The sequence below is a fragment of the Macrosteles quadrilineatus genome, unplaced genomic scaffold (genome assembly GCF_028750875.1).
Source record: "Macrosteles quadrilineatus isolate MER2022 unplaced genomic scaffold, UCM_ALF_1.0 Scaffold_8__2_contigs__length_117827958, whole genome shotgun sequence".
Lineage (NCBI taxonomy): Eukaryota > Metazoa > Arthropoda > Insecta > Hemiptera > Cicadellidae > Macrosteles > Macrosteles quadrilineatus.
Window position 1 is genome coordinate 92498379 of NW_026542601.1, and position 112915 is coordinate 92611293.

The window sequence follows — 112915 nt, forward strand, 5'->3', positions numbered from 1 at the left end:
TATTGTCCCGATTGATATAATCGCATCGTTATCATTTATCAACAGGTATTTTTTGTATTTATTGTCGTATAACATTGTGGGTTTCACTACAAAGACATACATTTGCCCATTATTGTAATTTAGGGAATTAATTTTGATGTATTTGAATGTACTAGCAGAGCACCCGTCCTTCGTACGGGGTTGGCATATAAATGTAAAATGCTTATTGCAGTTATACTCTAACATAGCGTTTGCAATGGGGGAGGACACAGTTTGATAACATTTGCTTCTTTTTGCATATCATAGAACCAACTTTTTTAGTTGAAACAGCTGACTAAATTCTTTAATTCCCTTTAAATATGAGTCATAAGGTTAACATGGGAAACTACAGATTCACTTGGGCGGAGCCCGAAAGGACTTTTGAGATAAGAATATGCCTATATGTTAATTGGGAATATGAGCTATCATCATGCCAAATTTCAGCCCAATCCGTCCAGTTGTTAATGTGTGATTGAACTTCAAACAAACAAACAAACACACAAACTTTCACATTTATAATATTAGTAAGATTATTGAGTTGGTGGTGCAATACGTGTTGTTTCTAATAAACGGTAACAGTGTTTTGTATACAATAGTAATACAAGACAGGCATAATTTTTGGAGCTAATCTAAAAACACCACAAAACCCACACATAATTTCATATGGTAAACTATAATGTACACAAATAATGGTGCCGACGAAAAACATAATTCATGTCCAAAAGAGTCGCTTTAGACTCTAGTGATAAAATAATATTACGTTTTTACATAGCTGACTTAACTTTTAAATTAAATTAAAGTTGCATTCAATATCAAAACATTACCCAATGCATACACGATAGCTTCAGAAACTATACGTTGTTCGTTGTCAAACAACGACGATTTTTAGTTTACGACAGAGATCATACTATGACCGGTTTGCGTGTATTTGCGGTTACAGGTCCGAAAATCTCCATTCTTGTGGTTAAAACTTGATATGTTCCTCATAATCAATCGATCTCTTGACATTACATGGATGCCACAAGTAGGGATATCTACCTTCACCCCAAAATGCCGCCTACTCCTACATTACGATATCTTCACTTGAAATAATTGTTGCAATTCGTGATTTGAAACTTAAAAAGTTAAAACATTTTCCAAGAAGACAAAATTATGAAAAACCTGAAACTGCAGCGTTCTATGAGCGTCTCTACAGTGTAGCAGTTTTCATGCTTCATATAACATCAACATCGCTTAAATCTGTGCTTTAATGTATAAAAGAGACAAGTATAATATACCTACACCTAATCGTTGTCATTCACTGTCTCAAAAACAATTCCTATGGTCTATTCGAATCAGCCGGTAAACAGTAAACAGCTGGTAAGATGTAGGTAAGTATCATCAAGTAAGTATCAAGTATAATTCAACTTGTCCAATACAAGTTTGAAAGCGACATAATAATAATGTATGTGTAGCAGAATGTGAATAAGAATAAATTTCCAATTTATAAAATATTTCTCACTTTTCCTTGTACTGTATTTATACAGTAGTTTCAAAAACTTGATATTTTTAAAACAAGTAATAGATTACAGTATTAACTTTTATGAACCATTGTTCTCTTCTCGCTCTAACTACAATAGATATCCGAAAGAATCCCAAATATTTCATTCTATAAAATTTCTTTTTAAACTAAACTAAGTGTCCAATAAACTCAAGTTGGCAGGTAATAGAGTACGTTTTTAATGTGTACACAATTGTGTTGAAGGTATTTTCGATAAATGTTTTTAGTGTAGGTTAAGTTTGTTTGTGTTAGTGTACATGCATTTTAATGTTTATCATTTCTTATTCTAAACTGTGACAAAAGCTATATATTTACATACATATGTAAATAACCATGCAATAAAGAACTTTTATAAATCAGATTTTACTTTATACAATTTAAACCCTCCAACTGTTCTTTTCAACTTTTCTTGCTCACACATTTATACCAAGTCTCAATTCAGACTTAAACCTTCAGTGGCCTAAACTGAAAAGGTTTTTGAGCGGGCCAAAGTGAGCTAGCACTTCTCACGAACACATAGCAACACTAACACAAACATAGATCGTCGTGATGTTTAGCCTAGGAGGTGTAACGGAACCATTGTCAAACTCCGCGGGACTTCAGCGCCGAGTATAAAACCCATCCGTTATCAATCTCATCTTCGCACATCACCAATCACCATGCATCTGCACCCTCAGGTTAGTTACTCTATGCTTTTTAGGTTAGGTTTTGAATTTTTTACTCCATGCTGTGTTATTTATTTTGAGAAATAATTCTCGACAGTTGTAGCTTTGAAAGAAGGGAAACTAATTTTTTTTCGCCCAATTTGTATTATATTTTTTATAATATTAATCGTCCGCATCCTCGATGTAATTTGTCTATACATTTTAGGTTAGGATTCGTATTTTTTACTCTATGTTGGGAAGTTTTCATTGTTTACTTCTCCACGATAATTGGAGCTGTGCGAAATTTTCTGATTGACTTTTCGCAAGGGGTTTTAGAATGTAGTTTTAGTTTTACCTCATTTACCTTAAGTATTTTCACCTCCTCACGGTTCTGACCAATATTATTCTCAAATTTTAATATAGGCTACAATACAATAAAAGTTTTGGGTGATCACGAATATAAGAACAGGAACCACATGGATCAAAAACCTAAACAAAACTACTGGCCTGAAAGTAAATCATGTTTTCTTTGATATTTAAATTTAACCTTTAAACAACGTAAAAAGTTTTTAGTTGCTACGGCTATTAGTGGGCCTATAGACATTCAGGCCAGTGACGTAATTGGTTTATGTTTATGTTTCATACTGTTTCTGTTTCAATATTCGTGGGGTTTATGTAAGAGGGGGTTTAATTTTTTATTCCGTGGGGGAGGCAAATACTCTATTTCCCATTTATTTCTGTTTGTGTGTGCATCTAGGACTATCAAACTGTCAATAATGCAAAAGAATCCTTATTGCAATGTTCTTAATCAGACTTTTTAAGGGTTCTCTACTCTTTTTAAATTGTTTTATACTACTTAAAACTGCCAAAACATTTTAGATGTTCACAAACATCATTTGGTGCATTTTAAACATATTTTTTGTTTTGTGATTCAAGGGGCTTATTTTTTTTTTTTTTTTTTTTTTTCCCACTGGTATCGCATCAGCGACGTGGTCGTCAGGTTTTTATACATTTCTTCATAATGTAAATTGCCAATTGTTATGCCACAAACATGATTTTTCTGTTGTAAACATCCATGGGAACATATCTTATTTTAATTTCACAATTGATTACCTTAAGTAAAAGTTAAACCACAGTAAGATTGTAAACAATTACAAGAGATGTACTTACAATCAAGACGATTTTCCCTATTCGAAAAACTGCCTGAATTTTTCTTAATGCGTGTAAACTAGATGTTCTGACGAATTATATTAAGTTTTAATCGACTACTTGATTCCCGTACGTAGGACGGGCCAGCAGCTAGTTCTATTTAAATAGGGAATAAATTTGATATTTTTAAGGAGACATTTTAGTGTAAATGAAATCAGGCAAATAGAAATTGGCTCAGTCTACAGGTTTGCTGTGGCGGGGGTATTTTTTATTTTGATGCAATTTTGTTAAATCATGGCAAATATCATAAAAAAGCATGGTGGAAGGAAAAAACATAGGTGTGCTATTCCCACATATTTTGACGTCACTCGGATTGCAAACAAAATATCACATGATTGTAACTGTCAAATTAGTATATGTATTTGTTTTGATTTGGTTGTTATTGTTTTTATTATTATAAAAACAATAACAATCAAATCAAAACAAATACATACTAATTTGACAGTTACAATCAGGTGATCTTTTGTTTGCAATCCGAGTGACGTCAAAATATGTGGGAATAGCACACCTATGTTTTTTCCTTCCACCATGATAAAAAAGTATCTAACTTATAATTGTTTTCAAATCATTATTTTCATTAACAATGGAATTTCTGTAAAAATTTTACTAAGACTTATTGATGTTAACAAGGGACCTATCTAACTTATGAATATAATTCCATCAAAACCCAATATGTCACAAAAATATTGTTTCATCTCAGGCTTGCAGGTTTTTATAATAAAAATAAGTTTGCTGTTACAAAATGGTTTAAATACATTTTCCCCCCTATGAATGGTATAAAACAGGTTATTTCTAGCATAAAGTTTAATATAATTTAAAAAAACTGCCTTAATTTTGATCGACTTTGCTGGGGACCTACTGAAAAAGTCTCACAAATCCTTGAACTTCATTTAACCATATACTTAACACACTCCCTACTATTTTACAGCTATGAAGCAGCTGAGGACAGTTTTAGTTGCTCATGTCTATAGCAATTAGGCAGAGTGTGTTTTCAAGTACTTATGTTAAAGTATAGTACCTGGGGACCGAGCTTTGCTCGGAGAAAATCATTAGTTCACTCTGAAAGCAGTCTTAGTATGTATCGGAGATACATAAATCTGTTCCCAAACTCCACACGGCTCGCCTTTACAACGTCCTACACCATTTCCTACGTCATGGACCTGTTTCCCTCCATTCCCATAGTACTTTAGGATTGTAGGTACCTTAATCTAATCGTTATTAACAGTTCCCACACTCCGGACAGCTCGCCTTGACTACTTCCTTCACCACTTCCAACGTAGCGGACCTGTTTTTCTCCCTTCCCATAGCATTTCAGAATTGCAGATACGTTAATCTTATCGTCATAAACAGTTCCCACGCTCCATACTAATCGCCTTTACTACTTCCTTCACCACTTCCTACGTCGCAAACATGTTTCCCTCCCTTCCCATTGCATTTAAAGATTACAGATACATTAACCTAATCGTCATAAACAGTTCCCACACTCCGGACAGCTCGCATTGACTACTTCCTTCACCACTTCCTACGTCACAAGCCTGTTTCCCCCCCTTTCCCATAGCATTTTAGGATTGCCCATACCCTTATCTAATCGTCATAATAGTTCCAACACTCCGGACAGCTTGCCTTGACTACTTCCTTCACCACTTCCTACGTCGCGGACCTGTTTCCCTCCCTTCCCATTGCATTTAAAGATTGCAGATACCTTAATCTAATCGTCATAAACAGTTCCCACACTCCGGACTACTCGCCTTGACTACTTCCTTCACCACTTCCTACGTCGCGGACCTGTTTCCCTCCCTACCCATAGCATTTTAGGATTGCAGATACCCTAATCTTATCGTCATAAACAGTCCCCACACTCCGGACTGTTCGCATTTACTACTTCCTTCATCACTTCCTACGTCGCGGACCTGTTTCCCTCTATTCCCATAGCATTTTATGATTGCCTTTACTACTTCCTTCACTACTTCCTACGTCACGGACCTGTTTCCTTCCCTTCCCATAGCATTTTAGGATTGCAGATACCTTAATGTATTCGTCATAAACAGATCCTAGACTTCGCACTGCTACCCTTGACTACAATGTATCGAGTAATCTTAAGTATAATCTTTGCTCAATATTAACAAGTGATGTTTTTCTTTTTGTTCTGTATTTGTAATTTGCTAGTATACTGTGGGTAGTTGGCTTATTATGAACACATGCTACAACTTCAAGTCTTTTGTTTACCTTTTCCTTGTTATTTAATTCAGCCAACATGGTTACCTAGCAACCCATAAAACTAATGTTAAAAAAATGTGATTTTCAGTTTCATTTTTCTATGTAATTCGATTTTTGTTGGCAGTTCTAACTGCATGAAACTCGTTTTTAGGCCAGAAATGAACTATTTACAACATTTGAAGAAAATCGTCGGAGCCGTTTTCGAGATCTTTGTGCAAGCAAGCAAGCAAGCATACAAGCAAACATTGCTCGTATTAGAGTATAGGATTACGTTACTAGTCCTGAAAATAGGTGTTTACCGGACGAGTGTGGTTGATAACCATACGAGTCCGGTAAACACATTTTGGTCGTGTGACGAACGATATTTTATGCCATACTACTAACTTAATAATAACAAATCTTGCTAATTATTCCCACCAACTAAAGGACTAACAAACACTGCTCATAACCCCAAAGAAAATTTATGTTTTTGTTTATAACCACTCATTGCTAAATATGATCAGCTCGTTAGTGTCCGGTAAATCTCATTACAGTACAGTGTAGTACATAAGAAACCCCATTTGAATAAGCTGGTAGCAAAGAGCTGTTTTATGGACTAAATCCTTGCGTGGGAAGTTCGTCAAAATAATGTAGTGTGGCGTAAAGTTGTTTTTTGCTGATCAATAAGAATGATAAATCTGTGTGTTTAATATTCCAGGTTTTACAATCAGATAAAAAGACTATGAGTGCAGTTTTGAAAGTGAATACGTTATCATGAAAATCAGAATCCATAGATGTTTTATATCAACCACTTTGTCAGATAAGTCCACTTTAACAGTCATGAAGCTACTCTCAGTGGCTAGGCTGAGACAAAGATCAACTTGAACATTGAATATAGATCTATTCACCAGAGGTTAAAGGTCACGTAGGCACCTGAGATACCTGAGGCTATAAGTTCATGCTTTGTGTCACAAGATTGGCAACAATAGTAGCAAACAATGGCTAACCTGCATTCTACTCTGATTCTGAGACGAGCCCCAATAACCATGATTACATTGCGGTATATGATGATAGCAAACATAATCAATACAATGTTAAAAATCAATTAGTTTTCTATTTAAGATATACAACCTTTGAATAGAAAACATTGATCCTTTAATACTTTGATACTTTTCGATGAAATGGCGACCATACAAAGTAGGTATTTTAAGCCAAGAATGAATGGAGATGAGTGGCGCGATCTGATCTTGTAGTCTTGTTAGTGACTAAGGCAGACATATTCCTTAGACACAGCTGTTAATTGCAAAGTTGATTTCTTGTTGCTACAGCAAAACCGCTGTTATGAATACATGAAAGGGGGGTAAGTAGTTTTTTTTTTATCCCTTGGGTAAAATAGAATAATCTGTAGTCAAGGGGAAAATGTGTGCATTTATTTGTAAAATTACTTGACAATGTACATATTTTACATCGGTGAATACCCCTTTATTTATCAATATTTTGATTTATTGAATAATGATCATTTAATTTTTTTCTATGGTTTAACTTTAAGACTATTAATAGAACTGGACATTCCATCCCCATGCGAAAGTAGTCGCTAGTTTTTAAATCAAATTGGGCAAAAGACAGATTGCATTGATGATGTAAATTACTAACTTCAGTTGAATATGTGAATTTTTTACAAAGTCAAATTGTAAAACATCTCAACAGAAAAATGTTGGTTATTTTACAGAATTGTTATACAAACTTAAGATATAGCTATATATTTGCAATCGTTAAGTCGTTGAATTTATTAATTTGTTTATTTCCTCAAATTTAATATTGACATAAAATGTTGTTGAGTCATAAAGCATGAACGGACCATAAAATTGTTTGGAACTCCATCAGGATACAATAGGATCAACTTCTTGAGGTGCCGTCAGAAGAAACTAATAGCAAACATATTACTACATCATATTTTAATTATTTGTTGATACAATACAACCCATTACGGTAGTATTACAACTTGTTTATAATTGATTTTCCTTTATAATAATAGGAGTAAAATGACTACACAGTTATGGTTTCTTAAGTCCATAGTGGAAGTGATGTTTATTTACAACAAATTAATAAACATAGCAATCACATGGCATATAATTAACACATGACAGCTGCTTCTAACTTAGTACCAAGAAGGCAATGAGGAACAAGATTATAAATAAACTAGCTGTAACCCGCGGGCTTTGCCCCGTTTAACTTCTTAATTTTCAAGATTATCTCGTTCGCATGGCTCAATCACGTCCTGGTTGAAGTTTGTTCGCTACGCTCACTCACCTTTAGGTTGGAGCTCGTTCGCTACGCTCACTCACCTTTAGGTTGGAGCTCGTTCGCTGCGCTCACTTGCCTTCAGGTTAGCTCGTTCGCTACGCTAACTCGCCTCCAGGTTGAAGTTCGTTCGCTACGCTCACTCACCTTTTGGTTGCAAATTAGCTGTTGTCATAAATGTAAAAGAAATAATAGTGCTGCACCCTGTTGGTAATTTTTGTAACTTTAATGCTATTGAACATCACAGAACAGAACCAACTTGTTTAATTGAAACAGCTGTTAAGATTCAATAATTTCATTTCTCATAAGGTTAACATGGGAAACTCCAGAGCCACTGGGGCGGAGCCCGAAAGGATTTTTGAAATAAGAATATGCCTATATGTTAATCGGGAATGTGAGCTATCATCATGCCAAATTTCAGCCCAATCCGACCAGTATTTTTCGCGTTCACTTGTCACAAACATACATCCATACATCCATACATCCATCCATCCAAACTTTCTCATTTATAATATTAGTAGGATTCCAACACCCCTCCTTAAACTTGATCCTTCATTGGGGTAAGACCAAGGTCGGTCATAAAACCATCATGCTTGATTTTGCCAAGTGATTTTGTCAAAATGTCCGCTACTATCCTGGAAGTTGGAACGTAATTCAGCACAACTAGTTTTCTCTTGATTATGTCTCTGACAAATAACTGTTTACGAGTTATATGTTTGGTCTTGTCATTCACGGTTCTCTTCTGCAAAATCTCCATTGCTGGCATGTTGTCACAATGCAAATTTACATGCTCAAGAAATATTCCCAGCTCTTCCAACAAGTGCTTCAGAAACATTGCTTGCTTACATGCCTGAACCATTGCTACAAACTCTGACTCTGTTGAGGAATCAGTCATGCATCTCTGTTTCTTACTTCCCCAAGACACAGGTCCTTCACTCAGTTTAAAAACATATCCCGTACAACTTTTCCCATCAAAGTTGTTTCCATGACTGGCATCAACAAAACCATGTAGAGGTTCTTCATCAGCTTGCTCCTCCACAGCATGCTTCCACAAATTCTTATTCGGATCTTCTATTTCCTCTTGATAACTACTTGGCTCTAGATCCTCACAGGTAACCATGTAGGTAACAAAATCAGGAAACATTTTAGGGTTTCTTACTCTTAGAGGGTACCTACTCCCAACATTAATTTCAACACCTTCCTCATCATTTCCCGAATCCCCTTCAGCTGATCCTCCTGTTCCAACATCGTCATCATCTTGCTCAATGTTGATATTATCAAGAATGAAGCTCTCATCTTCTGCCTCAGGATTCCTGCAAGGTTCATCGAGTTTGGCGGTCTGGATGCTTACTATGGTCTCGACTGGTTGTATAGTTTCATCACCATTATTTTCTTCACGCCCATTATAAAATAAGTTTTCAAAAAACTTGACATCTCTAGAATAAATCAATCTACGGGGAGACTTAGGATCGACCAATTTGTAACCTTTGACATCCTCACTGTAACCTACAAAAATGTGAGGAACACTCTTATAGTCCAATTTGGTCCTTCTCTCCTTAGGCACATGTACATTGCCTATGCACCCAAAAACTCTAAGGTGACTGAGGTCCACTTTCGATCCAGTCCATTTCTCCTTTGGAGTGACTCCGAAAACAGCTTTTGTAGGACTTCGGTTCTTAAGATAAATAGCTGCCTCCACAGCATACTGCCAGTAACCCTTGCTCAAATTTGAGTCACTTAGCATGCTTCTAGCTTTTTCAATAATAGTTCTATTTGCACGCTCTGCTACCCCATTCTGCTCAGGACTATATCGAGTAGTAACCTGGTGCCTTATTCCAAATCTATTACACACTTCTTCTAGTCTCGCATTCATGTAATCCCCGCCTTCATCTGACCTAACAGTTTTTACAGTCTTGCTGGTCTGATTTTCAACTAAAGTCTTAAACTTGAGAAAACAATCAACTACTTCATCCTTTGATTTCAAGAAATAACCAAAGGTCATTCTGGTGAAGTCATCAATAAATATTAGCATGAAGCGATTACCTTGAAGAGACTGAACATTCATAGGCCCACAGACATCCATATGGATTAACTCTAGTTTTGCCTCAGCTCTCTTACTTGGAGTGGTTGGGAAAGATTCTCTGGAGTGTTTCCCCTCTACACAGGGAATGCAAGATTCTGGCCTCTGATTAGGAAAATCTATACCCAAAGCCATCCCCTTTTTCAAAATACCCATGCTAACATGATTCAAGTGACCCAACCTTCTGTGCCATAAATTATGAAGGTCCACACTAACTGACTGGTCAACTTGAGTAGACATAGCCAAATTGTCATAATTTGGATCAATGTTGCATTTACTCTCTGTATCCAACCGATACAGTCCGTTTACATTTGTTCCAGTTCCACAGATTTCACCTCTTACTGAAAACCCATCTTTTATGTAAATATTACACCCTTTGTCATCAAAAACTAAAACTTGCCCTTTACTAGCTATTTTGCTCACAGATAGCAAATTTGTAGATAAATCTGGTACATACGTCACATTCGATATCACTCTCTCACCAAAGTTTTTAAGGTTCACAGAAACTTTCCCAGAACCCGCAGAGTAAATTTTGGTATTGTTAGCGACAGTGACCTCTTTAACTCCCTCATTCGAGTTAAACGTTTGAAAACTTTCTTTACTTTTAGAAAGATTGTCAGAACAACACGAGTCTAAGTACCAGCTTTCAGGTTCTACCTTTACATTCAGATCAGTTATCCAACTTACATTTTTATTTTTGTTTTGACCATCTGACTTACCAATTTTGGAAATTGACCTATTACTAATGTTTGAGCTATTACTAATGTTAGCTTGATTATTTTCAGGACAATCCCTTATCATATGGCCTGCCTTTCTACATTTGTAACAAGTAGGAATAAAAGGCTTCCTCGTCTTTGAGCTTTTATTAGAATAAGCTTGATTAGTATTTGATTTTGATAGAAAAGGCTTCCCAGTACTGCTTTTAAAAGTTGAAAATACTACAGAGGACTCAGTGGTATCCTTTTCAGCCATGCTATTTAGTTTTTCTAGTACTTTACTATATTCTACTTTATCTGTACTCTCGACTGCCATCCTAAATGCCCTGTAAGACTCAGGCAAACCTCTTAGAAGTAGACACGCCTTCATTTCATCGTCTACGGGTTTCTCTGTCAGCAAGTTGAGCATTGAGGTCAAGAAATTTAGAAATATACTCACTCATGCTGTTGCATACTTCCAACTTCAAATCTAAAAGCTGGTGCAGCAGAAATATTCTCCTGTTTGTGCTCTTGACTTCATACTGCTTTGCTAAAATGTCCCATGCTTCCCTCGCTGATGTGGCCGTCCTGATATGTAGTTTTGGAGCTGCCTCCAGGTGCATGGCAATCTTGGCGAGTGCCCTCTCATCTTTGTCTGGATCCACAGTTAGCGGTGTCGTCTCTGTAGTAGTCCTTCGTGGTTCAATGCAATTCCACAATCCCTCATACTTTAGAGCCATCTTCATGTCAAATTTCCAACTGGCAAAGTTGGCTGACCCTTTCAACTTAGAAATTCCAGGGGCTGATGTGGAGTATATAACTTTGTCTCCCATCATAGTAATTAATAAGTGTTCATCCAATGAAATTTACTATAATATTTCTTAAACACTTCTCTTCAAAAATTAAACTGTTCAAAATAGGCCACAGAGAACATGTTACAGTAAAAGTGAAACTGGGCCCATAACCACTTGTTTATAATTGATTTTCCTTTATAATAATAGGAGTAAAATGACTACACAGTTATGGTTTCTTAAGTCCATAGTGGAAGTGATGTTTATTTACAACAAATTAATAAACATAGCAATCACATGGCATATAATTAACACATGACAGCTGCTTCTAACTTAGTACCAAGAAGGCAATGAGGAACAAGATTATAAATAAATTCCAACATTACATTACTTATGTACCACCACTGTGCATCTGACAGTTTATTTTTGAGTGAGTTGAAAAATAGTGTTTAGGAAATTAATCAATCATATAGAAATTATTTATTTTAGACTGAAAACAAATGGAAGATTGGATAATGGATGAAAATTTTGCACAGAATTACGGCCCAGTCATTTCACTGTCAACAAACCAATTTTGAAATTTATATTTAGTCATATTTTTTGTTTTTTAATGAAATAAAATTGTACTTCTAAATATATAACTAAAACAAGAATAGCTATATAATAATGCATTTATTTATTTAAATGATCATAATTACTTGGGTTTTTGTAAACCAATCAAAATTAAGACAGAGTCCTATATTCTGCCTGGCAGGGTACGGCCCTTGAGAGAACCATTCCGGCATTTACCTTAACCCACAAGGCAAAGGGTCGCACTTGCACACCCCTGGCTAAAAAAATAAATCAATTTAATACCCTAAATGTTCTGTAATCACTTTTATTAATCAAAAGGGAATTCTAGAAATTTATCAAAGTACGTTTCATAATGGTAATTTCTGAAAAAAAGTTTTAAATCAAATAAGTACTTGACTCACAGATGTACCATTCTTATACTTAACCCATGTAGCACAGATGGTTGGGCCAACGTTGGCCAACTGTGGGACAGTTGGTCGATGGTTGGTTGGAGCTTCCACAACCAACCAACCGCTGTCCAACTGTATATCTCGTAGTTGGGCCAACCAATATTTACAACTGTGGACCAACATCGGTTCATTGTTAATGAAATACATTAATATGCATTGTTGGGTATCATACATCAAGCCAACCGTTGTCCAACCGTTTTTCACTCCGTTGGACCAACAAAAGATACTTTTGTTGGACCAACAATGGTCCATAGTTGAGTTTACACGACTTTCATTCTCTGGGTCTAGCTTTCACAACATAATTATAATAAAATATCTGGTTTTACAATACCTTTATCAGTTCCAAAAGTTTCCAAAAGTTTTTGAAACTGATAAAGGTATTGTAAAACCAGATATTTTATATATTACAGTTCCGGGGCTACAACAATGAATTTTAATAATTATAATAATGCAAATATTTTTTAAATTACTATTCTTTAACTTATTTGCAACAATTTAAGGGGAAAGAGTAATTAATCATATAACAGTAAATTATAATAGCATTAATAATCTAACGGTAATTAATTAATCTATATTCAAATACCAGTATCCTCTCTAACTCAAAAAAAAAAAAAAAACTACTTATGATGCCTTAACAGATTAACAGAATCATATTATACTGTGTAGTATCAAAAATGTTTGAAGTATTGTGACCATTGCAACTGTCGGCTACTCTTTCACCACTTGAAAACTCTCTGTATTAACAATCACAGATAGCTCAGTGGTAAGGTAAGAGGCTCATAAGTCGAAGGACCCGGGTTCAAGACCCGTCTGGGCCAAAAAATTTTGTTCCAGCTTTTTTTCAAAATTTGTTTTTATGAACTATTTAATCAATTTACTCAACTAATAATTATGCTTTTCGTACTAAATCTTTATTATTTTGTGTGAAATAATTTTGGTTGGGCCATTGTTGGACAAAGGTTGGCTGGAAAACAGTTTAAAGAGGTGACATTTCTACCGTTGGCCAACTGTGTGGCTACACAATTTACCAACGTTGGCCCAACCATCTGTGCTACATGGGAAGTAAATTTCTTTTTCACCACAGACCACACTATGATTTTTTTAGCTTTTTTACATACGTTAATTGGTGGCTGAAAGTTACGTTTTGCTGGCCATGCCAGCTGTCATTGTCATTTGGGGACCGAGCAGGTTTTTACATCCCTAGGGCCGCAAAATCAGCTGACTTTGCCTTACAAAAAAAAAATCAGTTAATGTTGTTGTTAAAATCAGCTGAAAAAGCCGCTTACTTTCTTAAAACATGAATGCATATTAAATACACAGTTAGTATCCATAGCAAGGCAATAAAATAGTTTTATTGTCACCGCTGCTTAGCAACTATTTATTATTATTTTTGCTGATTCCTCAAATTATTTATTCTTATAACCTTAAAGTTGTAGTTGTGTTGACTATCAGTGTGCATTAGTATTGTGGTGAATAGTGGTAATAGGGTACGGTATAGTGTGGTGAAAATAGCGTTCGTACCACGGACCGAAATGGTTTTGCAACTCTCGATGGTTTTAAGTTCTTGAAATCTCAAGCCGGCAAAACTTTATTTTCGGCCTTAGGTACGAAATATACTATTTATTTTTAATTGCTTGGCTTGTGAATTTAACCATATAAATTTCACATTGTAACTTAACTTCAAATAGTTTATTAATTGTTAATGTTGGCATAAAGAATTATGACTTACTCTATTAAGATGCACAATATATACGGTTGGTGGTTGGTTCTATGTGTTACCAAATAGCGTTAAAATATGTTTTAAAACACTATATTTTCAGAAATCCTCTCGGGGAAGGCCCCGGACCCCCCAGTTGTTTGTTATATATATTGCACCCCCCTGTTCCAAATCCTGCAGGCGCCCATGAATGACCGGCCTGATAGACCTATCAAATGCAAAATGGCATGATGCTACCTCACTCGGTCAGATTAATACTATTACAAAGATACTTATAATTAAATACATCACATGCGATAAAAGATTCTAGTACTAAACTATATCCTACTCATTATAAATGCTTAATCCTAAAATGGATCTCCTTATTCATATTGCTTACATCTTTCTTTCACCGCTCTGCAAACCTTGATATCCATTTGTCTTCAGTCAGCTGATCAACAACTGACTGTTTTTTGTTGATTCAGCTGTCCATTTGTTGATGGCTATTTCTCTAGTTTATCCTTTCCACAGCCTTCAGTTCCAGAGTTTATGTAGACACCTCTGTCTGGGTTCTTGATCTTATTCTCTTCTGGCCTCCAACATTGTTGGTCACAGTATTGTCAAATTTAGCTATTGTTGAAGACATTTTCTTCACATGGTTTGGCCAGTCTTGTTGGCTTCAGGCTGATGATGTCAGTATCTTCCACGGCTCTCTAAACTTCCATTTATAACCAAAAGTCTCCACTATGTTTTAGTTTTCTTAGCAAGAGTACGGTACGGATTGGGGTGATTTTGATGAATTAGCTAACTAATTCTTTGGTTGCTAAGCCTTTTTCAGGATCTTAAACTCCAGGACTTCTACAGATTGAACCTTATAGAACAGAGCAATTCATTTTATTCTGTCCAGTCCTAGTCCATGCACTATTGTATGTGTTAACTGATCTAAAATTTGAGTCGATTGAATAAATATAGTAATTTGTTTCTATAGAAACAGAAATTGTTGTATAATTGTTCAATTTCAATGGGATATAAAACTGTTAAACTCTATTCATTAACCTGCCCCATCATAGTTTCTGCTAACTCCATGGAAAGCCAAGCCCCGTTTAATGGTTCCCTAAGTTTTATGGATATTTACAAAAAGTTCAATTCACAAACCGTAACTGATATTTTATAATAAATCTACTTTCATAATCAGTATAGTGAAAATCAGACAAGATTTCTCTGCCTCACTGCCTCAGTCTTACGTTATGTTCAACTTAGTTATGGTCAACTTTGTTCTGTGGAAACTATTTTTGAATATGGTATTTGAAATATTTGTAAAATACAGTAGAACCTTGATAAGAAGACTCATGGGGATTGTAAAATAAGACTTGTTATCAAGGTTGACTTCTTATAGAGGTTTGTAATAACATGTGATTAGGGGTAAAATAATTTTAAGGAGATTTGAAAATAACACTTATTATCAAGGGCGACTTGTTATCGAGGGTCTTCTTATCAAGGTTCCACTAATGCTTGTATCTCAAATTAAAGCATGTTTTTTGGCATTCAATGTTTAATTGAAATTAAGTAACATAATTAAACTTTGCATTATATCTATTTCTCCTTTCAGTGAAAGTTTTAAAGATCATTATTCAATATACATTTATTTATATGGTTTATTGAAGGTTTAAGGACCAGATATGAGTCTTGGTGAATTATTTCCACCAAAGGGCTTTGTAAAGCATATAGCTAATCTAATCTTATATCTAATAATATCTAATCAAATTCTCTGTTGTTGAACCAAGTAATCTTAGCCAGTAACAAAGCTGTCATTTTATTCATTCAACACTCGTTGTTCACTCATATTTGCTTTAAAATATGCACTTTGGTATTTCAGCGTATTAAACAAAATAATCTAATCTACTATATTTACTAAATGGTTACATCTTTCTAGGATGTACAATTTGGGATTGCTTTATCAGCTTGCAGCCACACTAATCGACATGTTTTTAAATAATTTGTACTTGTTTCAGCTCATCATTTTCATTTTGCTGAGCGTCATAGTCACAGTACACTCTAAAGTGAGGCCTTGTGATGCTGAAGGAAAGGACCTCCACATCCTGTCAGAAGCCAGGACCTTGAGTCGCTTGGGAAACGGTCCAGGACAACCAATCAGGGGAGTCGCAAGTGGAAGCATAGGGCAACTCCACGGCACAGGAGGATCTTCCAACGGTGGATCCGGCATAATCCATGGAGGTAGTGGCTTTAGCAATAATCAGTTTTTAGATCAATCAAAAAGTAATCTGTTGACACAAAGATTTAGTAATCTAGCTCACAAACATGGGATTGGTATAAAAGGCGGTGCTAATGGAAACATTAATCAATCTCAATTAAATGGAGGAACTGTAAGTGCATTAGCTGGGTCTCCAGCAATTTTGAATCAAGGAACCTTTGGAAGTGGATTAGCAAGCTCTCAAGTTACAGGATCAGGAGTTTTCGGCCACAAGCACAAGCCTCACAGTGTTCCAGGGAGTGGAATAGGAGGAAACTTACACCATTCTCATCATCTTCATCATCATGGAATTATTGGGAGTCAAATTTTTGGAGGTGGAGGAACTCTTGGTCACCACCACTTGAGTCATGAAGGATTTAATTCTTTGAATGCAGGATCTGGAGGTGTTTCAGGACTCGGTCAAATTGGAGGTCATCTTGGTGGCTTAGGATTGTTTCAGGGGAGTGCTGTTGGTGGTGGAGCAGGAGGTACCATGGGTCATTTTGGTCTCGGAAATAATAGGCCACATCTTGGGCTGATAAACAGCAACACAAATCAACCAAGTGTATCGAACAACTTGATGAACGTTGGGCCACAATCGACTCTCAGACCTACTCAGGGCCAAGGTTTGTTGTCATTTATTTATAACCGACCTGGACTAGGCGGTGGAATATTGAATGGGAATGGGCAAAGTTCAGGAGGTATTTTTGGCCAAGGTTTGGGTCTGATCCATAATAATAATGGTGTTAACCCAGAAGATGGCGGGGCTGTTAATCAATACGGGGTCGGAACTAACTCTGGACAAACAGGCCATCAAGGAGGTTTGGGTCTTATACATAACATTCATGGTATAGGCCCTGGAGTTGGCGGGGTTCATCAGTATGGAAGTGGGACTAGCTCAGGGCAAGCAGGCCCTCAAGGAGGTTTGGGTCTTATCCATAACATTCATGGTATAGGCCCTGGAGTTGGCGGGGTGCATCAGTATGGAAGTGGGACTAGCTCAGGGCAAGCAGGCCATCAAGTAGTACATATAGGCTCACCTGGTGGCTCAAACTACCAGGACGGAGGTGGAGTTGGTGCTGGACATGTTACAAATCATTTACATCAAGGAGGGATAACTTCTCAAGGACAATCATCAGCATTTAATAATGGTGGAGGAGTATTCTACGGACATCAACGTCCTCAAGGTGTCGTGTATCAAGTTCACTGGAGCCAGCCTGGAGGATATGGTGGTACAGGAGCTGTGAATTCTGGCAACTCTTTTTACCAAACCCATCAAGGTACAGCAACTGGTGTCAGTGGTACTCAAAACTTAAATGGCAACCAAGGTGGTCAAATCCAAATTACAAATGGCTACAATCAACTTGGCCAGACAAGTCAGATTCAAGGTTCTTTTATAAATGGTGGTGCCAACCAACAAGGGACATTGACCAGTCATTTAGGTAACTCTTTCCAAACTCAGGGGCACCAGCTAAGCAGCGGTGCAAACACACAACACACAGGAAATACAGGTTCAACTGGAAGCTTCTCTGGTTCCGGTGCCAACTCTCATGGAATTTCAGGGCAAGGATATGGTAGTTTTGGGGGACAAAATATTGGAACAAGCAATGGCATTCCAACTAGTTCTAATTCTAATACTGTTGCAGCTACACATGCACAAGGATCAAATGGCCAAGTTGTCAGTATTGGTAGTGGTTCTGCTTCAGGTATTTCCACAGGATCTTCTCAAAGTCAAGGTTCCAGTGGACAATCGCAAAGTACACATAGTGGGTTGTACTCTGGGACAAACCTTGGACAGGTCAATAGTGTGGGAAGTGGATACTACTCTGGATCATCAGGCTCAGTCAATTCTTACGGTTCAGGAACAACTGCTCAGGTGCTAGGGGGTGGTGGACAGTACCTTGCCACAAGCGGGGGTTATGGAGGAAACAACTTAAATGGAGTTCAAAGTTCAAGTTCAAATTTGGGTCAAGGATCTAGTTTTGGAAGTGCTTCCGGGAGCACTGCAGGAGGTGTATCACATTCTACACAGAGTGGACTGCACTCCTCTGGTGTACAAAATGGACAGTTTTCCACTATGGGAAATGAATACTATTCAGGATCGTCAGGCAACTCTGTCGGATCACACGGTTCAGGAACAACTCAGACACAGGGAGGGGGGCAGTATTTTGTTGTGAACGGAGTTCATGGTCAGACAGGGAATTCAAATTCCCTTGCTCAAGCTTCAAGTTCGAATATGCAGAATCTAGGAAACAGTGGGAGTCAATATAGCAGTGCAGGTTCAAGTATCGGTACTCAACAAAGTCAAGGAAGTAGTGGCCAACAGTATGGTGGATATCAAACAGGAACAAATGCAGGCTTGGCAGGAAGCCAATTCCAAAATAGTGGAACATCACCAATTCAAGGCGGAGCTGGTGTTGGGCAGACATCAAGTATCGTCGGCGGCTACTTCACAGGATCGAATTCTGACTCAAGCTTTGCAACAAGTTCAGCCTCACAAACGCAAGGAAGTAGTAATCACTTGTCCAGTGTTACAAATCAAAATATTATTTCATCAAACGCAGGAGCCTCTGGGAACACACTGTATGGATTAAGCTCACAAAATAAATCTGAAGTTTCCAATACAGCAGCATCAAGTGTCAGTACAGCAGGAGGGGGATCACACTCTTCAACAAACAACTACGGTGGGACTTTCTTGGTTGCCTCACATGGACATTCAACAAACACACAACCTGCTTGGCCCCAGAGGAAGCCTGTTAACCAGCCTGGGGTAATCTTTGAAGGAAATTTAGGTGTTATTGACTCTCAAGATAACAAGAAACAAAACAGCGGCATTCAGAATTCTATGTTTGCTGATGAGTACGTTGAATCCGATTCAGATGGACAAAGTGCTGAAACAGGATCAGGAACAGGAGTTTCTGGTGGCAGTGGTTCGTTTGTTGCCAGTGGAAACTTATCAGGCAACAAAGTATCACATGCTGGGGGATCATTCAGTTCAAGCTCCTCTATTGCAGGAAATCAGCAAGAACAAAACTCTGCTGGCATTGACAGCGGAATCTACCACATTGGTGCTACAGGAGGATTAGGAGGTGGCGGACAATATGCCAGTTCAAGTGGGGACACTTCACAATTACAGAATTCTCAATCACAAGGAGTTCAGGCAGGTCACACTAGCACAAACTCTCAATATCAAGGAACTGCTTCAAGCAATTTAGGTGATGGAGGGGGTTCAGGAATTAGCGGACAATTTACCAGTCCGGGTGGGAGCACTTCACACTTGCAGGGCTCACAATCACATGGAACCCAGGTTGGTCAAACTAGCCCAAGCTCTGAATATCAAGGAACTGCTTCAAGCAATTTTGGTACCACAGGAGGATCAGGAGTTAGTGGACAGTATGCAGGAGCTCAGGCAGGTCACACCAGCCCAAACTCTCAATATCAAGGAACTGAATCTAGCAATACTGGTAACAAAGGAAATTCAGGAGCTGGTGCGCAATATGCCAGTTCAGATGGGAGCTCTGGATATCAAGGAACTACAAGCAACTTTGGTAATGGAGGTGGTTCAGGAATTAATGGCCAACTATCCAGTTCAGGCGAGAGCTCTGGATATCAAGGAACTTCTGTGGGAAGTATACAATCCCCAAATCACAATAATGGGTTGACGCTAACAACATCATCCATGTCACATAATCCCCAGTCATCCAGTTTCAGCCAAGGGAGTTCAGTCTCCAGCTCTTCAAACTCTGGAGGTACTAATCATTATGAGGGATCTCTAAACGGCACAGGTGGTGAAAATCACTCCGACAGTTTAGGAATTAATGGTAATTCTAACTCAGAAAATGGTGCAGCAATTGAAACCGAGTTTTCATCCTCAAACTTGGCTGGAGCTTCAAGTTCAAGCGCTGAGGATATTTCCTCATCTTCTGAAATAGGAAATAGTGGAGTGGATAATTTGAATTCACAAAGTAGTGTTTCACAGTCTATTGATACAACTAACTCAAATCATCAAGTAGCTGGATCCACTACAGATTCAACCTCAACAGGATCTAATATCCAACCTTCCCAAAGCACAAGTAGTACTTCATCAACACAGGTGTTACTTGGAAGTAATCTAGATCAAAACAAAGATAATTCTGGAAATTACAATCTCAATGTGAACAATGGAGCATATGGAGGTAGTTCTGTTAGCAATAACCAAGCGTATAAACCATCCAGTCAACATTCTACGGCATTATTGGTTAGTAGCAATACACAGCTTGGTACGCAAGAAAATTATCCTTCAATGCACCAGGGAAACCTGGGATCTTCAAACACAAATGAAATTCATATTGCTAACAATGGAGGTGAATCCTCCCAACTCTCAGGACCCCAATCAGGTAACTCTCAATACGCTGGAGCTGATACATCAGGATCTGGTGTGTATGGCAATAACGGTAACATCGGTTTGAATAACAATAATCCTAATTCTGTACATTCATCAGGAACAAGTAACGGACAAGCGTTTGGATCACATGGCACATTCTCCTCCAGCCAGCAATCTGGATCAGCACAGTTTGGCTCAGGATCATCTTTGTCTCAGAATAATCAAGGAGCCCAAAATTTAGAAGGTACTGTAGGAATAATTAACCAAGGTCAATCTAGCGGAATGAATAACCTTGAACAATCTTACACTTTGAAACCAACACAAGGGGGAAGTTCGAATGTTGAAGGTACTTACGTCCACAATGGACAACAATCTGGAGGAAACTTACAAGTCGTAAAACAGCCTGTTACTTCATCAGGCATACTTTCCTCTCATGGCCAAGACCAATTAAGCGGTAGTAGTTCGACTAACATAGATTCACACACAATGAAACACCAAGAAGGCTATGGGTCAGCAGGTTTTATGGCTGGATCAGGGAGTAACACTCACAATGAAGCCTCTCTTAGTGGAAATTCGGGAAGCACAATTCATACCCAAGCTCAACTTCAATCAGGGGCTGGAGCTTCCCTCTACAAACAAAGTCAAGGATCCCTCCAATTCTCTCAATACGTGAACCCGCAGTATACTCAGAGATACGTTATCGTTCCTGGAATGGTCCCTTTCAATATGGGTCCTTCAACTCTTAGTGTTGACAAAAATGGCCAACAGACAAAGTACACAGTAGTACATACTGAAGATGGTTCTTATTTCATCAATAATCCCCTGGAGACAGGCCAGGCAATGGGACACCAAGGGAGTGGAGCATTCCAAAGCTATTACATTGACCCTACTACTGGTGCTACATTTGCAGGTTATGTTGATAATCACCCTGTTTCTCTGTCGGGTGACATTCAACAGGTGGATTTAACTGGAGACATATCTGGACATTTGGGAAAGCAAGGGAATTTCCAAGGACTGTTGAGTATCCCGAGTAGAATAGTTGGAGTGATCAGTGGAGTGGGGAATTCTCTAAAGGGATTCGTTAGCCAAGGTATTAGCGGTGGGTTCCAAGGTAATGCTGAACACAACGGAGAAGTGAGTTTTGAAGGGAGTGTTTCCAACTTTCCTGCGATTCATGGCTCAATCCATGGGAACTTTGAAAACCACATTTCAGGATCAGGATCGGTGGAGGGAAGTGCTGAGAGAATGCTGCCAAAACGTAAAGTTCTTGCAGAAGCTAGATCTGCTGCACATTCTGTGAAGAGAGATGAATCAAAACGTTTTTTTTAAGCAACATTTTCTATTTTAACAACTAAGCTTCTTTAAATTATTTTTTTAGTTACTTATACCATATTACAATTCAAGTAAATGTTTAGTATTATTACAGTAGAAAACCAATTGTAAAATTTAATATGCTATTTTGGATATTTTTGTTTGTCAAAACACTTCCTAAACATATGATTGAATAATCTTCGAGAGGTTGTTATTTTGATTAATACCTACAACTTTGGTCCGACTAATATCCGGCTCAAATGACCAAATCCTCGACAGTATTCTTTTAAACCTAATTGTACCATATATATATCTACCATACAATATCATTGAAGTGAACTACACCAGTTAAACTTTAATACTGACGAATTTCCATGAAGAAATTAGTTGAGCATTCTTCATTATAAAACAAAAAAATATGCCCATAACAATTAATTTATATAAAAAAAATTTGTTCGCTCTAAATGGTACAACTGTTTGAGTGAATGATTATGATTTATTGTAATGAGAATTGTTATAAAAACATAGATTAATCAAAAGTAGGATTATAAATGACATGTAAATAAATTTATTTGTAGTAAAATAGTCTACATTTATCTCCTCTAATCCATTCATATTTACATGCAACAACTAAATGAAGGGATATTTACTAGTTTAGTCGAGATTAAAATTGAGAAAATCTTTTGCTGGCTTCTAGCATATACTAGCGTCAGTGATCTTCTTCTTTTTGTAATACAAATATTTGATAAGGACAACCAAGAAATAAATTCCTTGGATTTTGATATGATGGTATGATCAGTAAACAAATACTGTATATTTAAAATAGTGTGAGACTTCACTTTTAGTGGATAATGAAGCTCTTATTCATTTTTCAAACATTATTTCAACACTAAAAATCACATTAGTAGTATTATTTCATGAGGAATGAAAACTAAGTGTGGTATGGTATATTTTTATTTACATATAAATAATACACAAATTGTAACAGTTCCAAATTTTACCAAAATAGTTATTACTCGTTGATTTTTTTTTAATTTTGTAAGAAGGGAAAGTAATCAAGAAGCTGAATAGGTATATAAATTAAAGGTATTTTTAACATAATTTAGCGTGAAATTGTCATCTAGCCATTTTGATAACTTTTTACTTGCACAAATGTTGTGAAAGAAAAAAAACATGTTCTTGTTGGCTAGGTAAGTCTGATATTTCCATTGGAAATTCATATTTTTTATATTTAACCATGACCAAACACATTGTTTTAAAATATTTTGCTTAATTTTCCATTTCTCTGACAAAGCTCTTACAAATATAATTTCAAAATTTCAAAAATCAAAGTATAAGTTTCTCTCTCGCCAGTATTGAATGTAATATGTAATAGCAAGGATAACACTGAACAGTAAAATCAAACCGACAATTGTGGTGACAAAGAAATGGCCTCCTTTTTTCCTTTGGGGTGACTCTTGGTTGAAAAGAAGTAAGTAAAGATTTTCCCACAAGGTTTCTCTTTCTTTAAGTAAAGAGACGTGAACCATTTCCAGCTTTTCGTCAATGATTAGATGATTGTTAATAGATGGTGTGACTGGATCCCATTTTGTGTCACTTGAATCTTCTTGCAAAGGAGTTGGATTCCTATAAATAAAATTAGTTAACTGCTATTGTTAACTATAGGCCTATAATTATTATATAAACAAATGGCAAAGATTAGATTTCCATAAGAATAACACAGGAACATTAATTAAGGCCTTCTACAGCACAACCCTTTGTTAAAATCATTATGAAAACTTAATGTTTTACTTTCTTATTTTGTAGCCTGAATAATGAGTATACCAAATGTCAGCCTTCTGCCTTGTCGGAAAGCTGGAGAATTAGTGATGAATGCGTTTGTAAGTCCTTTCACTTTTATGTTTTTTAGGTGAACTTACAATAATCGCATAGATAAAGTACTTCTACATCAAGATCTAAACTATGCATGAATCTATAAAATGCATAAAATTTATCACTCACCCATGAATGGCAAAATTGGTCCATAAGTTTACTACTTTTTCCATCATCTCCATCGATCTTGGGTAGGAGGAGAAATTGTTGTGGTTTGCTATAGTGTAATTTCTGTAGAATATATATCCTAGTTCATCCCCGTGACCAACACCTGAAATAAAAAAAAAATATAGTAAGAAATGAAACTATATTGGCTTTATTGGAGTTAACTATCAATCAATCAATTAATTGATTAAGATGGGGACGCCACTATGTGCGTATTTTAACGCAAATATGAGTGAAGGATGAGTGGTGCGATCTTGTAGGCTTGTTAGTGACTAAGGCCGACATATTCCTTTGACACAGCTGTTAATTAATAGCCCATACAACAGCTAATGGCAACTAAGGGACCTAAAGTTTATATCGGAAACAGAACCACATTTTTGCCTTGGTATTAACGAATTGGTCTAATTATCAGGATATTATTGCGGATAGTAGTAGCACCCATTAGTGCGGACATTAATTCACACCATGGAGTATAGCATCCACAGCGCATGCCAATAAATATCCACAATTCGTGACCTCCTAGTAGCTGGTTTACAGGACGACGCCACCGTCCCCCCTATCATTCTACCCTTATAAAGGAAGATATTTTGATTAACAGAGACTCAAACATTTGTTATGAGAGCCTTTTGGTGGCCAAGATAAAATGTGGTTACTTTTCCTACCATAGATGTTTTATCCAACCTAGTGAAGACCTTAGAGTGTACAGACAGTACAAGATAAGACCCATGTACATGAAAATGCAATTTATGAGTTATGATCTGGACTATATGTATTCGACATTCGTTACTATAATCAGTATTGACATCAGTCATCAGGAGTAAAGATATCTCCATGTTATTAACATTTTACAAATTATGATTTTACGAATTATGATCTGTACTGTATTATATATATGTATATTTATTTATGTATTTATTATATGTATATTTATATATATGTTAATATTCTACATTCTTTGGTTCAGTATAATCAGTATTGACACCATCAGTCATCACAAGTAAAGATCTCTCCTATTTATTCAAAATCATTTTAAGCAAGACATGTAGTAGGTGTACATAAGAGTTAAAATTATAAATGTACTAGTACTATAGGGGGAGAAAGTAAAAAGATTATAGACACTAATAACTATACATTACCAGGCTTATACAGGCTTATACATTACCTGACAACTTGATAGATTTGTACGAATGAGTTGCCTGAAAGTCTCCTTCAAATGTAAAGTAGTACAGATAAACAGGTGCTTTTTCACTCAGTGCCTCGGCAGATTTGAGGATGCTAAAGGCGAACGTTCTGTCCGTAGCAAACTGAAAAATATTTCTAATTTATTAAAACAGGCTTATGGGTTGCAAATAAATGAAGGAATGGTTACAAGAAAGAGTCTTAAACTGAATCTAAGCTGTCAATGTGCGTACTGTATTAACAATTCCATAAGCCTTCATTTGACCAAAATTAACTTACGAAATTCTGAGCCAAATTTTCAGATAACATAACGATGAAGTGTTTCCAGACCTACGTATATCTCTATGAACTTTTTTCTTATTTTAGTTATAGAATCATATCCTGAGAGATTGTCGTGCTATTAAAAATCACCTTGTGTAATGAAGACATATAAATCAATATCCAGCGGTAGGAAAATGAATTCTGATAATAGATTTAATTAGATACTAAAACTTTACATTATTGGTAAAAAAATGTTTCATGTAAATTTAGTTTCTTGGACTGAATATTCACCTCTACGAATCCATTTAGTGCTGCATATATTGAAGTATTTTGTCCAAAGTAGCAGTCCCCAATTTGTGTGGCCATCTCATTTATTGTTGCATTGCTTGAATTCTGGAGCATGTGTTCCGGCAAGTATGAGACAATTGCTTGCTTAATATTTTTAAGCTCATTGTCTGTAACAATGTATCAATAATAGAAATGTTTGTATGTAATTTATTACCTTAAAAGTGTCAGCAATAACATAAACTAGTTTATAATACTAATACATACCTAAAGTCGGGACCACGTAAGTTTGCAGTTGGTGGCAGCCAATCGCAAGACAAGGCTAGTGCTACGTTGCCACATCGCCTGTTGACAACACTAATTAAAATACTAAAAAATATTTTCAAATCAGCTGGTATTATTAGATTTGGCAACACCGCAGGGTTCTCATTGGTTCATTCAAAACCATAAGGTAAATAGGCTCCTCCCTCAACTGCAAACTTACGCGGTCCCGACTGTAACTATTAATGTTTGAATTAGTTTTTACCTTTGTAATTCAATTTTCACATAAATTCTTTCTTTTCAACCACTAATATTTTCAAACTGAATAATCAGGAAACAATCTATAAAAATACAGTACAGTTATTTTACATTTGTAATTAGGCTATGAATTAATGATGCTATCTTACAAAAAGTCGACGTTAGATAGTAACAAGACCAGAGTTTGGACCGTTCCCTTTCAAAACGCAAAAATTGCCACTGGCGTAAAAACACAAAAAAAAAAAAAACAGTGCACTATCATTATTAATACACTGTATATAGACACTACCTATTATTTACTATCAAAAAGTAAACGGACAATAAAAAAAAGATTCTTTTTTACAACACTAAAATAAAATTTGGAAAGCCAAAATAACTTAAATAACATCCTCACATAGTGTTTTATAGTGACCAAAGAAAGAGGTTGGCGACCTCTTTTATCTTTCATTTCCCCGTCAACATGGGACACAAAGGCCCGTGAGTGGAACGTATCCAGCAAAGCAAGGGGGGGGCCGTTATAATACAAGGGTGAACTGTACTGATAAAAAGTAGTGGCAGAAGCCACAACGTCACTGCCTTGGGCCTGAAGTCTGTAGCCACTGACTCACCAATAGTTCAAATTATAAGTTCTAAGGAACAAAAATGAGAAAACCTATTTTTTACCTCATAAGCCCCCGTTCCCATGGTCCAATCGTTCTGGTTCACCAACTCGTTCGAATGAGTTAAGGAAAGTTACATGTTTGAACCAAATTTCATCAAAATCTGATGTTTTTTGCTTGAGTTTTCATGCTAAACTTTCATATATATATAAATTTTAATATATATTTGTAATTTGGTTATTTTATATGATTATGAATTTGAATGGATGTGTTTTTGGCCTCTGGGGACATCAAAACGAAAAAGTTAATCGGTCCCGGCTACAGGTTTTACCATGGGATCTACGGTAATAGCTTAATCCCTAGATGGGAAATTTGCTAAAACACAATAATCATTTAAACTAAAAATCATCCAGCAAAACAGAACAGCACGCATACGGTTATTAAACTCAGAATTTATAAATTTACCTGTTAAGTCATTTACATACATTAGTCCCTCTCCGTTGTTGAAACCCATCATGTAAGGGACCCCACCACTCTGAGATATAAGATTCTGAGGAGAATCTGGAAGGAACACTTCTTCTCCTAAATCTGTTTCAATCGAAGGCACAAAAGGCATCGCTAATCCCTTAGACTAAACAGAAAAAGAAGAAAACAATAGTAAATTAGGTCATGTACAATGTTTTTGAAAAACTTTTGATGATTACCTATATTTTCCATCCTACTCCCTAACTAAAACTCAATACAACTATACTGTACATTAAATTAACTAAAACTCGACATATACCTAAATATAATTATTAGTCTAATGCCTCCAAGCTGTTCTGGACCAAACCACAACACACTCAAACTCGCCTAAAAACCAAATAATGATTTTTTAGTTTGTTACGAACAGAATTTGAAAGGTTTTCCTCCCTTAGGGAGTTTGTAGATATGTGTTATGTATTTCATTCTGATGACTTTTCCTATTTTTCAATTCAATTTAGGTTGCGACAATCAGATCTTACCTTGTTAGGTTTATAGTTTCAGACATTTTTAAAGATATTTTTTTTTTTATAAACAGGCGTGCTGTAATGATTTTATAGTATATGATACGTTCTAGCTCTTCACGATGCTGAAAGTACATATAACTTACATATTCACACAACATATAGTACAATACTATATAGGTATTACCTAAACAGAGTAATTTGATTTATGATGTTAGTTGACAAACTTCTGAATATGAAGGAAAAACTGAGTGGTAGAAAATTTGCTAACTTAACAAATCCATCAAACAATAAAGATTATTTAGTAATCCAAAATGCTTGCTTTGGATAAATGGTGAGGAAATCGACCAAAGTGGAAGTGGAAGGTAATATTCCGAAAGAGAATAAAATTTCCTACAATCTACTATTAGGCATTTTTTGAAAATACTCAAGAAAGGTAGCCTAAATTTGGCTTAAAAATAAAAAAAGTGTGAAATTTAATGTTTGCTATGTTTATTGTCTACATTGAAGACGGGGATTTTCAATTTTTTTTTTCATTTTGAGGCAATTTTTGGTACCTTTCTTGAGTATTTTCAAAAAATGCCTAATAGTAGTTTGTAGGAAATTTTATTCTCTTTCGGAATATTACCTTCCACTTTGGTCGGTTTCCTCACCATTTAAAAGTTATTTGCAAAAAAGTCAAGTAACCTCCAAATTTCTAGTGGTAAAAAAAGTTGGAGATTACTTTTTAACTTTGTACAAATAAATCTACAGTTCTGCTTGATCAATTTTGTTAAATGATGTGTCTTTGGAAGGCATAAACTCTTTAAGTTGCTTTTTCGTTTGATGCGTATTTTATAGCGGTAAGTTTAATAGTATAAAAATTATAAAGCATTAAAAATGGGTCCATCATTTGTAATAACCCTGTATATACAAAGCTTTGTTCAGCTTACTACTAAAGTCTTCTACAGCAGAGCTGTAGTTATAAATCATCGGTTATCCGACCTTGTTTCAGATTGGTTAATCCAGAGTGTACAAAAGTGTTTCGACAGGTCCAACATATACAACAACTACAAATACCAACACAGAAATTATTGACTACCTAATTAAAGCTGTAAACAAAACATACTCCTTCGACTACTGCCTGCTGCTCCGCTAGCACTGGCCCATGTATGCCCCGGAGACAGTCTACGACCTCCTGGGGGTCGTGGGTCGGACATCCCAGGGAGTCGGCCACTTTTAGGGCAAAGGTTAAAGTGGAGGGGAGGAAACAGACGTAGCCTAGGGCAGAACCACTCTGGGTGATGGCTCTATGGAACAAACCTGTAACCAACTGCATTGTAACAGCTCCGGAACTGCAATACTGACTATGGGTTCAACAACCTGTCAGCAGTTCCAAGCGGTAACAGTCAAGGTGTTACATTGGACGAGATGCCTGTTAAACACTTCCTGTGGAACAGCTGACAAGTATTGTAAAACCCAAACATGAAAAGTGTTTTGTTGTTGATTAGATACATTAACTACGGATAGAGCTAGACATTCCATTTTAATGTAAAATTGTAGCCAGTTAAGTATTAAAATGAACGTCGTTGAACCAAGTGTGCTGATGTAAATAGCAGATTTTATTATATTATATGTTACTAAATTTTAGTAACACTTTAACCAAGCTAAAATGAAAGGGCAATTTAGTAAAACGTAGTCCCATCTTTCAAGTCAAATCAACAACTCAATAACAAAAACTAAAGGAGAAAATAAAGTTTTTACCATAGTACACTCTGTGAGTGTGTTGGCAAAAATAGACTACCACATCGATGGAAAGTTTACCCTTTTTTCAAAAAGTAATGTTTTCTGTCCCTTTTTATAATGACACTGTTGATAACTCTACTTAAAGTAACACAACTCTTTTATCAAACTAATATTGTAATGTCATGAAACTATCTTCATCACAACTCAAGACAAACTGAATCAAAACATAAACAATAATAAAAATAAAGAACATATGTTAATTAGCATGTGAACATTACCAAGAAATATGACTGGTGGTTTTCTGACATGTAGCATTTAGGACACTACTGGAGACGGGTATACTGTACGAACCTTTAGCGAGAGGTGAGATGTACAAATACATCACATCGCTACCTCCAGAACTTCCCCCCACTATGGTCACTTTTGTAGGATCTCCTCCGAATTTACTGATCTCTCTCTGGATCCACCTCAACGCGGCAATCCTGTCTTTCAACGATGCATTGCCTTGAGCTTCTGAACTGTTCAGGTTCAAAAAACCTGTAAAGAGGATTACAGATTATTTTTGTTTGTTTGCTTGTTTATTTACCATTTACTCATGTTTAATTTTATCAGTAGAGTAAAGTTGTGAAGCCATATACTGATTTTTATAAATGTTATGCAAAAACAATATAGATTTCATTTTTCAGGGGAAATCTTATCTAACGCTTTGAAATATTGTTGTGAGGTATTAATTCTTGATACAAATAGACAATTAAGCAATTTTAAACCAACACAGTTGATAAATTTTTTTTACAATAAGTCTAGAAAATATGGAGTTTAAATTTATGTCAAAATAAATGCATTCTTAATGACAAAATGATTTCTTAATATGAAAATGGTGCTCTTAAGAAATAACAATACCTACAGCATTCTCTATAAATACAGCTTAATTTTATTAAAATCCGCACTAATATTTAAAGAGCCCCTGAAAATAAAGATACAGTAGACTCTCCCTCTTATCCGGACTCCTCGGGACCGAGGCCGGTTCGGATAACGGGTTTTACGGTTAAACTGACGTCCCCAAAAACTCGTTAAAACGGACAGTTTACTGTGATATTCGACTTAAATTTTGAAGAGCATTGTATTAGACAGGTGATCACTGGTCTCAAATCTTTCCCACGAGAACAGTCATTTCAGTACTGCCCACTTCCTGCCGATCTAGTCTGGTTAAACCAATGTGCTGATAAAAATTTTCCGGTTAAAGAGATTTCATTTCCGGCGAGTGTAGTTCGGTTAAACCGATGTCCGGTTAAAAGGTGTCCGGATAAGAAGGAGTCTACTGTAGAAAGAAATAATAAAGAATATCTACTTCTAAAACATTGTGCAGCTACGACATTAATGTTAACCACAAAACTTTTTATTACTCACCAAAAATACCCAATCGGTAGTTGATGTTAACTAGGATCACATCCTTCATCAAGAGGAAATCAGGACCATATTTATATGTTGAACCAGAACTTTGATAAAACTTCCCACCATGAATCCAAACTATCACTGGCATTAGCTTACCATTTGGTGGCTGAAATCAGAAGAGAATCTTAAACGTTACAAATTTGATCGGGCAAGAATAGTTCTAAGTTTTAGAACAATGTTTAGTGGGTGCTCCTTTCACATTATACAGTTTTTGCTGTACGGTTGAAAACCGAAGAACTGGACTGGGTTGTCGTGCTGTGGCCATGGCCATGCCTCAGTGGCGCATGTACGAGTTTAATGCAAGCTTTCACACTGTACGAGAGCCCAACTGTCAGTGCAAATAGTTCAGCTGTTATTATTTATTGTTACAGCTTGAATTCTCAATTGGACACTGTTTATGTTTATTGTGACATTATATAAACACATTCCTCTCGCCTTACTAAGAAACCATGTTATGACACGCCATAAAACTGTAATGAATCATCAAGAGATATATTTATTTGACTCTGCTGATGTTATTTGGTGTATTTGTGTGTTTCTAAGCCAGTGGCATTTTTTAAGTTTTGATATTTTTCTGTCAGTAGTGTTTATCATAACCTAATGATAAGGTAACAGATTGAAATTGTTAGAAATCCTGGCAACTTTTTTGTTGTTTTCGCAAGCACAATAAACCAGTCAGCTGACAGCTACCCAGAAATGTTTGCAAGATTTAACATAAAGTAAACATTTTTAGCACTAGAAATCTCTGAGTAACCAAATGCTTGTACTTTACCTTTAAATAAGGCGTAAATACATTCAGATAAAGGCAGTCTTCACTGAAGGAGATGGGGTAAGGGTTTTTCCGCCAAGGTTGAAGACAGGCAGGAGGTTCCTTAGAAGCCTTCAACACCCCCGACCATGGTATGGTTGGCTGAGGAGCCTGAAAATGCACAAATTAAACATAAATGCTAAACATATTCATTCTTGATTTAGTTTAATTTATTATGAATATGATTATTTAAGTTTACCTATATGTTTGAAGCTAATTTCGGGGAATGGTGAGTTTCTGTTTACTTAAAACACATTATTGCATACATTTTCTATCTCCAATAAGTAAATAACAATGTTTTCACAATGTTTTGGAATCTAGAATCTGATCCTGTCCTTCGTTGCCTCGGTGGTAAAGTATATTTAAAACATTACAAGAATATTACCGCACACAAATCCAGCCCAAGCCATAAAAGCACAATAAAAACCACCAACAGAAAAGTAGTACTTCATTGATTGATTATACTAATATTCTGTGGTAAGTTATATTAAATTACTACAATAGCCTACTACAGTACTAAAGTGCACAGTACCTATACTTACAGTTACACGATAAAATATACTTATAGTTATATGCTCAGTGGGTGGTTTTCATCGTGTGTTTTTATTGGGCTTGGTTTGTGTGATGTAAAAAAATTACAAGATCAGATTTTAGATCCTAAAATAGAAATTCAGATACTAATCTTGATGATAATGTCCGCAATAATGACTTAGGTAACATAATTATAGTATTTGTGTTTGTTTATAAACAAACACAACTACTATAATTATGTATTATAACATAGTTAGTGTTGAAAATGTTCCTTATAACATAAATATTTTATAAAACGTTCCTACATTAGCTGGTGTTTATAATAGAGCAATTCTTTAGCTCATCACCAGGACAAGCTAAAAGTGACTCTATTTAACACAAAAGGCAAACATTAACAAATACCCCCACTTCTTCACTTGACTTACACTAAACCATTCCATGATGAATATTTTTATTATTATTTTATTACTCTTCCATGTATTAATAAAATGACTACTAGCATCATCACAGAATACAGAATAAATTGTCATGATTAATTCACTCTCACCTTAAACCTGAGTTCTCCAGTTGGAGGGGCCGCGTAGGGGATTCCCTGGAAGCTGTAGTATTTGCGACCCAATACTGTTGTTTTGACAATTCCTTCCACACATCCTGTAGTGAGAGGGACTCTAGGAACATCTTGGGAAGTGCAGTCTGTTGCCCTTGCCAGTCTACTGGAAACATTTAAGATTAGATTGGATTGATAGCTGAAACACCAGGCTACTTATTTTAAACTGAAGATGAGTGAATGATGAGTGATGAATGAGAATGAATTAAATGACAGATTTGCTAAATGAGATCAGCTGGTTGTTGGGTCGACCATCTTTTTAAAGCCCAATTGACAAGGAGGGGATGAATTATCATACAATGACGAGATATAAAACACCCTCTTCAGAGACATCAGCTGATAGTTAGGTCTGTAAAGTTTTGAATGAAGAGTATGATAGACATTCATTCAGTCATAAATGACTTTAGGTGTATCACTTTTATTTGATGGAACACAACTAAGGCATATTCCAATCCAAATATGAATGAAAGATGAGTGTGGGGTGATAGAGATGTTTTTTTTTAGCTTTTTTAGTCAAGACCATTTTCTAAAAGTCCTAGTGATCATGTACAGGTGGTTTCAGTTCCAAATATTTATAAGCTTATGTTTTTTTATCTTATCACAATTGAACAATCAACATTTATTTGGATTGGAGAGGCACCTTCGTATGTGTTGCTGTTACTATATGTACAGGGGTTGCCCCTAGCCACTATCCTGATAGTGACCCTTTTTACCTACTAGCCTTGTGATGTTTAAAGGGGAAGAGTAGAGAAAAGGCCTGTATATGTAAGTCACGTATGTCCAGGCCATCAATGAACATGATTTCCACCACACTACGATATTTTTAGCCGTTTTACAAACGTTTATTGGAGGCCGAAAGCTACGAATTAATTGCTGTCCATTCCAGCTGTCATCGTCATTTGGGGACCGAGCAACGAGCAGGTTTTTACATCCTTAGGGCCGAAAATCAGCTGCCCGCTTGATTTCTTAAAACAATAATGCATATAAATACACAATCAGTATCCATAGCATTGCAATAGACTTGTGTTTTATTATCACCGCTGCCTAGCAACTATTTATTATTATTTTTGACTGATTCCTCAAATTATTTCTTTACATAACCTTAAAGTTGTACTTGTGTTGACTATTAGTGTGATTGTGGTGGATAGTGTTGAGTGTTAATAGGGTATAGTGGTGTGAAAAATAGCGTTCGTACCGCAGACCGAAATGGTTTTACAGCTCTCGATCCGAAAAACTATCTCGAGCCGGCAAAACCTTATTTTCGGCCCTAGGTACGAAATATACCATTCATGCTTGCTTGTGATTTGTTTTAATCAAAGTGAAGTCAAATCAAAATCTTCTAACTGCTTAATACAATATAAGGATATTCTTTGTACTTGCCTTTTCCGGCCATCCTACTAAACCGATTTTTACAATTAATTGAGAGATGTTTAACCACAGAGACAAGTGTAAACATTGAGACAAAACAGTTTAATGAAAATAGATTTTAAATAGCCTAAAAGCAGTTAAAAAGCCTAGGTTACTTTTAGTGACAATTGTAACCTGAATGAGGTAAATCATACCGTTTTTTTTTTTTTTTTTAATATGTCAGATAAAAGACAATTTAGCTCAAGTATTTTTATGATAGTACGGAAATCAATATGTTAATATCACTTCTCCAATAATTGAAAAACTTTTTCTACAATGCCTCTCCTAATGTAGTGATTACCATCAATTTATCATTTTATCTACAAACTAGGTTATATTTCAAACAACTGAACAAAATTAAACAACAGAGTTCAAACAATATTCAAGGAAAACAGTATACAGAATAAAAACAGTGATAGAATGGATAATACTGAATTGATTTAATTACAAAAATGAGACTATAATATACAAATGTAGTACAAACCTTAAAGAGAAAATAAACCAACAAAGGGTTAAAATTAATCCTCTAAGTTGGTTCATTTCTTGAGAACTGAGTGTTTTAGGAAATGCCATTGACCTTAGATAGAGATTAGAAAGGGGGTTATAAGGTTAAGATAATTATTATATCCATCAGAATTTGGGATGTCGGTATCGATATTCAATATCCAAAAATGATTATGGAATTTGATTTTTAAATAAAAACCTAAAATTGGTAGGGCAACATAATTTTTGTTAAAAGATCTATATAGGCTACTTTGTATTTGAACCTTTTTGTTATCTTTAACAGCTTCCTCTTATGCATTTATAATTGTAAAATTAAAAGTGGCCTAGCTGAACCTACCGCAGCTGTTAATTAGTAGCCCATACAGCTAATGGCAACTAAGGGACCTACAGTTTATAGTGGAATCCGAACCACATTTTACCTTGAAAAATCACTCATTCACCATCAATCTTGCAACTCCAAATTATCTAGCCAACAAATTCAAATCATTATGTGAAAGAGGCGCAATGAATACTTGCTCTGGTTCATCCCATGTTGCGGCGCGCATTCCACATCACAGTACGACTGTTTAAATCTTTTTTAGTAAACACATGCCGCCTATGGAACTCTGTACGTTATCCCATTAAACCCTTAGAAAACCGATCCTGACTGACGGTGGCACTGAAAGAATATTACCTTAACCGGGTGGCCATGGTGTGGCGGGATGGGGTGTAGGCCTGGGTGCAGCAGAGGGTGTATGTGTATGCAGATGGTATGTTAGGGAAAATAAATTTGTGTTATATTATTAGATTTGCTTATTGTAGACTTTTTTGTTTTATTCTGTTTATGTTATGTTATTATATTGTTGACTTTTTAGAGGTTTAACTGTAAAAGGACCATGAGGTCATAAGGTGGGCTCAATAAAGGGTTTTTATTTCATTAAATTATTTTCATTGTAAACCAGCTTTCTCTCCTGATATATTCTGGGTGAAAAATTATCCAGCCTGAATATCTGTAAAATGATCTAATTAATTAGCCAAGTAAAGTGTTAACTTTTTTGTATTCTGAGAAGTTTTATTTTAGCTCTCAAGTCACCATTTTACACTGGGCCATCAATTAATTTTACTTCGTAACAGGTAAGAGGTCAGCTTTACATATGAAAAATACCAAGAAGTGATTTTGACCAAGCACAAATGAATGAATTACACAAATTAATGTAATCACAGTATACATTTGTAATTTAAATTTTGTGTGATGTAGCCAAATGCTAATCAATTACGCTCGTCTTATAATGAAGCATAAGCTACCCCTTAGTAGAAAATTACTGCACCATATCATAATAGTGATAATACTGTGTAATTATTTATCCCATCCCATTTGACTACAAAAGCTAATTATTTTAAAATAAGCCCTTCTCTCATATACTGCAATGTATTGTCAATCTAATAACCATTGTCAACCACCTAAAATACTGGTTCTTCATTCATCAAAGAATTTTGTTCTAAAGCCAAATTATTTTCCTGTCAATTAAGTAATCCCAATAATTATCCACTAACAAGCCACGATACAAAAAAACTTCTTTATTAAAAGACATTCCTAACACAATTACAAGTTAACTTATTCATGCTGCTCTAAATTACTTCTTTAGAACCTTCAGTCATAATTTGATCAAATTGAAATTCAATATCCCACACAGCATATTCCGATTCAAACTTAACCGTCGCATCGACCTTCATAAGCAAATAAGGCCTTATCATCTGAGTTATTATCTTTCTGTTCACGCATTGCTATATTTTGACCAGTGACCATTGTGTTGAATAATAGTGTTACATCATTGTGAACCTTCAGTCACTATACTTGAACTGAAGTGTTCTGATGATTGTTGTGGTTACCTAGTTATTGTGACAAAGTGTAACATGGCATTTGGACGGAGGATTACCTCTACGCTTTTCCTTATTTTATTTCTAGCTCAGTAAGAAAACAGTATTTTTTATCATTGTTGTTTTTAGGTTAAGTCAATTTTTTATGTAAAACTATTGTTTTGTGTACATGATTTGTTGGCTGTTAGGGCTCTTCTTAATTTTATTTTCAGCTTAGTAGAGCACAAAAATATTTGCAATTTACACTTTTTAGGCTAAATATATATTTTTAGTAAAATATATTTTCATGTTTTAACACATTGCTTGTTTAATTAGACTATTTATAATTTTATTTCTAACATATGGTAAGGCTCCTTTTATACTATGTGGCGAGCCGCATGCCACTATGTTCAACGGCAAGCGCCGCATGTTTGTGCGGCAGCCATGGCATCGGTGGAGGTATCAGGGCTACCAACTTAGGGATTTTATATTTACTTCAATTTTACCGTAATTTTACATACACAAAACTTGCAAACTGATGCTAAGAGAAGAAAAAGAAAAGCACCTACCATAGTGGCAACAGAAAGTGAAATGTGGGGAGGCAAGGTAGTACCGTGGTGTGCTGAGTTTGTTTTGATCAGTTGGTAGCACTTGACAGCGCCGCTGAGTATAAAAGCTCCCATATAACGCAATGCACCTAGAGGCTGCACGTTTCTGCGGCTCCTAGGTGCGCCGTCGTGCATCTAGCCAGTCGTGGGGGCGTGCACTGGCCGCAGCAGAGTATAAAAGCACCCATTTAACTCAATGCACTTACAGGGCCGTCGAACGCAGCGGCGTGCGGCGTGCCGCAGAGTGAGCCTAAGAAAAACAGTTTTTATCTGAATTTTTAGGTTTAAAATATTTTTAGTAGGTAGTTGAACATGCATTCATGAGGTACAGTTGAGTGCACTGAAAGGTGCACACTTATCTGACTTAAAATCATGTTCACATAGTATCAAAAAACTCTTAAGATAATATATTATTTAGAACTTGTAGATTGTTGTCCACAATAAAAAAACCCTAAGAACTAACAAATTATAAGTGACTATTAAATTAAATTAATTCTCAATAAAACAGGAGAAAGGTGAGGGAGATTTCTCCTGAAGAAGGATTGTTTCTCAAGAGATGACCTTCTAGTATTATTTATGAACTACTTCACACAGCAGAAAGTAAAGCAATTCCTTAAAAGTTATTCATACAAGACTATTCAATCCCGTTTATTGTGTTTTTAACTGATACTTATGTTTTTGTAAATTTTTAAGGGGGAGTTTTTTACTCTAAAAGTTTTAGTGAGAATTAACACACAGAGTTGACCAGTAAGTAGGACAGATTAAATCCTTATCATTCTGTCCAAACATACTTATTGTTTAACCTTAGTTTAGCCATGTGTTCTTATGATATTATATCTAAACAAAAGGAAAAAGTTTTTTAATGGCTTTTGGAATGCATATTCACTACATTGAGAACAAAAATATAATAAGTAAATACTAAGCCTAAAGAGCTATACATCTCTAAAATATTAAATTTTTCCAATTTTCTATTGTTTTTGTAAGTATAAAATTGGTATACTAAATTCACAATTCTAAATACCATACAGCTGCTTGTCTATTTATGGTATATCTGTTGACATTGTAGTGAGGTTGGTAAAATATTGTGATTTAGTTCTTAGATGACAACAAACGTTGACAATTTGGATACCTTAATTACTACAATTAACTTGTCACATTCATTACTTTGTTCAAGTTCCCTTAAAGGAGTAACACTATGTGCAAGATCGTTTTTAACCAGCATTACCATTTTAGGGTTATTCAATCAGATTTTCATTCACAATTTGCAATAAAAATGTATACAAAAATTTAAATGTCTTTATTAAGTGTTCCTCTGGTACACAAGCTTTTCAGAACAACTTTTGCCACTGTACTAGATATCTTATTGTAATATTTGGCCGTTACACACTTAGACAATAATTAACAACTTTTTAAAAACATATCTAAAGTTTTTCTTAAAATGTTTTGCTAGATGCAACAACCTTCAGACCGTCGGGTAGGTCAATGTACAATGGAGGTCCAAAGTACGAGAAGCACTTCTTCCCAAGCTCTAGAGAAACTCTTCGGAGGTGAAGCATCCCACCATGACGTGTCCTGCGCTGGGAAACCTCATCGCGAAGAGAAAGCCTCTCGCGTAAATAGTCGGGCTTACAAAGAGACAACACTCTGTGGGTCATGCAGCATATTGTGCACCAAAAAAATTGCTTCTGTTAGTAAGATATATGACTTTACAATAAATATCATGATGAACAATGTTCCCGGTACTCTGGATTACTGTATGGATCTCTAGCAAGGATCTGCTAGTGTAACATATTTTAATCATACTAATGTGTGCCATGTTTCAGTGGAATCCAAGCAGATAATGAAACTGATGAAAACTCCCCTATCGTAGAAACTTCACTTGGTCCCGTACAAGGATTTAAATATACATCCTCTTGGACTAAGAAACCGATATATGCCTTCAGAGGTATTCCTTATGCAGCACCTCCAGTGGGAAACCTACGTTTTAATGTAAGGATAGTTTTATTTTAATGTTAATTTTATTAACAGTAACTTTTACAAGACACATGCTTTATAAAATACCTTTTTGGAAGAAAGGGGATAGTTGCTATATAGCTGATTAGTTGATAGTGCTTGTTTCGTATTCATAAAATTACTAGTTCAATCCTTATAAAAGTCAAGAGCGTTTTCATAGTTCAAAACTGGCCCCAGCTGTCCTTGATCCTTGGGCTTTTAAATGGTTCTGACTAAAGAAACAGGTGATCTTGGTCAGTAATGCACAGGTTATCCTACTCCAATTCATGGTTAAAATATGCAGCGATGTCTTACGTAACCAAATGAATGCCATATTTCTGGGTGAGCGTCAATAGGTCAATAGGTGCTGATGAAATTACAGCATACATTTGAATAGCCTCATAGTTTGCTTACGATTAACCTCTTGAATGTTTACAGTACCCTGTTCCTCCAGAGAGTTGGACATCAGTAAGGAATTGTTCGGAAGACCAACCATCCTGCATGCAGAACTCCAACTTCATCATTGGCCACAAGAACATAACATTTGAAATGAGCGAGGACTGTTTATACTTGAACGTCCATTCACCAGTGGTAATGGTTTTTGTTTTATTAAACCCTTAGGAAAAAAAACAAAAATACAACAAATATTATATTCAATTTGATAAATAAGGCCCCTTTGAGCTTCAAGGCCTAATATATCGGACACAAGAATAAAATATCGAGAGTAAATAATCCACTTACCACTATCCATGATAGGAACATTCAATAAAATGGTTGAAAGCAATAACTGATATAGGAAACGTATATGGAGTTCGCTATCTCTTCTCTATCCAAAATGGTAGCCAATATTACCATTACGAACCAATTTTACCTTTGATTTTCCACAACATTTGACGGGCTACCATTTTGGATAGAGAAGAGATAGCGACCTCTAGTTTTCACCATTCTTTAAGTTTTTGTAAACACTTCAAAATGAGGTGTTTTGAAGGGGGTTTACTTTTAAAATATTTGAGTTACCCCCCAAGTCCCCCCTTTTGGGGGGGGGCACTCAAAAATAAAAAGGTAAAGCATAATAAAAAAGGTATAATTGAATCACTAAATAATCCGTGGAGCTCAAAGTGTTAACTGTCTGGCCACAGGCACTTTTAAATTAGATTTTTAGACTCTACCTAAAGATTCAAAAGTGTTAGCAACATTTATATTGCCATTGATTGGTCAACTTTTGTGTACTATTTCAGCCCAGTTGATTCTTTACCTTTGTCCAAAACCAAAACAAACATACACATACCAAGTACATACATCTCTTTTTAAAGTATAAAAATGATTAATTAACCAATTACTCAATATTCCCAGTACCCCAAAAAAGAAGAGCTGTTACCAGTGATGGTATGGGTGCACGGTGGTGCGTTCATCGAGGGATCTGGAAGCTACTTCCGCTATGGTCCTGACATTTTGGTGGGAGAAGGTGTAATTGTGGTTACACTCAATTATCGACTTGGAGCACTAGGTAAAACTTAAAAAAAAGTTATATTGTTGTTATTAAAATATTTTACCATAAAGTTGTGTGGTTAACATTAGCCTCTAAAAGTTTTTTTTAAACAGTGCTTTTTGACTTTAGACCCTGTATAAAGTGACTTTTTCCCACATGTACTTAACAAATGGTGCAAGCCGAGGCTTTAAACTCGAGGGTCAGAAATAAACCTTATGAACTTTACACGTTTTTAAAATGGCTTCCAACTGAACATAAAATAACAACTATCACTGAGACTGTATTATTTGCAATTGAAGTAAACTAAGAAATTTACTGTTGTTGTCCTTGACATCAGCAGATTATTTTTACCCTAGGGATAAAACTATCTGCTTAAAGGGTCCATTACACAGAGAAATATTATAAGCTACTAGACAGGAAGTAAAAAATAAGACTGTTTGGGAAGCACTTAAACAACTCCAATTCCTCAGAAATCATCATGACTATAATCCTACTTTTTTTTCTTGTGCAAAAGCAACTGGGATTGCACAATCTAATTTGCTCAACACCTTGTAAGTTGTGTGTAAAGTCACCTTTTTAATCAGAGTAAACTTTTTCCAGAGTTTTTTTTTAATGGCCAGCTCAGCTACAAAGCGAGTGTGTTGAGTATAATACCGCTAAATCGCGATCCTTGTTGCATGAAAGCTGGCCAGTAGACTGTAAACTCACTCTGCGTATTACAGCCTTTAGCATTAAAGTATTGAAAACAATTAATATGTACCACGATTGTTACGAAGGTTTCCTGACTCTGGACACACCGGATATTCCCGGCAATGCTGGGTTGAAGGATCAGATGTGTGCACTCCGGTGGGTTCAGAGAGAGATCCGGAAGTTTGGAGGAAACCCTAACAATGTAACATTGTTTGGAGAAAGTGCAGGATCTGCGTCTGTCCATCTACATTACCTCTCCCCTCTCGCTAAGGGTAACTTCTCTTTTCTTGTTTTAAGAAATGGTCAAATTGCTAATTATATACCGATCTATTTGAATAGAAGGTTGAAATCCCTATGCCAAGTGAGAATGATTTATTTAAGAGTGAATGATAATAGTTTTATAGCTATACAACCATAGTTTCAAACTTTAATGTTCATTTCAAAATAGTTACTTTATATGTACTTAAACTTCTACATGTTTTTTTTTAAATTTTTATTTATATTTGAAGCTACTGTTTTAGTACTGGTACAATTAAAAAGTCCCTCTATTAGGTTAAGAAGAAATATTTACTAGCTAAACCAGGGACATATTTCCGAATAGGCGGACTACGCGCCTGCCTAGGGCTGAAAATTTTAGGGGCGGCAAAATTTTGGGGGTTAAAAATCGGGGGTTAATCTAAAAAAATAAACGTTTAGCATATAATTCTAGGAACGGCAAAACGGCCATTAAAAATATTTTGATCAAGTATAAAATGATTCCAGAACTCAGTAGACAAAACCAATCTTTGAACCGTTTTATTTTCGGATATTTTTGGGACCAGGTGTAATGCTATTACAATAAATAAAGTCATAATGTCTCAAAAATGTACTGTATCCCCTTAAATGACAGTTATATGATCCCTTGTATAAAGACGATTTTGTGTGCCGTTTCACGCCTCAAAGCGCGATTATAATTACTGATTGGTTTGCATACCGTGTATTCAAGTCAAAATCACGTTCTGCATAAAAACAACGCAAAAAACCGTCCCTTATAAGGGCTCAAAAGTTATTAAATTTGTTGATGCAGCATGCAATATTGCAGATTATTTTTCTACAAAATCAGCTGACAGGGCATGTATTGTCCATTGGTGTGATATTAGTGAGGTCGGGGAGTGTGCTGATAAGTTGTGGGGGGGGGGGGGCAGCGGCAAACTTCGTTGCCTGGAGGCGGCAACGAATACGTCCCTTACTTTCTACGTCCTTTATTTAAGGATACTTAAATACGTCCCTGAACTAAACGATATTTACACTAGCGAATTTAGGTCCTCCTTATCTGTTTTGAAGGAATTTAAATGCCCTGAAAGCCTCTTGGAATCTGACCTTTAAGTTAGACACGTTTAAAATTGCTATATCTATAAAATGGGATGAAAACATGGCTAAGATATGTATTTCAACCCAAATATGAGTGAAAAGTGAGTTTGCGACAAGTAAGATGACTCGTGTAGATTTTATTACAGACTATTAGAGCCTTGTGTAGCTTTTGTTACAGACTATTAGATCAGCTGTTTCTTTAGCCATGACAATGTATTTAGCCCAATAATCAAATCTTTCAGCATGGTGTGTGATGACTCATATTGTGTTTATTCTCCAGGTCTGTTCCAACGAGTGATCGGAGAGAGTGGGACTGCTCTAGGAGACTGGGCGGTAACGGAGAATGGCCAGGCCTACGGGAAAGCATTAGCTAAGATGGTAAACTGCACTTATGAGGACTTAGATGATGTCTCTAGGTGTCTATTGCTAGTGAATGCTGAAGACATTGTGTCGGCTCAACAGAAGGTGCCATCTTTGCTAGTGGTGTGTGGTTTGCTATGTGCCTTCCTCCTTATACATCTTTTTACACCCATTTGCTAGATAATAGAAATTTAGTAATGTTTCCCTCATTTCCCTGACATAGCCTTCATTTAGTTTGGATGGCCTTTGAATGGTTCAAAAGGACATTTTGTCGCCATAATATTTTTTTAGCAGTAACTACATCGTGGTGCATATTGGTAAAATGAATGTGAATACAAGATGAGTCTAGAGTTGAAGTAAGATGCTATGTGTGGCTTTGTGACTGACCAGCTGTTTTTCTTTGGACAGGGCCATTTATTAAAGCCCAAATTATCAAGGACAGCTGGATTCAGTTTCATCCTTTAAAAAGCTACTCACTTTTCTCGGGATCGAACCTTCAATAACCTACTCAATACTAGACTAGCATTGTAGCCACTCAGCTATCTAGCTCTACTTATGCACTCGTACCACTTTTGTTCATAAGCCAACAATCGTAAACAAACAACAAACATTGTGGTCGTCTAGCAAGTTAAATTTATGCTAAGGGATATATTTTATCTGTCCACAGAATGGAAGGAAACAAAGTCTGGTGTTTATTCCTAATGTGGACAAGAACAGTCCAAAACCTTTTTTGCCAGAGATTCCAACCAGACTCATAGAGCTCAAGCAAGGGTCGTTTGTTCCTTTCATTATGGGCATAAACAGCGACGAAGGAATGATGATGCTGCGTAAGTAATTGTTTTGATTTATACCTTTCTAGAAAGATGCACAATATTATGGGCATTAGATTGGTTAAGTTTATTAGTTACATTGAACGATAGAAAATCACTTGATGTAGGGGTGGTCTTGTGGTAGAGCGTAAAACTTTAGTCCCGAGGTACTGGTTTCAAATCCCGCCAATCACCAATGGATTTTATCTAAGAAATAATACCATAACCCTCTAGGCCGAGCCTGAATTAATGTTTGAAATAGTTCTGGGCTAGGGCCTATATAGCCTCATAGGGTTTGAAGATGTTGAGTCATAAACGATATCTATGCTAAAGACGTGTTTTATTCAGATAGGACACAGAAGCAGTTTTTTTTACCAGGGACATTTATTTCAACCCCAATGATCTAGAGGACAGCTTTTCAGTAATAATGACTATAGAAAGCTTATACCTATGCATGACTAAATAACAACTTCTCGTTTGTTTCCTGTTTTACATAAAGCTTTTGTTGTTAGTATAAATATATGTAAACTCTGTTAAATAATGAATATTGTCTGATGTATTTTGGTTACAGGTAGCAAAGAACAAATTAGAAACATAACAAATAATCTTGACCAAGTGATCCCATATAGTATAGTGAAGAAATGCAACAAAGAGAGGTTAAAACTTCTCACTGACAGACTGAACAATTTCTACTTTAAAGAGCCACCTTCAGAGAAGAATCTTAGAGGATATGTAGACGTGAGTTATTAATATTTAAACCTCTTGTTAGTAAATCCCCTGTGGGAAGGTGCTGATGGTAGCTATTTCTATATCTCATCTATAACACATTGGCTTTCAGTTTGTAATAGCATAGACAAAAAGAATTAAATATAGACCGTCAGCTATGCTGCGGTTACCATAGGTTCTGGCGCACACCGCTTGGAGCACCTCGGTAGTTACGGCGTAGGCGCTACGTAAACTACAGCGGTGTGCGCCGGAACCTATGGTAGCCATAGCAACCGCAGCACGGCTGACAGTCTATATTTCATTCTTTTTGTCTATGGTAATAGTAGACTTATTGCTGTTGTTAAATCTTTTTCAGATCTTTCATCCTTTAAATCAGTTCAATTCCTCTAGCTAAAGCAATACCACGTTTATTTCTAAGCCCTTAAGTTCCAACCTTCAAATAAGACTCAGAATATAGAGGGACCTCTCTGGTGACAGCCGCAGGGGGCCTCACAGATTCTTAATACGGCCCTGGGTTCGATCTGGAGAAGAACATTAGCTTTTAGGTGGCTAGACGCAGCTGTTCTTAATTGGACTTTTAATCAATTTTCCTGACTAATGAAACAGATGGTCTTAGTCAGTAACAAAGCTACACAAAGGTATCTCACTCCATATTTGCAGCGAAATACACACCTAGGAGGTGTCCCCTTCTCAATAAATTATTGTTAAAATAATGGAAAAAGGATAGCTGAGACCATAGACTAACCAACACAAGTAGACTTCTCATCCCATTGTAAATTTTGAAGCACGTTTTTCGTGTCTAGTTCATGTACGTGACACAAAGGCGCTAGTGTCGATGAAACTTTGTTTCCATTATTTTAGGGTGAATTTCTTGATTTGTGCTTTACTGTTTGGTTATATAACTAGGGGACAAGTTATTGTTTATGATTAGATCGTATTATTTGGTTAAACGAGGTTTTAAATGGCGGTAATAACGGGGAACAAATTGTAAACAAAACACGACCTCTACATAAACCGTACATGAACTAATAATAAAATTGTCTTCAGCTGTTCCATAAGGATGAGAAATCTACTAAGGGAGTATGTTTTATCTATGCTGAGACTTACCTAAATCTATGAAAGAGAATGATTAATCAATGGTATTAATAAATCACACACTTACAGATGTTTACAGATCAGATGTTTGGGTACTCCACGGCTGTCAGTGCAAGAGTTTACAGAGAACGAGCTCCTGTGTATTTGTATTACTTTGCTTTCAATGGAAAATTCAAGGAATTTTTTGTAAAATTTCTGGAAAATAAATTCACTTTTTCAGGTAAGAAAATTTAGTTAAAATTTGTAACAGATTATTTCAAACAAACAAATTTTTATAAATAAAAGAAAATTTTACAATTAACTATGTGGAAAATATTAAACAATAGAAAATTGTGAAATAAACGGTTGCTAATGAATTGTTTTTTTAGGTTTGAAATATATATTGATATTTTGAATACTAGAAGAATTTTATAGGGAATTTGAAATGCTAGATAAGTGTGTTCTTGAAATTTTGTTATAAAATCAGACCTTTTTTAGAAGTTTAAGTTTATAAAAAGGAAATTGCTATAAGGAAAGCCATAAAAAAATTTCAAATTGGACCAAGTTAGTTTTTTTTATAATATATTATAACCGTGTCCTCTCCTATAACTGCAATAATCATTTTATACTTATATGCCAACCCTGTACGAAAGGCTGGGTACTCTGCTGGTCCTCAATAAAATGAAGAATTTTACTCTCAGTGTTCTGCTTTTTCTTTATTTTGACGCATAGAACAATTTTCATAGTTTGGATGTTCACTAAGGACACCTTGTATAAGGCTGCTACTTTTATGTTGCCTTTTTTTAGGAGTTTCACATGCTGAAGAATTGAGTTATTTATTCGAAAGAGACAAAGTAAATCAAGAGGCAGAAGAAGATTCAGATGAAATGAAAACTTGGAGGAGAATGGCTAGAATGTGGACAAACTTTGCTAAGTTTGGGTAAGAAGCGAAACAAAGAAACAGTGTTCTTATAAATTTAAGAATATAGCTTACATTAAACCATAATCACACAAACTGAATTACGTTAGTTTATTGGTAAAATTTATTGGTTCTGTCACATCTTGCTTTGCTTGATATGTTCCATTCACAGGCCTGATGCCTATGTTGGCATGATTTTCTTTCACTTGTCTTCACCATAATCACCTTGGTGTGTCAGCTTTGTATATATCAAATCTAATCAAATGTGAGGTTCAAAGAGGTAGGGAAATTATACAAAAAAGAGTATGACTTTTTGACACCCAAATGTTACACTTAAGTGTATAATGTTTAGTTTAATTGTATTTGTCAATATTAATTACCTTTTGGTTGCAATTGATCTTGGTGCAAAGGTTTATATTCACTGTATCTTCTTACCTCCCCTGAAGATACCACAAAAGCAGGCAAAATGTACATGTGAATATAAACCTTAACCTAAAGAATGAAGGCTCCAAAATAAGGCGATTAGTATAATTCAAGTTCTTGAAACTGGAATAGCAACTGTTATACAAGAATAAAATAACGTTTCATACATACAGATTTTCAGCAAAACTTTTAATAAAATAATTTATAAATTTCAGAACGCCAACAGTTGAAAAGGACCCTGTCTTGGAGGATGTTGAATGGAAACCAGTTGGAAAAGTGATGACTAACTATCTTCTTATCAACAATACTCTGAAGATGGTGGAGCAAGATTTCCTGGCAGCAAGAGTTGCTCTTTGGGACACCATTACTCCTTCAAGCTCTTCACATTTGTACCCGACGTGTGCACTTGTGCTAGTTGGAGTTGCCATGTTTATTTGGCTAAGCGACAGATCGCAAAACTAACAGACAGTTAGCATTGACTTTTGTATTTTAGGGTAGACATCCCATCCGTATGGGTCAGCTGTAGCCAATTTTCCATGAGGATAGAACATAGCACGAATACTAGAAAAATACCGGTATGGATCATAAATATAAACAAATGACGTTTTTGGCCCGAATTCTATACTAGTAGCATTAACATATGGTTTAAACAGTTCCATGTAATTAATGTTAAATAATGTTTACTTTCGGGCCAAGAATGTCATTTGTTTATGTTTATGATCCATACCGGGTCTTTTCTAGTATTCGTGGAACATAGTTGAATGAGTTGCTTACAGAGTGTGAGCTACTCTGTGTCGAAATTATATTTTCTTTCTTAGCTTTTGAAGATTTTATAATTTATAATGGTGTGATTAAGGTCTTAATCAAACCAAACTTATGAACGATAGAATCTTTTACGTCACAACATTATAATTATAGAATCTTCAAAAGCTAAGAGGGATAATATTGGTAATTTAATATTCAACAGAAATCAGTAATTTGGCAGCAGCACTCTGTTGTTGCCTCAATTCAACTATGTTAATGTCAAATCAAAAACTTTCTGCAGCTAACATGTGGAAGAGATGTCTACATCTCTATATAGTCATAGTTTATAGTGTATAGCATTAAATCAAATTAGTTTGTAGGTTAATTTGTGAATCATTATAGTTGATAGTACAGTACTGTACAGTAGATCCTCTTATACATATCTTTTTGGTATAGGTTTCGTATGATATGGTTGCTGGGTAGTCAAGTGGATTTAGCACTCTTCGAGTAATCAGTAGGTTGCCAGTTCAAACCTTGAGAAATGTGAATAGCTTTTAGAAAGTTTGAAATCAAACCCAAGCGTTTGAATCCTGTACGTTCAATAAATGAATGGTCCTGGCTAAAAAGCAAGCTGAACTAAGTCAGTAACAAAGCTATCATCTTCTTAATTCAAAACTCACCCTTCACTCCTCATCTTTGTATTAAAACAAACTTTGTGTCAGTGTCATATAAATCTAATCTAATCTTAGTTGGGTAGCTGGTTCAGTCCTGAGAAACATCAGTAGCTTCTAGATGGTTTTAAATTAAACCCAGCTGTTGATTGTTCTTAACAAATTGAGTGCGGTAAATATATCAGTGGGTCCTTCACTAGGACCTGAAATTTTTTCACATAAAATCTTATTTTTTCAAATAGAAAATGTAAACTCTTACCTTAGCAATCCTTATTATGGTTGTCCGATATTAATTTCAAACCTGTAGGTTCATCTTCAGTCGGAATTTTAGGCAGACCAAATGCTTATTATAAAATCCACCCGATAGGCTTCGTAGAAATGTTGACATTTAACACGAACACGATTTATGTATATATTTATAAATATTTAAATCTATAATTTATATATTTATGTCAATTGTAATGTGTAACGTGTTCGTGTTAAATGTCAACATTTTTACGAAGCCCATCGGGTGGATTTTATAATAAGCATTTGGTCTACCTAAACTTCCGACTGAAGATGAACCTACAGGTTCAAAATTAATATCGGAGAACCATAATAAGGATTGCTAAGGTAAGAGTTTACATTTTCTATTTGATTATATAAGCAATCCAGAGGCTGAAATGATTGATCTTACTTTTTGTTGCCAGAAATGAGGATCCAGGTCGGAAATAGTGTTTTGAGCAGTTTTCCCAATAAAAATGGCGTCCAAAATTGCCGGCCACTCTGGTACAATTATATACAGCCTCTTCCTCCTTCCCAACCATTGTTTATTTCAATAACAGTGAATCATGGAACTGCTGATAAGAATTTGGTATTGGGGAGTACATCTTTATAAAAACCACAAACTAAAATAAAAAACTATAAAATATATTGTTACGTCTTATAAAAAGCAAAAATACAAAAGAAATACACCAATACGTCCAAAGTCAATAAATAAATTGTGCAAATGGAAATTTACCGGTCTCGGGAGACCGGTTTTGGTCCACAGGAACAGCAGGTGAAAAACACACAGGATAGGTTGTGTAGCTCTAGCAACGCACACACAATAACTCCTGTCTTTTCCACATCAGGTTGCGCCAACTGAGTGATTCATTTCAGCGGGACCTGGTCGGTCCTCTAAACAGCATTGTGCCCCTAACTCATATGATAGTGTAGTAGTATAGTGATAGTACAGACAGCATCATGTCACTTGCTAACCACGCCAGTTCATACATGGGATCTGGTGCCGAAGTGTTTGAACGAGATTAAATCTAATGTACTAGAGATAAGCTTAGGTATTTCATCTTTTTTTGGTGGTGCAGGATAATGATTAATGAACCTCCATTCATAAAACACAAATGAGGCGTGTTAAACTATCAGTGAAACTAATCATTTTCATGCAAAAGTTAGAAAATTTAGTTTCTTTAGCAATATAAACTTTAGGGTTATCTGACTACCCTATTGTTTCTTGAGATTAACTGTTTGAAACTTGGTAGTTAACAATTTACTGTTCAATTGTTTGGAATAGAATAGAATAGTTTAGTTTTGTAAGCAGGATTTCTGTATTTAACAAAATAGTCATTCACAACATATTTATTACATTTACCTATATTACATTTACCTTTATTGTTGTTTCTCGGATGTTTTGACCTTTGCTATCTTCATTATCTTTAATGAAGAACATAAATGTTATAGTCTGTAGGTTTAAATTTATGTACCGTATTTAATATTAGCTAAAAACTCGTCATGAATAAAAGAATACTGCACAACTTATTCTGCACTGTGATGTACATGTAAAATGTTAACTATGATAGTTTCTGTTTACTGTAATGATTTAAATAAAATGTTAAATAGTACATACAAAATATTTTAACACTGCCAAGAGATTTATTTACCATCATCATTAACGAATTTAATACCTAAAAATTGCTTTATCGACTGTTAAAAATGCAACAGCGTGATGTATACAACTTCGTTACTTCTCGAGTGATGTAAAGTTGAAAAAAACTCACTCGGTGATGTAATGAAACCCATTTAAATAACATTGAGTGCTTAACTTAAAAAAATATACCTCTATGGAGCCAACGAGGTTCAACGCTAGAAATCAGCTGTGCGCTTGAATTTTATTGTTATGTTTTGAAGAATTTTCCTAACCTAGCTTTTGTTTGTAAATGAACGTTACTGTTAGAAGATGAGTGAAATGGATAATGAAAAATATTGTTCGTAACCTCCTGTATATTGTCGGGTCAGGTAAAATCTTGTACGTTACACGTTACGCAAGAGCGTGTTTACATCACTTAGGTAAATTATGCAACTCGCTTCCGCTCGTTGCACAACATTCACCTGCGTGATGTAAAAACGCTCTTACTACACATGTAAGGTAAATAGCTATTAAATATTGAAAAACTACAAAATATACATAAATTTTAAATATTATGTACACAAAAACCATAAGTTTGTGAATAATCCTGAGAACAATTCATCAGCAGTTAGTTAGGGATTTTCAGAATATTCATCATTTTATACCATACATTGTTAACAATATAGTTATTTTACATTCTTATTTCTAGTTTAGATCAATATAAGACCACATTTTCCTTGTTTACTTTGACAGTTCAGTTATATCAATAAAGTGTTTATCTTATCAAATGTAAATGAAGTATTTGCCCCTGTGACATTAATTTTATCAAGTCTCTGATACAGTTATGTTTTAGTGTGTCTATGAAGATCAAATTAATTTTAGGTTTGATATCAAGCAATATCAAAGTTGGTATACAGTTAGTGAGCTAGTAATATGTTATTTTATGTTTTAGTTTAGAAAAAACACAATTTTGTTTAGAGTATTCAGATTTCAGAAACTAGCAAAACTGGTTTAAAATCTTCAAAAATTTTAGTTTTACTTAATTTCAAATTATTACTTAACACCTAATCTTATTTTGGTGACATAATACAGGGTGTTTATAAAATAATGTCAGGATTTAAACGGTCTTTGCTCAGGGACTATTCAAGATATGATTTGAGCATCAAATTGAAGGGAAAAGAACAAAGTTTTTTTTCTCATACTTTGATACAATTCGAAATAGTTTGATGATAAAATTAAGATTTTCATCAATCTTATGAGAGCGTAAAACTGGCTAAGTCTGTACACTTAGGGCTATCGGCGGGTTTATCTGATGTCTTAACAGAATCTTTTTTGACAAAAAGACTCTTATCTTTTACAGATAACATCATGAAGTGTCAATTTAGGTATATTCAACTGAAGACTTCGTCGGTCAATAGATTTTTCCATGCTTCTGATACAGAATTGTCGGATTTCTTCGACTGTTATCATTTGTTTTTAGCCGGTCAAGTGAAGGTCTTTTCAAAACACTATGGTACCACAAAACTCATTAAACCAGCGTCAAATTTCACTATCATCAATAACATTTAAATTTAGTATAATTTAGAAATCCTTATATAATACGTGAAGGCGATTTCTACAAAACACTACTCTGTTTTGCGCATGCCAAGGTCAAAGTTTCCTCCTTTGCTACAGGAGAAACAAAATTTAATTATTTTAGCCTCAATTTGACATATAAAATGTTTATTTTTTTCTATTTGTTTATTTATTTCCAAAAAATACAAATTTACAAAACATGCAATTTAACTACAAAAGCCATTCATGGCTTGTCTGCAGCATTATTAAAATTTTTGTTATTTCACAGTTCTTTTTTATTCAATCAGTCTTTTGTTGATAATCAGTCTTTTGTTTCCCTTGTTTTTATGTAAGTAAACTAAATCATGACACAGAATATACATACCAATCATAGAATTTAAAGTAGTCAGATTTTAACAATTAAATAAACTATTAAAAAAGTAATAATAATAAACATTTGGAACAGTGAACAACAATGATAAAATATAATGAAACACAATTATTTTCAACTCAGATCTAGATATAAATTCTTTAACTTCATCTTTAAATCTCTACAGTAACATATATTCCTCAGCTGTACCGGTAAACTATTTAACAAGAATGGAACTAAATATTCCCTAGTTCTTTTAGAACATTTAGGCACAATAAAGAATTTACCTTGAATAGTATCCAAGCAAGTACACCCTGTAGTAACAAAAAAGTAATAAAAAGTAAGGAAATTCATTCAAAAAAGTTAGGATTATCTATCTTGTACGTGGTAATATATGGCTTACCGGTTTAGCCAAACATCTAAAGATATGGTTACATATGCTTTATTTATTTCCAAAAAATACAAATTTACAAAACACATACAATTTAGCTAAAAAAAGCCATTCATGGCTTGTCTGTAGCAATTATTCAACTAACATTATTTAATATCCAGCAATAGGGCAATGTATTCTATGTTGTAGGTTTAGATATGTAAGACAAACAAAAATGTCAAAAGGAAGCCAATATTCAAACATTTGTCTTTAGCTTAGCTTATCAATATTTAAAATTTAAGTAGGTATACTGTACATAATCAAGTACATGGTTATTCAGCTATAAGTTTTGGAATTTTTTACAAATAAACAAACATTTTAATTACATTATATTTTCATTTCCAGGATGAACACGGATGACTATGTGACATTTAGATTGAATGGAAAAATTCAAAAAGGTATTTCCACCCATTTCAATAAATTATGTAAATTTATTCAAAACAGCCTATTTCCTAACAAGCATACTTATACTGTACCGAGAGTCATAAAAAAATGTGTGCATTTACATAATAATCTATACTTCTATACTATTATATAAAAATCTAATGGTGTCTGTCTGTATGTGTGTTACTAATAGGTGCAAAAACTACTGGCCCAACTGGGCTTAAATTTTACAAAAATATAGCTACCATACCAAGAACCATTATAGGATTATTCACATTTCGATACTGACCGTAGGCTTTGCCCCTTTGGCTTTAAAAGTTCTGAGGTGAACATTTTAAAAGTAAATATTGATTGGTCTCCATGGCTGCAAGAACACTAACAATGTTTGTTTACATTTGCTTTGACATTTAAATGTAAACAAGAAGAACTGCTAAACTGCTTAACATGTGTTAGATTAATTTAACATAACTTGCACATCACATTGTTTTTTATATGTTTTTTTTTGCTAAACATATGCTTAAATTAAACTAAAGAATATCATCAATAACTAAATTGTACGTCGTTGATTTTTGTTTTCTAAAATCTGTTGTATATGTGTTTGTTCTATAAGAATAAGAATCTTTATTACCCTTTAAACATTTTACAGTGCAATAGGGTTCGCCATTTGCTACATAATATTTCACATGAAATAGTAACAAAAATAATTTTATCAAATATATTTAATTATCAAATGGTAATACAAAATACTCTTATTTTATCTTAACATAGCTTTCAGTTCACATTTACTTTATTTGATACATTTATTATTTGTGTTTTGCATTTTTTAGTCCTCGATGCTTTGATAATCATAGTTTTGTCTGCTGTCTTTAATGCTAAATTATTTGTTTAAAATTGTTTATAGTACCTATAGATATAGTTTCTTTAATATTTCAAAAGACTGTATTGATAAGGCACAGCAATATTTCTAAAGTTTATAGCAGCTGACTTAGTTTTGCTAATGATTTATTGTGAGTGAAGAAACTGAAGATGGAAGGATTTGTGATTTAATATAAAGAAGAGTGAAATTTAAAGAAAAATGTTCATTTAAATTTAATAATTAGTATTTTTGCAACTTCAAAATTGAAGTTTAAAATGTCAATAGTAAATTAAAAGATATGTAACTAAGGGAGATGAAGGTAAATCATGTATGTCAAAGTTTTATTCGAAGATTTGGTCAGTTTTTCTCATATCAGCCTACTCAAGATTTAAAATTAATCAAAACCAAAATGGTGGTATCCACTACTTACCAGATTTAAAATTCATAACTTAAACGTTTCTATTAGGGCTATAAAAGTTGAATTTTGTTTCTAAAAGCGTTGGCGGATGTGTAACTATTACATGCAACACATGTAAAGATGAAAATGTTTCTATTTTGTGTCTTCTTCATCCTGTGCAAAGCACGGGTACAACAGCTAGTATTTTATAAATAAGACAAAATAATCCTCTTGATTGCTGCTATCCTCCACACTTGTTTAAAAAATCCTAAACCAAAAACAAAATTATAGTTGTGGAAGGCAAACAAATAGTTTATAAACAGATTGTTATATTCAGTTAAAGAGTTTAGCTAAATAAAGGAAACAAAGTACATTAGTATAGTAAACAACAAAACATCACCTTACTTTAACTGGAGTGAATCAAGGCCCCACTAGATAAACAGGCCATGCTGCAGGATCCATGACGTCACACTAGTGGATGGATTTGTTGATTCACTGCAATATCCCATATGTTTTAGTTAAATAGGCTGGCTATTTGTCAGATTTTAATGGTAAAATTTTAGTACAACTATCCACCACTGTGACGTAGTGTTGTGCTGCCCGCGCGGCATGGCCTGTTTTTCTAGTGGGGCCTTGAGTGAATGCCTTAAAATATCTGTACCTATATGTTCCATATAGCATGATAAATGTATGAGGGAGTTTGTTTAACATATTTGCTGAAAGTTAATAAATGTGAGCCTACCATAGACTTTTGGTTGCTAAAGTAGACATGCCATCACTTATTCACCAGCTATTAGACATACATTACATGCACCTCACTGTTTAAAATACTATTATCTATTTTCTCGCTGAGTTTTCTCAGTGGTAGTTAAGTGGCATAAGATGATACAGCTTACAATAAGTAATCTTAGAAGTTTAACTTTGTTTAAAACGTTGACGTATCTGAAATCAAAATTTTTTTTTGGCTAGGAAGGATTCAAATTCAAATAGTTTATTGCCATTAAGTATACATGTCATACAATAGGCCAGGTCAATGGAGATAATATACAATTCAAAGTACAATGTACAGAGTCAAGTGTAAATAGATGAACATGCTATACTAATAAACTAATAATACTGGGTTTTTGTACAAAAGTATTTGAGATGTATTGATAATGATGATAATAATACTGTTTATAGTTAAGCAAACAAGTTGGGTAAGTGCCTATAACAAAATAATTAAGGCTAAAATTGGCAGTGAGATACAGCTTAAAACTAAATAACAATAAATTTTTAAATAAAGTTCACAGAAATAACATTATTATGAAAGACTATTATATCACAGTTCATGAAACCATTATTACATACTTTAGAAACAATACCCTACTTAACAATTAGAATTTTACAGAAAATCATCATGTTTGAAAGATAAAAATTCCTCGATAGAGTAGATAACCTTTCTGTTCAAAAAATCGGTCAATACATTTTTCAGTGACTTAATAGGCAAGTTGCGTACATTTTCAGGGAGGGCATTGAAAAGTTTAAGTTGTAAATATTTATAGCTGCGCTGTGTTGAGGCCAGTCTTAATGATGGTAACTCTAAATTATTCCTTAGTCTGGTGTAATGATTGTGAGTTAATGAGCGAGATGAGAATTGTTCAATATTTGTTTTTACAAAAATGATATTCTGCAAAATGTACACACTTGGTAAAGTGAGAATTTTGTATTCAGGAAAAAAGGTCTTACAACTAACTCTACTTTTTATGCCAGCTAGGATACGGATTGCTTTTTTCTGTTTTTTAAAAACGTTAACTGCCCCGCTACTACTGCCCCACAAAATTACCCCATAAACTAAGTGACAATGAAAGAATGCATAATAAACATTAATTAACATACTTAAACTAACATGATTTTTCAACCTCCTGAGCAGAAACAAAGAGTTACTTAACCTTGCAACAACCATTTCAGTATGACTACGCCAAGATAACTTACAGTCTAATATGATTCCTAGCAGTTTAGCATTTGATACTTCAGATACAAGATTTGTCTGTGAAAAAATAATTGAAACAGTTTTGTCATTGTTTACTGAAAATTTATTTGCCTTAAACCAACTATCGGCTGCTATTTTCATCTCCTCAGTTTTAATTTTTACCTCTTGCAAAGATTTGCTTGAGACTATTAAGGAGGTGTCATCTGCATACAGTACTGATTTTGAAGGAAGATTAGATGGAAGATCATTTATTGCAATTAAAAACAAAAAAGGGCCAAGTACAGAACCCTGGGGTACTCCTGCTGTGACTTCTTTCCACTGAGAGGTTTTATTGTTGGCTGATACCATCTGATATCTATTTCCTAAATATGATTTAAATAGATCTAAAGTTTTATCTTTTACACCATAGTAACTTAACTTATCAATCAACAGGCTATGAGAAACACAATCAAATGCTTTACTTAAATCTACTAAAGTTAACTCTAAAAAGGCGTGTGATTCAAAAGCATTCAGAATGTCATCAACAACTGACTTACAAGCATCGATAGTTGATAAACCGGCTCTGAAGCCAAACTGGGAGTTGCTTAGAAAATTATGATTACTAAAAAAGGCACTTATTTGTTTATAAATACAACACTCAATAACCTTAGCAAATACCGGGACAAGCGCAATCGGTCTGTAATTTGATGGACATGAAGTGTCGCCTTTCTTGTGAATAGGCACAACTTTTGTAAGCTTAAGATTATTTGGAAAAACACCATTTTGTAAAACTAAATTGATAATGAATGTCAGAGGAGGAACAAGAGCATACTTGAGTTTTTTTACAATGTTTGTTGTTAAACCATAACAATCCTTGCTGGTGGAGTTTTTCAGATTATTGATGATTAAGTCTATATCTTGTGGAAATACATGCTCCCACATGAAGTTAAGATTTTCAGTATAACATTGCTTTGGATGATTATTAAGTAAATCAAAAGAACTAGGCCTATTTGAGTTGCAGAGTGCATTGTTGTTTGAACCATCAAAATTTGCTACATTGACAAAAAAGTCATTGAAGTTGTCAACATCTATAATAGGGTTGGATTTATTTTTATTAAAACTACCAGATTCAGACTTTATAATATTCCAGGCCTCCTTACTTTTGTTATCACAAGTATTGAGTTTATGGTCATTAAACTTCAGCTTTGCCTCTTTGATTTTGCTTTTGTACATTTTTTTGCACCTAACATAAAACTCTCTATTTCTATTTATATCACCTTCTACCATCAGGGATGTTTTCCATCTTGGAAAAACACTTGTTACAGGGGACTATTCCCCTGTAAGTAACAAGTAAGATACTTATTGTTCCCGCCCCAAACAAATAGCAAGATAATAGACAAATTTAGCAAGATAAAATGTTGATTTGCACCACAGTAGGTGGCCTGGCAGGTGGCACCACCTTGTTGACATATATCAGAGATGTGGCACATCTACGAGGCACCAAGTTTATGTGTCGGGAAGGTGGTTGTGGCGCTTGCATCGTCAATCTTAGTCTGACAGATCCTGCCACTGGAATAGAAAAGTCATTTGGTGTAAACTCGGTAAGGAACTCATAGTTTCTTCTAAAGAAGTTATTTTACTCCTTTAGGGCAAAAAAGAATCATTTGAAGCCTAAAGGACATCATTCCGAGTCTGACTTTATTCTTTGTATGCTGATTTTGCCAAATAAAATTTGATGTAGTCTTAGTTGATAAAAAATAAGAATATAGCCTACAAGATTTTGTTGTTATTGTTGTTGATAGAGTTATTACCTTAAATAATGACACAGAATGGTGAAAAATGTTGTACACCACACAGGAAAAGATGTCTCATCTCAACCCTTACTAATTCTTAATTGTTCAACTCGAACTCCTTGTGGTAAAGGGGCATTAGGCTAAGGAATATAGCTGTTTTAGATTGATGTGTTGTTAGACTAAAGTAGTTTTTTTAATCATTTAGGGTATAAAAGAAAAGTAGGTGTTCCAACTGGTGGACGATGGTTTGTCGCCCATCGATCACCTCCCTAGTTTGCATTGCAATGATTAAATATATAAATATTGTAGTGTTTATGGTGTTGAAATAGTATGAAATCAAACTGCTGACCCTAACAATGCCACACAAGTATCAAATCGAACAATGTGCTCCATACATCTTAGAGAATCCTGTCAACCATAGGCCTAAGCAAAAATATACAAGTTTTGACTGTTTAAGTTTGGGTAACTGAAATGGTTTATACATTTCTAACTATCATATTATCTTTTGGAAGTCATTTACAGCTCTATTTAAATAAAGAATTAAAAACAAAAACAACTGTTGGGTTAGAATAACGTATACCTATTGTCATCGATAACAGCCATATAATGTGAGAAAAAATTTATAGTAATTTGTTAAATTGACATTTTTTACTCGGTTATGCGTTAACAGTATAATCAACATCTTACAGTGTTTGTATGCAGTCTATGCATGCCAAGGCATGTCCGTAACCACTGTGGAAGGTATTGGAAACAGGAAGCAGGGCTACCACCCTGTACAAACGAGGCTGGCGCAGTTCTATGGCACCCAGTGTGGGTACTGCACTCCTGGATGGGTCATGTCTATGTACAGGTATGTAATCCCTCTCTACACCAATCCTCACAGGACCAAACCTAGGTCCAAACATTAAATCTCGGTTCAAACCGGAGACTATGTTATTGTGTACATATTTATCTGTACAAAATAAACTGTGTCATTCATAAAAGGAATACTATGATGGAAAAAAACACTCAAAGTTATATTTTTATTTTGTACTGTGTATATTCATTTAATATTTTTATGCATTACTAGCTGTAACCCGCGGGCTTTGCCCCGTTTAACTTCTTAATTTTCAAGATTATCTCGTTCGCATGGCTCAATCACGTCCTGGTTGAAGTTTGTTCGCTACGCTCACTCACCTTTAGGTTGGAGCTCGTTCGCTACGCTCACTCACCTTTAGGTTGGAGCTCGTTCGCTGCGCTCACTTGCCTTCAGGTTAGCTCGTTCGCTACGCTAACTCGCCTCCAGGTTGAAGTTCGTTCGCTACGCTCACTCACCTTTTGGTTGCAAATTAGCTGTTGTCATAAATGTAAAAGAAATAATAGTGCTGCACCCTGTTGGTAATCCTTGTAACTTTAATGCTATTGAACATCATAGAACAGAACCAACTTGTTTAATTTAAACAGCTGTTAAGATTCAATAATTCCATTTCTCATAAGGTTAACATGGGAAACTCCAGAGCCACTGGGGCGGAGCCCGAAAGGATTTTTGAAATAAGAATATGCCTATATGTTAATCGGGAATGTGAGCTATCATCATGCCAAATTTCAGCCCAATCCGACCAGTATTTTTCGAGTTTACTTTTCCCATACACACATACAGCAACCACCTCTTTTTTATAATAGTATAGATATTAGCATAAGTAAACAGTACAAGCCTGGTATTGTTCCTGTCTAATGTCAACCTTTTTGTTATCATCATTGATTGATAGCCTGATGATGAATGGCATCTAAAACTGGGAACAATATTGCTTGGAAGTTAACCAGGGACCTTCAGATTTGAAGGCAAGCACTATAACTACCAGGCTACCCAGTCAATTTCACCAATCATTGTCATTACTGTATTATATATTTACGTTCCAAAGAACATATATTATTATTGTTATCTATATAAGCAGAAATGTTTCTTCAAAACTTTTTTCTCAGCTCATGTGCATTGCAGGGAAAATCTATGCATACTGTTAGAAGGATATTTTCCTGTAGATGTTTTATTTACAGCTTTTGGTGAAAATAGAGAAGTCTTGTACATTACATATTTTGGTCGAGTTTTCGACCACTGGACGACCTCTAGTTATTATAAATACACACACATATGATAAGAACACAAATTATTTACGGGATTAATTATGTTCAGTATTATCATAGACAAAAAGAATTAAATATAGACCGTCAGCTGTGCTACGGTTACCATATCTTCTGGCGCACACCGCTTGGAGCGCCATGTATTTACGGCGTACACGCTACGTAAACTACAGCGGTGTGGGCCGGAACCTATGGTAACCATGGTAACCGCAGCACGGCTGACAGTCTATATTTAATTCTTTTTGTCTATGGTATTATGCATAGGCAAAGACTGTCATAGTATATGATCTGTTATAATATATGTATATATATAGTACTAAGTTACATGAGTTATCTAGCAAGTTTTCATGTTGTAAGGTTGGACAAACTGGTTACATATTTGACGTGTATTTTTTGTACTTGACAATTTCCGTTTTCTCATGCTCATGTAATAGGAAGCAATGTGACCGTGTGGCGTGTATGATGTAACTTTTACTTTGAGTTTTATCTTAATAAATCTTATATTTAACAGCTTTGTAGTTTTCACTACCCCAAGTGCCCAACATGATCAACCAGTATTTTAGTCTGTTGCAGTCAAACCCTGCAATGTCTATGAAGGAGATTGAAGAATCTTTTGGAGGCAATAACTGCCGATGTACCGGCTACCGACCGATCCTGGATGCCTTCAAAAGTTTTGCTGCCGATAGTCCTGCAGAAGTGAGAGAAAGAGTGGATGATATTGAGGTACAAATTCCCTTAATGCAATATGTAGTCATACACAAAATATGTGTTGAAACTGTTTATGCTGTACTTAATTGTAATAAAGGGCAATATTAAACTTTGCATAGGTAAATAAATAATAATGATTTAACTTATCAAAAAAATAGATCTTAATATTATGGTATATTTCAGGACTTGCTCAATGTTTGCAAAAAGAATGGAAAACCATGTCAAAATAAATGCAACCTACATCTTCCTTCAATCGACTTTGAATGTGTTGAAGAAAAAGACGATTTAGAACGCTGCTTCGCAGAGTTAGCTCTTGCCCCATCCACAATCACTCTGCATACCTTGGGTGGTGGAGAATGGTACAGGGCAACAACAGTTCGTCAAATACTAGAGATATTTTCTACAATCAAAGGGACGTACATGTTAGTCGGTGGAAATACAGCTCAAGGTAATCATTTTAATAAGGTAAAAATGATACCTAATTATTTTTCTCATTTCATTCATTTATTGTTTGGTACCATGTAATTTAATTATCTGGGTAATATCTCACAAGCAATAGATTTATCTGTAAAATACACCATGTCTATTAAATCAGGTTATATTGTACGATTTAGCTGGGTAATTAAAATGTTCACCTCTTTAGTCTTTCTCATAAAATCTGTCCAAGAAAAGTCTGTTAGCTTTATGAAGTTATGAAATTAAACCCGACAACTGTCATTGATCTTTGTGCATTGATGATCATGATTTATCAATCCGTTGATCTTGGTAATAAAGTAACACAATCATACAGTCAGCTAGACTGCTAGACTTACTAACAAAGTTTTATTGTAATCACAATCCGAAAGTCTTAAGCCCTGCGTTTACACAAGGCCAGTTGGCGAGCAGGGCAGGTTACCTGCCCCAGGCAACTTGAAATATACTAGAGGCAGGTAACATGCCCTGTAACCTCCCTGCTAACTAACCTGTGTAAACGTACGGCTTTAGTGATACATAGGAACCAATTCATATTTATCTCTTAAACTGTGCACTAACACATACTTTGCTGTTTTAAATGTAATAATGAGTAGAGAATATTTTTAGGTGTCTACCGAGTTAAGTATCCTCCGTCTCCTGAAACCTACATCGATATTAATGGCGTATCAGAACTGAAAAGACATGAATTTGAGGGCAACACTTTGGTCTTGGGAGCAAACATGACTCTCACAGACACTATAAAACTGTTCAAAGCAGTGGCTATTGAGAGACCAAGTGAGTTTAGATATCTCTTGGTATTGGCCAGGCATTTGGATAAAGTAGCCCACATTCCTGTGCGAAATGTAAGTATTTTTCAAAATATTTTTTACATTTTCTGAGATTCACCATAGAGTAAGTAGTAATCCAAAGATAGTGAAGTAGTACTGTTATGGTACTAATTACGTGCTCAAACTAGTAGTGACCTAATGAGTGATAAAATAATATATGACATAACAAACTTATGAAATTATTTTACTGATTGCTTTCTATAGTAACAGTTACTCTAGGCACACACACTTCAATATAACAATCGATTAAAGTTCAAAGAGTTTATGAAGTCAAAAAATTAATAGTAGGTTGCTAGAAAGTAATTACTATCTTTTTACAATTTGTCACTCTCTATTTTATTATTTACGCAAAAATATCTATTTCTTATAACACAGGTTGGAACATTGGCGGGTAACTTGTCCATCAAACATGACTGTCGTAGGTTTCCCTCGGATTTGTTCACAATATTCGAGACAGTTGGCGCTAAAGTGGTCATTGGTAAGATGTTTTCCTAATCTTAGGTATCAATATTATAAAAACTTTGTTATCAGGGCTTATGATGGTGGATTGATTATAACTTTTGAAATATTTAGTGCAACATCATTTTTATATTTTTACAAAAGAGGTTTGCGGCCTCTATCAACCTGCTTTTCGCCACTCACATAGAGTATTTGCCCGTGCATGGAACGTATCCAGTACGAAGGTGAATACTGTTAGTGGCAGTGACCAGGGTCCGAACCCAAGACATCGCTGCCTTGGGCACGAAGACCGTAACGCTACCGACTCAAATAATGAGTCACATTAAATGGTTTAAAATTGTTATATTATATATTTGAAAGAGCTAACCCAAAATTGTATGGTGTAGCAAAGTGTCAATGCACCAGAAACGGTTACAAAAAAAAAATAAAAAACTGTACTAATTTGTAGTCCAAAACTTTCTTGTTCTGTTGTCAGATGAGTAGGTGGGTTTGGTCCTTAATAAGAAAACATGAGTCAGCTATATTTAACACTGTTTGTAGTAGTTTAAACTCATTTAGTAGTTTGCAACATTGTCAAAATGATTTCAGTAAATTGTTTATAATGGTTTTCTCTCATCTCATAACAGTAAAAATCCAAATTATTTAAAAACAATTTTGTGAGGATAGCAAAGGCTTACCTAAATGGGAAAGAGTCAAAACTGGCTAAAGGTTGATTCACACACATCAGTTACGGCACGTCACAGTAAAGTCACTTCAGGCACGTCACAGTTAACAAAAATATTCTTTGATGGATTTTCTATTGCGCTATCTACACTCATCCGTTGCAGTCCCGTCAGTCTCTCTGGCGGCATCCGTCAGTCAATTTCAGATTTCTTTTCACCGATATTTTTTGATTGTTCGGACGCCTGACGGAACTGTTTGAGGTTAGAAAAAAGTGTTATTGTTATTTAAATGGTTGCGTTTGTATTTTGAGTACTGTTTGTAACAATCAACAAGATAGACAATGATAATTTAATAGAATATAGGTTTTAAATTTTAATTTTTTGACTGTAAATTACTGTAAGTATTAGAGACGGAAGACTGACTGAAACCAACTGACGGACAATTGACTGAGAAATTGCGGATGCAACTGTGACTGGACTGTAACTGGACTGCAACTGGACTGTAACGGAACTGTGACTGGACTGATGTGTGTGAATCGACCTTAAAGCGACACAAAACATTAGGATATTTCACTGTCAGCACTGGCAGAATTTTCAACTAAGAGGAAGAGAGAGTTTCGGTGACAGTGAAATAATGTTTTTTGTGTACAGTGTAAATTTTGTGTTGGTAGTTTTGAGTACATTTTGTATAGGATGAAGCAATGTGATTCCATAAAACTCTGTTTATGTTTTAGCTAAAGAGGATTGGTCCACATTGACAATCTCTTTGCCAGAGTACCTGTACACAGAAATCTACAGAAGGCTAATAACGAAAATTATATTTTTTCCACTCAACAATTCATACATTGTTAGAACTTATAAGGTAAATTATATATAATTTTTGCTAAGTTTCACAAAATTTCCCAATTTCTCTCTAAACAATTTTAAAGAGCTTAAAAAGTATGGTTTATGGTAACGGAGAAAATTAAAAAAATTTTAAATTTAAAATTCCCATGTTATTTTTATGGATAAGGAATATTGTAAAATGTTGTAGTTTGCTTGTTTGTATATATTTGGATCAAACCTGGCAAATTTATTTATTTTATAATAAAGCTATTATTATTTTACAAAAAATCAATTTATTAGTTTCCTTGTATCAGCAAACCTAGGTACTTATTAAACATAACTAGTGTCCCTGTTGCTCGAATTCGAGCAATTGCTAAGTATTAAAGGCGTTATTTTAAAATGAAAAACAGTCATAATTTCTGATGACTTTAAAATATTCAACAACTCAAAGATTTTGGAAATACTCATGATGTAGGTACATAACAGATCGATATAATCACAATTTCTTGTAAATATCTTATCATTGTTGTTAAAAGCTGATCTTGTTTTTTAGCGTTTTCTACAAATAGCCTTACTCGTAGCCGCATCCTGTAAAGCAGTATGTACTGAGGAACGCTTGCTAAATAAAGGCATTTTTATTTATTTATCTATTTATTATTAGGTTACCCATAATCTAAATATATAAAAGGCAAAGCCCTCACTGACTGACTCACTCACTCACTCACTCATCACTAATTCTCCCACTTCCCATTTACCTAGGAGGCTGAAATTCGGTACACCGATTCTTTGGGCATTAAATAGGAAAACTAAGTAGTTTTTATTCTGGTCGGGCTTTCGGGCTCCGCCCCAGTGGCTCTGGAGTTTCCCATGTTAACCTTATGATTTTTCATATTTAAAAGGAACTTCTTAACAGCTGTTTCAATTAAACAAGTTGGTTCTGTTCTATGATGTTCAATAGCATTAAAGATACAAGGATTACCAACAGCACTATTATTTTTTTAAATTTATGACTACAGCCAATTTGCAACCAAAAGGTGAGTGAGCGTAGCGAACGAACTTCAACCTGGAAGCGAGTTAACATAGCGAACGAGCTAACCTGAAGGCAAGTGAGCGGAGCGAACGAGCTCCAACCTAAAGGTGAGTGAGCGAAGCGAACGACTTCAACCAGGACGTGATTGAGCCATGCGAATGAGCTCACTTGTGTAGTTAAACGGGGCAAAGCCCGCGGGTACAGCTAGTAACATTATAAATTAAAAAAAAACATTTATATTTCTTCTCCTTGGTGATGTTCATGACTTTCCTATGGTTCCATAGTTTGCAAATGGGCTCTTTCAATGATTAAAAGAAATGCAGCACAGTGTTAATTCAGTTTTCTTTTTAAGATATCAATCTATCCAGGTTCTCTCACTTTTTTCCATTGTAATATTTACGCCAACCCAAATTCAAGTAGTAAACATTTTATTTTAACCAAGTCAGTAAATGTTTGAAGCAAACTGTTAAATTAGTAAACTTATTAACGGTTTACAACATATGTTCTTCTTCTCACCTTTAATTTCTGACAACAGCTGGAGTTTCATAACAATTTTTGTTTCCCATGTTAATCTTATGGAGAAATACGAAACTTTAAAGGGCTCCAGGGCCTCACTCTCTAATTATTTCCCTAAAAAGAAAGTTTCCTGCACAACTTCACGTTACGCTCTTTCCAATGAGACCAAAAACATGTCAATCGGTTAAGTAGTTTTGGAGGAGTAATTGTCACAAAAATCCTGCTTGCGTATTAAATAAGTATAGAATAGATGTTATTAAAATAGAATTAATTGAAAATCAATTCAGACAAATGAAAATTCGCTTAGTCAGCAGGTTTGCTGCGGCGGGGGGTTATTTTAATATTGGATAGAGATTTACTGAAAAGTTAAGTTTACTTAAATTATAGCAACAATCATTGTTGAATCATTAACTTTGATTTCAGATAGAAAGAAGAGCTCAAAATGACCATGCAATAGTGAATGCAGGATTCTGTTTCAGTTTTGATAAAACCGATGATTACAGAGTTTTAGAAAAGCCAAGTATTGTGTATGGTGGAATCGATGGAGAGTTTGTAAGTTAAAATTTTTTTTGTATGCTCAATACTTAATCTAGCCATTAGGCACTATTTTGGTTAAAAATTCACTGAAAATATATGAAGAATGTGTAACTAAATAGTTTTATGTGTTACTATGATTTCTTGTTATTTTTTTAACTATTTCAATAATAATCCAACCAATTTAAACTAGCTCGGCCAGAAAATCAAAATCTCTTGATACATGTGAATTAACATAATATTAGCATAAAATTATAATTCTCCAGATCCATGCAAGCTGCACAGAATCATTCCTGGAGAACAAGAAACTACTGAATACAAAAACGCTACAAGGAGCGTTACGCAGACTGAATGAGGAGGTGAGACCTACCCGTATACTCCCAGATGCAACCAATGAATACAGGAAAGGACTCACACTTTCACTCTTCTACAGAGTAAGATGATAGAGAGTGACTATAAGGACTATAAGCTATATTCTAGTTCCCAGCTACTGGCTTGCAATACTGTTGTGTAAATCGTTCATGAAAAAATAGCCAAAAACTAGATAAAAAACAACATTTACTAAATTTCAAGGAGTGTCAAGTATAAAAGTATGTACTTTATTTCAACTTGCAAAAACACCTTGTTGAGACTTATTGATAAGAAATTCCCAATAACACTAAACGCCATGGATAACTGAACAACAATGCATTGGCTGATATGCAATGAAACAAAGAAGAACAGGGATATCTTGGCTTATTGTTAAACACCATCTTGCAGTTCTTTTAATGTGGGTTGTGTTTAAAAAACACCCTGTAGTTGGCCCTGGTGTTAAAGGTTGAAGATGAACAGTTTACTTGAACCCATTTATAAGCCGCTTGAAGGCAGGCCAAATAGGAAGTCCATATTCTTCTCCTGAGCCCAGCATGACATGTCTGACCAATGCGTATTGGCTTTAAAAAAAGATTCCTCAGAGAGGAGTTTGTTAACCTACCCATCATAATAGATACCATAGTAAATTATAGTTTTCATGGTGTAAGACAACTTTAATTTGCAGTACGTGTTGAGCTTGAACCCATCGGCAGTCAACCCAAGACTTAGAAGTGGAGGAGAGGACATTGAGAGGCCGTTGAGTCATGGCGTGCAGCAGTATTACAGTGAGCCTGTGGAATATCCTCTGACTGAGCCTATACCTAAGATTGAGTCTCTTATCCAGTGTTCAGGTGTGGTTTTGATTTAAATTTGAGTAGCTGAGTGGTAGTGCTCATCTGATAAGAGGTTACTGGTTTAAGCTTGAGAAAATAGGTAGTTTTTTGGTTCAGCTTACAAAGAAACTGTTGTTATTAGTTTCAGTGATTAGTATAAGTGAGCAGTGTCGAGCCAGAGGGGGCGTCCGGGAGGTCTGTACCCCCCCCCCCCCCAAAATGTAAGATATCAATTTATTTTTTGTATTAAAAATTATGAGAAACATAAACATGTGTTATATGGTTTGTAATTGCAATACCAACGATCAACTCAGCTGCTTTAATAGTATAGTCTGGTGTCCACATAATACCTTTCAACGAGTATACTAGATGTTTCTTAAGGTGATGTGATTGAGAAGGGTGAAATCTTCTTCCAGGAGAGATACAGTACTCCGGTGATCTTCTGCCTCTGAAGGATGAACTGTTTGCTGCTTTGGTTCTGACAGAACTTGGTCCAGCAACACTTGACGGAATAAATCCCAACGATGCTCTGGTAAATCACAGTAATTATTATCTGTTGTTGGCGATGTTGCATTTTCTTTACAAAAGGTATTTAATGATCTATTTTAGTGCCAACATATCTTCCCAGTAAACAAAAAAAAACGTGAAAAAGTCTTACAGAATATGACTATCTCTTTTGATATTTCAACGCCAACAAATGTAATTTTTACATTAAAAAGAGGTAAGATGTCACTAAATTTAACATTATATATATGCTAATTACTCCCGCCGCAGCAAACCTACCGACTATTTTACAATATTCTCCATAAGAATAACACGGGAATTTTAAATTTACAATTTTTTAAATTTTATCCGTCACCTATAACCCTACAAAAACCCGTACAAAATTTGATATACTAAATCATTTTTTTTAAGCTCTTTAAAAAAGTCTAGAGAGAAATTAAGATTTTTTTTATTTTAGGATCAAAAATGAGAAAAATTCATTTTTACCCCATAAGACTCCCCTAAAACTCCGTTCCCATGGTCCGATCATGCTGGCTTGCGAACTCATTCAAGTTTATTCTGCCTTACACCTTCAAGCCGAATTTCACCAAAATCGGACAAAAATTACTCAAGTTATTGCGTTTACAGACACATATACCGGGTGTCCCACTCCCACCACCCCCAAATAGGGGTTGCCAGGGGTAACTTAAAATGTTTCAATAGCAACCCTTATCAAGTAGCACATAATTTCAGTATGACAATTTTGCCCGGGACCCCAAAATAGGGTATTTTTGGGGGCAGCTCAAAATTTTAAAATATAAAGCCCCATGGCCCCATGGTGGCGGTTGGAAGGTTTGAGGCTACGAACGTACGACTCGTAACCCTCAGCTCTCTCCAGCAACCCCTCCAGAGTACAAAAATCGGCGTGACGTATGATTAATTTGTACTCAGGGCGCATGTTGCAGTAGAGGAGGTCAAGTTTCCCTTGTTTCGGGAATGTTCTGCTCCTCCAAAACAGCGTTGACAACGTGACGACATAGTCCCGAATTGGCTTACAATCTCCTCACTTGTCTAGGTCTTATCGATACAACAGAGGGAGAAATTGGTCTTTAAAACTGACGATTGAAGTCTTAGATACGCCCGCCAGCTACCGTGTCAGTTCCGGTACCAAAGTAATGCTGGGCCGTGAAGAAGTTCTGGTAATGATTTTTTCTCTTCGTCGAAATCGATTGAGTTGGCCTCAGCCAACTCCTCCAGACGTTCCAGAAACGAGACCGGATCTTTCTTGCCGTCAAATCGCAGGTTCCACTTGTGAGCCCGATTGCACAACAACAGAGTGTCGTCTCCCACTCTTGTCCCACCCCATGGGTTGGGGTTGCCTGGACGTGAGGTTGAGAAGCTGGGTTGGAATCGCGACATCCACAGGTCCTGGTTGGGTTGTGACCACTGGTTTGTCCGGTTGCCGAAATCATAACATGACTTCTGGGTTTGTGACGGGAAGGCATACGGTTGAGGCAGGATCGTTTCGTAGGGCGTTGTTAAGCTGTTGGACGTTCGTCAGATCTATCAAGCGTAGCGCGATAGTCGTGTTCCGCAGGTGGTCTAAAAGGGGTTTGGACGCAACGTAATATCCTGCTTAGGTGACGGCATGTTAGCCGGATGCTTCACCAGCATCACGAGAGTTCGTCGAACGGACTCCGAATCGGCGTTCGGCAGGAGTCCAAGTATTTCTCGAACGCTGGCCATCTCCTGGGGCATGGAAAAAGGTTCCAGCCGCTGTGGTCAAATTTGCGTATCGTAGGCTGTAGAGGCAGTAGGCCCCAATACTGTAATAACCATCGGGTTCATCGACTGACGGGTGCTTCCCAACGGGTTCTTCCAATAATCTCAAAAGCATTTACAAAGCTCAGCGACGCTACCCTCGTTCCCTAGCTGATATTTTTTTCATCTCAGCAATCAGGTACTGTTTGTTCAGAATATGAATCCAGCCAATGGGTCGTCTATCGGCAATCTCGGGAGGCTCTCCATTTTCGAAGGTATTTGGGAAATCGTCATCGTGGTAGTGTCCTCGTTGACGTTTGACTGCCTACGGTGGATATCGTCGTGGATAACCGGTAGCGTATCGGGTCATGCAATGTTTGTCGGGGTACTGTACTTGAAACCATAGATTTGGTTTCTCCAGTCACTTCGCTTAATTGTTGAAGTCAGAACCAAGTTTTCTGCTTTTGTTTTTCCCACCTGGTCAACAAAGAGCAATGTGAAAGAATAATTGCAATATGGCTGAGACTTGTATTCTCTATGGCTATTCCCTGTTCTCACAAGTATAGTACTAAAATTTAACTTTACAATGATACATAATATTGCTCAATTTAATCAATCAATCAATCAAAATATCCTTTATTCATTTAAGTACAATTGTACAGGAATAGAGTCAGATCTTACAAAATAAAATGTTTTACATTTAAGAACTAAAAATAAGACAGAATATCTATTTTATTTGTTCTCCCAAAACTCTTCAAGAGAATAAGGGGCAATTTTAATCAAATACTGTTTCAGACAATTTTTAAACTTTTTTGTATCATTTTCAGTTAGAAGTATTTTTGGAAGATGGGACATAAATTTATTTCCTGCAAATTTTGTTTTCTTTTTATAAAATTCTAGATTGTGTCTATCAATTTGAGATTGAGAACGAGTGTTATAATTATGACTAATTTTGTTTGATACCTGAGTTTTTGTAATATTTTTTGCATAAATAATAGTTTCCAAGATATATAGTCCATGAACAGTTAGTATTCCAAGATCGGTAAAAATATGTTTTACCGAATCTTTCCTTTTCAAATTAAACATTGCCCTAATTGCCCTTTTCTGGTACGATAGAATCCGTTTTAAGTTTTTTGATGTAGTTGCTCCATATATACTGATTCCATAAGCTAAATTAGAATGAACTAAGGCATAATATATTGATATTAATGTTTTTAAGCTGCAAACTTTATACATTTGTCTTAAAGCAGATACTCCTGAAGACATTTTTTTGATAACATGATCAACATGTTTGTCCCAGGCTAGACGCTACATGAAACTTTGTCGGTTGAACTCCTCCGCCATTTCTTAACCGATTTTATCCATTGACGTCTCATTGGAAAGAGCGTGTCGCGTAGATTTGCAAACTGGTCTTACATTTTTTTAAAGTCCCTTGGGCTCTGCCCCAGTGGCTTTGAAAGTTCCCATCTTATCCTTATGGATAACTTAATTGTTTACATTTTGATTAGCTGTATAATTTAATTGCTGTTATTTATTTTTCAATTCAATGAAACGAATTGAGTACATTTTTATTTTATTTTTTTTTTATTTTACTATTTAAGTTTGTGTAAACATAACTCCCAAGATGCATCGTGTTAGTATGGTTGTATCTTAAATTTGTGTATATATCGTTGTTTTGTGTTGCTATGACGGATCGTGTTAGCATGATTGTAACTTAAATTTGTGCATTAATCGTTGTTTTGTGTAGCTATAATTATTAGTTTATTTGTTGTTTTTTTCTTGACGCGACGACAACGAAACAGACAGGGGGCGTAATCGTGATAACTACCGCAGCTACAGAACAGTGGCGCGTAATAGGCTTAACTCATCACAGTTAGCACCTGACCCTGGACAATCTCAACTATTAGGTTACAAATGCGCCCTAACACTACCCCAAAATGACTTTTCGTTTTCAATTGGCCCTCTATCAATGACCTGTGTTGCCTGTACAGCGAGGCATTTTGAGAAGGAGAAAACCGGCCAGAATGATTTATTGATAACGAAGATAAACATGGTCTGAGTTACACGCCGGTAATCTTCGAGTTGACTCTTTTAAACTCATTGTAAATGTGACTGTTATTAGTTTTGAAATAACTCCTGTAATACTTTGCAATTGCTCGAATTCGAGCAACATGTACACTAGTCAATTATTAAACCAAGAAATTTTGTATGTTCTACCTGTTGTAATTTATAATCTTCTAAGATTATGTCTGGATTTAATTTGTTTTTGTTTTGTTTTGTAGAAAATGATACAAAATTAGATTTTTCAGGGTTTAAAAGAAGGTTTTTGCTATCTAAGAATTTTTTTATGATGGAGAGACTGACCAATGATGATGCCTCAATACTTTCTTTTGAATTTCCACAAATGGTAATATTAGTATCATCAGCATACAAACAGGCCGCCCCGCCCACAGGCATCAAGTCAGGCAGACCCCTCAAGTATATTAGGAACAAGAGGGGCCCCAACACCGACCCCTGCGGAACTCCATGGCGGACCATCTGAATCTGTGAATTAAACTTTTGGATGTAATTATATTTACTTGAGAAATCTGATTTATAATGTTCTATCTCAACATATTGTTGCCTAAGAAATAGGTAGGATCTAAACCAATTTAATTCTTTGTCATGAATACCTAATTTTGATAAAGTGTCAATAAGATTTTCATGCGATACACTATCAAATGCCCTTGTTAAATCAAGAAAAATGCCAATTACTTTTTCTCTCTTATCCACTGCATTTATTATACTTTCAATAAATTCAATAACTGCAGTGACTGTCGATTTGCCTGCTTGAAATCCATGTTGTTCTGAATCCATTAAGTTATGTTCATTTAAAAAATCCATCAATTGTATAAAAACAACTTTTTCTAAGATTTTTGAAAAAACTGGAAGAAGTGAAATTGGTCGGTAACAGGAAACATCGTTTGGTTCCCCTTTTTTGAAAACTGGAATAATTTTTCCTATTTTGAGTTTATTAGGAAAAATGCCTGAAATGAGAGAAGAATTTACTATATGTAAAAGAGGTTTTAAAATAGCAGGAAGAACTTTTTTAACAGTAATAATTGAAACATCATCATAGCCAGTAGAATATTTGTTTTCAAAAGATAATATTAATTTTTCAAGATCTTTCTCATCAATTTGCTTGAATTTGAATTTATTAATGGAAATTAAATGCTGAGAATGCACCACACTATCTTTTCCTTGAAGAATTTTAGGAAGAACAGAATTATCAACCACAGACACAAAGAAATCATTGAAACTATTACTGACCTGGAGAGGGTCAGTAATAAATATACCATCTCTCAAAATATCAATGTTACATTTTGAAACCTTTTTGTTGTTTACCTCTGAGTTAATTAATTTCCAAGTTTGTTTTGCTTTATTCTTTGCATTATTTACTTTTCTATCAAAAAACATTTTTTTTTTCCTTGTCAATGCATTGCTTTAGTTCAGCTTTCAACTTTTTAATGGTTACCTTAAGACTTTCATTCTTACTTAATCTAAATAAAATTTCTAATTCTTTAATCTGTCTTTTTTTGCATATTATTTCTTCAGTAATCCAATTACTTTTTTTGAAACAATTTATCGCTGTTAAAGTTTTAGGGAAAAATACATTAAAATAATGATTAAATATACTATAAAAAACATCATATTTCTTATCTATAGGCGCCTGATAGACTTCTAACCAAGTTTCTGTCAATAACTCTTTCTCAAAAAAATCATAATTATTTGTTGAAAATTTCCTTATTAGTTTTTTTGTTATTTTTTTACTGTTTTTGTTTGAGCATGAAACTTCAAAGAGTTGAGCATCATGGTCCGAAATACAAGTTACAATACCTGTAATTTTACAATCTCTATTCTCTATATTACTTATAATGTTATCAATAGCACTCTGTGAATTTAAATTTACATCTATCCTTGTTGGAAAATTTACCCAGTATGACAAATTATATATCTTTAATATATTAACAAAATCTTTGTATGTTCTATCTTTATTTAACACATTTATGTTAAAATCCCCTGCTAAAATTATATTTGAAAAACGTTTACTTAAAATACTACACAAACTTTCAAATTTATTCAGAAAATTTTTAATCAAACATTTTTTGGGAGACCTATATATACAAGCTATTACACAATTTAAATCAGCGAAAGAGACCTCAGCAAGACAACACTCAAATTCTTTCTCTTCTAATAGAGATTCAACAGCAGGTATTAGGATTTTTTTACTTTTAATGTTATCTTTTATCATGATCATTACTCCACCTCCCACTTTTATAGATCTAGCAAAATATGAACATACTTTGTAATCTGGAATACTAAAAACTGATATTTCTGGTTCTGTCATTTTGTGTTCAGATATTGCCAAAACAGTAGGTTGGATTTCTGTGAGATTAATTTTTAAGATGTCTAATCTGGATGATAGGTGCTGCACATTTTGATGAAATAACAGTAGATTTGAAAAACTTTTAGCTATTTTGGGTCTGTCTGATGACTTACTTGAGAGTTTAAAAGGGATTTTTCTAGTAGGTCTGTTATTGTAGTTATCTAGTGGTCTAAAAAAACATTACTATTTACAAGCTGTGGGATTTCAACATTAGTATTTACAAGGCTTACATCTAAATCAATACTACTATCACTAGACTCTGTGTTACCAATGATCTGGACTACACTCTCACTATTACTCTGCTTTTTGTCACACACTTTCACTATTTCACTATAGGCAAGATGACCAGGAACTACAGTGGACTGCAAACATGATTGGTCATCAGATGTGAGGTCAACTACAACTGTTACAGTTGGCTGGTGGTGGGTAGTGCCAGGTGCAGGTTGTGGGTTGGTTGGAGCAGGTCCTTGTTGAGCATTAGGTGTTGTAGGAGACTCCTCAGCAGCTGAAGTCAGGGGCAAGTGTGAAGATGAAATTATTAGGTCTCGGAGACACTGTACAAAAACTGGGTGTGTCAGTCCATTACGTAAATTTCCTGTTGAGGTTTCATCAAATGTGACAATTAAGATGGATGCACCAGTTCTGCTGCAGAATTTTTTAAGATTAGCAATAAAGTGATGAGGAGGTATGCGATCCCGCACACATCCCATAGGAGAACAAATTAATTTCTTGAAGTTTTTGTTTTCGAAATCTTGTTCTAACTGTTTGAAGGCTTGGTTGTAGTTATTAAGATAGTTGCTGTAGTTCCCTGAGTTAAGAAAATATTTAGGTTTCGTTACCAATCCATAAATTGCTGCTCCATTTTTAGTTTTCTGAAATGTTAGATCTTTAGCACAGAAATCTTTTTCACATGGTTTTCCAAATTTAGTTTTGAAGACTTTGGCTACTCCTTGACTCATTTGCTTTCCATCACTGAAATCAGCAGATATGCAGTGTGCAAAGGCTACCTGTGGGTCATGACAAAATTCATTAATTACATCGCTCATATGTGCATCGGTTAGTTGAATATCCTTTTTAGTAGTAATTAGTTTGTTTCGGGCCCAGGTTGTTACTTCATCAATGATGATTCCAGCCAATTTCTCCTTTCCTCGACTGCTAAAGTGAAGACCATGTCTTGTAAAGTCGCAACGCTCAAGCTGGGTCAGATTGATCAAATAAACATTATCCATCCTCTGTGTTAGTTCCTCGATGTAATGATTCACGGTGTATAGATCAACATTTATAGGATGCATTAGGGGCTTGTCATATCTAATAGGTATGGTTGTGATTAAGATGGTTCTTTCTTCACTTTTGAGTTTAAGTTTATGTTCTAGGTCTTTATAGATATCGCCAAACTCGCAATTTAGGCTGTCATTTGTTCCACCAATGATAACCACAGGGGTGGAGGCTTCAATGGCTGTAGAGTCAATGACTTGGGCTAACGTGGTGTTGGCTCTTACGTAACCAAAAGCCTTGATTCTCCCATGGCTTAGATATTCAATTTTATTAGCTACTCCTCTGCCCTGGCTATCCGAGCAGAGGGTTAGCTTTAAGTTTGGGTATAGCTGTTTGGATTTTCTTGTGATTGTTTTTTTATAGTGTGGATTTCTGCGTTGTTTGTTTTGTTTTTGATTTATTTTACTAGTATTGGTCTGGTTTTTTTCTGGAATGTTATCAGGAACTTCACAACTGTCATCTAATTTATTAAGAATGTTAAACCTATTTTCCACTGCAGTTGTAGGCTCTGTAATGTGTTGGTTAGGACCCTTGTAAGAATTACTTTTTTGTTTAATTTTGACCCAGTGGTGTGATTCAGCTGTGCTGCTCTTCTCATTAGGGATTACCGTGGGCTGAATGATGGACTTCCTATTTTCAGCCCTAGTGACTGAGGATGTGTATTCTTTATCCCTCTTCTTAATCATTGTAGAATACAAAATAGCGTCGCTGAAATGTGAAGCTAACAGGAAATATGCCATCAGTGACCGTCTCTCAATTAGTTCTATATCGCTTCAACTAGCTTCTTGAATAAACTTAATATTTAGCTCATTACTAATGACCAAATCCTCAACAAGGGATTCAATTACCCAGCATGTGATGATGCCACAATCGTAAGAATTAGGTTGTTGTGGGCAGCTTGCAGAAGTGAATGTTGCAGCTGATGAAGTACCTCCAAGATATAATGTAAGTTTGTCTGCTACCTTCTTTGCTGAAGTCAGATTGTGGTCCTTTAGTGAGTCAAAATGCAGGTAATTGTTGGAAATCTTGTCATAGACTAAGGTGCTCCAATGAGATCCACTTTCTTTGCTCAACTCCTCCGAATCATTTATAGGAAGAATAATAGTATTAATTGAGCGAATGTCTAAAGGATCAAGAAGAAAGTTGTAGTCCTGCAGATTTTTTACCGCATGGGAAATCAAAGGGTTAATTATTATGCTGGATTTTGTCAGTAAAAATTTTTCACTAATCAGTTGGAGGTATGGTTGAATAGTAAGATCAGAGAGCCAGTTTTTACTTAAAAGTTCGTAGGTAATCTGATGAGATTTCATTAGAGTGTGTTCAGTTTGTGTCCCTATATCTGACATTGAAATAGTTTTACAGCTGGTATTGCTTACAGTTGCCTGGTCTACTAACTTGGCTTCTTCATTTGAGGATACAGAGGAAAATGAAGATCTTTGTGATTCTTGGTTTGCTGGTTCATTCAAACTTGAGAAAGATGAATTATTACTATTTAATTTAATTTTAGTGTCATAAAAATCTTCTAATTTAAATGGAAGGTTCTTTTCTGAGATATAGTTTTTTAATTCTTTTTTTGAGCGAAAAACTTTACCTCCAGGGGACTTAATGTAGATATCAGTTTTCCCTTTACTGAGACCATTCTTTCGAATTTTTTCTTCTCTCAGCCAGCCACGAGGTAAACAGTTTTCATTCACTTTAGATTCAGCATAATTTACCATTTTAACAATAAATGGTAAAACTAATATCAAGTTTCTATTGAATATATCCTTTAAATAGCAAATTATTGTAGACAATCTTGTATTCTATCAATAAATTGTTAATTTATTTAAAGGAAATAAATATACATACATATAGATAGAAACTATTTTTACTGTAATTTTAACAAATATATATATATATATGTGTGTTGTTGTTTAATTTAATTACCATGTTGTTATTTTAAGTGACAACATTTTTTTTGTTTCAGCAAATTCCTGGTGTGGAGGCTTTCTTCAGTGCCAAAGATATACCAGGGTTAAATACTATTTTGAGTCCAACAACAAATTTCTTTCAGCAGATAGAAGAAGTTAGTAAAGATAATCTGAAAAGTATTTAACTAATAGCATAGACTGCATGTAAGCATGTACTCTTTATTCAACACTAATATAATGTTTCAAACTAAATTTCAAACACTTTCCATAAAATTACAATTTGCATATACATTTTGAAATAAAATATTGTGTAGATAAAAGCAGAAGTAACATTTTTCTGAGCATACAATCACTATCATTACTAGTAATTAAAAATACAATCATTCATTTTAGTGGACTTAAATTATGAAGCAACGATTAAAAACTAATTTTAAAAACAAATTTCAAGTCATAAAATTATGAAAAATCATTGCGTAACAACGAATCAATAAAGAGTGCTTTGGCTATAGCAACTTTTACTAGAGATTGCTGTTTTAATTTTTTAGTTATTTGCCAGTGATGAGATTAAATATGCGGGTCAGCCTGTTGGAGTGTTAGTAGCATCATCTCAAGAATTGGCGAACTTTGCAGCCGAGAGGGTGAAAATAACTTATAAATATATCAAGAAACCTTTACTTTACGTCAAAGAAGTGTTGGAGTCAGAAGAAACTGAGCGAATAAAATATAGAGCGTCAATTCGACCAACTGTAGAAAAAAGTGAGTATTCTAACTATGTTAATACATTTTTATACATGGACGCCTAGGGTCTAGCTCCTCCGAAAAAAAAAGAAAAAAAAAACTAAGTTGATAAAGTAACACTTTTGATAGGGTTTTGAAGGCAGCTGAATGAAGACGAAAAATTCACAACTTAACTTGATAATCCAGTTAGATACTATTTTTGGGCATTACTCACGTTGAAATAAGGAGAACACAATCTTTGCCACTACACATCCTTTTCACCCACAAACATACCTTAAAAATAACAAAATAGAATAACAGACTTAAGTTTCTATTTTTATATGTTTTATTTGTCTCTGTATGTGAAATGGACGTGTAGTGAGAAAGACTGCGTTCTCCTTATTTCAACAAGGTGAGTGATGCCCAAAAATTGTATCTACCTGTTTTAATGACCTCACCTAAAACCATGTCTTTTTAAAAATAAAAATAATAAATCAATTAACTAAGATTTTAAAAGTTTTAGACAGCTCAATTTGTCTAAGATTCAGTGTAATTTATGTTTTGAAGTATTGAGAACATGTATCACTAGACTATAACATATTCTTGTATGGTTTGCATTATTGCAGAGGATGTTGAACACAAAATTGAAGGAGAATACACTTTCAACGGTCAGTACCACTCATATTACGAGACGCACACCTGCGTAGTCCGACCAAGAGATAACTTAGTCCTGGATGTGATGGTTTCCTCACAATGGATGCAAGGAATACATGAGGCTATCTCTGCTCTCCTCAACATGTCAGTGAACAGGTAGAGATGCATTTATGATTAATAATAATATGTTTTACTAAAAGGTTTTAATTTTTTTGTTATTTCGGAGTCCTACATTTATTTATTTATTTATTCATTTTGACGGCAATCGTCATTTTACAAAATAATACATTAGACAAGACTTACATGCAACAAGATAAATACAATAGATAACATTAAATAAATGAGTAAGAAATTTTGTGGTGGTGGTGAACAGTTTGAGTGAAATTTCAACAGTTACAACACTGTGAATGAACTAATAACAATATAATAAGTTATTATTAATAACAAAACTTAACATATTTCATGATCAATGTGATCCAACCATTGATTTTCTAAACTAGACAAGTCAAAGTAGACATTTTCTTACAAGGATAAACATTTTGTATATAATATTAGATTAGATTTCTACAAATACAACACATAGGGTTTGTTAAGAGAAAGACGAGTGTTAAATAATTGAGATTATTGTGTTCTGGTTAAGATCATCTGGTTCTTTACCATGGCCTATTTATTAAAGGTCCCATGATTAAACCATCAAAGCTAACATGACTTTTCTCAAGATGGACCTGGCAACTTTTTGATTGGTAGGCGACCTATGTGCTTCCAGCTATTTAATATTTACCATCTCCTGATTGTACGGTAAAATTTCTTGAACTGTTACAAAATGTGACTAGTAATGTTTTTGACATGGTCAAAATGGTTTCAGGATAAATGTGCAGATTATGAGGTGCGGAGGAGCGTATGGTGGGAAGATTAATAGAAGTAACTCTGTAGCCTGTGCTACAGCATTGTCCGCTTATCTTCTTCAACAGCCTGTCAGAATGGTGATGAATTTGGAGTATAACATGAGAAGTTGCATTGGCAGATTCTTCATGTACTCCAAATATGAGGTATTCTCAAAGGCTAAATAAAAATTCGTTGTTGATTTAGTGTTTTGTTTTAAAGTTTTTTTTTACTTTTTAGTACATCATTAGACAAGGTGGTTTGGATATGTGTGTAATGAAATATTTTACACTTACAAACTACTAACAAATTAGGAAGCAGTGAAGTACAAGTAACTATCATTAATCCTAACCAATTTAGTACACATTTTGTGAGAGTCCAAATCTAAATTAAATAAACTTAATATACTTTAATAATTTTTATTGAAATGGTGACCATAAAGTGAGATAGTGCTAATACAAGGCCTGTGCATCATAGCTTTGTAGTTTACGATGATTTATTTCTAACTCAGCTGCATGACATTCAAGTTTAACTCATTCAAGTCAACTGTAACTTTCAAATTTTCAAACCCTAAACAAATTTTTTTCCTACAATCACCCGACAAAGTTGGCTTCCTTGTACTGTTTATAGTACAGAAAGCTGCTAATTGCTGCATATTTATACTTTGTCGTACGGTTTATACTTTGGCGCACTTCAGGATTCCAACGAAACAACACAAAACAGCGTGGTTCTATTATGCACGTAATCCGTGTATGCTTGGAAAAAGGTTGGCAACACTTAAAGATAATAATACTATGAGCAGCTGATTGACTATTATAACTACGATTTAACCTGTCATTTCGTTTTTATAGTTTATGTTCTCTTTTCGGTATTTCTGAACTTTCTGGACTTTTCTTTTAAACGTTTTTAAAACATTTCTACAATCTTAATAAACAAGAAAATACCTTTAAAGAATTTTTTTAGGCACGGAAACCACTGCAAATTACAAACATACGGAACTATTTTCTCAAGTCGCGGAGCACATTGCTTGCCGAGGAAAAAATAGCGGAGTGATACGGACTAGGGACTACTTTCTCTAGGGCACCTATTTGTGTTGCCAGCTGAACCTAAAAACATGTTGTATAGTGATGAAAGACTAATGCTTTATAGTGACTGTAGGAAAAATATAATGTGTAACACAAGTGCAAAAGGCCTTTGCTGCACTCGAGATCATTCTAAATTTTGCTCTCGTGTGCAGCAAAGTGCCACTTTGCTCACTAGTTACACAAATAACGATTCTTTACACTGTTTGAAATTGAAGATATAATTATCTTTTGTCATACAAATTTTAAGTTAAGTAACAATTAACATGTACTCCTACACCGAATCATTCTTAAGATTATTTTTGTAGGTTGGAGTCAACGGTGAAGGAGTAATACAGTATTTGAAGGCAAACTATTACAATGACAAAGGAGCATCTTTCAATGATTCAATTACTGAAACTACTAGCATAAAAGCACTTCCTTGTTTCTACGATGTTTCAGCTTGGACTGTTGACGCATACGATGTGTTGACGGACAAGCCACCGACAACATTTGCTCGGGCTCCAGGTGAGTCATAGCAAGATTTGATCCTTTACCCTCACAACTGAAGTCCTAGGCTCTAACCACTATTTCAGCTATAATGTATTCAATTCTTTGTTTATTTTCGTGGTTGTTTACTAAACTGACCTTCTACAAAAAAACCTTTTATATCAAAATAATAATTGATCAGGTTTGGATCCATAAGCTCTCTTCATGTATAAACTATAAAGAATTGTGATTGTGATCGTAATGACCACTCGATTGTCTATTGCACAGCTGAAACTAGTAAGAAAGAAATGAAAGAACAATTGAAACTAAGTCCATTCAGTGGTCGATAGAATTTCGAGATGACAAGATTTCGATATTACGAATGGATATCATCCTTCCCATCGCTTGAAAAATGTGTTCAAACAGAGCCTGCCAGGTGTTGTGCCGTCTGTCCGGGCACTGGCATCTTTTGCTGCTATGCATCTTTTTGTTTGGGTTTTCACTTGCAATACGCAATGTACTTATTGGTACATATAATTCTCCATGTATCATCTTCAATTATTGTTAATATACAGCTTGTTATTAAAATCCCTTCAAAGCTTTTTTTGTTGTTCCAGGTACTCTAGACACTCAAGGGTTAGTAGAACATATTATGGAACACATTGCATGGACTATCAAGAGAGATCCTACTGCAGTCAGACTAAGCAATGCTGAAGATGGTAGTCCAATAGCTGAGTATGTTGCTGAGGCCAAAACCAAGGCTGAATACACCTCTAGACTGGCTCAATGCAGGGAGTTTAACAAGGTAGACTAAATGTTTTTTAATAACTTCTAGTGGCTTGTATAGGGACGACAAAGTCCCTAAAAAGCTCAATAAAGTAAAAAAAATATTCTAATTTTTATACAAACTCAGAAATATATCATCTATGTGTCAGAATAGATATCCCTGTACACCATATCTTTTGTGTAAAAACAGTTTGTTGTTGGTCTTTGTTTGAGTCGTTGATTTTATTTTTGATAAATAATTTGAATCACTCCATACGTTTTACTCCGCTAAAGGCACCAAATATATAATTGTTCGTGAATAAATACTGGTTTATTAAGGTAGCTTTGGTCTTGTGGTTAATGGTGATAAAAAAAGGTTTCCCTGATTGGAATTTTGGAAATTGTCTTTGTCAAATATGAAAAGGTAAATAAAGGTGTGTTGAAGCTTAGTTCTTGGTCAAAACCGCTAAATTAGCATCCCTACCCTGTTTATTTATGTTATTGCACTATTAGTAGAAACAGGGCTTAATTTCTAATTTGAGAAGTACCGGAGCCATGACTTACCGGGGGGTCTGGGGGGTATGGAATACCCCCCAGGGAAAGAGGGGGGTGGGAAGATTTTTGTAAAAATTGCACTTGAATTGGTGCATTTTAAACACATTTGAGCATGGTTAAGAATGCACATATACAGCATTATATTATATACAAAATAGTAATATAACAGGTGTAAAAATTAAAGAAGTTTGCCAGCAACTAAGCAGAAGCACTTAGTATAGTATGCAGTGTATCCACACGACCAAAACAATAATCCCGCTAACTGGGTTGTAAAATGCCATTCCATGCAGTTTTTTATTATGAAAACTGTCGTTGTATTTCTCATGCAGTTTTTGTTATTTTGTTTATTTCTTCTGAGAGTTAAATTTGACATAGGCCTATATTACACATCCACTCCACTGTTCCAATCCAATCCAATCCAATCACGCAGCACGCAGTCAGTGGACTGAGATCATCGATCTGAACGAACACAGACTCAGTCAGTGGCAGTCGGCACCTGGTCGGCAGACGGCACTGTCGGCAGACTGGCTTACAAGTAGGAACACCGTTCCCCGTTGTATAATAAACTTTGAATACTTTGCCCTGAAGTAAAGATTCGGTATTTGACACGATTTTTACAAAGCATTGAAAACCATAAGTCAACAATTGAAAAATAAAAATACTATTTACAGCTAATTAAGATCGATTCAAAAATAAATTATCAATCCAGATAACAGGAGCTTCGCTCCAGTGTCCTGAGAAGTACCGGAGCTGCGCTCCGGTGTGCTCCGGCTGAAATTAAGCCCTGATAGAAAACAACTAATAAAGTGCCAATTGAATTAAAATAAGTATTTTCACTCTCCTCATGATTGATTTATTTTCTTAAACACTACTTAACTTATGTTTTGTTTTAGACCAATCAATGGAGAAAGCGAGGGTTGTCCTTACTCCCGATGAAATTTTACGTTAACTTTAAAGGAAGATATCACGCACTAGTAAGCATCTACCGCAACAACGGCAGAGTCGTCATTAGTCATGCTGGGGTTGAAATGGGACAAGGAATCAACACCAAGGTAATGAATAATTTTTTTTATTAATAATTGCTAAAGAGTTCTATACCTTTAATTTGAAGTTTGAAAAGTCTAAAGTCCAAGTTGTTTATGATTCAAAAATTAGAAGGGCTTATCAAGCTAGTTGTATTAAGATTATACAGAGGTCTAATCAAAGATATGACATGATCTAAGGTTTTTTCAAACAGATATTTTGTTAGTTTTAGAATTAAAATCAAAGTGGATGTAGAACAAATACTCCTAGCCTAATGATTACACGACCAAAAATTTTTGTAACATAAAAAAATATTTAGCTGTTGATTGTAGGCAACACAAGTGGCTGCCCATGTTCTAGGGGTACCACTGGAGTATGTCAAAATAAAGCCCAACAACAACCTCGTGTCTCCTGACAGCATTTATACAGCATCTAGCACCGGCAGTGATGCTGTCTGTTTTGTGAGTAATTGACAATTAATTGTTAGTAGCTTTTAATTTCTTGATCAGCAATGTGTGTTATTCATTTTATAGATAGTAAATCAAAAATATGTCTAATAACATTTTAAAAATTATTTATACTAAACTGTTAACTAACAAGACGGTAAATATAAAATATATTTAAAAGATGGTAAACGTGGTAATCAATTTTGATTGGACAATCCAATCATCATCAGGCCCAATAAGCAAATTACAAGAACCTCGATGGTGTCCCTACTTTATTACAGGTACTATTGGTTACCGCAAGTACCAGATAAGAAGTTTTTACGAGCTCAACTGAAGTTATGATTTACGCTACTTGTTTTCATCAAATAGCTTTATTTCTATTTTTGTATTTTCCATTACAAATACTATTCTTCACAAGCAATCATCATACATTTCCTTTCTTATAATTCTTTAAAATACATTGATTGTCTTCCATATTCCCCAATGAGTGGCTATTTTGTAACAAGTGTTGTGCAACATTTGATCTTTCCAGTTCGCTGTTCTCCATGCAGATAATATATGGTTTTTGAAACGTTAACCCTGGAGCGGGCGCTTACAGAGTTTTCCTCCGCACTTGTAGTTTTTGTTAATAGAATTATGCAAAATGCGTGCAGTCGTGTCCGGCTCCATACTTCACGCACCCCGGAATGCCCCTAAGCTATTTTTACCCCCAAATTCCTCCTTATTATGTTGTCAGTTGCAATTCAGTGACGCAGTGTCAGTTTATGGAGGTTTTCTCCGTGTGTGCCCTTTCACGTAAGTCCTTAGCGCAGAATTTATTTTCGCATGCGCTCTTGTCAAACAGTGTGTTTATTTTTTACATACAAAAATATAAATATGTTTAAATGTATTGTTTAATTTATAATTGCATGTATGTATAATTGCATTATTGCGGAACAAAACTCTGCACGCGCCCTCTCTTGTAACACCCACAGTAATACATACATTTATACCTGAAAATTTTTAAATATGTTTCATTTGAAATATTAATCTTGTTAAGTTAAACAAATAATGTTATTAACAAAGAAATTAGGTTTCTGATTAGATTATTCAACATTTACATACTATATTTCGTTATGACAACGAGTAAAATGGGTAAAATTTATGCTATTTAGTGTTGCGGAATAAAACTCCGCATGCGCCTGCTCTTGTTTTACTGGTAAAGCGCCTCCTCGAGGGTTAAACAAAAGTTTACAGTTCGTTCAATGTAAAAGCTTTTACGCCACACTACACTATTTTGAAGAACTTCCCACGCAAGGATTTAGTCCAGAAAACAGCTGTTTGCCGCCAGCTTAATCAAATGGGGTTTCATTACGTACTACTGTACTGTAATGAGTTTTACCGGAAACCAATCAGCTGATTATTATACTGTATTTGGGGATGAGTGGTTATAAACACAAACATAACCTCTCTTAGAGGTTATAACTAGTGATTGTTAGTCCTTTAGTTAGTTTGGTGGTAGGTAATATAAGGATTTGTACAGATTTAGTAGTGTGGCATAAACTATCGTACGCCACTCGTCCAAAATGTGTTTAGTGGACTTGTATGGTAATCCCATTCTCGACTTCGTCTCGCACGGGAACGACCACACTCACCCGGTAAACACTTATTTTCAGGACTATCCAATCCAAGTAGAAAATCGTTGGCAAATGGTTGGCCCTACGTTTCTGTCGATGGTTGACCATCGGTATGTTTTCGCACTAAGTCTTACGGTTGTCACTTTTTAAGGCTGTGAGGAAATGTTGTGAAGAGCTAAATGAAAGACTGGAAGCTGTGAGGCAATCATTAGGACCAGATGTAGCTTGGCCTCTTCTTATTCAAACTGCCTACCTCAGGGGTGTCAACTTAAGTGCATCTTTCATGTGAGTGTTTATTTAATTTTACAAAAGCTAAGTGCAATAAAATATGCCAATAGACCCTACTAACATCCATAAACTAAGTGTCATTTCTAAGTGTAATGCAGAAAATGGAAAGAGACCCGAAGTTAATAAAGTAGATTTTACTAGCACTTTTCTTTTAAGAGGCGGCGGGAGCCAGCTCGCCCGAGCTCAGCGCTGCCCGCTAGTTTAACATGGAGCGGCGACACATTTTACTTATTTCAGGAAATATATAGACATTTACAAAAAAAATGGAACACTAGTAATGTTTGTCACTACATATGCTACTATATAAAGTATAATAAACCATTATAAAGTTGTTTTTTAATTTTATATACATGAAATACGTAATTTGATTTCCCATAAGGATTTCGGTAAATTAGTTCAACTGTAACTAACATAATTTTAATATTTGTAATTGAAATTGGTACCATCACAAACTAGAATATTTCAGTTTTTGTTTGAGTGTACCACATCTAAAAAATAAAATCTCTGAGTAATTAATTTGATCGTTTTAAAAAACCTTTGTCATCAAGGGTCCCGCAGCACACGGACAAGCGACTGAGGTAGTTCAGCGGTCCTACGCTAGGGTGCACTAGCGTCGCACAGTCTTGAGAAACAAAACACGCCAAGCATGAGTAGTATGACAGATATTCCAATCACTTTCGCTGAAGTGGATGCAAGCCTAAACATTGTTAAGAATCTAAACGCAAACTGAAATTGTACAAGTTTAGCTCAATTTGTCTCTAGGTCTTTAGGTAAAAACTAATTGAACTATGATTTAAAATAATTATACTTTTAGCGAATTTCCCATAGAGGGAATAAGCTATTACCCTATGCATGGATAATACTCATGGTAAGACCTGGACGCGGTACCGATTTTTTTTTCGTTTTGAGGTCCCTAGAGGCCAAAAACACCATCCGTTCAAATTCATATATACAGTGTGTAAATTAAGTATGGAAACAAATCTGTATTTTTAAAACCGAAATAGATAGAAATATTCTATTTGTGGCAATAATAGTTAACAAAGATTCCGCAATTTTTCACATGAAAAATATTTTTTTACCCCCCTAACAGGGTAGGTGGTAGGGGGTGACTTATTTTTTTCAAATAGCAACCCCTATTGAGTGACCCCTCATTTTGAAGAGTTTGTCAAAAGAAACACAATGACGCAAATCCGAGGTGAATATCTCACTCCTAGCCCAAATGGCGGATATTCCAAAATTTGATTTATTGTACGTGAAAAGCACCAATTTCACAAATAATGGAAAGAAATCTGTATTTTTAAAACCGAAATAGATAGAAATATTCTGTTTGTGGAATTGATTGTTGACATAGGTTCCGCAATTTTTTTAATCAACAATATTTTTTCAACCCCTTTAACAGGGTAGGGGGTGGGAGTGACTTATTTTTTCAACAACAACCCCTATTGAGTGACCCCTCATTTTGAAGGGTTTGTTAAAAGAAAAAGAATGACGCAAACCCAAGGTAGATATTTCACCCCTAGCCTAAATGGTGGGTAATGAAAAATTTAATTTTTGTAAAAAAAAGCCCATTTTGGAATATCCGCCATGTTAGCTAGGAGTGAGATATTCACCTCGGATTTGCGTCATTGTGTTTCTTTTGACAAACCCTTCAAAATGAGGGGTCACTCAATAGGGGTTGCTATTTGAAAAAAATAAGTCACCCCCTACCACCTACCCTGTTAGGGGGGTAAAAAAATATTTTTCATGTGAAAAATTGCGGAATCTTTGTTAAATATTATTGCCACAAATAGAATATTTCTATCTATTTCGGTTTTAAAAATACAGATTTGTTTCCATACTTAATTTACACACTGTATATATATATGTGTGTGTGTGTCCGTTAGCACGATAACTCGAGCAAAAATGATCCGATTTTGATGAAATTTGGTACAAACGTGTAGACCTACGTTTATTTGAACGAGTTCGCGATCCAGCATGATTGGACCATGGGAACGGGGGTTTACGGGGGGTTTTATGGGGTAAAAATAGGTTTTTCCCATTTTTGACCTAAAAAAAATCAAATTTAGCAATTTCTTTCCAAACCATTTTGTAGAGCTTAAAAAAACAAATAATTTAGTATATTGAAGCGTAACTATGCGCCTAATGGTTACGGAGAAAATTCCAAAAAATTTGAAATTGAAAATTCCCATGTTATTCTTATGTAAGTAAAGTGTTGTAGTTTGCTTGTTTATGAACATATTTTGATCAAATTTAGAAAATGTTTTTATTTCTTACTAACTATTAACATTTTACAAAAAAAACAGTTTTACCCTGCCTGATGCAGCAAACCTAAGTACTTGTTAAACTAATTCTATTTAAATCGGGAATAAATGTTATATTATTTTAAAGTAGACATTTCAGTGTAAATCAAATCAGTCAAATGGAAATTCGCTTAGTCTGCAGGTTTTCTGCGGCGGGGGTATTTACCTCGATATCTTAGTCAATACTATGTGTGAATAGTTTAATTTTATTTTTGCTTTTTATGTCATGCAAAAAAAAACCTATTTTTATATTTTTTTACTTCCTAAATTATCACTAGATGTAATGAAATTGTAAAACTACATCTAACCTGCAACGTTGTGATATAAATCTATGTTTTTCTCGCGTTATTGTAATAACCAATTGAATAGAACGTATTACAGTTAATTTTAATAAGTATGTTTCGTTATCTTTTAAAAAAAAGGTCTCAATTTTAACTATAACACGTATCCTTATATAAAACCTTATAAAGTTGTTTCATGTTTATATTTAAAATATGTTTCCTTATACAAATGAAGTATTCTATGCATCGATGTATAGTCAAGAAATATATACGACGACTCCATTTTATCCAAAACACTAGCCATAAATCATGTTTTAGAAAATTCTCGTTCCTAGGGGCGAGGAGTTCCAGGAAAGGTGTGAGAGAATATCTGTATTTGTTTATAGATTTCCTCCTCACCCTATCTCGGCGATTGTCTGTGTGGTTGCTAGCAGGTAGCATTGTTTAGTCTAGACGCGCTGGAGCTGGACACAGTACCTACGATATTCGTGTTTATATTGGCCTAGTGGATGTTCGTGTTACAGTGCGCGATATGTTATTTTCCTTGTGATTCGAGGCTAATGTAAGTTGTGTCAGTTTGGAACAATGGGAAATTGCAAGAGGTTTCCTTCTAGGAGGAAGAAAAGAAGAGTGCCTGCTTGTTTGAAAAAGTTGAATCGGCAAAGGACGTAAGTACAGAACAAGTCAATTTAAAAATTCAAAATTCTATATCATGTGCTCTTATACAGCCAGCCAATTACATAAGGCACTAATACACAATAACATAAATACATGCACGACAACTACCCTACAGCAAACAGCATACCACTTTGATACATACACATAAGAAATATTAATAATTGTAATAGTTTGAAACTGGTTTTAGATAACTATATTACTTATAGATAAATAAATAAATAATATACACTAACAAAGGACCATAAACAGGCAATAATATGCAACATGCAGCCAGCTAACATGAATGATTGGCACTTTTCATTTAACAATCGTTTATATTACTATTTAATTTAAATCTAAACATGCTTAAAGAAACGTTAAAGATATCAAGTTCTCGGCAAGACCAATTATATAACCTACACATGTTGTTTAGTGGTGAATAGAATTCTTGAATTTACTTTCAATACTAAGTTTGGTCCCGTGGGCGTTGGCTAAACATGCCTTGCCCCGGAGAGTTGTATATCGTTGCTTATGCCGTATCCCAATGTTGGCTTTCAATTGATTTAATCGAATTCCCCTGTAGAAGTATTATGGTTTATGGGGGTGTGACTTGTAGTTTTCTCAAAAGTTCGTGGGTACTTTGGGCTTGATATACAGATATATAGATTTATATATATATATGTCCGTCAACGCGATAACTGGAGTATTTTGATGAAATTTGGTTTAAAGATGTAAGGCGAGATAAACTTGAATGAGTTCGCGAACCAGCATGATCGGACTATGGGAACGGGGTTTGATGGGGTAAAAATTGGTTTTTCTCCTTTTTGATCTCAAAACCCAACCCTTCCCAATTTATCGCTAGACCTTGTTAAAGAGCTTAAAAAAATAACAAGTGTTTTTGTACAGTTATTGGTAACGGAGAAAATTCAAAAAATTTTAAATTTAAAATTCCCATGTTATTCTTACGGAGAATACTGTACAATGTTGTAGTTTGCTTGTTTATTGACATATTTTGACCAAACTTGGGAAATTTATTTTTTTTTACCAAGCTATTAATTTTTTACCAAAAACACACACTTTATTAGTTTCCTTGTACTGTAACTGAACTTTACTGAAAATAGTTTATAACAATGCCAGACGTTTAATGTTTTAATCGAACACATATCTGTATGATCTCATCGTCTAAATTGCTATTAACGAATAAGTGCATATTATATATATATGTAAATTATATAATTTATAAATTGTGTTTTTTAATGTTTTGAAATGTGTTTTCCAGTTTGATGAGTGCCATGAAAGCTAAACCATCGTTGGAGCAAGAGATTGAAGATTCAATTGATCAACAAACAACATCGCAGAAAAAAGAATACCGGCTGAGTGGCAGGCGCTTAGTGAACATATGCGACTTTATCAAACAAATAAAAGTGCTGAACGTCCACAACCCCAGCATCGGCTGCAATTTTTCTAACATGGAAGTGATATCTGAGGTTAGACATGGACTAAGAAATGGATTTGTCTTTGAATGTGCCATGTGCAAATTTAAAACCACTCTTTGGTCTGAGGAGATCAACGAAAAACTTATGGATGTGAACAGTGCTAGTGTTTGCGGTACAGTTACAACCGGCGGTGGACATGCTCAACTCGAGGAGTTCCTAAGCACTCTTGATATTCCCCCTATGAGTTTTAAAACTTTCAAGAAGACAGAAGAAAAACTGTCAGTGGGATGGGCAGCAACAGCGGCGGTTGAGATGGAAGAGGCTGCGGCTGAGGAGGCGCGGTTGGCCCGGGAACTCAATGAGGTCGACAAGGACGGTGTCCCGCTCATCACGGTGGTTGCAGACGGCGCCTGGTGCAAGCGTTCCTACCGAACCAACTACTCGTCATTATCTGGAGTCGTAAGTATCATAAGCAACTGTATTACATGGTGCATGGTACATATGTGTTATACGAGAATATGGTCATGTTACAGCATAAGTGAATACTAAAAATCGTAGTTTACACAACAATCGCGCAAAGACTATTTACGCGTGTTGCGTACACTACTTTACCTACGACCGTATCTTATATTACTATCAATCTGTGTCATATTACTAATTGACTCCTAAGAAAGGGTATATTTTCGTTGATAAAAATGTTATTATTACGCCTAATCATAACTGAAACAGTTTTTAGTCCCACACTCGGAGTTTGATGCAGATTACAACGATATAAGTTTTATATGAACAAAAATTTTGTAAATTCAGGGAAGAGAGAAGCGTGTAAATGAGCCCGTGCGCTGGTCCCTGCTCAACCTGGAGTGCGTGCGGTTACGTCACAGCCACGCGGCAGTGGAACCACTCGTTGATTTGAGCCAGCCCCTGTATTCTATAGCCCCAGATGCAAGAACTCATTTTACCAACAACTAATTGCACCCATCATTAACGATTAAATCGGTCGTTCCATCTAGTAAGTTGACGTTCGAAGCATTACAATTTGACTTATTTTCTCTAAATCTTTTAAACTCGTTGGTCCGTTACTATAGTCCGTCCGTTTGCGAACTGCCCAGCGGATTAGGAACCTTCTCAGAACTTTTTATTGTGTTATGTATATATCTTTTCAACTATCAGAACTCCACTGAAAAGGCTAGTTTTAAAAACGGTCGTAGGTAAAAATGATTAGTTTTGTGTTTTATAATTTATTTTTTATTTATTATTTTTTTTAATTTAATTTTTAATATAGATTTTCCCATAAAACCCCATAAAATACTAAATAGTGGTTTAAATTACCTTGTTACTGTCGAAACGATCCTTTGTAGTTAGTAAGACTACAGCTGTTTCATGCTTCGAATGGACACATCATCAGGTCAGAAGAATGTCAAGTAGTCTTCATATTCCTCGCAGTGGAGTTCGTCAAAAGTTTAATAATAAATAGACAACAAAACACATAACACACTGAAATACGAAACATTTACTTTTACATTTACTAACTACAAAGGATCGTTTTATAATTATAATTATAAATATGCAGCAATTAGCAGCTTTCTTTACTATAAACAGTACAAGGAAGCCAACTTTGTCGGGTGACTGTAGGAAAAATTAGTTATTTTACTCCTTAGTAAAAATCAGCTGTTGTAAGCTCTTTTGTAAACTTCGTTTATAAGTAATCGCATGTATCGAAATTAATTATGTATTCGTTTTTCTTTCAGGCCGCTATTGTCGGGTACAGAACCCGTAAGGTGCTGTTCATTGGCGTAAAAAACAAATATTGTACGACTTGTGCACGAGGTGAGGGAAAAGATGAGCCGGTGAAACAGCACACATGCTACAAGAATTGGGGAATGAAACAGAGCTCTACAAGTATGGAATCTGCGTTGGTCTGCGAAGGATTCCAGAATAGCGAACAAATGTACAACGTAAGGTATGCTAAACTTATTGCTGATGGTGACAGTAGTGTCTACAAAAAGATCAATGAGTGTCGGCCATACAAGTCATTGTCTGTGCAGAAAATTGAATGTAAAAATCATCTACTCAGAAATATGTGCACAAAACTAAAAACACTCACATCCTCAAAAACTACCGAACCTTCTGTCTGGCAAAGAAAGAAAATTGGAGACAATTTGTTGCGATGCAGGATGGCTGTACAAAAGGCTTCTGAACACAGAAAAAATGAAAATCTGCCTATTGCTAGTAAAATAGAACAACTGAGGAAAGATATATTAAACGTACCAAGCCATGTCTTTGGAGAGCATAAAAACTGTTCAGAGCGTGGATATTTCTGCAACCTTGACCCATCTTCAGCTCCACCAAATGAAAACTTGGTTCCCAATCTAATATCAGTAGGGTTGTACACGCAGGTGTTGGACATTTTTAGATACTTGAGCCGTCACAGTGCCAGCCTGATAGCAGACGTCAACAGTAATTACGTGGAACACTACAATTCCATTGTAGCGAAATTCATTGGGGGCAAACGGGTGAATTTCGCTAGCACAGGATCATTTACAAGCAGATGTTCTGCTGCGGTTGTACAGTATAATTCGGGACTTGCGCATTACAAGCTGCACAAACAGATTTATGACTCCAGTCCAGGCACCTTTGCGAAGAGCACGGCACTGAAAAGGAAAAAGAAGGTAGAAAATCAACGAAATCAGAAGAGATGTAGAAAAGCATTGTTTACACACAAAAATGCATCGTGTGAAAAGGACTATGGGCCTAGATGTGAACAACCCGACATCGCCGAGAACCAAATGGAAATTGAAAAAGAAGAGTTTTTAAAAAGTTTATTTAAAACTGAAGAGGAAGTACGGCGGATTGAAAGAGAGACGACTGAACAGAGTGGCTGTAGCGAGTGGCTGGAGATTAGAAGAAACATCCTCACAGCATCAAACTTCGGGAGGATTTGTAAAATGAGACCCACTACAGGCTGCGAGTCCAGCGTGAAGCAGCTGCTTTACTCTTCATTCGATTGTGAAGCCATGAGGTATGGGAGAAACAATGAAGAGACAGCACGCCAAGACCTTCAACAACACATAGGCGAGGAAATAAAGAAATGTGGGCTATTCATCGATATCGACCATCCCTATCTTGGTGCAAGTCCCGATGGATTGGTAAATGACGATGCAACGGTGGAAATAAAGTGCCCAGCGTCTGCCAAAGACTTGACTCCTGATGAAGCAATTAGGAAGAAAAAGTGTACTTTCTGGTCATCAAACAAAAAAGGAGAGATTGGAGAAATTAATAATAAACGGTATCAGCATTCTGACACATACTTTCTCCCATAAGTTTGTCAACAACCTTTATCATGTGTAAGCGGTGAGAGTAAATATACGGAAATGGGATTTGTAAGATTTTCTTCAGAATTTAAAGGACTATAACATACTAAATTTTTATCAAAATCGTTCGAGCCAATATTGGGAAAATATGATTTTCCGTTATTTTATGGGGTTTTTATGGGGAAATAACATAATTTACAATAACTTTTGAACCGTAATTTTTACAGAGATGGGATTTGTACCATTTTGTTCAGAATATAAAGGACTATAACATACTAAATTTTTATCGAAATCGTTTTGGCCATTTTTGGGAAAATCTTTTTTTTCCGTCATTTTATGGGGTTTTATGGGAAAATACCCATTAAAAATAAAAATTTCTAAGAAATGAGAAAAACTATCAAAATTGTAAGGATCATAACATACTATGTTAAATAAAATCGGATTTTTTTGTCTAAAATCCTATTTTTGGTTATTTTATGGGATTTTTATGGGAAAATAACATAATTTACCATAACTTTTGAACCGTAATTTTTACAGAAATGGGATTTGTACCATTTTGTTCAGAATTTAAAGGGCTACAACATACTAAATTTTTATCAAAATCGTTCAGGCCATTTTTGAGAAAATCCGATTTTTCCGGTTTTTTATGGGTTTTTATGGGAAAATCCCCATTAAAAAACAAAATTTCAAAAAAATGAAAAAAACGCCTGGAGATACCATGGATTAGAACCTACATACCAAATTTCATCGAAATCGGACCACAGGTGTAGTCTCTAGCTCTGTACACATCCAGACACACAGACACACAGACACACAGACACACAGACACACACACACACACACACACAGACATCACTTCGAAAACCACTTTTTTGGGTCCAGGGGGACCCAAAACGAATATATCCACTCAAAACTCAAACTCGAAAATTTTGACGAAAACAATACTTTCTCCATATACTATGGTATAGGGGGAGAAAGTAAAAAACACGCCTTTTATTACCAAATTCAAGGCCAGCTACATGTTACGAAAAGGGAATTTTGCATTTTTTGTCTATGGACTCAAAAAGGAATAAAAAGCGTTGTTGTAAATAGAAATAAAGAATTTTGGGAACAGGAAATGTTTCCTAAGCTAACAAAATTCTACATGAACTGCGTCCTCCCAGAACTAATAGACCCTCGAAACAGTAGGACTATGCCGATTAGAAATCCTGGATACATTTTGGAGGCTCAAGAAAAAGCCAAGAAGAGAACAGACAAAAGAACAAAAGAAATAAGTTTGTAAATAGTTGTACAAAGCACGTCAAGAAAGCATTGTATCCTAATATAATTTCAAATATTTTTTGTAATTTTGTTTTAAAGCGATTTTTAAACTTTTAGGCTTATTGGTTTACTTATATGTTCAAAATAATATATTGTACATAAGTGTTTATTCATGTTGTAAAATTATATAAAACTATATGTTGGTTGCAATACTTTAAAATCATATTGACATAATTGCTATATTCATTTTCTTTTGTGTGAATTAAGTTAACTGATTAATACAGTTTTACTTGTGCTTTGTGAATATTCAGTTACAGATATATTATTTATTTAATAGATTTGCCTTACCGTTTTATTTTTACTTATACTGTATATTCAATTAATTGTACATATTCATTTTTAAAATTATGTTGTAAATAACTATAGAATATGAGACAGGTTTTTACTCTACTGACCCATATATTTTTCATTCATTATGCAATGTTTCAAAATGTTTTTATTTTATTTCAAACATACCGGTACGGTACGATTATAATTAATTAATTAAAGATATACATTTATTAGAACTGAACTGCCCTCCTGTAGTTGTGTTACTGATATATATATATTTAATAAAATGTACATATAAACATTACATTAAGTGTGGGTTTTAAACTTTTAAAAATTATGTTTTAAATAACTGTAAAATATCAAACTTGTTTTTACTCAACTGGCTCATATATGTTTTATTCATTATTGTAATGTTTCCGAATGATAAAATTGAATTTGAAACTAAAATCACTTTCCTAATTATAAATGGATTAATATAACCTAACGATGTTTTATTATATATTCCTAAATGCACATTATTATATAATATTTTAGAATTAAGTTCTATTGGTGCTTTTATTATTATTGATGGTATAGTTTCAAATCAAAGATAGATAACTGTGCAGGTAGCTGGCCAATTTTAAATATAACACATCAATTTTTGATGTATTGCACCTAAAACAGAGAGCCTTCGGGCAGTTCCGTACATCATTCTTGTTTGGAAATTGCAGGCAATAGAGCAAGTTAAATTATTTTAGGGTGATTCGCAATGCATTTTTTAGGCTGATGTGGCACTTTTAGTATACTTTAAAAATAAAAACCAATTGTGTAAACAGACAACATTGTTATAGTTTCAGCAGTATGCCTTGCGAGATGGTTAATCGAAGGATTTGAATATGTTGATATTTTTTTACTGTACAAGACGAATTTACTGACATTATTGCCAGTATGGGGTTCTACAGATATTTTGTCATACTTGGACCGCGCACGCTTTAGTACAATGCGAGTAGAGGAAGCGTTCGATTCCTGGACATGCCTGTACACTGGCAAAAATGTGAAAGTTAGAAAATAGGCGACCCTTTACCCACTCACTCGCACGAACACAATGGGACTACCTGCGGGGGCTCTGTCCTATCATCCGTTAGTGACGAATGATAATGTGGTTTACTAAAATAAAAACTACCAATACTTGTTGTTTATAACGTTTGATAGTGATAATGTTATGAAAATAAATACACATTCACAGGGAAAACAAGAAATATACAACGTAAAATATAGTCCCTAAGAAATTTATGGAGTTGAGAAAAATCAACAGTGTTTTTACATTAAAAAGGGAAGACCACCTACTTGCATTTAAGACAATTATACGAATATGCCTCACATTAGGGCCTATTTGTAAGTTGTAATGAATTTGATTAAAATAACATTTCACTCATGGATACAAAAATACTTACCCACTTTAATAAAATTTACTAAACAACACGCGTTGAAATCGTTCAACGTACATACCGTTTTTATTACATGAACTGTTCTTTTATACAATCTTAGACATACAAGTCGTTTAATATCAATTTTATTTAAAAATTAGTTTAAAGATTAGTCAAACTTGTTGTAACTTACGTTAGTACATATCGGTTTAGTCGTATTTACATTTTTGGAAATTATTTTTAAAATTCTTTAAAGCAATTGAAAGACTAGCTACTAACCAAATGTTAAAACTGTTCATATGTTGTTTAGAAAGATTATTTTGTTAAAACTGTTTTGAAACGTATGTTAGTCAAATCTTAGATTTAAAAAATGGTTGATATAATTATTAGGATCTTTGATAAAATTTTAATCGCTCAAACAAACATTCTTAGGAAAAAAGCTTCAAACTGATTTTTAAATAACGATAACTGTAATAAAACTTATATCTAAACATTGTTAAAAATGGTTTTAAAATAATTCAATCTTGTATCAAAGTTATATCAATGACTTGTACTACAATTGTTTCAAAGTGGCATAGCAAGCTATAGTGAAGGTCAGGTCAGACCCGACCAAACCCGACAAACATTCAGCTGTTATGATTTATGATGGATATGGAGTCGAGGAAGGGCTACGTTACTATCTTGCTCGGTTCCTTGCGGTTATTCAGTGTTTTGTTTACACTGTGTGTTGTTCTCGAAGCCTAGGTTTAGTTCTGTCAGTAGAGCTAGAGCACGTAACTCCCCTAGTGGCCACCGATAGTGGCGCTACCGCATCTCACGTATTGCAGGCGCTGCCAAAAGGCGAAATTTTCGCTGGCTCCAGCCGGCTCTTAAGTTGGGTTCAGAGACGTATATAATCAGGAGGGGGAGGGGGCCTGGGCCCCCTCTAAAATAATGGATATGAAGAAAAATAGGTAACATAACATAAATTATTTATCATGAATCATGTGTGAATGCATCGCTGTAGCAGACAGTGATAGTTTGTGCTAGTTTGGTTTGATTCAGACCAAATCGAGCTCCCGCCCGCCACCCAGAGTAATGAAGAGTTCAGTCAGTTCAGTGGTAGCCATTTTTATTGTTTGTTATTTAAATCTTTTCGACGTTGTACTGAAATGTTAACGTTTTGCAGTTTGCACAAAAGAATACTTATACAGTAGTTAGAACTCCTCCAAATTGATTATCACAATGGCGTATTTGACTCCTTAGGTTTGGATAAGTGTTTACAGATGGAATGACACACTGTTAAATCTTGATCAATGTTCTTTGATTTAGTAATTGAGATATTTTCTTCATTTGGCTTGAATAGATACATTATTCAAATTTAACGGACCAATTTAACACTAATACCGAAACCCCGGTCTGACAGGCCCACGGGAATTTTCAAAAACGCATGTTGGCAACGCTGTTTACTTGGTAGATTCCATTCCCCCAATACCTTCCCCCCTTTTCCTTCCCTACCTATTGATATATCGTTTGTTCATTTTGCATGCGGGTGCCGTGACCTTGACAGGTCGTCTGTTCATAACATGTCCGTCTCAGAAGCCAAGCGTTAGTGTATTTTAAAGCGGGGTCTCACAGACCGAGGGTTTCGGTTTGTGTGTTTCTAAACAGGGTCCATTATTTTTCAAATGGGGTCTCACAGACCGGGGGTTTCGGTTAACGTCAGCCTAGGTGGGGTTTCGGTATTAGTGTTAATGAGACAGCATGATCTTGGTAAAGTAAAAGGTCATATTTAGTGCAAAGTAGCGCAGCAAAACTGAGATAAATATCATGGCGTGTCTATTTGAAATTACTTAACCTAACCTTAAATTAATATCGGCCCCCTCCAAAAAAATATTCTATATCCGCCACTGTGGGTAATAGACGTTTATTTGATTGAATGTATTTCTCCATGCTTTCCTTTACAGGCTTATGAGGTCACTTTTGTGATATGAATAGGGTAAATATTTGTTAACAGTCCATTTACTAGCCCATGTCAACCACTCAACATGGACGTAAAGTTGTTACATGGTACTTACAATCATAGGGAAGCTACACCAGGTCCCTTTAAAAATGAAATTAAATGCATAGTTTAATTAAAAACTATAACTTCTGCATTCTAGCAATATTTTCTTGAAAATTTTCCAGAATATTCAAGGATATCATTTTGACATTCTTGTGGAGTAATGATTTCCAAGTAAAACATTTTACACATTATTTGTTATACTTTTTTTTAGAGCACTTTTACCTGTAGGGTGGAGGATTTGAATTAATTTTCGATTGATAATTTTTCTGATACTTCAATTTCTAAAAATTAAGCACCAATAATACTAGGTACCATCTAACTTTAACACACTATGTTAAGCAGTAACGGAAATTTGGATAATAGATCCGTGTAGGATTAAATTGATCAACAATTTACACTTTTTTGTCAAGTGACTTTTCAGTACCGTACTATTATTAAAGTAACATTTTGTCAACATATTTTATATTGATTTCAGGTTTGTACCGGACCGAGACCTGAAAGACTACCTAAACTACGGGACCACCATAACAGAAGTGGAAATAGATTGTTTAACAGGAGAGCATAGGGTAGGTTAAACTAAAATTACAGTATTCCCAATGAACACATTGTAAAGTACAGAATTTAAAAAGCCTTAGTGGTACTGTAATTATTGGTTTTATCAAGGGTGTAAGCAATAGTTAAGTAATGACACCAGTAGTTATGTGGTTTTCAGAAATAAAACCATATACAGTAAATATTTTAAAAAATTGTTTATTCAAATTATTAATTTAATCTTTAGATTTAAAAAGAAAAAGATGATTCCCATAATATTATAAAAAATGTAGACTTTTATAGAAACTTGACCTTTGTTAGTGAATTTCTTATATAGGGAATAAGCTATTACCATAGATTTTATGTTAAGACATGGACCCAGGACCGATTTACTTTAATCGTTTTGAGGTCCCCAGAGGCCAAACACACCCTCCGTTCAGATTCATATATTATATGTCCGTTAGCAAGATAACTGAACGATTATCCAAACTAGTTCACAAACCAGTATAATCGGACTATGTGAATCCCCTGTGGGGGTTTTTGGGTTTAAAAATAAAAATAAAATTAACATTTCTTTCTACCATATTGTAACCAGTTTGTAGAGCAAAAAAAAAAAAATAATAATTTAGAAAAATGAAGCATTACATTGTACGCCTAATGGTTACGGAGAAAATTAAAAAAAATTCCCAAGTTAGTCTTTTGGAGCTTAAATAAACTGTTGCAGTTAGCTTGTTTATGTATTTTAATAAAATTTAGCAATTTTCTTTACTACTAAGATATCAACATTTCAATAACAAAAAAACTCATTACCTTCCCTGTAGCCGAAAACCTAAAGTACTCATTAAAATTATTTTGTTTAAATAGGAAATAAATCTGACTATTTTAAGGGAATATTTTAGTGGAAACCTAGCCAGCTAAATGGAAATTTGCTTAGTCTGCAGTTTTGCTACAGCAGGGGGTTTTAAATTAGCATAAGTTTTAAATCATGTCAATAATGGACGTTTGTGTAGAGAGTGGCTCCCAACAGGACTGATGGTCTCACCACTAGATGCTAGGTGTTACTTATTACTTTTATCTTAAATGGAGACCATTAAATTAATCCAATGACAATTTGATTGTTGGGATGACTGTACAAAATAACCAAAGCAACCAGTGGGGGAGGAAGAGGTTTCTTAAGCCCATGCGCATCCAGCTCACCCCTTTAATTGTTGTCATGATCTACTATAATGATAAACATTGAATGATTTGAAACTGTACCGTACAATATTTGTTTATACAGTAGTATAAAATCTTATCTAAATTGTAACACTTCAATTTGAACTTCCAGATCCTTCGGGTAGACATACTACAAAACCTAGGCAAGAGCGTGAGTCCACTGGTGGATATAGGCCAGATTGAAGGAGCGTTCTTGATGGGAATTGGACACTTCACAAGTGAAAAACTCATTTTTGACCCAAATACTGGACTACTTGCTACAGATAGAACCTGGGTAAAAATCAGTGCTGCGTTATTGTAGGGATCTTGAAGTACATTAGCCTCTAAAATTACTAGCTTTGTACTGTTTATCTACCTATATATCGCTTTTGAATATTTCCAGTGTAGTCCACGATATTTTGGTTACTACTCTTTCTAAAGCGCTTTTACAGTTTTTATTGTTCAGGAATACAAAATACCCGGGGCCAAGGACATTCCAGAAGATTGGCGACTTTATTTCAGAAAAGACCCTAATACTCCTCCAACTGGTGTATATGGATCTAAGTGTAAGTCAAAGAATTTATAATCTTATTTCATATTTAAAACATACATTAAAAACAGTATCTGTAGTTGATAATGCCTATCAGAATACCAATATCACTTAACGGATGATAAATAATAATCAGTGCCGACCAAAGGGGGGGGCAACCAGGGCAATGTGCCCCGGGCGCTGTGGCTAAGGGGGCGCCGTGCAGCGGCTATTTGTATTAACATAGTATTAAAATATGCAAATGTGACTATTATTACTGGGGGGGGGAGGGGGCGCCACAATCACGTTTGCTCCGGGCACCGCCAACCCTAGGGATGGCCCTGATAATAATTTAGAAGAAATATTTTCCAAAAACTTGGGCCTAATTAAAAATGAGAAAATAAGAATAAGAATAAGAATAAGAATAAGAATGCTTTATTGCCGTTACACTGGTTTACATGCATGGCACAGTCAAGGAAATGTCTTAGAACTAAAGGTTTTAACTAAGGTTTAATTTAACATCGTTTATAAAGTCTATTTCTCTATATGGACACAGGTTTAACAGGTAGTTTTTAAGTACTATTTTAAATTTAAAACAATTAAAACATCTTATTCTATTAGGTAACATATTATAATACTGTTTGGATTTTTCAATAAAACTAGTAGCTGTGGTGCTGTATCGACACTGTCTAGATATAAAATTGCAGCGGTTTCGTGTGTTGTAACTGTGTACATTTTCATGTGTGTCTGTTTTACTAAAACTATTTTTTGCAAACACAAGGCAGTCTAAAATATACATTGCTTGTAAAGTTAAAATATTAGCCTCCCTAAATAATGGTTTACAGTGTGTTCTAAAATCAACATTGTACATGATTTTTATTGCTCGTTTTTGCAATGACGAAAGTTTTTTTTTATAATTACTACCTCCCCATACAATTGTTCCATAACTTAGATGGGAATGTATATGTGCATAGTAAATGCATTTCAAGGTATTAAAATCTACACTGTTCTTAAGCATGTTTATTATAAATATTCCTTTGTTAAGTTTTTTAGCTGTATAATCAATATGAACTTTCCACTTTAAGTTAGATTCTATAAAAACACCTAAAAATTTTACACATTTTTTATTATGCCTATTATTAAAACTAATACATAAATCTTGAGTTTTTTCAACATTTAAAAACAATTTATTCGCCTTACACCAGTCTTCGATTAAGCTATCTGCTTTGTATGTCATTACTGTTGAATTTAGCAAATTCTCACTTTGAATTTGTATTGCTAAATCATCTGCAAAAAGATAAGGCTTAACATTGAGGTTTAGAATATTTTTAGGCAAATCATTAATGTAAATTATGATGAAGCATACTGGGCCCAAAATTGAGCCCTGTGGGACACCATGTAACACCTCTTTATAATCAGAAAAAACACCATTGCAATAAACACTTTGATATCTTTTATACAGATATGATTCAAAACATTTTAAAGTATTTTCTTCAAACTTATAAAAGGCAAGTTTTTGTAGTAGTAGATCATGGGACACAGTGTCAAAAGCTTTTTTCATATCATAAAATTTCAACGAAACATTATTTTGCATTTCTAACTCATCTAAACAATAAGAAATTAGATTCTCAACTGCATCTTTAGTTCCTCTATTTGCTCTAAAACCAAATTGACTAAAATTAAATAGATAATTTCCTTCAAAATACGATACAACTTGGTCATTTATCAAACTTTCAAAAACTTTACTAATAACAGGAATAATACTGATGGGTCTATAGTTATTTAAATCTAATCTATCACCGGTTTTATGTACAGGAATTACTTTAACACATTTTAAACAATCAGGATATATACCCTCAACAATACAAAGATTAAATAAATAAGTAGTACTTCAACTATATACACTGCAGCCATTTTCATAATATCTGAGTTTTATCCATAAACATCTAGACATCTACTACTACTTAGCCTATTAATTTTCTCAAATACCTGTTCAACAGAAAATGGTTTTAATTTAAAACTAATATCTGTCATTGTGTCCATACCCCTCAACACATTAATATAGACCTCAGAAGATTTGTTCGATGTAGATAAATTATTAATCAAATTGTTTACAGAGTCTAAGAAATGGTTATTTAAAGATTGAGGGTCGAGAGAATTTTTACTTTTGCTTTTTCTATTGACACTAACTTTTTTATTTATCATACTCCACATTTCTTTCGACTTATTCTTTGCTGTAGATATTTTGTTTGAGTTATAATTTACTTTTGCTTCTTTAATAAGTTTTCTGTATGTTCTTTTAGTTATCTTATATTCCTCTTTGCATGTTTTATTACCTGTCATTTTAAATTCATCCAAAAACTCAATACATTTTTGTTTCAAACACTGCAATTCATTTGTATACCAACGGTTGTCATATTTATCCTCACTACTCTTATCTGCTACCAATTTGATTGGCATTGTAAAATCTAAAACACTTAAAAAAATATTCAAAAACAGGTCAAATTTCTCATTTAATGTTTCTAATGAATAAACACTAAGCCAATTTACTTAACTTAAATTTGAACATAATAAAACACCACTCATTTTATTAATGGGCCGTGAGATCTTAAAACTATTTTGCCCATTCATACACCTGGAATGTAATCTAGTAGATAACATAATTGCATAGTGATCTGATACAAGGGTGGGAACAACACAACCAGTCCTGTTATCTCTGTGAATGTTGGTTGCAATGTTATCAATACAAGTTCCAAGTTTGACAATTTTACCTTTTCTCATATTAGGCCTAGTGATTTCTAATGTAACCAAATGAAGATTAAAAGCATTAAATGTATTAGTTACTTCTTTTCGTTGATTACAGTCAATATCAAGGAAATCCACATTAAAATCACCACATAGAATAATATCAACATTAAGCTTATTTACTAACATTAAACACTCAAACAAAATATTTAAAAATTCCTTAAGATATTTTTTGTTTGGTCTGTAAATACAAATACAAACCAACTTTTGTGATAAAAAATATGCAGTGGATATTTTACAAACATGTTCAGATGATAACTTATTTACATTTTCTAAAGTTTTAACACTATCTATATACTTAGTAAAAATTGCACAGCCTCCTTTTGACATATTAGATCTACAGAAAGAATTAATGTGACTAAAATTATTTATATTTAACATTTTCTAATAATCAAATAAATTAAATTTTCATAATGCTATAGTTTGGCCGCTTAGAAAGTGACCAATGCTAAACCAATGTTAGAGGAGGTCGCTTTCTAACCGGCCGAACTATACAATAATCTCATATAGGAAACATTGAAGGAGAAAAAAGAATATTTGAAGAAATTGTTCCAGTAAAAGTGAGTTTTGAAAGGTTGTTATTAAATATATTATTAAGCGAGTTAAGAAGAAATCCAGAAATTTTAAAAAGTATTTTTGAGATTTGAAGGTAAACATTTTACTAATCCGGAATTTCAACTGTGTTAATAAAGTTTCACTCAGTGATTCAAACATTTTTCTAGAGATTGGTCACCTTAATAACCATTTCACTTTTAAAATGTGCGATTTCTTTCAACTGTAAGCATCATATGTAAGAACATGTCGGCCTTAGTCATACTAACAACAAGACTACAAGATCGCGCCACTCATCCTAAACTCATCGTTCACTCATATTTGGGTTAAAATATGCACATAGTGGCGTCCCCATCTTAAATACTGGGATATAAAATTGATAATTGAATCAGAGACCTTCTTGTTAGGTTAGTAATATAACTACTAGATGTACGGCTATCTAAACACTGTATAATATAACTATTATCCTCTAATAGAAAAATTTTGATGAATTCTAATATATAGATTTTATATATTGTGCCATTATTAAACAGCTGTTGGAGAGGCTCCTCTTGTTATGTCTCACTCAGTTTTGTTCGCCATCCGTCGAGCTTTGGAATCCATCAGAAGAGATGTCGGAATTCCTGATACCTTTTTCTACAATGGTAAGCATTAACAAGTACCATAAATTTATCTAAAAAAAAGTTAAACAAACATTACAAATTAGAAACAATCAAGCTTAAGACGGTTCTAATTGACGTTTGAAAAAAGAAAACTATAGTTCATGTGGAAGTCAAAGGAAGATTTAGAACCATAATAAATTGTTTTGACATCTAGTACTTCTCTAGAAAATGTTATTATACGTAAAATTTGTTGTGTATGTCAAAATCTACCAAAAATGGCGAATTAATTCAAAGATTGAAATTAACATTGAATAGTTAAATAGCAACAATCCAATCTCTCTTTACCACATTATTTCACAGAAAACAGCGCCACCAGCGTTGCTATGCTGGTGGCGCTGCCTACGAATTGACAGGCAAAGCTCTCTCCGAGTACTTAACGCTTTTTACCATGCGGTTAGCATTCTGGGTTATAGTAGTATGTTTTCAGTGATTATTTGTATTAGAATAAAAATGTTTCAATAGGTATAGCTAAACCAAAACAATCAAATCACAATTGACACAAAGATAAACGTTACATGAAATGCTTAGCAGTAACTGATTAAATAATTACAATGTCTCATCTTTTAATTACAATCCTAATCTATTATTACATAAATACTCTTACAATAAATAACTTCTCAGTCTACTAAGACAGTTAGAAAAAAAACATTCATACACAACAGAGACAAAAACAACAAATTGAAATAATAATAAACAAATAAGTACAGCTGAGGTATTTTTAAAATTAGGTAAATGGTGGAAAGTTCCCTTTAGGCTGGGCACACACTGATCCAGCATTTCACCTGAAGCAAACTGTTGCACAGCGATTTGCTTAAAGCGTTTTGTTTCTTTGCTTCTCCAGTGTGCGAGAGGTTCAAGCATGATGCAGCATTTGGTTTCAAGCAAAAATAAATATTGCTTGTACTGGTACTCTACAGTATTGTTTTAACATTGACGAGGAAGTCAACGTAGCTATTGCTGTATGTCAGTTTTTGCAAATGCTAGACTAAGAAAGAAAACATGGGGTTCACTCAACCAATCAGATGATAGACATTAATTCTCTCAGAAATTAAATCCAATATAGGAAAATTTTACAATTATTATTGTTGAATAATTGCTACAGTATTTTATTGTAAGGGTTTATAATAACTTAAGTGATATTGTTAGAAATTATTATTTGATAATGTCGTGATGGTTTTAAATAATGAACTAAATAACCTGGGTTGTTTCTTTATTATCTACTACCTGTATGACTATCAAAGTGGTAGCAAGAAAAATTAAACAACAATTTGGTTAAATTGAAATTAAAAAAAATATAATTTTTAAGTTGTATTGAAACTTTAAAAATCATTTTTGAAAGAAGAGTTATTTTTGAAACAACAAATAGTCGATTGAATTTTGAAAGGCACTAATTCTTTACTAGAAGGGATTTGGCACATGCGCAGAACGTTTTGCTCCTTGAAACATCAAACATTGTGCTGTATCGGATCCATTCGTCGAGCAACTGCTCAAATGTTTCAAGGCGTTGCGAGGCGCCTCGCAACGTTTGCTTGATCAGTGTGCGGCACCCCATTGAAATACATGGTGCGCTCGTACCCAGCGAAACATTTTGCCTCGCAACACTTGCTTCAGGTGAAATGCTTGATCTGTGTGCGTCCGGCCTTAGAAATTAATTACAACCTTAAAGAGCAATTTATGAAATAATGGATAGTTTTGCGCAAGGTTTCTCATGATTACGAACATTTTAAGTATATGGTTAATGGAGGTGTGACTTTTAGTTTTTACAAAAGTTCATGGGTACTTTGGGATTTGATTTATATATGGTTTTACTATTTGTTGATTGTCTCTATAAGGTAATTCCATAGAGAAAAATGAAGTCTACTCTACATGGGAAAATATACTATTCTGGTAACATAATAAATATATACCTTAAACCTATAAGTATATTTTTAAGTGTATAATCAGACACAGATTACAATAAATGATTAAAATTACATGTTCACTGTACTCCGTTCACAATATTTATGCGGTTTATGAGAATAAATCTACCCCCTCCCACTTGAACCTATATAATAATACCTTTAATAGCTCAATATAGCTGAGGTTTGCCAAAATTCAGTTGTGCCATAGGTATATTGAGTGAAAGGGAACTCTCCCTCAAACCGCCTAAATTTTACGAACAGCAGTGTCTGCGTGTATCACTCCCATTTTTGCAAATAATTGTGCGTAGAACATAGCAAAATGAAAAAAAATTATGTTTTAAACTTTCCAGATCCACCATGTACAACTGAGAATATCTTTCTAAGAAGCAGTACAAGGTTTGAAGATTACATCCTGTAGAAGAAGAGGGGTCACAAATTGTTTTGGTACCTATTTAAAGTTTTTTTTAGTACCTGTAATATAATGGAAAATCATATTTAGTTATTATTTTTAGATGGGGACCATTTCAAGATTTAAAGTAAAATTTGAAGAGAACCATCCTTGTTTTATAAAAGAAATGTTAGCTGTAAAAATATTTGTGTCTTTTGAAATTAATAATTAAATTTAACCAGACTTTGATAATTAATTCAAAGTTAGCATTTTGATGTTAATACCCCTTTATGGTTATTGTCTGATGAAGCAAGGGAATACAAAACCACATAGAGAACAATAAAACCAAAAGGTATGCTTATCTCTACAAACATTCTACACTGTACATTTTATACTTGTTTTTACACGTAAGAGGCAAAGATGTCCACATGTTTTGTGACACTTGTCTATGTTAAAATTAACTGTAATGTTCAAATATCTAAGAATTAAATTAAGATTGAAGAGCTGCCAGTAAGCCGTACGTTATCGTCAGTCCTAATACCTAACAACACACATAGAAAAAGTAAACAGAAATATCATAACCTCATGTAAAAATGTATTTAGTTGAGAAAGTTTTTCTAGAAGTGCCATGGTGTATACTTCGTTCACAATATTAAGGTGGTTTTAGGGGAAGAAATCTATCACTTCAACTTGACCCTTACCCTTAAAATAATAGCTCAACTGCTGATTAAGCAACATACTAAGTTTTTTTTTTTTTATTGTGGGGGAACTATCTCTCAAACCGCCTAAATTTTGTGAATGAAGTATAATAAATAAGCTAATTAATAAGTATCTAAAAGAATAATCAGTTCAGATTATGTTTTTAAAATCATACTAATATTATAAATGTGAGAGTTTGTGTTTTTGTTTGTATGTTTGTTCCTTTGAAGTTCAATCACGCATTGGACGGATTGGGCTGTAATTTGGCTTGATGATAGCTCACATTCACGATTAACTTATAGGCCTTTTCTTATCTCAAAAATCCTTTCGGACTTCACTGCAGTGGCTCTGTGGTTCCCCATGTAATCTTATATAAGTGATAAATATCTCAAAGAATAATCAATTCTGATTACTGTATATTTTTAAAATCTATATCTATAAAAGAGGAAGTATATATGTATGTATGTATATACCCTATAGACTCCGAAACTACTCGACAGATATTGTAATGAAAATTTCAGGCATTATTAAGCATTATTCAAGGATGGTTTGTGTGAAGTTAGGTGCAGATGCGTCAAAAGGGCTCTGCCCCAGAGTTTTTTAAGGGGTACAATGTCAGACTTTTGGAACTACAATGTTTACAAATAAATAAAATTTAAAAACAGATGTTACCTTCACCAACTATTTTGTAGGATTGAATAATCACAACATTCTGTATTACAGTCGGGACCACGAAAGTTTGCAGTTGGCGGCAGCCAATCACAAGACAAGGCTAGTGATACGTTGCCATATCGCCCGTTGACGACACTAATTAAAATACTAAACAATATTTTGAAATAAGCTGGTATTATTAGATTAAGCAACACCACACTGTCCTCATTGGCTCCTTCGAAGTCATGTGGTATATAGGCTCCTCCCTCAACTGCAAACTTTCGCGGTCCCGACTTTAGTCATGATTTGAAATGTGCCACACTGTTTCCACAAAATGCAGCACAGAAAACCATTTTACTTTTGGATAAGACCAATATATTAAACCCCAATTGCAGCACACCTGTGCACTCAACAACCTTTAAATTCTCCACTATTAAATATGTAAACATAAGAAGCAAAGTGCCTTAATATTTTTATTTTTAGTTCTATACCTACACAATCTAACATAAATTATTAAGTGAATAATAATGGTGCGTGCTATCTCAGGTATTCAAATACCTCCCAATTTGTCTAGCCCACCACATTTCTTTTTTTAATAATCTTTATTCATTTTTTGTATTTACATGAATACATTGAATAGAGTCAAGTCTTAACTAATGTCCTTAATTAAAATATGATTAAAATATGACATTACTGTCATTAAAAGAAGGAACTCCAATAATACTAATGCAAAACTTAAATTCACTCAAGCTGTGCAACAGAACCAGACACTAACAATTAAAAAAATGAACCAAACTTGATCAAAGCAACAATCAGTGGTAAGTTCCGAGAATACCAATTATTTCATCCAAATTACCCTTTGAATTCAAGCAACTACTGACTACAATTTCCTTTGCGTCATGCTTTTGCAGTCACCATTATAAGGCACAAGGGCAATCCCTGGCCAGTTTAAATTTAGAAAATGCATGCTTTTCACACGGACAGCTGTATGTTTTGTGCTCACGTGGTGGTAGGTACGCCTAAAAACGTATATACCAATCAATTTGTTTTTCATCAAAATAAATTTAAACTCTCTGATGCTTTGGAGCTTTACATTTTAAATATATACTCACATTAAAAACCTGACCCAGGCTAACAGGAAAAAATCCACATGCAGTAAATTTGACAGCTAATGCTTCCATTAGTTCCTCATAGATATCTACCTGCAATTTAAACAGCTTTGGAAAGTAGATCATGCAATTTATTTTCATTTGTAGGTACATTAATTTAGAATTAAAAATAAATTTTATTATTTCTCGAATATGGATAGTTTGAGATATATTAAATCAATTCTAATAATGTTATCCTATAGCCTATGTATTGATCTATGAACCTTCAGTGCCACCACCAGATTTTATTTGAATTATTGATTATTAAGATCGGACGTACCTAAATCACGCTGCCGAATCAAATTGTTCCAAAAATTGAGTTATTTATCATTGATTAAATTTATCTTTAATGATCGGTTAAATGATCTTGCAACTTTGACGAGTTTCACCTAGTATTTTTAAATTCTTCGGAAAGTATTCCTCTTTCTTCCTTCAATTCAATATTCATTGATTTGAGAAAAATCTAAAAGTTTTACTACAGAAGTGGTAAAATCTGCAGAAAATATTTTAATTGCAGTTGTAACAAAGAAATTACCGTACATTTAAACAAGCACAATGTTCTTACTTCTTACCAGTTCTGCTTGTTGTTCTGATAACTGGTCATTCCATTGAACTCTCAACTTGCGTACAATATCCCTTGTCTCGGCTGCCTGTGATTAAAAATTTAAAATATTTCAGATAACTTGTCTTGAATATTGAAAACAAAGACACTTGGCCAGTTTTTTATCATCAAGCAAACTCTTTGATATTTGCTTGTTCAAATACTATTATACGACAGTACCAGGGGACCGAGCTATCGGCCCGGTATAGTTCATTTCTATTGTAAAAGCAATAGTTAACTCACGTTTTTATTACAACTAATTTTGGTTTTTATTATTTAAGTTCCAGTAGAGTTTAAATTTATTATCAATACAGCTGTTTAAATTATGTAACCTATTAAAAAGTTAAACATCGAGTTCACTCTTAGATATGAATACAAATGCTCTGAATTATATAGTTATGTTTGTTGTTTTTAGGTAACCTTGACAGCATGATTAGAGGAAGTAGTATTTTTAAAACCATACATAAAATGGAAAATTAGGTTTGGGCAGGATTCTCCCAAAAAGCTTAAAAATATTTCATTTCATTTCATTCAATATTCATTTAAAATCTTATAAACGTAAATTTAATCATAAATAAAAATCTTACCTCTAGTTTGACTTTGTGACATCTATAACATAAAAACAAAAGCCGCAATATGAGGTAAATACAGTGGTTAGCAATGGTGATGAATTCAGAAACGTTCCCATCTCTTCTGTTCTTAACCGTTAAAACCGTGTAAATTATAAGTCGAAAGAGACAAGATAAAAATATTACGAGGAAAAAAGAGCTGAAATATCTTGCGATATTGTTGATAAACTTGGCTGCTGTAAGGTGTTCCTCAACGATATTCTTGAACAAAGAAAACTTATTTGAGTTTAGTTTCTTTTTTTGACTGAGTTGAATTAACTGGTTGTTTAGACTTTGATGAATCGACTCTCCCAGAAAACATAGGATTGATATTAGAACTTCTACGGTAGCGACAGGTACGTAAGCGTAGTTATATCTGAAGAGGTGCAAAATGTCAATGAACGACATCACTCTAGTTCTTGGTACAAAAAACAAGACAGAGAACAAATATATTATTTGAACAAAAGGGCAGATTAATAAAAACAGAAAAAGCTTTATTGGAAAATGTGTGAGAAGAAACGGAGAGAAGAGAATTGATGACGCTTTGAAAAAACAATCGGATAGTAAATCATTGGAAAATAAAGGTAGAATCAAGACTAATATGGCAGATATCCAGTTGATTAGCCATAATGCAGCATTTGGTAACAAATCCGTTATTTGAGTAATGTGTGGAGCATTTCCGCTGGAGAACGTTGCACAGATGAATATCTGAACCACTGTGAAAAATCTGCTAATCCTTCCGGAGTATGACTCTGAAAAATTGAGAGAAGCTATCATTTTACTGTAGTAAAACCAGTACTTTATTCAACCAATAATTTGTTAAACACAAACTTTTCTTTAAGCGTAAAAAGTGAATACGAGTTTTATTTCACAGCTGTTCAAATATCATTCTGTGCAATACATTTCTTTTGGATTATGAGATAAGGATAAACGATAATACCGATGGTGATTTCAAGGACAATGATTATAGATCTAATATGTCGAACGAATCTCAAAAATACAACTCTAAAGGTAGCCTATATAAGCATAGACCAATAGAATAAATATAGACTGTCAAAGGAAGGTTCCACGATTTGCCGCTAGGAGTGCTTTGTAGTTAGAGCGCACACCGCTGCAGCGTCTGCTGGTAGCATACGGCTCCTCGCCTACAAGATCTCGCGGAAACATATGCTAACCGTAGGACTGATGTTGGTCTATATTTATTCTACTTGTCCTATGGTATAAGGGTGTGTAATGTGAAGAAGAATGAAAGATGATTGTGAACTCCAACATTATCAAGAACAATTGACTATTTAGCTAAGATATTTTTGAAATTTTTAATTCTTGAAATAAAAGATTGATATAGTAGATTCAAACTATTATATTTTAGTTACAAATTTCATGGTTTTTTAATGTAAAAGATTTACTTGGTTGTAGTTTTATTCAGCAAACATCAAACACCCTGATAAATACAATACCGTATCTTAAATTAAGAGTTTTCAATTATAATAAATTGTAACGCCAAAATTTAAAGCATCGGTTAGTTTGTTCAAAAAAACTTATAATTTAATTGTTTATTTAACTAAAAAGTCGAAGTTTCAAAATGTACATTAAGGCTGCGCTCTAACCATA

The 112915-nt window shown here is 34.6% G+C and overlaps 4 protein-coding genes across 4 annotated transcripts; 3 read left to right on the forward strand and 1 right to left on the reverse strand.

The window, feature by feature from the left end:
• The first annotated feature begins 14403 nt into the window (after window positions 1-14403).
• Window positions 14404-22135, forward strand: LOC129000571 (hornerin-like). The gene is made up of 3 exons (XM_054427533.1): window positions 14404-14458; window positions 14724-14884; window positions 16205-22135. The coding sequence occupies exons 1-3, from the start codon at window positions 14404-14406 to the stop codon at window positions 22133-22135; spliced, it is 6147 nt and encodes a 2048-aa protein (XP_054283508.1).
• Window positions 22136-23304: 1169 nt separating this feature from the next.
• Window positions 23305-35086, reverse strand: LOC129000573 (esterase E4-like). Its single transcript, XM_054427534.1, has 11 exons — window positions 34998-35086; window positions 33047-33209; window positions 31933-32079; window positions 31116-31266; window positions 30060-30245; window positions 29092-29285; window positions 27463-27628; window positions 25886-26049; window positions 25317-25458; window positions 24119-24260; window positions 23305-23743 (listed from the first exon to the last, which is right to left on the reverse strand). Exons 1-11 carry the CDS (start codon window positions 35084-35086, stop codon window positions 23437-23439), a joined length of 1851 nt encoding a protein of 616 aa, XP_054283509.1. The 3' UTR covers window positions 23305-23436.
• Window positions 35087-36819: 1733 nt separating this feature from the next.
• Window positions 36820-51378, forward strand: LOC129000904 (carboxylic ester hydrolase-like). The gene is made up of 11 exons (XM_054427983.1): window positions 36820-36966; window positions 39285-39450; window positions 39892-40044; window positions 40807-40960; window positions 41719-41904; window positions 43263-43465; window positions 44010-44169; window positions 44723-44889; window positions 46042-46192; window positions 46759-46891; window positions 47509-51378. Exons 1-11 carry the CDS (start codon window positions 36911-36913, stop codon window positions 47753-47755), a joined length of 1776 nt encoding a protein of 591 aa, XP_054283958.1. The 5' UTR covers window positions 36820-36910; the 3' UTR covers window positions 47756-51378.
• A 43-nt stretch (window positions 51379-51421) lies between these two features.
• Window positions 51422-105301, forward strand: LOC129000574 (uncharacterized). The gene is made up of 26 exons (XM_054427535.1): window positions 51422-51495; window positions 53290-53342; window positions 57964-58130; window positions 59012-59172; window positions 61004-61163; window positions 61332-61596; window positions 62229-62464; window positions 62825-62927; window positions 64305-64432; window positions 66365-66493; window positions 66742-66909; window positions 67512-67677; window positions 68076-68191; window positions 77571-77669; window positions 78060-78270; window positions 78858-79041; window positions 79751-79934; window positions 81158-81356; window positions 81935-82122; window positions 83531-83689; window positions 83993-84121; window positions 85874-86007; window positions 99511-99601; window positions 100894-101055; window positions 101227-101326; window positions 105180-105301. The coding sequence occupies exons 2-26, from the start codon at window positions 53291-53293 to the stop codon at window positions 105299-105301; spliced, it is 3813 nt and encodes a 1270-aa protein (XP_054283510.1). The 5' UTR covers window positions 51422-51495; window position 53290.
• The last annotated feature ends 7614 nt before the right edge of the window (window positions 105302-112915 follow it).

What these genes read in the sequence shown, in the direction of transcription:
- LOC129000571 (XM_054427533.1), top strand. Translation starts at nt 14,404, where the DNA reads ATGACCGGCCTGATAGACCTATCAAATGCAAAATGGCATGATGCTACC. An exon ending in GCATGATGCTACCTCACTCG is followed by an intron (nt 14,459 to 14,723) that starts GTCAGATTAATA and finishes TCCTTTCCACAG; the next exon opens with CCTTCAGTTCCAGAGTTTAT. An exon ending in GTTGGCTTCAGGCTGATGAT is followed by an intron (nt 14,885 to 16,204) that starts GTCAGTATCTTC and finishes TACTTGTTTCAG; the next exon opens with CTCATCATTTTCATTTTGCT.
- LOC129000573 (XM_054427534.1), bottom strand. Translation starts at nt 35,086, where the DNA reads ATGGCATTTCCTAAAACACTCAGTTCTCAAGAAATGAACCAACTTAGA. An exon ending in TATTTACGCCTTATTTAAAG is followed by an intron (nt 31,267 to 31,932) that starts GTAAAGTACAAG and finishes TTCTGATTTCAG; the next exon opens with CCACCAAATGGTAAGCTAAT. An exon ending in CAAATCTATCAAGTTGTCAG is followed by an intron (nt 24,261 to 25,316) that starts GTAATGTATAAG and finishes TTTTTATTTCAG; the next exon opens with GTGTTGGTCACGGGGATGAA.
- LOC129000904 (XM_054427983.1), top strand. Translation starts at nt 36,911, where the DNA reads ATGGCATTTGGACGGAGGATTACCTCTACGCTTTTCCTTATTTTATTT. An exon ending in CTTATTTTATTTCTAGCTCA is followed by an intron (nt 36,967 to 39,284) that starts GTAAGAAAACAG and finishes GCCATGTTTCAG; the next exon opens with TGGAATCCAAGCAGATAATG. An exon ending in TGGGAAACCTACGTTTTAAT is followed by an intron (nt 39,451 to 39,891) that starts GTAAGGATAGTT and finishes GAATGTTTACAG; the next exon opens with TACCCTGTTCCTCCAGAGAG.
- LOC129000574 (XM_054427535.1), top strand. Translation starts at nt 53,291, where the DNA reads ATGAACACGGATGACTATGTGACATTTAGATTGAATGGAAAAATTCAA. An exon ending in AAAGAGTGGATGATATTGAG is followed by an intron (nt 61,164 to 61,331) that starts GTACAAATTCCC and finishes GGTATATTTCAG; the next exon opens with GACTTGCTCAATGTTTGCAA. An exon ending in AACTTAAGTGCATCTTTCAT is followed by an intron (nt 86,008 to 99,510) that starts GTGAGTGTTTAT and finishes TATTGATTTCAG; the next exon opens with GTTTGTACCGGACCGAGACC.